We start from the raw sequence: 136,496 nt of genomic DNA, 5'->3' as shown, positions 1-136,496 counted from the left end.
TACAACTCCATGCATTTCTGAACCATTAATGCAACTGACTGATCCAAGCTGCTAAGTGTGACCAACATAGGGAAAAATTATCCCCCCACTGGGGGGAAGTGCGGGAGCGGGTGTGCCTCCAATCAGCGCCCCTGATCTGGGGCACACTGCCATTATTCGGGCGCAGCCAATTAAGGCCTGCCCAGCATGACGTCCGCTCGGAAGCGCTATGCGCAGGGAGTGTGGGCGGGGTGGGGCGGGGTTGGTGGATTCTTTCAGTCGGAAGTGCACACTTTCGCGCATGCATACAAAAGAATGCACTGATCTCCCTGAGGCTAAGGGCTGCCTCAGGGAGATCAGCTCCGATTTAAAACTTTAAATAAAAAAGTTTTAAAAATTTCCCTGCTATGTCCCCTCATGTGACACTGTCACACGAATTGGGACATGTCCATAACTTTTATTGAAAGACCTGATAAAAATTTAAAGACCTTCATGAAACCTCATCCCGCCCGCGGATGAAGTTTCATGCATTTTCCGAAGCCCGCCAGGGCTCCCGGCCTGCCCGCCAACCTTAAGGTTGGACGGGCAGGTCCATTGATGACCTTAAATACTTTCTCAATGGCCTCAATAAGCTGTTGACAGGTCAGCGGGCATGCAGCTGAAAATGGAAATGATGCGGGATGACGTTGGGAGTTCCACCCAATGTCATCCTGCGTCATTTTACGCGTCGGCGAGCGGGCCCCGCCCCTGCTCACCGACCGGAAGATCCTGCCCATAGTGTAGAGGCCAACACATTGCACCCATGCATTTGGACTGCCACATGTGACTCTTAGGGCAGAATTTTCCCAGATTTGCACTAAGTGTGGTAGCCGACAAAAATGGCGGGTTTTCACGCCATATCGTCCCGAGCCCGGCTCATTATTTATTCACTCGCGCATAACACACCGTTTCTCATTGACCTGCCCGCCATCATCCCGCTGTTGCATCACGCTGGTGGCTATCTTTAAAAGGCAGCTACCAGCAAAGCGCTCATCGCCACCAGCTCACCACCGCTGTCTGGGAGACATGGCCAGCAAAGGAAAAAAGACTGCAGCCTCCCCACCCTCACTTCAATGATGGGTCCCTTGAGCGACTGCTGAATGCCATGGAGGCCTGCTGGGATGTGCTCTACCCCCACTCAGGATGGGCAGCAAAGTCACCAACCCGGCTTAGGAGGCAGTGGCGGCGATGGTCAGTGCAAATGCCCTGCAGAGTAGGGCAGCCACCCATTGCTGCAAAAGGATGAATGATCTCTTCCATTCCGCCAGGGTAAGTCACTCTTTTCATCACTCCCAATTCACACACTCACAAACCCACCACACACCCACAGGGATCTCACTCACTGCCAGTGCAAGGGACATCACCATTCACTTTACACACACGCCTGCATTGTCCTCAGCCCGTCTATGGGACCACCCACCACCCATACAGGCCAGGCATACTTATCATCTGGCCCGGAAGGCATCCTGATACACTTTCCCCATCTCTATCCATGCAAGACAAACTGGCACCCAACAGGAGGGAAAGGTCACAGACGGGTGGAGAGATGCCGGAAAACAAAGTTGTGACAGAATTCGAAAAGAGACCCATCCAGCTGGCCAGCAATGACCTGGACCGGTCCTGTGCTGACAGTGAGGTTGGCACTGTTCTACCAAGTGAGGATCCAGCAGTGCAACATCCATCAGACAACCATGCTGTGAGTGATGTGCCCTCTTTCACAGGCCACTGCCATGCACTAATTATCTCTCCTTGCTTTCGCAGGCACACCTGCCAAACAACCAACAGAGTCCATGACCCAGGGCCTCTAATCAAGCTCCAAAGAAACCTCTGAAGAGGAATCTGGAGACACCCTCCCTGAAATCCTGTCACAGCGCTCACCCACACCCTCCACCAGCGCAGAGACACTCACCTCGGTGGGACCTAGCTTTAGAGTGGCCCCGGAATCTTAATCTGGTGAGCACACCGCACTTTTTGATCTACAGCAGGCAGGGCAGGGACTTCCCAGGTCCCCAGCACTCGGAAGATTGCTGGAGGCCAGAATGTTGCTGAGTCTGAGTCAGATGACGAGCCTCTGGACTCGGTCGTGTCACAGTTGCTGGAACTGCAAAGGCAAGCTTGGGAACATCAGGAAAGGATGTCCGCTGCACTCCTCAGATTGCAAGGCATGATGGAGGAGTCTGTCCATCTTTAGGCTGAGGCGACACTGCTGGCATTGCAACGCACCGAGGTCAACACTGGCAGGATGGCGGCCGCCATGGAGACCTTCGTCCAGGACATCGCTCCTACACTGCTGCGCGGGCTGAACTCTATCGCTGATGCCATAGTTGGCCTCCAACAGTGTGTACGCGAGAGGGGTGCTGGGCAGCTCCATCTCACTCCAGCTATTCCTTCTGCTCGCGGAGTCAGCCAGGGGCTCTCGGGCATTCATAGGGAGGAGGATCAGCAGATACACATTCTGGGGCCATCCACCCAGATAATTCTGGGGGTGACCGGCCCATCCAAATTGCCTCTTCTTAGGACTTCTGCAACTCCAGCTTCGCAGGCCAAGGAGGGTGCTACTGCCACACAGCAGGACCCTGAAAACAGGTTGGGGCCCATCAGGCCTCGGCCCTCCAGAGAACGCCCGTCAAAGCCATCACAGACGGGGCATCACAGTCAGCAGGCTGCCTCCACCTCTGCTGTGGATGTCCGGAGAGCACCAAGACGTAGCGGCAGGGTTAGGAAAGTTAAGTAAAAGTAGTTTTTTTTTATTCAATACAATCTGAACATCTAGAGATTTCAGCTCCTTACTTCAGCTCTTTCACAGCTAGACCTGGAGGCAGTGACTGTTTGAGTTTCTCAGCCCTCTCTTTGTCAGTGATGACTAGTGTGTATAGGTACCTGCTGCACCGTACTTTGAATTTTACATTGTCTTTGTTCTTCTTAATTTTCACAGATTTTGCATCCTTTCTGCTTGCTGTTAACAAAAAATCTTTGATTTCTGCGATCATACGTGGCATGGCTGCGATGAGTCCAGCGGCGGGGAGATAAACCGCGCTCTAAGGATCAGCCGCTCGTCGAGTTGCACAGCCTGGCCACAGGTGTTGATCACTTGTACATGCTGTTCACTATTGTTAATAAGCTCTTAGGAATGTTTCCCTGCTGTGACTCCTTGTTCTGACGAGCATGTTCTTGTCACTCAGATGTGAAACCTTTCTGCACAAGATAAAAGGCAGGTGTCTCAGTCCACAGCCTCTTCCCTGTGCTGTGTGCAGCCTTCAGACCACAGTGATGGTCCAGCCTCCCTGGAAACATTACTGGTACCTGCACCTCGGCTGTGATGGACATTGCTGTCAGAATGTAGTGGGCAGGTGCCACAGAATTCTCTCCTTCTCTCTGTGTGCTCTCAGCACCTTTAATGTGAGGCTGGCCCCCATCACACCAGCATCTGTGTCCAGGGATGCCGTGCACCAGCTCTTGAAGCAATGAGGTCCTGAAGGTGGACACAGCATCAGATTCATCTAAAGTTTCATGGCTGTGTCTCTGAGGTGGCCCTGATCATGGAGCGCGAGCGAACTGCCCTCGGCCAGACAGGAGTTAGACATTCTCAGAGGCTATGTGAAGATCTATGGAGTGTCCTTACTGCATGTGATCATTGTCCTCCTGTGACCGAGCCACTATTAGGGCCTCCACTGCATCTCCTTGACAGGAGCATTTTCACAGAGGGTATTGGTGGCTGTGATAAGCCAGACTGGATCAAACGTTCACAACTGTGATATGAGGATCTATGGGGACTTCTCACTGCATTTCGTCATCATCCTCCACAAATCTGGCAGCTATGAGGGCCTCCCAAATGTGCCTACCTTGTCTAGCCGGTGTGAGAGCCTCATCCCCGTCATCGTCACCACCGAGGACCCCTCCCCTCAGCCCTGTTGGCGTCCTCCTCATCTGAGGAGATCTCCAGCTCCTCCATTTCCTCCTCAGCCAGCTCATCTCCCCGTTGGAGTGCCAGGTTATAAAGGGCGCAGCAGATGACAACGATGCGTGGTACCCTCTGCGGACTGTATTGCAGGGCTCCACCAGACCAGTCCAGGCACCGGAACCATATATTCAGCATCCCAATGGCCTGTTCCAACAAATTGCGAGCTGCTGCATGAGCCTCATTATAGCATTGCTTTGCTCCAGTCGGAGGCCATGGGTGTCATTAGCCATGGCCTCTGTGGGCAGCCCTTGTCCCCAAGGAGCCAACCCTGCAGCCCCTGTGGACTCTGGAAGACTGCAGGGATCTGCGAGCAACTCAGGATGTAGGTGTCATGCACAGTCCCTGGAAACTGTGCACACACCTGCAGGATGCGTTTCTGATGGTTGCATATCGGCTCCACGTTCAGTGAGTGGAAGCTCTTGCAGTTGATGAAGTCCATTGATGGAGATCCGAGTGCCACATGGGTGCAGTCAATCACACACTGCACCTGTGGAAATCCCAAGATCAAGGCGAATCCAATGGCTCTTGCATCCTGGCTGCCCCGGTCCCGGGCGAAATACACAAAGTTGGGTACCGTGGAGAAGATGGCACCCGTGACCTCATGGATGCAAGTGTGGGTGGTGGATTGTGAAATCCCACAGAGGTCACCTATGGAGCCTTGAAAGGAGCCACTGGCATAGAAATTAAGCGCTGTAGCCACTTTCACAGCCACTGGCCTTCCATGCCCCCATGGCGCCAAGTCTTGCAGTAAGTGGCAGAAGTGAGCCACCAGGCTCCTCGATATGCCCAGTCTTTGGTGACACTGGTTCTCAGTCATCTGCAGGAATCTGCAGACAGTGGCTATAGACCCTGGGTGTCGCTAGGCACGGACCAGCAGCGGCTCGCTGTCACTCCTGGGTAGCGTGTGCGGGAGCCCCTGCTGCCCTTCTTCATGAGGTTGCTGCTCCTGCCCTTTGCACAGCCAGGAGCCTCAGTCGCTCTCTCCTCAGTCATCTACGGTCACTGTAGGCCATCAGGCATACAGATAGGTCACCAGGATCCGTGATCCTGATGTGATCCTCCTGCAGCATGAAAGAGAGAGAGACATGGTTATCATGGGTGTACTTAGCACCTTTCCTGGCCCTGTGTAACTGTGCCTTAACGCTTCCTGGACAGTGCTGGCCACCCCTCGGATGGCCAGAGGTGAGTGTGCTGCATGGCTGCCCTGTAAGCCTGCGACATGGGGGACACTGGTCCAAACTGGGATACTGAGATTTCAAGGGGCTGTGAGTTCCTCCAGCAGTGACTGCTGCATGGCCAGCGTTGGCGAGGAGATTGTACAACCCGTGCAATAAAGTGGGGGTGGACTCCAAGTCTGTGCTGGGGTGTTGGGACGGCGGCAGGGGGGTGGATAAGGTATGGAGCACTTGGTGGCCTTTGGTGCCTCCACGTTGCTTGCATGGGCAGGCAGGCTAGGAACCCAATCATATCACTGTGGCTGTGCATGACCTGTCTCAGTTGCAGAGGCATGGTTGGTTTATATAGGTGACCCTAATGCGTGGCCACTTCCCTCACCTACCCTACACCACTCCCCCCCACCACCTCGGTTGCCTGTGCGCGGGATGCAGCACCGGGGTAGCACTAGACATCGCCCTCCCCCGCCGACAATGGTCGCCTCTGAGGCTGGCCAGCACTTGCCCCCCAGATATCACCCCCCCCCCCCCCTCAGCAGTATTTGGCTTGCATATGGAATCTGGCCTGTTTTCAGATGATGTCACCAACAGGCAGCATGGAAATGAGAAATAGGAGGGGCCGAGGATAAATCCAGAGGTAACACTATCGACAAAGAAGCTAGCGTAGGTGATTCTCTGGCTACCACTGGATAGTTAAGAATGGAGCCAGCCAAGGGCAGTGCCACCCAGCTGGATGATGGAAATGAAGGCATTGGAGGAGGAGGTGTAGTCAACCTTGTCAAAAGCTGCAGAAAGGTTGAGAATGTTGAGGAAGAGTAGTTTACCATAGTCACATCACATAGGATGTTCTTTGTGACTTTGATAAGGACCATTTTGGTACTGTGACAGGGTGGAAACCTGATCGGAGAGATTCAAATTTGGAATTACTTAGGGAGCGATAAAAGGAAATGATCAGAGATGGCCTTAATTGGAATTGACACAATGGGTGTAGAGAGGCCACATGGGATGACAAGGTCGAGGGGTGACCATGAATAAGGGTAGGAAAGTTTATTTGAAAGGAGAAATTAAGTGCCACATAACATACAATAGTGTCCTTGTAAAAAAATTACATTATGATATAGAATTGTTATTAGTCATTATTGTAATTGTAATAGTAATCAAAGTTTTCAATGAATTGTCAACAGTAGCCAAAACAAATGGCAGAACTTAACACATGCTTTGTGTTTGTAAAGAAATTCTACTTTTGCATCATAATACTGTAAAATGTTTGCCAATATTCCCAGATTTCTGCTGCACAATTCAACCCAGAAGCCCATCAATCTAAAGCTACTGGCACTGTGTACATAATGTCAGATCCCTGAAGGCTTGACTTCTAGGAGCCTTCTTTAACTGCTTTCTGGTGAGAGGTGCAAATATAGCTAAAGTTAATATCAAACAAATGCTGGAAATATAAAATAAATTAGCCAGAAACTGCAAATGAAAATAGGCATGCAATTTTTTAATTAATAATGCCTGTTGCAAGTTGAATTTACACAACTCATGAACAAATGAAACATGAGCTTGAGTAGGTCCTCTGGCCCTTCGAGGCTGCTCCACCACTCAACAAGATTATGGCTGATCTTCAACCATGAACAGGAAACTCTACATCACCCTGGCGGATGCATTTCAGCATCTGCAGAGACTCTACTTTTGCTGGAGAATTAATAACATCTTTAAATCCCTAAATTATCTGTGGGATATTAAGCTTTAATCAAACCCATTTTGATATGTGTTAATGCAAAACCGGGAGACTAGACCTATTTTAATAGATTGGAGTTCCATTGTAATGACATTTCCAGGGAATTAACTCTGTAGACTGTCCCTTTTATGAGTTAATGGCATCACTGAAGACAGCAAAGCAACCTACCAGTTCACTGATTGAAATCAATCTATATACACGTCCAAATGCCTTATTACATTCAGTAGAATGGTGCCTGGCTGCTTTGCATTCCTATAATTTGCTTTTAGAATTTTTCAGCTATACAAAGGACATAGAGATTATTTTGATCTATCTTATGTACGTAATGGTTCCATAATGGCAAAAATCTCAGTAAAAAATGGAGAAGCCCAATTGAAACAGAAATGAGCGAAACCTCAGATGGTGAACGAATAATTCAATGGTTATAATTAGTTCCAGTATGGAACTTAAAGTGATATTTCTCTTAAATTGGCATGCAAGTAACCTCCTTAAATACCTGCTGTGATGAAAGTATTTTTATTTACTATTTATTTCTTGTTTTTTTAATGGCATCTCATATAGTAGGAAGCTCAGTTTTCCGCCGAGGTTTGTTCACCAAGAGGTCAGATTTATTCTACACATTTTTTTTGTATCTACAATACATTTAAAAATGCATGCAGTCCATCAAGAGTTACACTTAACTCTCGTGACAAATACCCCAATAACTTGTTTGATCCCTGATTCCTGTAAAACTGCATGAGCAACAACACCCGAGATTCAGTAACATATTAGTAAAGAGCAGCCAGCAGACCAGGAGAAAAGAAGAGGACAATAGCAAAAGGATGGAATAGGTGAGGAGTATAAAGGGCTAAAAGGGGAAGCCAGGGAGGGGAAGCAAATGTGCTGGAAGGGCCGTCAATAAAATGTCACAAGAGCAAATATAAAATGGCAGTTTTGAGGGCGAACAAGCAGGAAGTTCAGTGGAAAACATATAAAGTTGGCGGGGGGGGGTGGGGTTGGTGGACGTGGGGGCAAATGAGAGGTGTGGAAAGGGCAACAGTTGAAAAGAGAGGTGAAGGGCAGGAATGGTTGCAGCAAAACGGAGGCTGGGTAACAGTGAGTCCAAGGAAAGGAAAAAGGAAGAAGAAAGTAGAAGCAGAGAGAAAGAATGAAATAAGGAAATACCGAGCGCACTGTTCATTTATAGATCTTCATACAGAAACCACACCTTAGCTTGAAGCCTGTGTCACAGCTCAACTGAGCTTACCCAGCCTATCATCGGTAATCAGAAGAGAATTCACCTGGTGGGATGTGGCATATTCCAGTAACCATATAGAGAGAGAGAGAGGGAGAGATAGCAAGGGGAGGTGATGGGGGCTTTAGTCCAGGAGAGTGAAGGAGAAGCGAGGTCATGTTTCCACAGGGGCCAAAAGGCTCTCAAGCTGTACTCCTTTGAATAGGATGGGAGCAAGTGGTCAGGGAGGTGAATTTAATGAGGGCTGATGGAGCAGGAAATGAGGTTGGGAGGTGGGGTTTGGTACAAGTGCACGGGGGGCACTGTATCACCACCCCAATGCCAGGAAATTGGGGTTGCATTATGCCAGTCGCAGTTGAGGCAGCAAGGCGACGATGCCGTTGGGATCTTGCTCATTAAACAGATACTTAACTTTCATTTACATGCAATTGAATGGAACTAAATGGTACCTTGTGAATTAAATGAGTGATGCACAGGATCATGGGCTGTCAGATCCTGACCATTCAAAGGTGCTGGCATCCAGGCGAAGCCTCATGTTCCCAAGGTGAGGTCAGCCATTGTAAAGCTGCCTTCCATTGAAGTGTAAACATTTGCAGAAAGGGGAGAGGAGGACATCTCAATTAGTCTGCAGGACAGCTCAGAGGAGCTGAGGGGCAGCGGTCTGTCGGACAGCTCAGAAGTGCTGAGGGGCAGTGGTCTGTGGGACAGCTCAGAGGCGCTGAGGGGCAGTGGTCTGTGGGACAGCTCAGAGGAGCTGAGGGGCAGTAGTCTGCAGACAGTTGAGACTGTTGTAATATGCCTTTAAGGGATATCAGCATGACATCACTAGGAGGGAAATGTGTCATGTGATCCAGTCTTGGTTTCACTTTTGCTTTGAGCAGAGCACATACACAGCTCTGATATCTCCTAACTTTATACCTATGTAGAATAGTTCTCATGTGCCGTGTCTTAATAAATGAACCCAGATACCAATTTTTTGTATGCAAGCAAGGCAGTGACAACATTAGTCAGTACGTAACTGAGCTGAGAAAATAAGCTAAATTGTGTGAATTTGGAGAACTTGAAGAATCACTCATCTGAGATAGAATAATATGGGGATCTCAAAAGATTCACTGAGAGAACTACCTTTGAGAGAAGTTGTGCTCATGCTGGAGAAAGCAATAAATATCTGCAGAGTGGCAGAGACAGCAAAATTCCAGATTAAACAGATGACAGAAGATGAAAAGCCACACATGGTCAAGCAGTTAGATGCAGTTAAACAGAAACAGCTCCAGGAAAGAATAAATAGACAGCCTGAAGGTAAAAAGAACAAGGCTGCTACTAAAACATTTAAATGCAGCCAATGCGGAACAGAGCATTTACCACGTTGTTTTCCAGCCTACAGAAAGCAGTGTAAGAACTGTGATAAACTAAATCACTTTGCTAAGATGTGTAAATCGAAGAAAGTGCACACAATTGCAGATGAATACACAGACACTGAAACTGAACTTTTTGTTGGTGCAGTAACAACAAATTTCAAAGAAGACGAATGGAAGGTTGATTTAAAAATTGCCAACATGATGGTGAATTACAAGCTTGACACAGGTGCACAAGCAAATGTCGTTCCCATAAGCCTGTATCATAAGATAAGCAAAGAAAAACAGCTAACTAAAACAAAAGTGAAGCTGTCTACTTATACAGGTGAAAAAATTGCTGTAGAAGGAAAGTGCACACTTGAAGTGAACTACAAAAAAAAACAGTCCCAAGCACTTCCATTCATAGTGGTGAAAACTGGTGCAAAACCGATTCTTGGAATCAAAGCTTGAAAATCTGAAGCTAATCAAGAGAATAATGACTGTCACCACTGATGACATCCTGAGCAAGTATGAAGATGTGTTCCAGGAGATTGGCTGCCTAAAAGGAGAACACACTATTAAGATTGACGAAACTGTGACACCCAAAATATGCCCACCCAGGAAAATACCAGTAATGCTGAGAGACCGACTGAAAGCAGAGTTGGACAGAATGGAGAAACTTCACATCATCAAGAAAATTGAAGAACTGACAAAGTGGGTTAATCTAATTGTAACTGTAGAAAAACCAGATGGGAATCTGCGAGTCTGTCTGGATCCCAGAGACCTAAACCAGGCAATACAAAGAGAGCATTACCGGCTGCCCACAGGAGAAGAGATCATGTGAGAGCTAGCTGATTCTAAATACTATTCAGCCTTGGATGCAAGTTCAGGCATCTGGTAGGTCAAGCTGGGTAAACGCAGCTCCTATCTCTGTACCTTCAACACACCATACGGGCAATACAGGTTTTTATGCTTATATTTTGGTATTAATTCAGCTCCGGAGGTATTCCACAGAACAGTGAAGCAGCTGTTTGAAGGGCCAGAGGACATGGAAACCTATATCGATGATGTGCTGGTCTGGGAAGCCTCACGAGAAGAACACAACCATAGACTGAGGCAGGTGCTGGCCAGAGCTAGAGAAAGGAACCTCAAGTTGAAGAAGGAAACGTGCAAAATAGGTCTTCATGAAATCAAGTACTTGGGACATGTGCTAACAAGTGAGGGACTAAAGCCAGACCAGAGTAAAATCGAAGCAGTCATGAACATTGCCACCCCCAGAATGTAGGAAAGACTTGGAAAAGTTTTTGGGAATGGTGACCTATCTTGGAAAATTCATTCTGAACTTGTCAGACCTGACAGCTCCTCTCAGAGAACTTCTACAAAATGATGTGGAATGGCACTGGGAACAAAATCGCCAGGAAGCTTTGGCCAGCCTGAAGAGAAAACTGACCCAGGCACCAGTGTTAAAGTATAACGATGTCAGTCAACTGGTCAATGTCTCGGTGGATGCTTCAAAGACTGGCCTGGGAGCTGTCGTCTTGAAAAATGAGACAACAGTGGCATATGTTTCAAAGGCAATGATAGAAACACTGCAGCAGTATGCCCAAATAGAGAAAGAAATGTTAGCAACTGTGTTTGGCCTAGAACACTTCCACCTGTTTGTCTATGGCAAAGACGTGGAGGTAGAGTCTGATCATAAGCCTTTGGAAGCTCTACTTAAAAAGCCCCTGAATTGTGTACCACCAAGAATCCAAAGATTACTAATGTGCCTGCAGAAGTACCAGGTCAGAGTTAATTACAAACCAGGCAAGGAAATGTACATAGCAGACGCTCTGTCACGTGCTTACCTACCCATCACAGAGGAAGAGGATAAATAAACAGATGCACAGGTTCACATGCTGACAAAGAACTTACCTGTGGCTGTAACCAAACTGGATGAGATCAGGGAAGCCCAAGAACGACGCCACCCAGAGAAAACTGCAGCAGATTGTGCAAACTGGCTGGCCCACACATTGGAGCGGAGCCCCTTCTGCTGTACAAGAATACTGGAACTTTTGTGAGGAACTTCATGTAGCAGAAGGAATACTTTTTAAGGGAGAAAAGATCATAATTCCTGCATCACTGAGGAAAGAAGCGCTGCAGCCTACACATGAAAGTCACCTCGGCATTGACACATGCAGGAGAAGAGCTTGAGATGTAATGTATTGGCCTGGAATGGGACCACAAATTGGGGAAATGGTGAATGCGTTTGCAATGTTCCAAGTAAATCGCAACAAAAAGAACCACTTCAACCACACAGTGTTCTACAAAGGCCCTGGCAGAGAATTGGAGTGGACTTGTTCACATTTGACAACAGTGAGTACCTACTGGCAGTAGATTATTACTCAAAGTTTTTTGAGTCCGTGCTGCTGAGAAATGATAGTAGGAGCTAATAAATCATTTCAAATCAATCTTTGCTCACCATGGCATACGTGAAGTAATCATCTCAGATAACGGTCCACAATTCTCAGGCAAAGAGTTTTGCAGATTTAGCAAATCAAGTCCCAAATATCCACAATGCAACGGAATGGTGGAACGTACTGTGCAGACCTTAAAACACCTGTTGAAGAAGGCAAAGGTGGACAGAAGAGACCCCTACGTGGCTCTGCTCGATTTCAGGAATACCCCATTAGAGGGCATTGGATCATCTCCAGTACAGCTCCAGATGGGGAGAAGACTAAGAACTGAGCTTCCAACTGTGCCCCAACTGTTATTTCCACAGCCAATGACTACAGCATGCAGGACCTGCTCAAACTGAGACATCAGAGGCAGAAACAGTGCTTTGATTGAGGTGCCCGATCTCTGCCTGACCTGAACATGGGAGAGACAGTGAGGATTCAGCATGAAGGGATCTGGAATCCTGCCGTTGTCACAGGAATCACAGGAGAACCAACGTCATACATAGTGCAGACTCCAAATGGACAATAGTACAGGAGAAACTGGAAATTCTTATGGAAAACAAATGAAACATAACCCTGCTCTGGACCAGAAAGTGTAGCTGAAGATCAAAAACCAGAATGCACCAGTGACGCAACAGATACCCAGACAAAGCTTGAGAGTCCTGAAAACTATCCAAGGGGTGATAGTGACACAGAGCTGGAGAAGGCCCCTTGTCCTTCAAGATCACCTCTGTCACCATTCAGAACTTCCAGTGGAAGACTTGTTAAAAAAACAGAGGTACAGAGATGAGCAAAAGACAAAGCAGATTGATCAAAACAGAGTGAGAAACAATAGATAAGAGGCTTTGTGTACTTGAGTTGTATAAAAGTTTCTTTTAAAAAAGGGAAATGTCATGATAATAACTGATTGTGGTTGTGGACTCCAGTATTAGATACTGTATGGCACTCTGTACTATATACTGGGGCACCTGACCTGGGGTTGCAGGTCAGATAGAACATGTTAGAGCCTGTCTTGATAGAGTTCAGACACTGTAGATATTTGTTCATGTTAGGAAAATGTGTTATCAATAAAGTTAGCTCAGCTACAATGTCAACCGCCTGTGTGCATCATTAAAAAAAGAAACAAGAAAGAAGATAAAGTCGACCACTCTTTCTGCTGCCCTTTTCTTTGTCCTCTAGAAGAGATCTCTGCAGCTTTTCCACTCTGGTCAAATGGCCGAAATGCTGACATTTTGTTTTCTGGATATCACTTTTTTGGAGTTCTTTTTGTTCTTGTAATTTCAAGAACCTCTTCATTGGTCTTATGTTCTCCTTGTGGATTATTTAATAATGCATCTTGACATTCACATTTCAAAGCCCTCTATTTTCTTCCACAGATCTTTATTTATTGTCCAGGTTTCTGATGCATACAGGAAAGTGGACAGAATGTAGCATCAATTTCACAATGTAAATTTGTTAAATAAGACTTTGTAATGGTAGTACTACTTTTAAGGAGTCTTTACTGATCCTGGTATCCAACAAATGATTTTTCTACTGTTGGACAGCTCCTTATTAGGCATCATCATGTTTCTCAGTCCCAACTCTTACTGAAATAAATGGAACTATTCTGAAATATTTGTGTGTCCCTGTAATGTACATAGCAGAGTAGATCAGCAAAGACCCAAAATTCTAAGTCTTCTGAAGGTGAAAAATAACCAGCTAGACTAACTACAGAAGTAATAGATGCTTTAAAATGCATAAAAGGTGCTTAACAAAGTGAAGGCTTTATTATGAATAGTTCCTCTCTTTGCTGAGAGCCACAGCAGGAACTTGAAGCTACTCACTGCAGCTGTGCACCTTGCTGAGTTGAAATGGATCATGAGAACAGAAGTTTGCAGCACAGAAGGAAGCTATGTGCCCCATTCTGCCTATATCTGCTCTTTGCTGGAGCAATCTAAAATGAATCCTCCAGTGCTATTCTCTCCTTTTAGCCCTTTAACTTCCTTTGCTTTAAATAAACTTTTCCTTAAAATATGCAATGGACTCTACTTCAACCACTCTGTGTTTTAACAACATTCTGATTAAAACATTTTCTCCTAGTATCTTTCCTTAATAATAGCCTGTCATAGGAAACAAACCTGGTCAATGTATTCCATAAATAGTTTTTCAATTCATAATTATTTTGATGGCAGGAGTGTTACTTTTATGCAGAATGTTTTGCATTAGCATTGTACTTTATTTGAAGGATTATAATGAAATGTTTTACAAGCATTTGAAGAGAGAAAATTGTCTTTTATTTTGTTGCAGCAATTACACTTTGTGTTAAATCAGCTGAATAAGTAACTAGATTTACAAAGTAACCAGAAAAAAAGCAATCAAGGCACAGTAATAGGTTACAGAACCTTTGCATGATAATATTTTCTGTTCTTCAAGCAAGAGCGAATGAATAACCAGGAACCCCTGAGTTGATTAAGAAGCCTGTGGTCATATTCAAGATAAGAACAAGAAATTTCCACAACCGTTTCTTTGATATTGCCATCTCAAAAATGTTATACAAAAAAATTGCCACAATATTTCAAACCATTATATAATCAATAGGTTTTCTGCTGATTTTGTTTTGCAATGTGAGAATAATTTTTATTTAAATAATTAAAGTAAGCAATTATATTTTTAATGTATTATTTGTAAAATGTACTGGAGTATTTTTCTCTTCACAGATGCTCTGTAGATTAACAAAAGGTTTATCTATAATAACTGATTAGCAGTTTACTGTAACTGTGCAGTTAATGTAGTTAACACTAAATGTGCAGTTTACTGTAACTTTCGAAGACAATAATTTGACTCTTCAATCTACATCAAAGACTGAAGTAGGCTTGGGTTTTGTGACACTTCAGAATTTCTTTTCTTGATTTACAAGTAGTCATGAATCTTTCTTCATTTAATAATCTTCAGCATCGCCAGTACAAATTGCCATGAGAGCTGCTTCATAATGTCCTGATGCATATTGCTGCAAGAGATCAAAATAACACCGTCTTAAATCTTCAGTTTAAATCACAGTTAATGTGTGCATTGAAATTCTTCTATCTAGTAATAAAGCCAGAAGACCAATTAAAATAACAAAGTTAAGCATCTGAATTAGAGGACAAAAGCATTTTACACAAATGTGTTAATATTTGTGCAGCATATTTCAAGGCTTTATTTAATATTATGTGCACATAATAGATATAAAAAGAAAATAAGTGTCAGGCAGGAACAGTCTATCACATTAACACTTCTTAGTCATTTTTCTTTAAAACTTTCCATCTATATTTAAATCAATCAAGTTTACAAGTTGAATGTGACTATAAAATTAGAAAAAAATCAAAATCTAGCTTCAACCTATTTTTGAAAGCAGCCCCTAAAGGTATTATTAAATTGAAAATAATTTAGTGCTATTTTTAATCTTGCCTGATGAAAATCGTGTGGGAGGGCAATTAGAATGCCTCGTGGGGTTTACCTTCACAAATCCTACTGTTTTAATGCAGGCTCCAACCTTAATCTGGTCTTCTGAGCAGTCAAGTGGGAAATCTGCTGAAAGCTTACATTCTCCTTTTTTAAATACATTCATCAGGCTCTGAGGATGTCACCTGGGCCCCCTCTACAATTTTAACTGGAAACCTGCATGGGAAGCTCTTGTGACTTCTCTGTCGGATCAACCTAGCTGGAAGAGCCAGAAGAGACCCTATAAAGTAAATGGATTTTCTTTTTCTCCCTTTCCTAGTGAGGCTGGATGGAGCAACAGAGCTTCCTTAGACCCAAGAGAGGAAGTTGAAGCCTCCTCCTCAAGGGCTGCCTGGAAGTGATCATCTAGCTCAGCACTGATTGTAGAGCAAACATAGGACTTTCCTGGGTTTGTCCCACATCGTTTGGTGTATTTACCCATTACTTCAAACTTGGGTCAGTGGTAGCTGACTCTGAGTCAGAAGGTCATGGTCTAAACAATTCTCCACTGACTTGAGCACATAATCTAAACTGACACTCCAGTGCAGTACAGAAGGGATGCTGCACTGCCAGAAGTGCTGACTTTTGGGTGAGATGTTAAACTGAGGCCCTATTTGCTTGTTTAGGTGGATGCAAGGTATTCTATGGCACTATTCAATGGTTATCCTTCTAGATAATATTAATCCCTCAGCAAACATCACCAAAAACAGAATCTCCTGACTATTCTCTAATATATGTTGGACTATGCAGTTCACAAATTGGTTAACATGTTTGCCTACATAACAACAGTTTCTACACCTCAAATATAATTCATTGACTATGATATATTTTTAAGTTCTTGAGAGACCAATGAAAAGTATTTTTCTGATGTAGTAACTATTTTAGCATGAGAAAGAAAACATTGTGATATGAAAATTAGGTTTATGAGAAAATTTCTTGTTTGATTTATAGCCTATTATTACTATTCAAATTCGAACAGGCTGATTGTGCCTGACCTGCAATTAATAATGCAGCAAATCAGACTGTTTAGGTAATTGCTGGGTCTCCAAGTGTGTGTATATAACGTAAAGGATGGACAAGGCATACCCTGATATCTTGGCTTAGGGAATTTCCATATCGCTCCTTGTAAGTTCTTTTGATAGTCATCAGATCCAGTTCACTTCTTGAAATCAAGATCCTTATAACTGTTCTGTTGTGAAAGCCAAAATCCTAAGTAAAGTTATAAAATTCTGGGTTATGTTATGGACTTCTGCAAAACATTTCCACAGAAGTGGTACTAGCTTGTTTCATTAGACAGTTATACTGTAAAACTGTATAGTTATTCCTAAGTAGCCAAGCTGAATTTTTTGGAAAATATAAAGTAAGAAAAATGATATTAAGAATACATAGGAGGGATGATTTTGTGATCCTGTGCTTTTAGCAGGCAGCAGCATTCACAAGGAGGACTTCTTGGCATCTTGCAAACACATAACCGACTAGCAGCACTCCAGGATATCTCAGTGTTGGAACATTATGGGCAGAATTTTGTCCTCGTTGGGCGGGCTTGGTGGGGGTGAGCGGGAGCAGTTGGGAAGTTGACCGCCGCCCGCGATGGCGATTTCATGCTGGCGGGCCAATTAAGGCCTGCCCAGCGTGAAACACGCGCTGCAGTGCTCAGCGCTGCCTGTGTTGGGGCGGGGGGAGGAGGGCGAGTGCGCAAGTTCGCACAGTTACGCGCAGGAAAAGCTCCCTAAAGCACAGAGCTGCCTCAGGGAGCTAAAGATATAAAAAATTCAAAAATAAAGAATATAATGAGCAGGGACATAATATTAATGAAAAGTTAAAATTTTTATCTATTTTTAATTGCAGTTGGAAATCTCATTCTGCCCATGGATGAGGTTTCCTAAAAAGTGCAAAGGCCGGTTGACCTTATTGACTGCCTGACAACTGTAAGATTGGACGGGCAGCAAAAAATTACATTTAATTGGTACTTTAATGGCTTTAATAGGCCTGTTGATTGTAAGCCCTCCGACCGAAATATCATGCGTCATTTTACGCTCATTCAGGTCGGGTGCGCGCCTGCCTGACGAGGTAAAAATTCTGGCCATAGGCTTTCCTTCTCAATTGTGGATTAGGTTCTGGTGCCATTACATAATTCAGATGTGCATGCATAAATGAAAAATAAATCATAAATCAACTTAAGAGGGATGGCGTTGATCATTCCTATACTTATATGATGTTTACACCTATTTATTAAAGTCCAGCAATTGAAAAGGTTACTGGTAAATTTTCAATGTACTGTCATCCTGGTTGAGTCAATGGAAATAAAAATCATGAGATGTCAAATGTGCTGCCATCTCATTATCACACCTTTTACGCTTTATTATACAAAGTCAAGGAGATCTATCCCAACAAATAAGTCCATGAAAGTCAAAAATAGGATAGCCGTAGGCAGCTTACTTAATGTCGACTGTCATTGCTGAATTTGAGGACTTGGGTACAAAAAGTAAACTCAAAGTTTAGAAACACAATGGGCGGAATTTTCCGAGTCCACTGGTGGCGGGCGTGATAGGAGGTGTGTGCGGAAAATATGGCGGGACCCACTTCATGACGGCGTGAAGGCAGGTCCCGATTTTCCGCTCAGCCTGCTGATGGCGGGCTGCATTTCCCGCCATCGGTCGGCGGGGAGCTAATTGTAATACATTAGCATATAATTAAAAGGCCATCCTGCCAGGCTCTTGGAACCCTGTTGTAACGTCCATCCACATCTGCAGGAAAGCGCGCCAACATGTTTCACAACAGCACACAGGCGAAGTGCACTTGGCGGCCTTCACTTTGGGGAAACTGAGGTGAGTGAGCAGCAGCGTTCTCCACAGCTCGCTTGTTGTTTACAGGCCTCAGGGACGCCGGGGTGGGGTGGGGGAAACTGATGCCTGGCCCTGGAGGCAACTGCTGAGGGGTGGGGGGTGAAGTGCTGCCCTGGCGACAGGCAATCGGGGTGGGGGGCAGGGTAAGCGAGGGTATTGGCCAGGCATTAGAGACATCTGTATAAACTGACCATGTCTCTGCAACTAAGACAGATCAGGTGCAGCCACAGTGATATGATTGGGGTCAGGCAATCTCAGCATCTTGGTTTGGACCAGTGTCCCCCATGTCGCAGGTTAACAGGGCAGCCATGCAGCGCACTCATCTCTGGCCATCCAAAGGGTGATCAGCACTCTCCGGGAAGCATTAAGGGGCCAGGAAAGGTACTAAGTACAGCCATGATAACCATGTCTCTCTCTCTTTCATGCTTCAGGAGGACCACATCAGGATAATGGATCCTGGTGACCTAGCTGTATGCCTGATGGCCCACAGTGACCGTAGACGACTGAGGAGAGAGCGACTGAGGCTCCTAGCTGTGCAAAGGGCAGGAGCAGCAACCTCATGAAGAAGGGGCAGCAGGGGCTCCTGCACATGCTGCCCAGGAGCGAAAGTGAGCCGTGGGTGGTTGGTGCCTAGCGACACCCAGGGTCTATAGACGCCGCCTGCCATTCCTGCAGATGACTGAGAACCAGTGTTGCCAACGACTGCGCATGTCTAGGGACCTGGTGGCTCACATCTGCCACTTACTGCAGGACTTGGCACCAAGGGGACATGGAAGGCCAGTGGCTGTGAAAGTGACTGTGGCACTCAATTTCTATACCAGTGGCTCCTTTCAAGGCTCCACAGGTGACCTCTGTGGGATTTCACAATCCGCCACCCACAAATACATTCATGAGGTCACGGATGCCATCTTCTCCATGGCACACAACTTTGTGCATTTCACCCGGGACCAGGACAGCCAGGATACAAGGGCCATTGGATTCGCCCTGATCTTGGGATTCCCACAGATGCAGGGTGCGATTGACTGCGCTCATGTGACCCTCAGGTCTCCATCGCTACACTCAGTAGACATCAGCAGCAGCAAGAGCTGAAAATGCAGCTGGTATGCGACCACCAGAAACGCATCCTGCAGATATGCGCATGGTTTCCAGGGAGTGTGCACGACGCCTACATCCTGAGTTGCTCGCAGATTCCTGCGGTCTTCCAGGGTCCTCAGAGGCTGCAGGGTTGCTTCCTTGGATCCAAGGGCTACCGCAGAGGCCATGGCTGATGACACCCATGTGACGGCCTCAGACTGCAGCAGAGCGGCACTATAATGAGGCTCATGCAGCAGCTCGCAACTTGGTGGAGCAGACCATCAGGATGTTGAAGATGTCAAAGGTTAACAGGGCAGCCATGCAGCGCACTCATCTCTGGCCATCCGAGGGGTGATCAGCACTCTCTGGGAAGCATCAAGGGGTCAGTTGGAGCCCTGCAATACAGTCCGTAGAGGGTGTCATACATTGTTGACGTCTGCTGCGCCCTTTACAACCTGGTGTGCAACAGGGTGAGGAGCTGGCTGAAGAGATGGAGGAGCTGCATGTCTCATCCGATGAGGAGGACATTGATGGGGATGAGGGTGAGGGTGTCTTCGGTGGTGACGACGATGGGGATGAGGCTCTCGCACTGGCTAGATGAGGGAGGCACATTTGGGAGGCCCTCATAGTTACCAGATTTGTGGAGGATGATGACGACATGCAGTGAGATGTCCCTGTAGATCCTCACATCACAGTTGAGAACATTTGACTGTGAGAATGTTCCTGTCATGGAGATGCAGTGGAGACCCTAATGGTAGCTCAATCACAGGAGGATGATGACAACATGCAGTGAGGGCACTCCATAGATCTTCACATGGTCTCTGAGAATATCTGACTCCTGTCTGGCCGAGGGCAGCTCACTTGCGCTCCATGATCAGGGCCTTCTCAGAGACGCAGCCATGAAACTTTAGACGTATCTGATGCTGTGTCCGCCTTCAGCACCTCATTGCTTCAAGAGCTGGTGCACAGCATCCCTGGACACAGATGCTGGTGTGATGGGGGCCAGCCTCACATTAAAGGTGCTGAGAGCACACAGAGAGTATGAGAGAATTCTGTGGCACCTGCCCACTACATTCTGACAGCAATGTCCAACACAGCCGAGGTGCAGGTACCAGTAATGTTTCCAGGGAGGCTGGACCATCACTGTGGTCTGAAGGCTGCACACAGCACAGGGAAGAGGCCGTGGACTGAGACACCTGCCTTTTATCTTGTGCAGAAAGGTTTCACATCTGAGTGACAAGAACACTGCTCGTCAGAACAAGGAGCCACAGCAGGGAAACATTCCTAAGAGCTTATTAACAATAGTGAACAATATGTACAAGTGATCAACACCTGTGGTCAGGCTGTGCAACTACTTTTACTTAACTTTCCTAACCCTGCCGCTACGTCTTGGTGCTCTCCGGACATCCACAGCAGAGGTGGAGGCAGCCTGCTGACTGTGATGCCCCGTCTGTGATGGCTTTGGCGGGCGTTCTCTGGATGGCCGAGGCCTGATGGGCCCCAACCTGTTTTCAGGGTCCTGCTGTGTGGCAGTAGCACCCTCCTTGGCCTGCGAAGCTGGAGTTGCAGAAGTCCTAAGAAGAGGCAATTTGGATGGGCCGGTCACCCCCAGAATTATCTGGGTGGATGGCCCCAGAATGTGTATCTGCTGAGAAGTGAGGGTGGAAATTGCAAAGATACTAGTGATAAGCTTCCAGTCTTCCTTAGACACATGGGAGGTGCCAGAGGACTGGAGAATTGCGAATGTTACACCCTTGTTGAAAAGGGGGTGCAAGGATAAAGCTGGCAACTACAGAGCAGTCAGTTTGATCTCAGTGGCTGGGAAACTTCTGGAAACTATCGTTCGGGATAAAATCAATAGTCACTTCGACAAGTGCAGGATAATTAAGGAAAGCCAGCATGGACTCATTAAGGGAAAATCATGTTTATCTAACTTGGTGGAGTTTTTTGAGGAGGTAACAGAGAAAGTTGATAAGGGAAACTCTGTTGATGTGGTGCATATGGATTTTCAAGAGGCATTTGATACAGTGCCACACAACAGAATTGAGCAAAATTCTAGGTCATGGAATAAAAAGGAAAGTAGGCACTTGGATAAGAAACAAAAACAGAAAACGCTGGAAAAACTCAGCAAGTCTAACAGCGTCTGTGGAGAAAAAAAAAGAGTTAATATTTTGAGTCTTTATGACTTCTTCAGAGCTAAAAGCTTGGATAAGAAACTGGCCGAGTGACAAGAAACTGAGAGTAGCGATAAAAGGTTGCTTTTCAGGTTGGAGGAAGGTTTGTAGTGGCGTTCTCCAGAGGTCAGTGTTGGGACCCTTGCTCTTCCTGATATATATTAACGACCTAGACTATGTGTGCAGGGCATGATGATACATGCCAGCATGATACGTGAGCGGCAGCGTTGAGTGCTGCCTGTGCGGGCAGGGGGAGAAGGGCGAGCAGGCCTACCGCAAACTTCATACATGTGCGCGAGAGAGCGCTGAATAATCTCACTGAGGCACAGATCTGCCTCAGGGAGATGAAGAATATATTGAAAAAATTATTAAACAACAGAAAAATATAAAACATGTCTCCTCATGTGAATCTGTCACATGAGCAGGAACATGTTTTTAATTAAAAATTAAAGTTTTTATTTCATTTGTATTTGCTTTTGGAAACTCGGGACGAGGTTTCCAAAAAAAATGCAAAGGCCACTTGGCCTTTTCGCCTGCCTTTAACAGGTTGGTTGAGCGGGTGGTGAAAAATTAACAACAATTGATAACTTAATGGCCTTAATAGGCCTTTTAATTGTCTTGGTGCAGTAGCTGGAGAGAAGGAAAGATCGCACACAGGTCCTGCTACAATGCAGCAAACCAAGGACAGACATGTGGGCATGAGAGCAGGGTGGAGTGTTGAAATGGTAAGCGACAGGGAGGTCTGGGTAATGCTTGCGGACAGAATGAAGGTGTTCTGCAAAGCGGTCACCAGTCTGCGTTTGGTCTCTCCAATGTAGAGGAAACCGCATTGGGAGCAACGAATGCAATGGACTAAGTTGAGGGAAGCACAGGTGAAATACTGCTTCACTTGAAATGAGTGTTTGGGCCCTTGGACGGTGAGGAGAGGGGAAGTAAAGGGGCAGGTGTTGCATCTTCTGCGGTTGCATGGGAAGGTGCCGTGGGAGGGGGTTGAGATGTAGGAGGTGATGAAGGAGTGGACCAGGGTGTCACGGAGGGAACGATCCCTTCGGAATGCTGCCAGGGGGGGTGAAGGGAAGATGTGTTTGGTGGTGTCATCATGCTGGAGTTGGCGGAAATGGCGGAGGATGATCCTTTGAATGTGGAGGCTGGTGGGGTGATAAGTGAGGACAAGGGGCACCCTATCATGTTTCTGGGAGGGAGAAGAAGGTGTGAGGGCGGATGCGCAGGAGATGGGCTGGACACGGTTGAGGGCCCTGTCAACCACCGTGGGTGGAAAACCTCGATTAAGGAAGAAGGAGGACATGTCAGAGGAACTGTTTTTGAAAGTGGCATCATCAGAACAGATGCGACGGAGGCAAAGGAACTGAGAGAATGGGATGAAGTCCTTACAGGAAGCGGGGTGTGAGGAGCTGTAGTCGAGGTAGCTGTGGGAGTCGGTAGGCTTGTAATGGATATTGGTGGACAGTCTATCACCAGAAATTGAGACAGAGAGGTCAAGGAAGGGAAGGGAAGTATCAGAGATAGACCATGTGAAAATGATGGAGGGGTGGAAATTGGAAGCAAAATTAATAAAATTTTCCAGGTCCAGACGAGAGCATGAAGCAGCACCGAAGTAATCATCGATGTACTGGAGAAAGAGTTGTGGGAGGGGGCCGGAGTAGGACTGGAACAAGGAATGTTCCACATACCCCATAAAGAGACAGGCATAGCTGGGGCCCATGCGGGTACCCATAGCCACACCTTTTATTTGGAGGAAGTGAGAGGAGTTTAAGGAGAAATTGTTCAGTGTGAGAACAAGTTCAGCCAGACGGAGGAGAGTAGTGATGGATGGGGATTGTTCGGGCCTCTGTTGGAGGAAGAAGCGGAGAGCCATCAGACCATCCCGGTGGGGGATGGAGGTATAGAGGGATTGGACGTCCATGGTGAAGAGGCGGCAGTTGGGGCCAGGGAACTGGAGATTGTTGATATGATGTAGGATGTCAGAGGAATCACGGATGTAGGTGGGAAGGGATTGGGCAAGGGGAGAGTGAATGGAGTCAAGAAAGCGAGAAATGTGTTCCGTGGGGCAGGAACAGGCTGACACGATCGGTCTGCCGGGACAGTCCTGTTTGTGGATTTTGGGTAGGAGGTAGAAGCGGGCTGTCCGAGGTTGGGAGACTATCAGGTTGGAAGCTGTGGAAGGAAGATCTCCAGAGGAGATGAGGTCAGTAACAGTCCTGGAAACAGGTCAGATCTAAGCCCTGCAGTCCTGCCACATCCAGTCGTGATTGCTGGTGGACAATTAAATGACTCACTGGAGGAACAGGCTCCACAAATATCCCCATCCTCAATGATGGAAGAGCCCAGCACATTAGTGCAACAGACAAGGCTGAAGCATTTGCTACAATCTCCAGCCAGAAGTGCCGAGTGGATGATCAACCTTGACCTCCTCTAGAGGTCCCTAGCTTCACAGATGCCAGTCTTCAGCCAACTCGATTCACTCCAAGTGATATCAAGAAACGGCTGAAGGCACTGGATACTGCAAAGGCTATGGGCCCTGACAATATTCTGGCAATAGCACTGAAGATTTGTGCTTCAGAACTTGACATGCCCCTAGCCAAGCTGTTCCAATACAGCACTGGCATCTACCCACTTATGTGGAAAATTGCCCAGGTGTGTCCTGTACACAAAAAGCAGGACAAATCCAACCCAGCCAATTACCGCCCCACCAGTCTACTCTCAATCATCAGTAAAGTAATGGAAGGGGTCATCAATAGTGCTACCAAGCGGCACTTGCTTATCAATAACCTGCTCACTGACGCCCAGTTTGGGTTCCGCCAGGGCCACTCAGCTCCTGACCTCATTACAGCCTTGGTTCAAACATGGGCAAAAGAGCGTTCAGCCCAAGGTGAGTTAAGAGCGACTGCCCTTGACAACAAGGCCAGGTGGGGAGAGTAAAGAGAGAATTATGGCCTGCGTGGGGTGGGGGGTGTTGCAGGATGGGAGGGGTGCCTCCCTCCAGTTTGCCTAATACCAGCACACACAGCTAAAGCTGCCGGATTTCCCGCTTGGCATGTGCCTCCTCCTGCCACTGGTAAAATAGCAGCAGGGGGTAGGATGAGGCACTTAGGTGGCCATTAATTGGCCACTTATGGGCCTCAATAGTCTCAAAGATGCCTCCACCATCCCCATTAAATTTCAGACAGGTCCGGGGCAGGCAGTTAGGTGGCGGGTAGGTCATTTGCTGAATTTTACAAGCCTCAACGCCTTCAAACGCGCCAGCAGGGGAGGACAAAATCCAGCCCAGAAATACTTCTAAACAGCCTCTCTGGTACTGAAAACTTTACTTTATAAGCACAAAGTCTCATTCTTTCAGAATTTAATTAGCGTTAGATATTTTTAAGATGTTAAAATATTTTCTTTTACTTTTTCTTTCTGTCTCTTTTAACTCTCTTAAACATGTCTTTTTTTCTCTATTCTGATTTTTCTTCCTGTACATGACTTAAATCTAAAATCATCCTTCCTGGTTTATACTGCCTGGTTTGGACTCTGCTACCATGAAATCCAGTCCCATAGAACTCCATGTTTCGGTGCTACGTGTGCTGTTTTGCCTCCAAAATTATATCCATGGTTATTTATTCTTTCATGGGATGTGGGCATTGCTGGCAAGACCAACATTTGTTGACCATCCCTAATTGCCCTTGAACCAAGTGACTTGCAAGGCCATTTCAGAGGACAGTTAAGAGTCAACCACATTGCTGTGGGTCTGGAGTCACATGTAGGCCAGACCAAGTAAGGGCGGCAGGTTTTCTTTCTTAAAGGACAGTAGTGAACCAGATGGGTTTTTTTTAAACGACAATCAATGATAGGTTCATGGTCATCATTACTGAGACTAGCTTTCAATTCCAAATGTATTAATTAATTGAATTTAAATTCCACCAGCTGCCGAGGTGGGATTTGAACCCATACCCACAGAGGGTTTGCTTGGGCATCTGGATTACTAGTCTAGTGATACCACCGTCTCCCCACAACTTCTAGTGCTAGCTGCACCAGAGCACAACTTGTTGAGAGCTTTAACGCATGGGCACGGAGCATTTATTGCAAGTATGCAGGGTAGGCAGATCATGATGTCAATCAATACGTAACACTGATTTGACACCAGTGATGCCATTTTGGAACTCAATGCTCCAACTATTGCTTTCTCTTAAATGCACACAGATGAGCATTCATTCTGCAGCAGGACGTAACCCCTCTGCATCCTCCAGCATTAACTATAGGGATCATTAGCGACTGTCAGCTTACTTGCTGAGTGATTTCTGCTGGCTCTTGCTGCAATTGTAGCAGTGTTTGGTGGTTTTCTAAATTAGTTAAAGTTGCTGAAGTCTACAGGGAGTGGTGTGGCACATGCTGGAAGATTTTGTCCTGTCTTCAAGGTTTCTTCACAGATCACTTTCAGTAGTAGACATCCCTCTTGATCAACAGCATGATAGGGAGAATCAGCAGGTGTGACACAGAGAAGGACAAGATGCTCGAAGAGGGAGGAGGAGAAGGGTAATCAGCAGGGGGCCGTGTCTGCGCAAGGTGTTCAGGGAGCAATTCTGCCACTTGAACTTCAGTAGAAAGAAGTATATAAAATTGCTTCATTAAAGACATCCTCACTGAAATCTGACGCCTACTGTGGCCACAACTGCAGCCTCAGATCAGGGTGAGAACAGCATTGTCAGTTACCGAAGGCAACTGTGGCGACAAATGTTTAAGCGCCTGGCTATTTCCAGGCTGAATTAAGCAATATTTGCAACATTTTGCCATCCACTGTTGCATAAGGGAGGTCACTGAAGCCTTGCATTCCAAGGGAGCTGGATAAATTTCAGTCTCTCATGCCAGAGACATGGAGGTAGAGCAAAGGCACTGTTTCACGTGGGTTTCAGGCTTTGCAGTGGTGTGATGCTGTTCAGAATCAACTCTGAGATGTACAACTGAAATGGATTTCACTTCCTCAACGTCAGCTGGTGTGCAACCAGTGCATTATGCAGATCACTGTCTGTTATCCTGGCAATAGTTATGTTGCCTTGATTCTATGCCAGTCTACTGTACCATTAGCTTATATTTCACCCCTTTTCTATTTTTCCTTAGTTCTGTTGAAGAGTCATGCGGACTCGAAACGTTAACTGTGCTCCCTTCCACAGATGCTGCCAGACCTGCTGAGTTTTTCCAGGTATTTTGTTTTTGTTTTCGATTTCTAGCATCCGCAGTTTTTTGCTTTTATCTTAGATCTGACCTGTTGGTTGTGGGATCACTTAGCTCTGTCTATCACTTGCTGCTTATACTGTTTGGCATGCAAGTAGTCGTGTGTTATAGCATCACCAGGGTTGACATTCATTTTTAGGTATGCCTGGTACTGCCTGGTATGCCTTGAACCAGGGTTGATCCCCTGGCTTGATGGTAATGATAGAGTGGGAGATATGCCAGGCCCTGAGATTACAGATTGTGTTTGAGTACAATTCTGCTGCTGCTGATGGCCCACAGCACCTCTTGAATGACCAGTCTTGAGTTGCTAGATCAAAATCTATCCCATTTAGCACGGTGGTAGTGCCACACAACACGATAAGGGTATCCTCAATGTGAAGGTGGGAGTTTGTCTCCACAAGGACTGTGCGGTGGTCACCCCTACTGATACTGTCTTGGACAGATGCACCTGCGCCAGGCAGGGGATGAGGATGAGGTCAAGCATGTTTTTCCCTCTTGTTGGTTCCCTCACCACCTGCCGCAGATCCAGTCTAGCAGCTATGTCATTTAGGACTCAGCCAGCTCGGTCAGTAATGGTGCTACCGAGCAACTCTTGGTGATGGACATTGTAATCCACCACCCAGAGTACATTCTGCGCCCTTGCTACCTTCAGTGCTCCCTCCAAGTAGTGTTCAACATGGAAGAGCACTGATTCATCAGCTGAGGTAGGGTGGTACGTGGCAATCAGCAGGAGGTTTCCTTGCCCATGTTTGACCTGATGCCGTGAGACTTCATGGGGTCCGGAGCCGATGGTGAGAACTTCCAGGGAAACTCTCTCCCAACTGTATACCACTGTGCTGGCACCTCTGCTGGGTCTGTGCTGTCGGTGGGCCAGGAAGTTCCCAAGGATGATGATGGTGTCTGTGACATTATCTGTAAGATATGATTCTGTGAAGATGACTATGTCAGGCTGTTGCTTGACTAGTCTGTGAGACAGCTCTGCCAATTTTGGCACAAGCCCTTAGATCTTAGTGAGGAGGAATTTGCACGGTCGACAGGGCTGAGTTTGCCGTTGTCGTTTCTGGTGCCTAGGTCGATGCCGGTGATCCATCTGTCTTCATTCCTTTTTTGTGACATTGTCCTTCCTATGTCTCTATAAAGCCCAGGATCACATTTTGTTAACTGATTTGTCAACCTTTCTTACCAACATCACAGGTACACAAACACCCCAGGCCTCTCTATTCCTGCACCTCCTTAAAATCTTTTCCATTTAGCTTGTATCATTCGCCTTACCAAAATGCTCACCTCACTTTTCTGTGTTGAATTTCATAAGATGCATTCTGATTTGATAACAGTAGGGGACACTAGTGTCTGTGGAATGTCTGTATTCAGTTTGACTGTAATGTATAGGCTACAACTAAGAATTGCTTATGTTCTAAGGCTGTAGTCAGTCAGCAATTCAAAGGCTTTGCTTTGCATGAAGGAAGTAATTGAGGATAAAATAGTATAATATCATTTAATTTTTATAGTGATATCTTCTCCAAGTTAGACTTTGTGTGTGAATCTACCTGTCCCCTGTGGGAAATGGTGATGTTACTGGAAATATCTGTGTTCCATATTTCAAATAAAAGTCACCAATGAATTGCAGCAATTTTGTGTTAAAAATATCTATAATATTCCAGAAAAGTAATTTAGAAAGGTATGAATTACTTACGTATATCGCAGTGTAGAGCTTGTATGCAAAATAGGAAGCTTTGTCCCTAACACAAAGAACTATAAAAGATACAGATTAATTCTGGCAACAACATTAAAACTTTAAAATAGAATTTTAAAGATGTAACTTGAATTTAACAAATGCAAATTTGTAAACTTAATTCACTTACCAACTGCAACAAGTAATTCCTGAAAACGTCCATCATAGCAGTTGGAGATTGCTTGTACAATATCTTGGCCAGACACGAGTTGGAATTGTTCAAAAGCTACGAGTAAGATTATGGAAAGTTATGAAGTTTTTCAGCAATTTTCTAATAATCAACTTACAGTGGCTTAATAAGGTCAGTATGCCAGCGACTTTAGTGCAAAATATGACACGGAACACAGAAAAAAATAGCTGAGCACAATTCTAGTACCTGATCACTAATTAGATAAAATCATCATGGATGAAGTCACCATTGTTATTAATAAAAATAATTGAAGAGGAAACATTACACTCACATAAAAATCTGATTTTAAGAAATTTATTTTTGATGTCAGGTTCTTAAGCAAATCTTTCCTAGATAGTATCTGCATTTGAAGTTCATAACCTACTGGCTGTGCTCCATCTTTTAAAGTACAATATACATTGTATAGAAAAAATAATCAAGAAGCTTTGAGTTTATCTAACATTTTATTGCACAAGGTCACACCTTATAATAGGGTAAAACGGCAATAGAAACATTTAGTGTGAGGTGCTAGTATCTGCTTATTTTTTACACTGTCAGTATCACCGATCACAAATCCTTTTAATTTACTGTCAGATTCATTAAATGAGCTATAAATATGCACAAAATTAACTAAGATTTTAATTACTTCATATCCAAATTTTACCAATCTGACCAGTATTTCAATATATTTTATTATGCATGGTGGAATTTCACAGTATTTATTGCAAAATCTATTTTATTGACACATGTCCAGAAATTATAGTCTGGTGCTGAGGTGTTGCAAGTGTGGTGCAGTGGGACTTCTGCCCACCTATTTGCCTTCTGCTTGACTCTGTCCCAAACCCCAAGAATGCAGCAACTTAAAATAAAAGCACCCCCTGGTGCTCCTGGAGCTGGTGGAATTCCAGACCTGCAGCTTACCACTCTGCCTTTGGGTGGGGTCCACAGCTCATGACTTTCCTTGTGGGGCCTGGAGAGCACTCCTTCTCCTCCTGGGCAAAGATCTGATTTGAGGGTCTCTTTGTCCTCCTGAAAGCTGTTGACCTGCTTCTTCCTACAGAGAGGTTGTGACCACTTCCCTGATCATACGAACATACATAAGAACAAGGAGCAGGAGTAGGTCATTCAGCCCCTCGTGCCTGCTCTGCCATTTAATAAGATCATGGCTGATCTGATAGTAACCTCAAATCTGGATTCCCCCTACCCCCAATAACCTATCACCCCCTTGCTTACCAAGAATCTATCCACCTCTGCCTTAAAAATATTCAAAGACTCTGCTTCCACCACCTTTTCAGGAAGAGAGTGCCAAAGACTCATGACCCCTTGAGAGAGAAAATTTCACCCCATCCCCATTTTAAATGGACAATCCCATATATTTAAAACAGTGACCTCTAGCTCTAGGTTCTCCCACAAGAGGAAACACCCTCTCCATATCTACCCTGTCAAGTCCCCCCAGGATCTTATGTGTTTCAATCAAGTCGCCTCTTAGTCTTCTAAACTCCAGTCGATACAAGCCTAGCCTGTCCAACCTTTCCTCATAAGACAACCCACCCATTCCAGGTATTCATCTGGTAAATCTTCTCTGAACTGCTTCTAATGCATTCAATCAGGCCTGAGTTATCAATGGGACCAAGGTTTGCATATTATGAGGTTGACACCTATTTCGCTTAATTGCAGTGAGTAGTTAAAATAGAGGTCAGCTGGAATAGGGCAAAAAGGCTAAATGCTTAATTTTCAAAGGACCTCCATACACCTGCAAATGCCATCTGTTCAGCCTTGGATATCAATCTTGGCTATTTGAATGGTGTGAAAATGGCCCCCATTATAGTTCCTCAGAGCCATTTAGCAACTACAGAACTACAATCAGAAGTCTAATTCAGTTGCAATGTTCTCATTATTCCAGCTTGGTATATATGTACGATTATTTGCTTGTTCAGAGAATTAGCTGCATTCATAAATCAGACTAGTTTCAATTGATAAATATGTAAATGGTCTTCAGTGTTTTGTGCAGAATCATCATATGCTTGCCATATTGAGGTCTTCAGGAATCCTTTGGAGCCTTGCTAGTTGACAACCAAAACAAGCTGTTTCTCTGAGTCTTCCGTGACTGGACGTTTTTTTCATTATAATTTTGGTTTCATGGCACAATGGGTACAACTTGAAGACAATGGCCTCATTTCAGTTTCCTAAACCATATCAGGGTGGAGAAACAATGTTCTGTATCTTTCCAACTGCGCCATGATATAGAGAATTTGAGGGATAAAATCCTATTTCAGGTACTTTGTGAGTTGATTTTAAATCTGCTCATTTGACAGAAACCAGACAGATGGGCAATTAAAATCAATCCAAGGGACTTACACAGGATATGGATATATGGCACAGAAACAGGCCATTCATCCCAACCATAACAATGCCCACCCCCAATGCCACACTCTTTGGCCACAGTATTCAAACTTGCTCTTCTGAGCATGTGGTAAGGCTGACTGCCAGAAAGCAGCATGGTCTTTCTTTAAATATGCAGAACAGACTCTGATGCTGTAATGAGAGCCCACTTCTACTTTAACAATGGTACTGCGTGGGGAAGTGGTTGTGGCTTTCCCGCCACAACATGATGTGGAGAGGAGCCAGTCAGAAGAGAACCAAAGAGCTAACTTTTATTTTACTTTCCTTGTGGGCCCTCCTGAAGTGCTGTCACTCTGACTTGCCCGAGTATAGGGAACCTTGGCAGTGGTCTCCTGCTGGAGATGTTGCACTCCTGCAAAGTGGGAAACATTGGGAACACACAAATGAGGCCTGGGAGTTAAAATTGCCCAGATGTCATGCAGCAGAGGTCAGCAAGATTTGATGACATGCCCACCCCTCCCCCCTCCCCACACCCACCACCACTACCCTGACTCCCGCTCACCTGATTGCCATCCCAGGTTAAAATTGGGTCTTTTGAGAATACAGCCGACAATAGCATCATCTTATCTTTTCAACTTTGCATTCTCAACAACCTTGCTATAAACCAAAGGACAGAAGTAAAATTTGACTTAGGCAAGGACAATTCATCAGATAATTAAAATACAGATACAGATTTGCAGACTCCTCTCAGGTTAAGACTCTGTAGGCTAAAAATATTACGGTACCTAATTAAGCTATTGACCTGAATTAAACTAGGGAAGTTTAACTTAGTTTTTGCAAATCATTTTGAAAAAAAGTGACATATTCTCATTGTGTAATAACATTATTTATTTAGTAAAGTATGACAGTCCAGGAGCAATAAGGAGAAGAACATTTTCTGAATAAAAATGTTTTTTAAGTGAGAAGGCTTCTCACACATCCTTCTCAAACCATCAATCTGATCACCTCAGTTTTTGAAACTTATGCCACATAAAGCATGGATCACTGTATTTCCAGCAGATCCTCTAACGTATAAGACTCTGGTGGTCCTGCTTCATGGGACTGATTCCAACATGACTGGAGCACCTAATCAGAGGAAAGAAATCTTTGAGCTGGCATTGATAATGGACTTCATTTCTGCATGGCACTTGTGATAAGTTTGGGGCTGCTACACATTGCACATCTCCCACTCAGCTGGTTGTTCTCTGCACAAAGCCACAATGATACCTGGTGCTTTACCTGTTTGAAACAATAATAATTCACCTAGTCAGTAAATGGACTATAATCACTTGATGCTTTTCTATTTATAAATTAATTCTCAACAAATTAAAACCAATAAGCTTAACATCCAAATGAAAAAGAGTTGACCAAGTGATAATATGTTCTATTTGTTACTCACCTTTTAGCTGTATGATCCCCTTGGGCTGAAGTGATTTTTCTGGTCATTATGTGTAGCAGCATTGTTAAAGCATTGAAAATCTCCCTCTGGTCTCCATTTCCACAGTCTATCTCAATGACCTTTGTCTTTTAACTTTGCAACACGTTGTTCCTTCTGCATCTTTAACTTTTGTGTATTTCAACAAAAATGTAAGTTTTTCTTTGACCAATATTTGGGCCATGACATTTTTTCATCACCAGCTTGGCATGTTGCTGTTTTTCTTAATCCTCTAAAAGATCATATTTATTTTTGCAGCTATTTTTGAGCAGTTTTTTTTTGTCTTTCATTGCTTTTCTCCTCCATGTTGGAAGCCTTACAGAGTATTCAAAGGCACAGCAAGTAATCAGTACAATGGCCACACCATTAACAAGTCACCCGCATTATCTTTTCAATTGCTTTAACTTGTCACTGCGGGTCCCCAAATTTGCATAAACTTTTAAATGGCATCCTTGGAGCATTTTCACAAGTAGAAATTTGCAGGAATTGTTTCAAATCACTGTTTATTTTGAAATTGGTATTTATCTGCGCCCAGCTAGATAGAAAGTTGGCCGTACATTTTTAGTAACATTGCAAACTTTCATTTACAGCACTAGGTTTCACAGGAGTGTGCTTTTGCAATATCACACAAAAAATAATTTGTTCCCAGGACTGGGTGATGTGAACAAGGTAGCATTTATAGGTGCCTTGAGAAGGTGATGATGGGACCTCTTTTTGAACTGCTGCAGTCCTTGAGATGTTGCTTTAACTACGAATTTCAGAATATTAACCCTGTGACGTTGAAGAGACAGACACATCTAAGTCAGGAATAGTGTTACTCAAGAAAACTTTCCACAACATTGCAGCTGTTGTTCTTCTGGGTGGGTGAAGCTTCAAGGGAGGAAGCTATTAAAGCAAGCCAGGTGAGGTGCTGCAGTGCATCCTGTCGATAGTAATAATGTAACCTCAGTAAGGCAGTGATGGAGGGAGTAGATATTCAGTCCAGAGACACTGGTCAAGCGAACTTCCCTGTTGTGAATAGTTTTTGCTGGTTCTTCTCGCATGATGTTGATGTGGTTGGCCTAGTTAATCATCTGCAGGAAGATTTTGTACTTGGGCATCTTGAAGGCACCATTTAAAGATTTACTCAGTAAGACAGTACACATGGTTCATAAATTGCTCCATGAGGGTGAAAACTGATGGTGCACTTGTTTATCATCAAACTTTAAAATAAATCAATAAGCAAAGACCTCAGGGGAAGAAACTAAGTGAGAGAAATGTGCTGGCATTGCACAGGTAGAAGACACAGACATATGTTGATTTTCTGGGGGCAGGCAGCCCGCAGGCATTGAAGAACGCCATGCAGACCATTCAGGCAAAACTGCTGCCCATGAATGAATTTCTCCTCCTAATTTTTTTGAACAGAACATGTGGTGGAAGAGTGCATTAAAACATTTCATCCTTCTTAGAGTTGGAATTTTTACTGTTTTGTAATTTTAAAAAATAAAATAGTACCGGAGGTGAATGGCTTCTGTACGCTCTCGTACTGTGGGTTTTTTTATTCTTTCACAGGATGTGAGTGTCATTGTCTAGGCCAGCATTTCTAATGCCCATCCCTAAGTGCCCTTGAGAAGGTGGTGGTGATCTGTCTTCTTGAACCGCTGCAGTCCATATGGTACACCCACAGTGCTGCTAGGAAGGGATTTTGACCCAGTGACAGCGAAGGAATGGCGATATAGTTCCATCTCAGGATGGCGAATGGCTTGGAGGGGAACTTGCAGGTGGTGGTGTTCCCATCTATCTGCTGCCCTTTCCCTTCTAGGTGGAAGAGGTCACAGATTTTCAAGGTGCTGTTGAAGGAGCCTTGAGAGTTGCTGCATTGCATCTTGTAGATGGTGCACATTGCTGCTACATTGGCGGTGGAGGGAATGGATGTTGAAGATGGTGGATGAGGTGCCAATCAAGCAGGCTGCTTTGTCCTGGATGGTGTCCAGTTTTGATTTTCCTGATCTAATTGAAATCTAAACCATTTAGCACGGTGGCAGTGCTACACAATACCACAAGGACTTTGGGGTAGTTGCGCAGATGTATCTGCGGCAGGCAGATTGATGAGGATGAGGTCAGGTCAAGTATGTTTTCCCTCTTGTTGCTTCCCTCACCACCTGCCGCAGACCCAGTCCAGCAGCTATGTTCTTTAGGACTTGGCCAGCTCGGTCAGTAGTTGTACTATTGAGCCACTCTTGGGGATGGACATTAAGCCCCTCACCCAGAGTAAATCTGCGCCCTTGCCACCTTCAGTGCTTCCTCCAAGTGGTGTTCAACATGGGAGGGATTCTGATTAATCAGCTGAGGGGGGTCGGTAGGTGGTAATTAGCAGGAGGTTTCCTTGCCCACGTTTGACCTGATGCCATGAGACTTCATGGGGTTCAGAGTTGATGCTAAGAACTCCTGAGCAACTCCCTCCTGACTTTTCCACCACAACCGTCCTCATCCATGCTGGAAAATGACATTGTGCGGTAATTTAGTGATGACAGAATCCTGACTGACTTCAAGCCCCCTTTTCATGTTCAAATAGATGAGCGGTCCCTTGAGTGAAATGTCAGCAAGTTGTTAAAACCTATGAACTCACTGTGTACCTGCACCTTCAGGAGAGGATGGAGAATAGATTATTGGAATTTTTGTTCTGTACAGTGTGAAATATATTATATAAGCAACAATATTCACATTTGAGCTTCAACTTTTTTTTCTGTTAATGTAACACTGATTTTAATATGCACAAATACCACCAGGTTCCATATACAGTACATTGCCAACATAATTTTTGACTTGATTCAGTAAAAATAACTTCTACTTGCTGTAAAAATTTAAATAGCTCTTTTAAAAAGTAATTTGATTCTTGTTTTTTCCTAACCCAAGTTATATACACGCTCTTATGATTTTTATGGTTTCCGTATACTAATAAAATAAATCAGGGTGACCAACAGTGGAATCTTTAATTACCTTGCCACAACTGCTGATAGCTCCTTTTACAGAGGATATCTTGCAGCATATCTTTATGTTCCCCTGTTTTGTCTTGGCAAGCTTCCCAAAGGACCTACAATATCAAAAATTAAACAAAAGAATTAGCAGAGTCATGTAATCTATTAGCTCCTTCAAACTCCTTTGTTCAATAATTAAGATAACAAAGTACATTTGAAAGTGAAGTGTGCAAAAAAAATTTGTCTTTTACCGTGGCATCTTGTGCAGCCATTTCTTGATCTTCATATCCATATCCCTCTTCTCTGGCTCCCTGTGAATTTTAGACAGCATTAATTGTGGTGACATAAGTAATTAGAACAAGGAGGGATTTACTATCACCACCTTCTACCAGGCAAATTTTTCACAGTGACCTGAAGATAGTATTTTTGGTAATGCATTCTATGAGTTTCTACAATGATTGCTTTCTCAAAGGTAAAATGCTAGGCTCCATGGTATAAAACATCAAGAATGTTTAAACAAGCGGGAGTGAAAATGAGGCAATTCAAAAAGTAAAGCTAAGCTTGAGTTTAAAATCTGTAGGCTGTAGGGAAAGTATGGAAAGCTGTGGAATGGAAGGAATTTCACAGTTTTCAGTGGGAGATGCTGTGATGAGTCTGAGTGTTTTTTGGGCGCTCAGGTAAGTACTTGGTCTCCTGAAGGTCTGCATCTGAAAATCTTCACTTTGATTTCTATACTATTAGGGAGGGTGAAGACGACTTTCAATAGCATATTTGCTACTTAGGTGGAACAAAAAAGAAAAGCCCAGAAAAATAGTGACCATTGTAATATCAATAAAGGACAATAAAATAGAATCATTTACAGCACAGAAGGAGCACAATTGGCCCATTGGGTCCATGCCAGCTCCCCACGAAGCAATCTAGTCAATCCCACTACCCTGTTCGATTCCTGTTGCCCTGCAAGTTTATTTCCTTCAAGTGCCCATCCAATTTCCTTTTGAAATCATTGATGATTATTTCTGTTTGTTTCCAACATCCTCGTGGACAGAGAGTCCCAGGTTATTACCACTCACTGTGTAAATTAAGTTCTTCCTCATAGTCCTTGTGCCATTAGTTAATTGTGATAATGGCTGTGAAATCCTGGTTTTCCCAGGGACTAGATTTTACATGCCCCCACTGGGCATGTTTTCGGTGGGAAGGCACGTAAAGTAGAACAGGTGTCCAGCACGTGACCTTTAGCCCTGGAGAATAATATGCCTGAGCAAAGGTGTTTTTAATACTTTTGCTAAGCGCATAAAGGTTTGAACTTGTGTCTATGAATCTAACTGTGGACATAACGATTATCAGGACAGATAAAAGGAGCACACTTGAAATAGCAACCTATCATTCGAGCCTCCTCCCATCCTTTCTTTTCAAATCCTGATTAGATTTTGAGCCCAGTGGTGATGAGGGACAACACCCACTACCAGAAGGGTAGAACCAAAGGCATTAGGAGGGCATGGAAGAGGAAAGAAGTGCAGGAAACCAACAGAGGCCACTCCTCAACACAGGATTGACCACCAAAGATGGAGATGACTGAGAACCAATGCCACAGAAGACTGTGATTCTCCAGGCAGATGGCCACAGATATCTGTGCCCTTATCACCGAAGACCTCTGACCTCACACCTTGCAGCCTGGTCGCTATGCCCTGTAACTGTCCATCAAAGTCACTGTGACCCTGAAGTTTTTCACTTCTGGCTCCTTCCCAGGATCAGCTACCGACCTTAGTAGCATCTCAAAAATGGCTGCACACCACTGCATCTCACAGGCCACTGATGCCCTCTTTGCCAGAGCTGGACCACACATCCATTTCATGACAGGCATGGCCTCACAGGGACTGAGGGCATTGGGTTTCACCTCCATTGCTGGATTCCCCTAGATGCAGGGCATCATCATTTGCACCCAAGTGGCAATCAGGGCATCAAGCCACCAGCCAGTGAGATCCATCAACGGGAACTCCCTCAAGGTCCAACTGGCCTGCGATCACAGCAAAAACTTCCTCCATGTATACGCACGTTTTCCTGGCAGCTACCATGACTCCTTTATCCTTCAGCAGTCCAGTCTGCCTTAGGTCTTTATTCCAAGCCCCAAAGTGCTTGGACACAACCTAGAGGATAAGGGAAATTATTCAAAGAGCTGGCTACTCAACTCTCCATGGGAGCCCCCAGCTGAGGCACAGATGTGATACAACCAATGCCCCTGCTCAGCATGACCACCATTGAGTGGTCATTGGGCTTCTGAGGATGTGATTCTAGTGGCTGGACTGGTTGGGCGGTGTCTGCTTTATTCTCCACAACACGGTCCTACAGAGAGATGTGGTTCTTGAGGACAGTGACACCCTGGAAGGAGACAGCTCACTGGGAGAAGCAGGAGCAGGAAGTGAGAGAGGAGCAGGAAGAGGAAGCAGAGGAAGATGACACATAACATGGAGGTGCCCCTGCTGCATGATGAAGTGGTCTCCTTCTGCCTTCCTCTGGGATAAGAATCTCCCTCCTCTCCCTTACGGCCTCTGGTATTAAATCCATGTCGGCACTGATGATTTAAGGGTCTGTTCTGCCCTGGATGCCAGGCCTCTGGTTCTCCTGCAACAGCTCGCCCTGCCTCCCCAACCCGTCTATGGTGCAGTGGAAAACTATGGCACTAATTACAGATCTCTCCCTTAGGATAACCAGCAGCATTGGTGATAGCTGCCATGGGATGTTTAAATGAGTCCCACAGTTGATCTGATCTACCGCCATTTCTGCTCCCATTGCCTCTAAGTGGACAGAAAACCCGTCTCCAAACTTATTAAGAGCTGACCCTGTGAAAGCCTGAACTTTAAACAGTTTTCCACCTGAGGCGGGTTTCTGACCCAAAGGCAAACCCAGTCCTGTTTCCCAATCCTCTGTGCTGAAAATTCAGCCCTCTGTGTCTACTCTATTAAAACCTCTATTAGATCACCCTTCAGGCTTCCTTTTTCAAAAGAAGACACCCAGCTTATTCATCATCTCCTACTACGATTATGCTCCCCGGTCTAGTTTCACCCTTGAAAATCGTTTTGCACCATCTCCTAAGTGTCTGTAGATCCTTTTTATAATATGTAAATATTGTAATTTTATAATTTTCTGTTTTTACTTAAATTTTTGGCAATTTCAGTTTTTGTTTTAGTTTTGCCTCCATAAGAAAATAGAAAACAGACATGCAGCTTTGGAGATGTTTTTCCCTCTGAGGGTGCCTTTAAAAAATTGCTGTAGGGCTACATCTTTTTGCTCACTGTTTTCTCATGTTAAAGTGCCGCTTAAATTCTCTCTTTCACATGATAGGTGGCAGTCGGGCCTTGAGCATTGTATTGATGTGAATCACTTTAATTTCCAAAGGTAATTACCAGTAAGTAATTGCTCAATACAAAGGGATGATCACAATGTTGTAAATGGGCTTAAACATAGACTAATCTAATACTGAGGAGCATCCCAATTACAATGAAGCAACTGTAAAAATGCTTGTGAATGAAGATGGCGAGACCCTCAGACTCTTTCCCCCGGCTTTTGTCCCACTCAGATTCAGGAGTTTCTGTGTGCAAATGTTCACATTTTTCAGCAGAAGATTTGCAGAAATCCCACAAAAATAGTATATGTGCACTTTGTGCCATTTTTATGGGTATGCGTGGTTTTCCATTGCAGTAATGGCCTTAGTGGAAATTCACACCCTTTATTTTTAATCTGACACTTAATATACAAAACATTAAATAGTATTGTAGTTTTGCCTGCTCTGGAAACCAACGCATATAGCATCTGAGGGAAGATGCTTTTGTTAGGTGTAGGAAGTCATGTCAACACTAACTAAAGTTCACAGTTCCACTGACAGCAAACTTGTTTTGAAGGAACTATGCCCCCAGAATTTTTTTCTCCTCCTCCAAGCTGAGCCTGCTCAATCTATCTTACAGAAAATAGAGGCAGAAGTCTCACTTTGGCACTGATTCATGCCATTACAAACAAATCAATATGGTCACATTTTGACCAGTTTGGAGTTTTCAATTTGATTGAGCACTGATCCATTGCTCACACATACAAACAGTAATAGTGTGAGTCAGTAGTTCCTGATGATATAGCATGTTACTAATCTTGCCTGAAATGACCTAGAGTCACCTTACACACACAAATAATAGGCCAAGACCCTGACCTGCAGCCAAAAAGATGTGAAGTGAATGCCATAACAGATAAATTCCCAGGGGGCTGAGAGAGCTAAACATTTGATATTTATTTTGCTGAGCACTGCAATGACATTCAAAAGCAAAGGCGAGTAAGACATTTTTCCCCTTTACATCTGGTGACCAGTATTGATTCTGCTCTAGGACAGCCATGACCAATTCTCACATATTATTGGCAGCAAACCTTGCTCAGCAACCATAAAAAAGATCATTCAATAAATCAGGTAGCCTCTCACCACTCAAACTGTAATATTTATTGGTGAAGCTTTAAGAGCATAATTATACTAATTCACATATTATTATGAAGTGCAGACTTTGTTGACCACTAAAAATATTTAGTTTTTCAGAATAAATAATATTTGAAAATGGTTGAATAAAGTGTCATAATTTTGAAATAAAGATTTCATTGTTTAAAATGCTGTTTGAACATTTTGTTGACAAATTATAGATAAGCCATGTGATCTTTAGTTCTGGACAATGTATCAGGTGATTGGGCAGAGTCTTGTGATTTTGCAATGGAGCGGCTTATTTCTTCTTCCTTTCGCAATGCTTACTTAACTATTTAGTGAGCTGTTACAAAGGGAGAGGAGTCTGAAAGTATATTGCTTTGATGCACACTACATTGAACCACTGAATGATAAGAAGTTCAGTCAAGATTTGAATGTATGACTAATGCAACCTTGCAGAACAAATTTTCTAATATCCTATCCCAGCAATTATGGCCAGATTGTTTTCCTTTGTGACTGTGCAAAATATATTGGGGTTGCAATCACGATCGTTACACTGCAATGTAACTGCTGAACTCACAAAAGTTTGTGGGATAAAAGGGGTGGCAAAATGATCAACAGGGGCCTGACAGATGCCATCACCTTAATGGGTGGACATTTCCTTTTTTTTTCTGATTTCTCTGAGGGTTTCTAAGCCTCCATAAATGAAAGCCCAGAGGAAAAATGCTTGTGTTTGTTAAGGTCTTGTTAAAGGCCAATTTTGGGAAGGTCAGGCACAGTTACGCAGTACTGAATGATCTTTGAACAATCAACATTAATGGCAGGCTACAGCTGCAGTGAGTCAGTGAAGACTAATAAAAGTATCACGATAAAATTAGGTACATCATGACAAGATTATGTATTGTGCGGAAGATTTGTTTGTCCAGGAGCATGACTACGGTAGCCATTGACAGGTTACTTTCTGTGAGAGAGAAGCAATGGACAGGCTAGGAGAAGAGAAGGCATAGATAATGTACAACTTACATCAAGTCTTCAGCATCGCAGATGCCAGTCTTCAGCCAATTTGATTCACTCCACGTGATATCAAGAAATGGCTAAAGGCGCTCAATACTGCAAAGGACCCTGACAATATTCTGGCAATAGCACTGAAGACTTGAGCTCCTGAATTTACCATGTCCCTTGCCAAGTTGTTCCAGTACAGCTAGAACACCGGCATCCACCCGGCAATGTGGAAAATTGCCCAGATATGTCCTGTACACAAAAAGCAGGACAAATCCAGCCCGGCCAATTATCACCCATCAGTTCACTCTCGATCATCAGTAAAGTGATGGAAGGGGTCATCAACAGTTCTATTAAGTGGCACTTGTTTAGCAATAACCTGCTCACTGATGCTCAGTTTGAGTTCCACCAGGGCCACTCATCTCCTGACCTCATATGGACAAAAGAGCTGAACTCCAGAGGTGAGGTAAGTGTGACTGCTCTTGACATCAAGGCAGCATTTCACTGGGTATAGCATCAAGGAGCCCTAGCGAAACTAGAGTCAATGGGAATCAGGGGGAAAACTCTCTGGTAGTTGGAGTCATACCTAGCACAGAGGAAGATGGTTGTGTTTGTTGAAGGTCAATCATCTCAGTCCCAAGACATCACAGCAGGAGTTCCTCGGGGTAGTGTCCTCGGCCCAACCATCTTCAACTGCTTCATCAGTGACCTTCCTTCCATCATAAGTTCAGAAGTGGAATGTTCGTTGACGATTGCACAATGTTCAGCACCATTTGCAACTCCTCAGATACTGAAGCAGTCCATGTCCAAATGCAGAAAGACCTGGACAATATCCAGGCTTGGGCTAACAAGTGACAAGTAACATTCACACCACACAAATGCCAGGCAATGACCATCTCCAACAAGAGAGAGTCTAACCATCTCCCCTTTACATTCAATGGCATTACCATCACTGAATCCCCCACTATCAACATCCTGGGGGGTTGCCATTGACCAGAAGCTGAACTGGACTAGCCACATAAATACTTTGGCTATAAGAGCAGGTCAGAAGAAAGAAATCCTGCCTTCCCAAAGCCTGCCCAACATCTACAAGTCACAAGTCAGGAGTGTGATGGAATACTGTCCACTTGCCTGGATGAGTGCAGCTCTAACAACACTCAAAAAGCTTGACAGCATCCAGGACAAAGCAGCCCGCTTTACTGGCACCTCATCCACAAACATTCCCTCTCTCCACCACTGACGCACAGTGGCAGCAGTGTGTACCATCTACAAGATGCACTGTAGGAACTCACCAAGGCTCCTTAGACAGCACCTTCCAAACTCACGACCATTACCATTAGAAGCACAAGGGCAGCAGACACATGGGGCAGAATTTTGCCCTTGATGGGCAGGCAGGCCTCACTGACTTGGCGGCAGGCGGGTAGCCGATCACCGCCACCAAAATGGGCTCCGCCACCATTTTAAGTGGGCGGGCCACCTGATGGGAAGCGCTATGCGCTTCCTGTGCGGGCAGAGGGGGATTCCCCAACTGCCAGAGTGTGCTCCTTCGCGCATGTATGTGAAAGAGCGCATATCTCCCTGAGACTAAGTGCTGCCTCAGGGAAAGCGCTGAAAGTTTTTGAAAGTTTAAAAATAGAAAAATAAAAAAATCATTAACATGTCCCCCTCATGTGACAATGTCACACGAGATGGGACATGATAATAAATATCACAGAAACTTTATTAAAGTTTTTAAAAACCGACATGAAACCTCATCCCGCTGGTGGATGGGGTTTCATGTTTTTTCAGAAGCCCACTGGGGCTCCTGGCCCGCCCACCAGCCTTAAGGTTGGACGGGCAGGGCCTTTAATTATTTTAATTATCCTGTCAATGGCCCCAATTGGCCATTGACAGGTCGGCGGGCGGACAGCTGATTTCGCTGTCCCCTCGCCTTCCTGAATATTTAAATGGGGCGGGATGACGTCGGGGGTTCCCCGTGATGTCCTCCCGCGTCATTTTCCCGTCGGTGAGTGGACCCTGCCCCCTGCTCGCCGACGGAAAATTTCTGCCCATGGAAACACCACCACCACCTGGAAGTTCTCCTCCAAGTCACACACCATCCTGACTTGGAAATATATTGCCGTTCCTTCACTGTCGCTGGGTCAAAATCCTGGAACTCCCTCCCTAACAGCACTGTGGGTGTACCCACACCACATGGAATGCAGCGGATCAAGAAGGCAGCTCACCGCCACCTTCTCTAGGGCAATTAGGGATGGGCAGTAAATACTGGCCTAGCCAGCGACACCCACATCTCATGAATAAATAAGAAAGAAACCTCACCCTTTTAAGATAATTAGCCAAAGAATGAAAGGGGTGATGAGGAGAAATTGTTCTATGCAGCAGGTTGTTATGACCTGGAATGCACTGCCTGAAAGGGTGGTCGATACAGATTCAATAACTTTCAAAAGGGAATTGGATAAATACTTGAAATGGAAAAAATTGCAAGGCCATGGGGAAATAACATGGCAATAATTGGATAGCTCTTTCAAACAGCTGGTTTGGTAACAAGGGGATGAATGGCCTCTTTCTTTGCTGTACCATTCTATGATTCTATTATAAGCTCTCAGTTGAATTCTAGACAGCTAAGAGCTGGCGTTAGTTCCATTGAGGCCTTTTAATACCTAATGAAGAAGACAATTGATTACCTTTAGCAGAAGCTTTGCTGGCTCCATCAGGAACTGAAGAAATAAAAATACCTTTACCATTCTGCCTTCAAAGCAGCATGGAACCCCTCCGATATTTCGACATTCAATTGTGGCAGACACCAACGATATAACATTGGAGGCGACAGGAGCAAACCTGACCATACAGTTGACCCTGTGTCACAGATCAACAATTGGGTCTCCATTATTGCATCTGGGTGGCTGAGAATTCCCTTCTGCCAGCCTTCTGCTGGCTTGAAGAGCAAGGCCTCCAGAATTTTGGCCCCCAATTGTTTTCTCTAAGGGACTGCAAGTTTTGATTTTTGGCATTCTGTATTTTCATTAGCAGTTTGTGATTCCTGAAGAAAAACAGCCCACTTTTTTGTAAACAGCGGTATTTTGGCCCTTTTGCCTTAAAATAGCAGATGAGAGGCTAGATTTTCTGCTCTCAGTCTGGGGTGGGCATTGGTCAGAGGGGAGCCAGCAGAATAGCCCTTTGCCCACCATCACTTGGGGGATTTGCCATCAGGAGTAATAACAAACCCTTGAATACGTCTGCCCAATGATGTATGGTGTATTCAAAGGGGCCAGGAATAATGCATCAAATTTCATTACAATCATAGCAATGCTGAATGTAAGTATCAGCAGCATGTTCCTAACATCTATGGCAGAGGGAGGCAACTGAAGAAGTAAACGGTCCCTTAAAGGAATGCACTCCATTGCGCCCGAGACCTGCAAGTTATTTTTCTCCTGTTTGCAGGCTTTACAGTGCAGACAGGAATCCTGCTGGTCATGTGCCACAAATGTGTTGTTTAGGTTGAAGCTGACAAAGATCGCTGGGGTGAACAGCAGAAAGGTTGCGCAGGTACGAAGCCCTCCATGCCTACTCCATGCTAGCTTTCTGTCAAAGTGGAAAATCTAGCTTGAGGAGTAGATAAATGACATATTTTTTATCAATGTGACTTTTATGAAAATGAAATATATTAAATATATTTTAAAATTGCAATTCTTTCCTCCAGAAGCCCTAGGAACATCTACAATGAAATGACTGATCAACTGCTGTCGTGAAAGCCACTTTTGACAAAGCACTCAGGCTAGAGAGTCAGTTATCACCCTCTTAACATAGCAGAATGCTGCATATATCAGAAATAACTTATTATCCATCAAATGTGTATTTCCATTTAAAGAGCCTAAGACACAAGTCAGTATGAATGCTTTTGCTTAGTTGGGCATCTGAAACACATGGACTCTATCGCCATATTTAAGAGTCTCCAAATAAAGCTGAGTAATCCACATAGCTAGACTTTCTGTTTACTTAATATGAAACATGCAGTGCAGAATTTTACTAGCCCCCAGTTGGTAGGCTAGGAGGCAGGTCGGGGGGGGGCGGGGGGGGGGGGGGGTGGTAGGTTGGCGGGGGAGGGTGGGTGTGGTGGGGAGATGTTGGGGACGGTATTGGTGGTGGGCTTTTCAAATATCAGGGAGCTGCATCAGGAGAGTTCCTGGACACAGTCTTGCTGCTGGGCCATCTTACCAGCGGCAGGACTGGAGGAGGCCAGCTCTCTCGGTGGCGGCACCAAGGCTGCAGAGCTGCCGGCCCTCTGATTGGGCTGACAGCATACATTGCCAGCCCGCCATCCTTAATTGGAAGATTAAGATTTGGAAGATTGTCTCTGCAGTCCTGCTGCCTGCCTGTGCATGAGACCTGAAAATGACCCTGATATTGGGACCTACTCCTTCCAATTAAATCCCTCCACAATCTCTCTCCATAGGGACACACCTCATTTACCTATCCTACCATAGAGACTGTACCTTGGCATGGTTGAAAGAATTGACCCTGAGAGCTATGCTGGCAGGAGTCTAAATCCTGGTAGAACCACCCTAACCAGACAGGTTGAAAGGGAGAAGCCAGACTAAAGTCCAATCCTCCGGGCAGGAAGTTGTGAGCCAGGCTAGTGACCTGTCATGTTAAAATCCCTTTCATACAATCCAGCAGCGAGATGACTGTTACAAACATTTAGGAAAACGATTTGAGCAATCTTATACGCCTCAACCTTAAGCTGCTTGGAACTTTCCTGTCATTGCAAAAGGACAAGAAAGGCCAAAATTCTCATCACCCTTTCTCAGCATCTCCCAAAAGAACCACGCGCAGCAGAATCTGGTATCCGTTAGGATCTCCAGGTACTGATATGGATTAACAATTAAGAAAGATGCCCTTGAATCTTGCAATCAAAACTTTCAAGTAGGAAGTAAAGAAAATCACTTCCACTGTACATCATTTTACAGAAGTCAGAGAGCTTTTTAGTCAGGTTTCATTTTCTAATGGAAAGATAAATTTAAGTTATTTTCACATTTTTGGGCCAGCATGAGAAATCATCAAAGTTACTACTTGAGCATTATAGACAATGCTTTTCCTATCAGGACACAACATTTATTTCACAAAACAGAAAACATATGATACAATATAAATAAGTTGCAAAATACCTGTGCAAGTATCATTAGGGCATCCCTGAAGTGCCCAGATGTTTCTGAATCAATATCCTCTTGAAGTGGTGCACCAAATTCTAAAAGCAAAACAAAAAATGTGCACATTATATTGTTAGCCATGTGAAATATTCAGTTTTACAAATTATACAGTGGATAAGATACTGTACTGGTTATGGTACTAGGTTGGTAGCCCAGAGGTCATGAGTTTAAACCCCAGTATGGTTATTTGTGAATTTGATAAATTTGTTTGTGAGCTAATACCAGAAAGTAACAAATCCTCATAAAAACTCAATTAATTCATTTGCCTTATTCGTTTTGAAGTACAAATGGCTTGAGTCCCAGTGTTAGAGTAACTTTTAATTTCCACTGAAGTGGCTGCAGTGTGCTCAGATGTGATGGCCATAGCATTCAATAATAAGGAAAAAAATGGATGGATCTATGAGCAATGACCCAGGCATCATACGAGGACATGGCCTGGGTATTTTCAGCCAAGCTGATCCTCCAAGGTCTTTCTCACTAACATCTGAGGACTGGTGCTACTCATGCAACAGCCTGAATCATAGCAACATCAATTTGCATTTAAATAGCATCTTTAAGGTAATAAAATATCCCAAGGTGTTTATCATATCTATCAATAACCAACTCAATGCTCCATCATTATCCCGGGGTACATCCTGTTCCATACAGGCAATGTAGTAATATACGTTGGTGCTGTATGCCATGAAATCTCATGAGTTCAAGTCAATAGTCAAAGAGATCAGTCATCACAGCACCAGGACATCACTACAGGAGTTTGTCAGAAAACCATTGCCAGCTCCTTTATCAGTGAGCGTCTGCCAATCATTTGGTAAGGAGTATGCTGTTTGCTGCTGATTCTACAATGTTCAGCTTCATTCACAACTCCTCCCATATTGAAACAGCCTAGACATCATCCAGCTTTGGGTTGACAAGTAATAGGTAACATCTGTGCTACACAAGTGCTAGGTAATACCACCAGCAAGAGAAAAAAAAATTCTCCATATACTCCAGCAGACCATGGCCACTGAGTCCCTAACATCAATATACTGAGGGTAGCATCACTTTCCACCCTTGTCATTGCAATTTGTGAAGTTCAATAATGCCTTAGTGAGGAAACCTTTAAGTGGTCTCTGCAAGGTGACCAAGTACAAAATTGTAATGTAGATGTCTAACTGGATCAGCCATTTCAGCACTTTGGCTAGATAACTAGGCCATAATCTGGGTACTCTTTGGCAAGTGGTATGCCTTCTGGGCCCACAATTCTCTTCACCAAGGCTTAAGTCAAGTTTATGATGGAACTTTTATCAATTGACTGGATGGCTACAGCCAGAAAAAATTCAAAAAACTAGATACCATCCAGGAGAAAGTTTAATTTTGGCTGGACTCAGTACCCATCCCCTCCATCACCAGTGCACTATGCTGTGGTATGTATGATCTATAGAATTTTCTGCAACAACTTATCAAACTTACTTCAAGAACATCTTTCTATCCTGCAACCTGCTACTTACTACATAGAGGGGCAAGAGCATCAATTTCATGGGAACATTATCGCCTCCAAAATCCCTTCCAAGAAGTTGACCTGACTTGGACATATATGGCCATTTCTTCATTGTTGCTAATTCAAAATCCTGGAATTCACTATCTAACAACATTGTGAGAGTGCCATCACAATAAGGACTGCAATTGTTCAAGCAGAAGGCCCACCACCACCTTTTAAGGCAACTGAGGAGGCCTGGCCAGCGTCATCCACATCCAAGATCAAATAAAACAAAATAGCATGGATCTTGAAGGGCTTAGTTTCTGCAAAACCAAACTGAGAGGCATTTTACTATTTGAATGTATTTGTAAAAATTGTATTACGCATCATGTAGACTTCATTGATCGCGTAGATCTCACTGTTTGTTCTTGAGGCAAGAATCTCAATTAAACAGTTTTCATCTGTGCCTGCACCCTTCATTTAAAAGAACAAATTAAAACATTCACAAAAACGATTTTAATAAACTCAAATTGATTAATCAGGTATTGAAACAAATGCGATTTATGGAAGGAAGGATGAACATACTATTAAATATTATAATTTGTACTAATGATGGTAAAGAAATGATTGTATTTTGCATCTTAATACTAACATTAGGCTCAAATGCAATGGATTAAGAGGGGCATAATATTGCAAATAATACTTTCAATAGGGGCATGCCATGTTTTGATTTTTTTCATATTGTTTCCTGTTTGAGTCAAGAGAAAGATATTAATCATTTCTACCAGGGAGGATGTTTGAGCAGATATATGAGCTGGTATAGAGACCTACAACCTCAGTTTTTTAATGCACTGGTTCAAATCTATGGGCAGAATTTTCTCTTCGGCAGCTGATGCGTAAAACGACGCATGGTGATGTTGGGTGTCCCAACGTCACTGTGCGTCATTCAGGTCTTCCTTTTGGCAGGCACGTGCCGGAGGCGCCGAACTGTCAAAGGCCTGTTAAGGCCATTAATATGCCAATCAAACTAATTCTCAATGCTGTTCTCAATATGAGTATTCTCAATATGAAATTAATCTCCCTGAGAGGCAGCTCTGTGCCTCAGGGAGACTTCTGTGCTCTTTTGTGCGCATGCGCACAAAAGAGCACAGGTCCTGACTCTCCCTCCTCCCCCTGCCTGCACAGGTAGCGCTGAGTGCTACTGGGTGTGGGTCACACTGGGTGGGCCTTAATTGGCCCACCCACGTTAAATGGCGGCGCGCAGCTGATCGCGGGCGGCTCCGCGCCTGCCCGCGCCCGCTCCCGCTCCCGACCGGCCCACCCAACAGGCAGAAGATTCTGCCCAATGGCTTCAAAGCCATATGAGCTGTCAGTTTCGGTGTTATAATAATGCATGAAACATGTTAACCTTGTTTGTGGTTTAATTATTGATTAATATTATTCTGTGTAGCATAATTTCCATTTCCAGTTCCATACTAGAGTTTACCCAATCCTCCTGAAGTGGCACAGTTGTAAAATCAGTTGCTACACAGACAGCAGTTGAAGAAGAATGTGCTTGTCCTTCTCAGGCCACCAGGAACAAACATTCACTCGCTCCACCATCAACAAACAGTGGCAGCAGTGGCTACTATCTACAAGATGCACTGCAGCAACTCACCAAGGCTCCTTAGGCAGCACCTTCTAAACCCTAGAAGGGCAAGGGCAGCAGATACATGGGAACGCCGCTGCCTGGAAGTTACCCTCCAAACCAATCATCATCCTGACTTAGAAATACATTGCCGTTCCTTCACTGTCGCTTGGTCAAAATCTTGGAACTCCCTCACTAACAGCACTGTGGGTGTACCTACACCACAGGGGCTGCAGCTGTTCAAGAAGGCAGCTCACCACCACCTTCTCAAGGGCAACTAGGGATGGGCAATAAATGCTGGCCTAGCCAGCGACGCCCACATCTCGTAAATGAACAAAAAAAAGGAATGGGCAATAAATGTGTCCTTGACATCATCGGTTACATCCTGAGGACAGAATTAAGTCTAGCTATTGTACTACAATACCACCACTTTCATCTTGATGCAAAATGGTTTTCAGATCACGTCAATTAGAAAGTGTTTGTGAGTCTAAAGATTCAGGGTGATGTGACTCCTAAGTGTACTTAAGCAAAGCAATGTGAGATCACCTCCATTAGGTAATCCTCATCCTTGGGGCATTGCACCTATAGCCCATAGAAAATTACATTTCAGAAATGTTTAGGTGCTGTAATAATTAAAAATTAACCAACCAGAGAGTGAGGCACTGCACATGCCCAAAGCTCTCCTTTCAACGAGTAAGATATGCGGGGCAGCAGAATAGTAATTCATGTCCAAGATATACAGATCTCCAAGCTGCCCAAGAACTAAATCTTAATGTAGTATCCATAGTCTAACATTGCCAATAAAGAGATATTAGGCATTGAGATAAATGAGGGCCTGCCAGGCATAGTGAATATTGGAAATTCAAGTGGGTTGGAGTGCAGACCCATAAATGAACCTGCATAATTTTCCTATATTGAAATAAATGGGCAAAAATCAGGCAGGTTCCTTTACACACGTACCATCTAATTTTCAAAAATTTACAACAGTGACAACACTTCAACAATACTTCATTGGTTGTAAAACACTTCGGGACCGCCTCAGATAGTGGAAAACACTATAGGAATGCAAGTTTTTCTTTATTTAGGTGATTCAGTATATCAGGGCGCAGACCCAAGAAAATCTCTCCTATTACATCCCAGGTATATCTTATATTGATAGAGCACTGCCATTTTACAGGGGAGTTTTCAGGCAGGTTGAGTTTCAATATATAACCTCCACCGGGTCGAGTTTGTCCTGTGCCAGGTGCTGTATCTGCAGCACAGGAAGTTTGACAATGCAATTTTTATTATTCTAGTGTGTTAACATTATTAAGACTAACTCATTTATCAGAATACAGGATTGGCAAAACAATCTTATTAATGCAACAACATCTGCATAATTCTCCATTTCCCTGTTGCCAAATCTAACAAATTACTTTGGATGATGTTGCCATTTTAAGATACAAATATTGTCTTAAGATGGCCTCAGACAATCAATGGCAATCAACAAGTTGCGAAGATGATAATGAGAAGAAGACTGTTTAAACTGAATGTGACCTTGAACCTAATGGAATTTAAAAAAAATGTTTTCAAATTTTTTCCCCTACCAATTAGATTTTTTTTGACATCATCTTGAAAATTTAATTAGTGGCATTGAATTAAATTCACCGGGGCTGTCTGTCAAATTAGAATTTATTGCAGCATTGAGTCATGGAGCCAGGCTGAGATATCAACTCTGCAACATAGCACAACAACTAATAATGTGAAATAGCTTATCAAATCACCGTTCAGCTGCTGTACAGGGCTAGAATGCATGGTTACTTGCTTTTCCAAAAGCGATAACTAATCATACATTTTCAATCCATACAGCACAGCAGATGGGCTCTGATTTTCTGCTGTAACTTAACATCCTGCAAGGGTACATTCTATTCCCTGATTAAGAGAACAGGCAACTGATTTGTAGCTGGCTGCTTGCTAGAAAATGCACAAGGGTGACCTAAGTCCTCCTGTGGTGAAGTATCTGTGCTCTGCTAAACAATTAACAACCATTGAAGTGTTAAGGTTATGTATTCATATAAGATATATTTTTTAAAATCTGAGATCCCATTCTGGTTAGTGTGGCAGGGCAGCAATCACATTCGACCATTGTGTGAAGGTACTGACTATGTAAACTTTCATGGATCCTGAAATTGTCATAAATAAGGGTGGGTACATATATCAGAATGAGCACATCTTGATTACCCCTTTGGAAGGTATGTAAAATGTGTGCTAACAGCTACTTTGGAAGGAGATAAATTTAAAATCGCAAGATCAATGGAGATTTGCTCCCATTATAAGAGGGGTGATTTTATGGTGACTACATGGAATATTCCAGGCCGTGGTCATTGCCTGGAACATCCTGTGGGCCTCACTTAAATCATTCCATTTACCTCTATGTGGGAATCCTACTGGTGTCCAGACTACCTGTGACAGAGGCAGCAGGAGCAAAGGGAAATCCTGAGCATGAAGACATCTTGACTCCTTCTAAATGTAAGGCCATCCATGAGGCAAATGGAAATTTTGTCTGCCCCAACACGCAGTGAAGATTTCCTGTATATTACCTTCAGGGCAGAGACCTGACATTTTCTGATCCTACCCCACACCCTTTCTGTCCTCTCCCACTCCTTTTATACTCTTTTGAGTTATCAACAGTCACAGATTGCAACTCTTTGAGTACAATCACAGTTCTTGGTTTTCCGGGAGTGGGACATGAACCCACAACCCTCTGATTCAAAGGCGAGGGTGCTATGGACTGAGCCACAGCTGACACCGCAAAAAAATTTGCTGTTTGGACTGGAACTCTTTCGAGTTATCAACAGTCACAGATTGCAACTCATTCGAGTACAATCACAGTTCTTGGTTTCCGGGAGTGGGACATGAACCCACAACCCTCTGATTCAAAGGCGAGGGTGCTATGAACTGAGCCACAGCTGACACCTCTCCCACTCCTTTTATGCTGCACTCTGTGGAAAATTTGGGGCAATTGAATTCTAACTTATTAACTGGCAGCTGAAAGAGGTATCTAATTTCAAGTGAGCTGGTTGACAGCATGTGATTATAGACACATGGTGGCCTGGTGTATCTAGTTGCCTTTTAACTTAGGTTGTTCCTATATAAAAGTGAGAAGAGGTGTCAGCTGTGGCTCAGTTCATAGCACCCTCACCTTTGAATCAGAGGGTTGTGGGTTCATGTCCCACTCCTGGAAAACCAAGAACTGTGATTGTACTCAAAGAGTTGCAATCTGTGACTGTTGATAACTCAAAAGAGTATAGAAGTGAAATGTGGGCTAATAGCATATCACACAAGTTAAAATACTATCAGTTCTTCCTTATAAGAGGTAATTTTTGGACCATACCTCTAGCCACAGCCATTGGGACCACATAACTATCACAGACAGAATGTACCTGCTCTGTTTCTGCCCATAATCAGTATGTTTTGTATGGAAAGAGGTGTGTCTTTTCTTACCTCTGGAGTGTGTATTCCAATTAAAAATTTCAGCAGCAAGCTCTTGTGAGTTTTTTTTAAAAAAGGTTATTTACTCACACACTTACCTTGAATTAACATAATGTCACACATTCGGTCTCATGCATAAGCACATACACACACCATGCCACCACCCTCCTCCTCACAAAGATTGGTTACAGATAAGGATAGCACAATTTTACAGATTACAGTTAATTCTGCCTCTGATTTACGATTTCCCGTCTCCAACCAGCAGGTCTGTGGTGTCTTGAATGGATTCCAAGATTTAAAGTTGAAGTGAAGGTCTTGTAAAGAGAAGGGCTCACAGCAGTTGCGACCTATGTTGTAGTTGAATATCTAGGAGGTTTATTTTCAGGTGAACTTTGAAACTGGAACAGGCTAAGCACATTGGCTACTTGATGACTTGTAGCTAGTTTTAGAGTCTGGTTATCCGGCTGGCTGATAGTTCTGAGGGATCTGTTTAGTCCCGGGGTAATAAGGGTGCAGTCCTTGAAACCAGCTTTGATCACATGACCACTGGGTTAACATATCTGAGGCCCATCCCATCCAGCCTGGAAGGAGGAGGCCATTGATTTACAATGGGAAGTTGATAGCGGCCATTGAGTTTCAATCTTCCCTTTTGCCTAGTTTGAAACATGGAGGCACGCAATCTGGAAACTCCATAGTTTTTTGTGTGGCCCCTCCTTAAACAATGAGATGTGTGAATTCTACAAATCGCTGTGAAGTACACCTGCATCCATGTTTAATTAGGTATTTGCCAGAGACTTGATACTATCTGCAGTCCAAATGCCAAAAGTCAATTGATTTGCGGCAGCCACCTCAACAGCCTGTTTGTGTCCAATTTTTAAAAAGTATGACATGGCTTTACTACTCATGACATGACAAAAATTTGGGCTTTCATATACCAACAATTTAAATTAATAGTTGGTGATCAAGTGTGGCAGCACCTGAATTTCTGATATACACTGACAGCAGGCAAAGCTCCCTGTTGGGAGTGCAAAGTTGGAAAATTACCCTATGGGCAGAATCTTCGGGTTGGCATGCGGGGGTGGGCCCTGCTCGCCGATGCATAAGATGACACAGGGTGATGTTGGGCGTGTGTCCCGACGTCACCGGTAATCATTCTGATCCTCAATTTGGCGGGCGCGTAGTGGACTCCGCTGCGCACCCGCTGAACTGTCAAAGGCCTACTAAGGCCATTTAAAAACTAATTAACCTTAAGGTTGGTGGGCAGGCGAAGAGCCCAGGAGGCCTTTGCATTTATCATGAAACCTCATCCACGGGCGGGATGAGGTTTCATGAGGGGTTTATAAATTAAATAAATTTTTAAATTAAAGTTAATTGACTTGTCCCAGCTCATGTGACACTGTCACATGAGGGGACATGTCTTAAACACTTTTTTTCTCTTTATTAAAATTTTTAAAAATCACACTGCGCGAAAGAGTGCAGGCCATGACTCAGCCTACTCCCCTCACCCACACAGGGAGTGCACAGTGCTTCCGGGTGTGCGTCACACTGGGTGGGCCTTAATTGGCCCGCCCACGCAAAATGGCAGTGCCCAGGTGATCACGGGCGGTGATCGGCTGTGCGTTTGCCCACACCTGCTCCCGCCCAACTCCCCAGATGGGGAGAAAATTCTTCCCTATGTTGCAGAGTGTAAAGAACATAAGTAGGTATCTCTGTCACCCCTTCTCATTCAAACTTCATTCAACTTTGGATGACGTCTCCTAGTTAGATAAGTCTATGTTTGATATAAATATTCATTGGTGTGATAAGTTCAATAACTTGAAATCTTTACCGTTTCACGCAGGCCATGAGCTCTCAGGATTCAACTCTTGGGTCCCTTCGGAGAAGCGCACATTTGAATCCCAGCTTTGATTGCTAGGTGAGCTTGCCTGCATTCATTTTGATTAGTTTTGGTCACTAGGTTACTTTATTTACTAAATGAGGTACTTCAGTTGTGGCTGAGCACGGTTATGAAGGAAGACAGCAAGCCCATTAAGGATTATTGTTTGGTTCTAGAGGCTCTAAAGTTAAGGGGTTTATGAAGTCAAATCTCAACCCTAAAATCCAAGGCTGGATCCCTAGACCTCTTTTGTCTAACATGGAAATGTATAATTTTCCAGTACTCCCACCTCCCCACCACACAGCCACACACTGTCAGATCTATCAGGCCTCAAAACAGTATGCAAATTTAGGAGTGGAATAATTGCCTGGGTGAGTACAAAACTTTTAATCAACAAATGCAATAGGAAAATACCAAAAGGATATAAATGCTTTTAATATTGGAAAAGTTTTAATTGCAAATGTAAACATTGTCATTAAAAAGCAAAGACAGTTCTGTTATTCTATATGATCTTGTTACTAGCCTGCCTTCTAACTGAGAGATCCAATGAACGAACAATTAGACAACCCATTCCACCATAAATATGGTGCTAAATAAATTATTTATTTTTAAGACATCATAAAACAACAATCTTTTCATGTTTTCATTTCATGAAAATGTAACAGAGCGTTTATACTGTACCTTCATGGCATGTCTCAGTTCATGAGCGTCAAAGAAGGCTGGTGGATACATCAAACCTACCATTACTTCTTTGAAATGGTCAGACAATTTCTCCTTAAGCTCGGTGACCAAATCCTGTATTTGAAAGGAGATATGTTCATTCAGGAGCAACATGCAATTACAGCTTAATCTGTCAATAACCTGCTGCCAATTCTTGGTTAGTGAAAGAACCTGTCTGCTAAAGTATTTTATAATGTGTGTTCAAGAAAAATCCAGCAAACTTTAAATTGCACTTTGAAATTAATAAATGTAATACAAATATTATGCTAATAAGACTAATATTAATACAATATTATGCTGAAAAAATTGCAGAGATTTAACAATTTTGCCATGTACGCTGATGACATCCAGCTCTACTTTACCACCATCTCTCTTGACACTTTACTGTCTCTAAGTTGTTTGATATCCAGCACTGGATGCACTGAAATTTCCTCCAGTTAAATATTGGGAAAACCAAAACCATTGTTTTCGGTCCCAGTCTTAACTCTATTCGCTAGCCGTCAACCTTATCCCTTTCTCCGGCAACTATCTGAAGCTGAATCAGGCATATTTGAACCCAACATGGACTTTTGACCACATATCTGTGCTATCACTAAGACCACCTGTTTCCACCTCAATAATTCACTTGCGTTGCCATACTGCAGGGCTATGGGCCAAGCGCTGGAAAATGGGATTGGCGTAGTCAGATCTTTGTTGACCGGTGCGGACACGATGGGCCAAATGGCATCCTTCTGTGCTGTAGACGTCTATGAGTCTATGTGTCTAACATTGCCTGGCTCTGTTCCTGCCTCAGCTCATTTGACACTGAAACCCTCATCCATGCCTTTGTTACCTCTGGACTTGACTATTCCTGTCAGTTCTACCCTCTGCAAACTTGAAGTCATCCAAAGCTCTCTGCCTATGTCCTAACTTACACCAAGTCCCATTTGTCCATCACCCTCTGTTTGGTGACCTACACTGGCTCCAGGTTAAGCAAAGCCTCGATTTTAAAATTCTCATCCTTATTTTCAAATCCCTCCATGGGCTCACCCCTTACTATCTCCTCTAGCCCCTCCAAGTTACCTGCGCTCCTCTAATTCTGGTGTCTTCAACAGCCCCAATTTTAATTAAACCAGCAACGGCAGCCATATCTTTAACTGTCAAGGCCCTAAACTCCGGATTTCCCTCCCTAAACCTCTCCACCTCTCTTTTCGCCTTTAAATGCTTCTTAAAACCTATACCTTTGACCAAGCTTTCAGTCCATTGCTACAACACACTATGTAGCTTGATGTCAATGTTTGCTCTTGTGAAGCACTTGGGATGTTTTATTATATTAAAAGGTACTATCTAAAGTTGTTGTTATAAATACAAAATTGTTATTGTAATTCCAGTTTTATGCTGCTTTTATCTTGGAGTATTGATTCAATAAGTAAACAATAATGATGGCATGATGACATCAAAATATGAAAAGCAAAGCTGCCCGATTAGTACTGAATTTTGTACAAGCCAGATGACCTCCGAAAAGTTCTACTTTGTACCTGGAACTGGGTGCCTAATAGCAGCTGGAAAAGCACTTTCTAAACATGTATTTTGCTTCATTAGACAAATTCTGATGGTACATATACTGATATTATTGAAGGAGTTTACCCATCAGCTTTTCTCAATTGGCTGAAATAGACTTGAGTCTAAGACTGACAAATGGTGCCCCAATTTAACATGTATTTGGAGCTTTGCCTCTTCCCACTCCATAGTGATGGAAGTGGGCAGTGTAATCAGTGTTGCATTAGGAGGTGCTTTATAAAGACTGTATTAGCTACAGCAAAACAGTTGGTCCCCATCAGATCAGATTACAGCAACATCTGATGCACTCCATTATTTGACACATGATGAAAAGTGTACCAGATAATATGACGGCACCTTCCAGAAATCTACAAAACTGCCCTAGGAACAGCAAATTATAATCAACTCTACTCTTTCCCATTTCTCCGTGCTCCACAATTTGTCATTTCTCCACACATTGAAAGGTCAGAATATGGAATGTAAGCTCGCTACCACTTTGCTGATATATCTTTAATGAAGGTTACAAAAAAAACTTAAGATCAATGTGAGCTGCAATTTATTTAAATTGATGAATATTTGATAACATGACTTAATACAGCATTACCCTCGACAGATGAAATAAGTGCTAGAATTTTAATTTTTGCTTTATATTTCCTTTAGTTAGCTGGGCTCAGTTTAGCAGTCTCACCTCTGAAGGTTGTGCATTAAATTGTATTACCAATGTCTGAGCTGATAACAAGTGCTGGTCCTGTCTGCAACACTCTTGTCACATGAAAGAATGAAAAAAAATTGCTGATCAGTACAGCAGTGGAGTAGAAGGGAGGTGCTGCACTATTGGAAGAGCTGCATTTTGGATGAGATGAGGCTTTGGCTATCTGATCTAATTGTTCAGATAGATGAAAACTATTCCACGACATTGTCTAAAGCAAAATCTGGAGGTCTTTTGGTATCCTGGCTAACATTACTCCTTCAGCTAATATAAAAGAAAAGGAACTTTGCTGGTGGGGAATGGCAGCTGTCTTTGTTTATATAAGAATAATATAAATCTAGTCTCAGTAATGGTGACCATGAAACTATCATTGATTGTTGTAAAGACCCATCTAGTTCACTAATGTCCTTTAGGGAAGGAAACCTGCCATCCTTACCCAGTCTGGCCTACATGTGACTCCAGACCCACAGCAATGTGGTTGACTCTTAACTGCCTTCTGAAATGTTCAGTTCAAGGGCAATTAGGGATGGGCAATAAATGCTGGCCTTGCCAGTGATGCCCACATCCCATGAAAGAATAAAGAAGAAAATAATAACTGTGATTCAAAAATTATTTATTATGTGAAGTGTTTTGAGGAATTTTGTATAAATTAATGCATATTATCTTTTATATGTATAAAAAAAGTTGCCTCAATGTTCCATAGGTATTGCAATACCAGTTGGTGTTGAGTTAACATTGCATGACATAATATTACATGACAGGACCACCTCAAGAAAAATGTCAAACTCATCTTTGAAATCCATAAGAATAAGTTAAATTAGAAGTATTGGTAAGAAAATCAGGTATCTAATCTTCGGTTCCTGTAGGCAACAACTTGACGCCCAGAGGCTGGGGGCTTTTCACACTTGTGTTAGATCTTAGAATTCCTTCTCCTTACACATAGTCTCATCTCCTTTATACATGCTTCTCCCTTTTTAATGTAAATTCCATTGTTCCAATATGGGTTTGCAACTTTACTTTTCTCATAATATAAATCTTTCATAGCATTCATATTATCAGTAACCTTTGGGAAAAAATAAACACATGGTTTGGCCTAGCTTCTTATGGCTTGCCATCAGTTTGAACTTAAAACTAACCAAATTTATCTAAAAATGCAAATGTTCCTCACACCTCACATTCCAAAACTTCAGCCATATTTACGTATTTAGCATTTCAAACCTAGCTTCCCTTTTGATAACTCAAAAGCTTTAGACCAGCTACCTCCAGTTCAATTATATACACCACACACACACAACACGGGAAACTAATCCAAACCCCACTATTAACCTAACTTTACAAAAAATCACAATAACATTATGAAAATTATTATACTTTCACGATATTGAGTCACGAATCATCAGCTGCCCTGTAATTCAGTGACAAATCACCAGCTGCCCTCACACTGAGTCACTAATCACCTGCTGCCCTCACATTGAGTCACTAATAACCAGCTGCCCGCTCACCGAGTCACTAATCACCAGCTGCCCTCTGGTTGAGTCACTAATCACCAGCTGCCCTCTCACTGAGTCACTAATCACCAGCTGCCCTCGCACTGAGTCACTAATCACCAGCTGCCCTCACATCGAGTCACTGATCACCAGCTGCCCTTTCACTGAGTCACTAATCACCAGCTGCCCTCTCACTGAGTCACTAATCACCGGCTGCCCTTTCACTGAGTCACTAATCAGCAGCTGCCCTCTCACTGAGTCACTAATCACCAGCTGCCCTCACACTGAGTCACTAATCACCAGCTGCCCTCTCACTGAGTCACTAATCACCAGCTGCCCTCTCACTGAGTCACTAATCACCAGCTGCCCTCTCACTGAGTCACTAATCACCAGCTGCCCTCGCACTGAGTCACTAATCACCAGCTGCCCTCGCACTGAGTCACTGATCACCAGCTGCCCTCTGATTGAGTCACTAATCACCAGCTGCACTCTCACCGAGTCACTAATCAGCAGCTGCCCTCTCACTGAGTCACTAATCACCAGCTGCCCTCTCACTGAGTCACTAATTACCAGCTGCCCTCTCATCAAGTCACTAATCACCAGCTGCCCTCTCACTGAGTCACTAATCACCAGCTGCCCTCGCACTGTCACTGATCACCAGCTGCCCTCTGATTGAGTCACTAATCACCAGCTGCACTCTCACCGAGTCACTAATCAGCAGCTGCCCTCTCACTGAGTCACTAATCACCAGCTGCCCTTTCACTGAGTCACTAATTACCAGCTGCCGTCTCATCAAGTCACTAATCACCAGCTGCCCTTTCATTGAGTCACTAATCACCAGCTGCCCTCTCACTGAGTCATTAATTACCAGCTGCCCTTTCATTGAGTCACTAATCACCAGCTGCCCTCTCACTGAGTTACTAAGCACCAGCTGCCCTCTCACTGAGTTACTAATCACCAGCTGCCCTTTCATTGAGTCACTAATCACCAGCTGCCCTCTCACTGAGTCACTAATCACCAGCTGCCCTTTCATTGAGTCACTAATCACCAGCTGCCCTCTCACTGAGTCATTAATTACCAGCTGCCCTTTCATTGAGTCACTAATCACCAGCTGCCCTCTCACTGAGTTACTAATCACCAGCTGCCCTCTCACTGAGTCACTAATCACTAGCTGCCCTCTCACTGAGTCACTAATCAACAGCTGCCCTCTCACTGAGTCACTAATCACCAGCTGCCCTCTCACTGAGTCATTAATCACCAGCTGCCCTCTGATTGAGTCACTAATCAGCAGCTGATCCCTGATTTAGTCACTAATCACTAGCTGCCATCTCACTGAGTCACTAATCATCAGCTGCCCTCACATCGAGTCACTAAACACCAGCTGCCCTCTCACTCAGTCACTAATCACCAGCTGCCCTCTCACTGAGTCACTAATCACTAGCTGCCCTCTCACTGAGTCACTAATCAACAGCTGCCCTCTCACTGAGTCACTAATCACCAGCTGCCCTCGCACTGAGTCACTGATCACCAGCTGCCCTCTGATTGAGTCACTAATCACCAAATGCCCTCACACTGAGTCACTAATCAGCAGCTGCCCTCTCACTGAGTCACTAATCAGCAGCTGCCCTCTCACTGAGTCACTAATCACCAGCTGCCCTCACACTGAGTCACTAATCACCAGCTGCCCTCTCACTGTGTCACTAATCACCAGCTGCCCTCTCACTCAGTCACTAATCACCAGCTGCCCCCTCACTGAGTTACTAATCACCAGCTGCACTCTCACCGAGTCACTAATCACCAGCTGCCCTCTCACTGAGTCACTAATCACCAGCTGCCCTCTCACTGAGTCACTGATCACCAGCTGCCCTCTCATCAAGTCACTTATCACCAGCTGCCGTCTCATCAAGTCACTAATCACCAGCTGCCCTTTAACTGAGTCACTAATCACCAGCGCCCTTTCACTCAGTCACTAATCACCAGCTGCCCTCTCATCAAGTTACTAATCACCAGCTGCCCTCTCATCAAGTGACTAATCACCAGCTGCCCTTTCACTGAGCCACTAATCAGCAGCTGCCCTCTGACTGAGTCACTAATCACCAGCTGCCCTCTTATTGAGACACTTATCACCAGCTGCCCTCTGATTGAGACACTAATCACCAGCTGCCCTCTGATTGAGACACTTATCACCAGCTGCCCTCTCATTGAGTCAATAGTCACCTGCTGTCCTCTCACTGTTGATCCTTCCATTTTCCCTATTTTCTCTTTCGTTCCCCCTCCTCTGCCATCTCACCTCTTCCATCTGCTCTCCCTGATCCTCTCCAACACCCATGACCTCTTCCTTTCCCTCTGTTTCATGCTTCTACCCATTTCAGTGGACTGCTGAACAGTTGGACGACTGCATACGTTGTACAGTCTCCTTGCTGAAGCTGGCCATGGAGCAGTCACTGGTGGAGACACTCACAGCCCCTTGCAATGTCATCATCCCGGTTTGGACCAGTCTCCCCCATGGTTCAAGCTAACAATGCAGCCTTGCAGTGCAGGTTAGGAGATTGCCTGTGCCTGAGCTGAGAGCACAGCATGCAGTCCAATGGGCAAAGCTGCTGCCAATCAGTCAGGTGGAGTAGGCAGAGGAAGGTGGAGTTTTGGGCAGCCTTGCAGCGTCCTAATCTCTGGCCATCCAATTGGTGGCCAGCACGCTCCAGGAAGCATTAAGGGGCCTTCACACTTAACCAGGACAGGTTCTTAGTACACCCATGCTAACCACGTGTTTCTCTCTTTCATCCTGCAGGAGGAATACATCAGGATCATGGAGCCTGGTGATCTAGCTGTATGCTTGATGGCCTACAGAAAGCGAAGACGATGGAGGAGGTAGCAACTGAGACTCCTGGCTGCCTAGAGTCAGGAGCAGCAACCTCAGGAAGAAGGGGCAGCTGGGGCTTCCGCACACATTGCCGAAGAGCCACAGCGAGCAATTGCTGGTCGGCGCCTAGCGACAACCAGATGACCGAGAACCAGTGTCGCCGAAGACAGCGCATGTCTAGGGAACTGGTCAGTCACATCTGCAAGCTACTGCAGGATTTGGCATCACGGGGACATGGAGAGCATCCACTGCCAGTGGCCATGTAAGTCTCTGCGGCGCTCAATTTCTATGCCAGTGGCTCTTTTCAGGGCTCCACAGGTGACCTCTGTGGGATATCACAAGCCTCCATCCACAAATGCATCCATGAGGCCATGGATACCATCTTTGCAAGGGCACACAACTTTGTGCACTTCACCCGGGACTAGGACAGCCAGTTTGCATGAGCGATTGGATTTGCCCAAATCTCAGGTCACGTGGCGCTCAGATCCCCATCGCAACACATGATGAACTATGTCAACCACAAGGGGTTCTGCTTGCTGAATGTGCAGCTGGTGTGTGACCACCAGAAATGGACCCTGCAAGTGTCTGCACTGTTTCCAGGTAATGTGCACGACTCCTACATCCTCAGATCCCTGAAGTTTTCCAGGGTCCAAAGAGGCTGTAGGGACAAGGGCTACCCGCAGAGGATGTGGCTGATGACACCCGTGCTACAGCCTCAGACTGCAGCAGAGCAACGGTATAATGAGGCTCATGCTGCAGCTCACAACTTGATGGAGCAGACCATTGGGATGCTGAAAATGAGGTTCTGCTGTCTGGACCGGTCTGGTGGAGCCCTGCAATACAGTCCACAGAGGGTGTCGTGCATCATCATCGCCTACTGCATGGTTTACAACCTGGCGCTGCAATGGGGAGACGAGCCGGCTGAGGAGGAGATGGAGGACCTGGAGGTCTCCTTGGATGAGGAGGACGCCGACGGGGATAAGGGCGAGGAAGTCCTTGAAGGGAATGATGATGGGAATGAGGCCCTCGCAATGGCTAGATGAGGCAAGCACGCTCGGGAGGCCCTCATAGTTGCTAGATTTGTGGAGGGTGATGATGACATGCAGTGAGGAGACCCCATAGATCCTCACATTGTGCCTGTGAACGTTTCACTCCAGTCTGGCTTATGGCAGAGTGAATACCCTCTGTGATAATGCTCCTGTCATGGAGACGCAGTGGAGGCCCTAATAGTTGCATGATTGGAGGAGGATGATGATGACATGCAGTGAGGACACTCTATTGATCTTCACATAGTCTGTAAGAATATATGACTCCTGTCTGGCTGAGGGCAGCTCGCTTGTGCTCTGTGATCAGGGTCATATCATAGACATGCAGCCATGAAGCTTTAAATACACCTGATCCTTTGTCAGCCTTCAGCGCCTGAACCCTTCAGGAACATAGCGGCACTGGTCACAGATGCTGAAGAGATGGGGGCCAGCCCTACCTTAAGAGGTGCTGAGAGCACACAGAGAGAATGATAGAACTCTGTGGTGCCTGCCCACTACATTCTGGCAGCAATGACAAGCACCGTTGAAGTGCAGGCATCAGTAATGTGTCCAGGGAGTGTGAGGCTGGACCATCACTGTGGTATGAAGGCTGCACAGAGCACAGGGACTGAGACACCTGCCTTTATTTTGTGCATACCCCGGGGTGTGTGCCTGCTGATCCTCCCCCCTATGGATGCCCGAGGGCCCCATGCTGACTACTTGAGAAAGGTTTCACCTCTGAGTGACACGAACACTGCTCATCAGTACAAGGAGCCATAGGCAAGGCAACATTCTTGGGAGTTTATTGGCAATAGTGAACAGTATGTACAAGTGATTAGCACCCATGCCCAGGCTGTGCAACCAATTTTTCTTAACTTTCCTAACCCTGCCACTATGTCTTGGTGCTCCCCGGACACCTCCAGTGGAGGTGGAGGCAGCCTGCTGACTGCGACGCCCCATCTGTGATGACCTTGGCGGGCGTCCTCTGGTGGACCAAGACTTGGAGGGCCTCGGCCTGCTTTCGGGGTCCTGCTGTGTGGCAGTGGCACACTCCTTGGCCTGTGGAACTAGAGTTGCTGAGGTCACAGGAAGAGGGGATTTGGATGGGCCGGACACTCCCGGAGTCACCTGGGTGGATGGCCCCGGGGTGTGCACCTGCTGATCCTTCTCCCTACGGATGCCCAAGGGCCCCATGCTGACGCCTTGAGGAGAAGGGATAGCTGGAGCCAGATCGAGCTGCTTGGCACCCCTGTCATGTACACACAGTTGGAGGCCAACTATGGCATCAGCGATGGAGTTGAGCCCATGCAGCAGTACAGGCCCAATGTCCTGGACCAAGATCTCCACGGTGGCTGCCATTCTATCAGTGTTGACCTTGGTGTGTTGGCATGTTGGTGCTATCACCTCAGAGTGAAGGTAGATAGAGTCCTCCAGTGTGCCTTGCAATCTGAGGAGTGCAGCAGACATCCCTTTCTGATGTTCCTGAGTTTGCCTTTGCAGCTCCAGCAACTGTGACATGACCAAGTCCAGAGGCTCGTCATCTGATTCAGACTCAGCAAATTTCTGGCCTCCAGCAGTCTTCCAAATGCCGGGGACCTGGGAAGTCCCTGCCGCCACCTGTTGTGGATCAGACAGTGCAATGTGCTCACCAGATTGTGATACCGATGCTACTCTAAAGCTAGGTCCCACTGGGGTGTGTTTCTCTGTGCTGGGGGAGGGTGTGGGTGAGCGCTGTGATGGGACTTCAAAGAGGGTGCTTCCAGTTTGCTCTTCAGAGGTTTCTTTGGGGTTTGATTGGAGGTCCTGGTCATGAGCTCTGTCGGCTGTTTCCCGGATGTGCCTGCAGAGGCAAGGGGAGATAATTAGTTCATGGCAGTGACCAATGAACATCATCACTCACAGCATGGTTGTCTGATGGATGTTGGACTGCTGGATCCTCACTTGGTAGAACACCGCTGACCTCACCGTCAGCACAGGACCAGCCCAGATCATCGTCGGCCAGCTGGATGGTTCTGTTTTCAAGGTCCGTGAAGCCCTTGATTTCAACCATTCCTCCTCCAGTCTGTGATCACTCCCTCTTGTTGTGTGCCAGCTTGTCCTGCATGAATAGATTTGGAGAGAGTGTAAGCAGGACACCTGCCAGGCCAGATGATAAGTATGCCTGGCATGTGTGGGTTGTGAATGGTCCCATGGATGGGATGAGGATAATGAAGGCGTGTGTGAGAGAGTGAATGGTGATGTCCCATGAACTGGCAGTGAGTGAGGTCTCTGTGGATGTGTGGTGGGTCTGTGAGGGTGTGAGTTGAGAGTGATGAGAAGAGTGACTTATCCTGGCGGAATGGAGGAAATCATTTATCCTCTTGCGGCACTGGGTGGCTGTCCTCTTTTGAAGGACGTTGGCACTGGCCACCACTGCCACTGCCTCCCAAGCATGGTTGGTCACCTGGCTGCCCATCTTGCGGCCAGAGTGGGGATAGAGGACATCCCGGCGGGACTCCACGGCAACCAAAAGGCATTCCTGTGTCACGCCGCTGAACATGGGGGCTGCAGTCTTTTTGCCTTTCATGGACATCTTCCCTGCAGCTGTTGTGGGCTGGAAGCACTGAAATGTATGCACGTGCTGGGCTCTAAATATGGCACCCGGCATGATGAAGTGGCAAGGTGATGGCAGGCGGGTGAATGAGAGCCTGCTTGACACAGAAATGGCATGTTTCCCTGGAATGCATAAATAATGTGGTGCTTTTGGGACTATATGGCGTGCAAACCCACCATCATTGCAGGTGGGTAAATCGCCATTTTACTTGCCGGCTGCAGCAATTAGTACAAATCTGGGACGATTCCGCCCTTAATCAAGGCCACTGATTTGACTTACACAGAAACAAGTGAACATTTACAGAACACAAAGTGCAACAGACAGTAAAAATCCCACAATGCCTTATAATCAGAAAAAAGCAGAAATTAACTTTTGAACCAGTTTAAATCAATGGCCTCATTTTGGGTGTTTCATGGTATAAAACCATATAATTATAAAGTAAGTACCTGTTGGTTCACTACAAGAAACACTGCAGGACATTGGCCATTTACTGTAATAAATATTTAATATTAGAGGTGACACATATACTTATTGTCAGTGGTTTAAATGTTGAATATAATATAACTTCACAGGAAAATAGGAAGAGATATTTTGTGTTTTTTTTATAACAGTTATTTATGTCCTTGTTTGCTATCCAGTGTCAGGTTCTTCTGGTGCACAGAAATCTTCAAGTGAGGCAATGGGTATTAATGTGTTGCTAGGTCCCTCTGCATTCCTATATGCTTCGGAGGCTTGGACAACCTACAGCAAGCATTCAAAGCACTGGAGACGTACCACTTCAAAAGATCCTCCAAATCCAGTGGCAAGAAAGGCAGTCCAACAACAGCATCCTCTCCCAACACAACTTGCCAACATCGAGGTGCTAATCATTCAAAACCAGCTTTGCTGGACAGGACATGTTGTTCCACCCCCAACTCCCCCCCACCTTAAACCAGCTTATATTTCACCCCTCTCCCAATATTACTCAGTTCTGTTGAAGGGTCATGAGGACTCGAAACGTCAATTCTTTTCTTCTCCGCCGATGCTGCCAGGCCTGCTGAGTTTTTCCAGGTAATTCTGTTTTCATGTTGTTCATATGCCTGACACCAGACTCCTGAAAGCAACTGGGTTGTAGCAGAAAACTCCCAGAAGGACAACAGAAACGCTTTAGGGACACCCTCAAAGTACCCCTGAAGAGATCAAACGGACCTGTCGACTCGTGGGATATCCTGGCTTGTGACCAACCAAAATGGAGAAGACTCATTCGGGAAGACACCAAGCACATCAAGAGACTTTGTCGGGAATGTGCAGAGGTGAAGTCGAGGTTTTGGAGAGAGTACACAAACCTCCAAACAGCCCTTCTGCCCAACCCTTCAAGCATCACCTGTCCCGCATGTGGCAGAGTCTGCAGATCACACATCTTCTCAGAACCTATCGCACTGGAGTGGAAGCAAGTTATCCTTGATCCTGAGGGATTGCCTAAGAAGAAGAAGGAGGTTTCCCCAGGGCTCCTCTTTAAACAAACAATTTATCGTGGCCCAAGCTTGATATCTCATGCTGATTGAGGTGATATTTGATTCACTCTTGAAAAGGGCATGAAGTCATTTCAGTAACTGTGCTACCAAAATATGGTTGGTATCAGGAGGTCAAAACAATTTTTTGGTTTGGGCCTCATTTGAGGGCCTTTGTTGAGCTGCAGATGCCCCACAGCAGGTCACCAATAGTGTGAGGTGCAAAAATGGCCAGGAAATTGTTCAGCTTCCATGATGCGCCAGTAGGCTACTTGGTTTAGGAAGGGTGGGCCAACTTTGTGGAGTGTGGGACAAGTAAGGAGGGTGGGGAGTGGGGGGGATGGGGGTTGGGGAGCATGGGCACTCCAGTGGCCCTCAGCACTTTTGTGAGTAGCAGTGTTTCTCAAGCTGCCCTTTAAGGACTGTTGGTTAGTGTTGTAGGGTGTTGGATACCGTTTGGTAGGTCTTAATAAAGGCTTTGCAGTCTTAAGTAGGTTAACTGTATGTATTTATTAACTACAAGAACTATGTACATATACACTGTAAAAGGTTCAAGCTAGGAGCTTTCTCCATACTTGCTTGCGCACATGGCTCTGTCCAACACTACACTGACCCCGAGGTCATATGTTCTCTTACATCACTTTGTGGGGGTTACTGTACTCCATCCCATGTTTACCCTATATGTGCCAGGCCCTTATACTACAGTTAGGCCATTCAATGCTTAGTAAAAATAGACAAAGCATGCATGGTGCACTTTCAACCCATTTGTAAGCAAAAACTGTAAACTGTGTCCCACAGGACCCCAATTTCCATACTTAAGCAGTCACCTGACAGGCAAGCACGTTGCTTTAGCATTTTCAGGCTCACTGGAAAATTGCATTATCTTGGGAATCAATGTGTTGGCCAAAGATTCCCCTACCCCACTGCCACATTTTCAAGAGTCTGATATCCATTTTGTGGGGAAGAATTGGAGTCCACAATGTTGGATTCTTGGATACAAACTTCAGCCCTACCAGATGGCACAGCATGTCAGAAAATCAACTCCAGTTCTATCAGATTGCCTCTGCTAATATCCATGGCAACATAATGACTCAGCAATTGCTCATTCCTGCCCCCTGCCTCCAGCTCTGCAGTCTGCCTCTATTTATTTGTCAATGTGTGGTATGGTAACATAGCTAATGGTTTCTTTATCACATCTGTCAATATGTTTAGTCCCAAGTGATCCTGGAACCCATTGGGACTGATGCACCACTATTGTATAAAATCTTTGAACTCTTCCAATATGTTTTGCTAATTGCAAAAATAAATCTGCAGCTGGAAAGAAAGAGGACTGGCTTTTAATTAGAAGTTAAAATCCTGTGAGCTTGTATTTCTTATTTTGAACAATTAAGTTGTGGCACAAAGATACAAAAAGGGAACAAAATTCTCAGTCTCTTCCTTTCACTACAAAAGGACCCTCCTAGCTAAATGAATTAAATAGTAGAATGTTCAGGCATGGATAAAAATGTTGGAAAATACAAGTAGTGCAAAACCATAGTAATATTCTATTACACAGCCAAATGTATCACCCAGTAAACTCTGTTAGAATACTAGGCTTAACACTGTTTGGATGAAATGCTTAATCTTTAAGCAGCATATTTTTATACTTAGTCAAGCAACATTTTTGTCAAAAATAAAAGTGGAAGCTCTTCTTCCACAAAGAAAAAAATCAGCAAATATTTACTACAGGATGCAATTAATGCCTTGCAAACGGAAGAAATCTCTAGTGCAATTATATCCTTTCTGCAATGAGATGACCAGAACTGCACACAGAACTCAAGTTGTGGCCTAACTAATGGTTCATACAGCTCCAGCATAACCTCCCTGCTCTTATATTCTATACCTCAGCTAATAAAAGAAAGGAATCCATATGCCTTGTTAACCACCTTATCGACCTGTCCTGCAACCTTCAGGGATCCATGGACATTTACTCCAAGGTCCCTCACTTCCTCTGCACTTTTGAGTATTCAGCCATTAATTGTGTATTCCTTTGCCTTGTTGGATTTCTCCAAATGCATCACCTCACACTTCTCTGGGTTGAATTCTGTTTGCCACTTTTCTGCCCACCTGACCAGTCCATTAATATATTCCTGTAGTCTACAGCTATCCTCTTTACTATATATGTACATAGTTCTTATAATTAATAAATACATACAGTTAGCCTACTTAAGACTATGAAAAATTCATTAAGACCTATCAAATGATACCCAGCACCCTACAACATGTTGGCAGTGAATGGAAAAACTCAAAAGCCTTGCAAAAAATGCAGAAAAGAACTAAAATCCTGCAAGGCTAAAGAAAAATTTAAAGAAACATTCTGACCTGAAGAAAAGCTCAAGAAGCAGACACGCAGAGGAAATTTGCCAGGGAGAAGCTCCAAAGAAAGGCTTGGAAGCTGAAGGCAGAAATTTAAAATTTATCACTGCTCCATGGGATTTCTTGGAAGCCCAGCTTCGGCTCCCAGAGTGCAGAGTCAGCAGACCTAGCAGGGGTGAACTAAAACCTTTAAGTTCTAGGATAGAGCAAGTGCTGAGAAACTTTTGAATTGTTCTGTGGTCAGAAATTGCCGTTATAAAAACTCCTGATGGAGAAACCAGATTTCTGAGTCAGTGCCTGAACATGTGGTATCCGAGTGTGCTCTGCGAAGGGAAGTTTTTTTTTATAAACTCAGAAGAATTGCAACTAAGAATCAGTTTCAAAGACCAGCCAAGGCCAAGAACTAATGCTTTCATGACCCTAAAGCATAGCGCTGAAACTGAGAAGTCTGCAGCTAGTTGATCCAAGCAACCATTGTTTAAATTTTTCTCAAGGCTGAGTGCAAGCGCCACTGCAGTGGGAGTCCACTAAAACCGGCAAGCACGGGTAAACCCTTTGTCTTCAAACTAATGGCGGTGTCATCTTGAACTAAAGCTGAACATACACTTTAAAATGTTTTAACCATGGATCAGAAATGTACTTTTCCAGATCATTTTGGACTTATCCAAGGCCCAGGTCAATCACAAAATTAGGGACTTTGGAGAAACAAATTCCTTAAATACATGATTGTTTCAGCTCAGGATAAAAAGACAGAAGCTCAACAAGTTAACACACTGCTTTATTTGGTAGGCCCGATAGCAGACAACATTATTGCTGGAGAAGAAATCAATGAATCATCTGCAAAATTTGAAGAAGTACTAAAATCATTCAATGTTTATATTGACCTAAGAAACAACAAAATCCTCAAAAGGGCTAAATTTAATAAACAAGTCCAGCAGCCAGGAGAACCTGTTGACTCATTCATTAATGACCTGTACAGGATGGCTGAAGGCTGTGAATATGGAGACCTAAAATCTGAACTTTTCAGAGGTGGGATAGTTGTAGAAGTAGTGGATGTGCACTCTCAGACATGCTGCAAGTGAAGGAAGATCTAACCCTTGATAAAACTATCCAGATTGTTAGGTAGTCTGAACTCTGTGTACAGCACAGATCTATTTTAAGAGGAGAAAGTAAACTATGGTACAAAGGAAACGCCACAGTCCAATTACTTAAACAACACAGAAACAGGGACACTCAAGGCCAAAGGAAGCAATACCCTATCTGACCAGTAGAGCGACCATGCCAGCACTGTGGAGCAAAGCGCCCAATAGGCGTGATCAGTGTCCTGCAATTTCTGCCCAATGCTTTCAAACACTTCGGCAAATTGTGCAAGGCCAAAACATCAAAATGCACAGAAGTCCCAAAGATGATTCATGAGATCAAGACTGCACACCAAGGAATACACAGCCATGCTTCTTGGGTGACGTCAAAGATCCTGGATTTTCATATTGGAATGTGGACGTTTCAGTTAATGGCCATCTCACAAACTTTAAATTGGACATGTGAGCCAATGTTACGGTCCTGTCGGACAGAGACCCATGGCTGAGGGATCCATGGCTGAGAGGCCCCTGGTTTCGAACATCAGACACACCATTCTACAGGCCCAGAAGAATCTGAATTCCAGTTATAGGCATGATTCTGGAGTCACTAAGGTATGGTGACAAACAAATCTCTGAGCTGATGTATGTCATCAGTAATCAGTTTTTTTCTCTCTTGAGCAGAGATGCCTGTATAGCCCCGAATCTCCTCAAATTAGCAGAAGATGTCAAGACACAACCACTGTCATAAATTACACTGAACTGCAAGTTCCCAAGAGCTCAAACAAGAAAGAGTATCCTGACTGGCACTTCAGCTCTGAACTGTCTTCTCTCTTTGCAGAGCAGCTTAGTCCATTTTCATTACAGGTGCCGGAAAGCCCTCATTGGTCAGAGTAGTAAATCATTCGGATGGTTACCATGATGCTGCCAATGGAGGATAGACAAGAGAGCAATCAACAACCAGAAGATTCTCAACCTCCAGCTAACACAACTGTTGCCACAGAGCAAATGCTGTAACTCCCAGCCAGCATGACAGTGCCACAGATGATGCTAGAACCAAGTAGCAGCTGTCTATTGCTGACAGCGCACCACACAGCCAAATGTACAGATGAGCTTACTAAAAAACCACATGCTTATAAGAGGAAAGGCCATCTTCCATCACAGAGGACATCATGACAACCCACACAATGAAAGAAGAAGAGGAAAAAATGGCATGGAGATGAGCAAAACATTTGCCCACCCTGCAAGAAATGGGATGGCACAACAACCACCTATCAACACAACTGCCAAATTGACAAAATGCAGTTCAATACTAAGGAATGGAAAAAGGTTAAAAAGATACTCAGATGCCAGAACAACTCCCAAATTAACAGAGTTTATCTGCAACGACAGAGCCTACCACTTCTCCAACAGAAGTGTGAACAAGATATGGGAGAGTTATGTGGCCTCCAGATCACCTGAACCTATGAACTCAGAGACTTGAAAGGGGGGAGATGGGGTAGTAATAATGATGTATGTAGATCGGATAAACCAGAAAAACTTGAAACACATTGGATGAAGACTTGTGGGGAGGTGTAGTAGAAGGGTCTGGCACATATAGGTTTAATGTGGGACTGAGTACAGTACCGCCCACATATTGATGTAACAAATTACATGACCTGCATCTAGGGGTCAGTGTAGTGCTGGACAGAGCCATGTGCACAAGCCAGCACGGAGACAGCTCCTAGCTTGAATCCTTTACTGTATATATGAACATAGTTCTTGTCATTAATAAATACACACATACAGTTAACCTACTCAAGACTATGAAAACTTCATTAAGACCGGTATCCAACACCCTACAACAATTGTCACTGGAAATTCTAATGAATGGAGCCAGATTTCTACTTTCAGTCTTAACAAGAGCACCACCAACATGCTGTATTAAACATTTATTAATGGCTTGGAAAACTGCATGAACTATGATGGACTAAATTTAGCAACTAGTACATCATTTTAAATCATCTCACAGAAGGAGAGCAATTAAATGCATCCAAAGTATATCAGAATATAATTAATAAAGCAGTCAATGCTGTTCTCTGGATGTAAAAGGTCACAGTAAGTTAAAAATGAATTTGCAATGGTGAAAATAATCAGTTCATTCGTCTGTATGAGTAAAAGAAATATCAAACACCCGTCAAACCACTCTGACAGCAAAATTAATTCCTAGAGACATTTTGGTACTGACAGTGGACTCATGAGAGTATCAATCCATTACAAGAATGAAGACTAATTAAAATGACCCCCTACAATTACAAGTTGGGGCTGATAATAAAGAACAAGAAAGTAAAAATTTAGGTAATCACCACTTAGCATAAGTTAATTGTATCATGCCGAAGGATATGTGTGTTGTGCCATTTGCTAAATATTTCAGCATCAGTTGTCTATAGGAAGCTATACATAATAGATGACCATTCAGACACACATTTGATGAACACACATTTTGTTACTGCCATTGATTGTAGTTTCTGCCTCAGGTACCTTTTAAACACTACATTGAAACATCCCACATACTTCAGCAAAGGGGGAGTTTTCACATTGTGCTTTTCTCTGTTGAAATAATTTAAAAGGGGCAACATTGTTACATCAATATATTTCATATAGCTCTTATATCAACTAGAGCATTTACAAAAGGATTTCTAAACATTGACACATGCAGTTGATTGTTCTGAAACATACAAAGTAGTATTATAAGGATTCACAAAAAAATGTACTTAATATTCTCTAGACAATGGCATGTGGTGTTGTAAGTGGGTCATCAAGACCAAGTGCTGTCTTTAAGTCAAGAAGTGTTAAGACAATGAGAGGATAATTGGAACGAGGTGGAGGATGGAGGCATGGGGAAGGAGGGAAAGAAGAAAGCAGTATGTGTTGGGAGAGGAGAGGAGAGAAAAGAGAGAAAGAGAAAAGGAGCAAGAGCAGAGAGAGAAAAGGGAGAAGGGATGCAGGATGATGCAGAGGCTGAGGAAGATAGGATAGTAAGGGTTGGGGAAATTACCTCAGTGGGGGCTACAGGAAAATATATCAGAAAAGTGTAAAGTGCCTTGAGGGGGTAGGAGGAGGGTTGGAGATGTATTTATCCTTCTAAGTTTCTGGGACAGTGCATTGCACAACAAGAGCACAAAGCAGAATTGTTGGGCATGGACACACCATGGCTGTTACTCAACCTACCTGACTTTCTGTTACATCTCAGCAAAACATACAGGCCTCACTTTTCACTCCCGGGTAGGGAGCACAGGGTCAGGAGAATTCTTGGCCCTGCAAACTAAATTCAGGAGAAAGTGCCCTGGAAGTTTGGATCTTCGTTCTGGGTGGCCAGGTTTTATGGAGGTCATGCACGCTGCTCCTGGAAACAGTCCAGAGGCAGCACAGGGACTGCTGGGTGTGGAGGCGGGCTGGGAGAAAGGCCCGCCTTGCTGATCTGGCACTTTTCCCCAGCTGCAAAAAAACCCAATAAGCCAAAAAAATCACTCTCTAGCTCTCACCGCCTCACACCTCCTCACCCTCAAACACTCCCTATGCCCCATCCATGCCAACCCATGCCACCTCATGCACCCCACACACCGTCATGGCCCCTCATTCCCTTCATGCCTCCTTATGTCCTTCTTCCAACCCCCCACCTCATAACCTCCATATCAACCATTGCCTCTTGACCAACCCCTCATGGCCTTATATACTCTCCATGCCACTTATGCCCCTCTACCAACCGCCCATGCTCTTCTTGAATTCCATGTCACCCTCTGCTTCTCTACCAATACCATGGCCTTTTATAGCCCACATACTAACTTAGTGCCAACTAATGCTAACCCATGTCCCCACCCGCCACCTTTTTCTCTTGAATCCTCCATGCCAACTCACCCAGTGTCCACCATGGGCAGATCTTGGGACCCATGCCAAGAGGAAATAAAATAAAGTTATAAATGTCTATAGATGTTTTTACTATTGAAGAAAAGACACTCTCGTTGATAAAAATCCATTCACTACATTTAAATTCCTTCAACCACTTCATCCCTTATAACAACAAGAATTTGTGTACATAGCCCCACTTTATAAGCATTGGAGTGGTCAATCAAACTGAGAACCAACAGGTAATGATAGGTTGTGAAATCAATCATGCAGTAAAAATCCTTTAATGATAGTCCTCAGGCTTACCTCAATAGGCAGTGAAATAGCAAGCACTGATTCTTTTAAATTTGCAGACTGCTTTTTCTTAAATTTAAAGATAAGGAGATTTAAATCTCTCGACAGCTTGACAGTTCCCATGACTTTTGACAGTTCCCTTGACAGCTTGACAGCCCCCTTGACAGCTTGACAGATCCCTTAAAATCTCCCCTTGACAGTTCCCTTGACAGCTTGACAGCCCCCTTGACAGCTTGACAGATCCCTTGAAATCTCCACTTGACAGCTCCCTTGACAGCTCCCTTCCAGTAAGATTATACACGTTTTGCACACATTCCTGTCTAATTTTAACAATCCCAGAGGGCACTTGGTCTCACCCAAAGAGCACCTTTCCTCTCCCAATTGGCACTTGACCTCTTTCAAAGGACACCTATATTTTCTAAGGTTTTCCAAAGGTTTTCAGACGTCTTCCAAAGTTTAAAACTAAACAGCGGGGGCAAGGGATCAAATTTGGGAAGATATGGTAAATCAAAGAGGACAAGGCAGGAGAGATAGGTATTGATATGGGAAATGATAAACAGACTGTGACAGGAAGGGATAGAGAGTACAAAGCTGAGTATATCAACAGGTAAGGCTAGAGGTTACAAAAATAATAAAAGGATAAAACTAAAGGCTTTGTATCTGAAGCAAGTCACATTCATAAACAAAACAGATGAACTGAGAGTGCAAATCGAAATAAACAAGTACGATCTGATAGCTATTACAGAGACATGGCTGCAGGATGACATAAATTTGGACCTGAATATTGAAGAGTACATGACATTTAGGAAGAACAGGAAGCTCGGAAAAGATGGAGTGGTGGCTCTGTTAATTAATTATGGTATTAACACAGTAGAGAGGGATGACCTAAATTCTGGAAACCAGGATGTAGAGATGATTTGGGTAGAGGTGAGAAAGGATAAAGGCAAGAAGTCACTTGTGGGAGTGATATACAGTCTTCCTAACAGTCACCACGTGGTAGGGTAGAGTATAAAGGAAAAAATAATGGCAGCTTGTCAGAAGGGTATGGCGATAATCATAGAGGATTTTAATTTACATATAGTCTGGATAAATCAGATGGGAAAAGATAGCCTAGATGAGGAGTCATAGAGTGTTTTAGGGATAGTTTCTTAGAAGAGCTCATTCTGGAGCCAACCAGAGAACATGATAAACTTGTCGTGATATTGTGCAATGAGACAGGATTAATTAATGTTCTCATAGTGAAGGCACTCTTAGATAGCAGCAATCATAATATGATTGAATTTTACATTCAGGTTGAGAGAGAAAAGAGTAGGTCCAAGACTAGTATTTTAAATTTAAATAGGGCAATTATGAGGGCATGAAAGCAGAACTAGCCACATCAAAGATTATTGAAGAAAATAGAAGCTCATGGTGTAGAAGGTAACATATTGGCATGGAAATAAGATTGGCTAGCTAACAGGAAGCAGGGAATAGGCATAAATGGGTCTTTTTCTGGTTGGCAAGATGTAATGGGTGGTGTGCCACAGGGATCAGTGCTGGGGCCTCAGCTTTTTACAATTGATATAAATGATTTGGATGAAGGGACTAAAGGTATGGTTGCTAGATTTGCTGTTGACACAAAGAAGGAAAGTAAGTTGTGAAGAAGACATGAGGAGGCGGTGGCGCAGTGATATTGTCAATGAAGAAGTAATCCAGAGACCCAGGGTAATTCTCTGGGGACCCAGGTTCATGGTAGATGGTGGAATTTGAATCCAATAAAAAAATTTGGAATTAAACGTCTAATGCTGACCATGAAATCATTCTCGATTGTCGTAAAAACGCACCTGGTTCACTGATGTCCTTTAGGGAAGGATATCTGCTGTCCTTTCCTGTGACTCCAGACCCACAGCAATGTGGTTGACTCTGAAATGGCCTAGCAAGCCACTCAGTTGTATCAAATCTGCTACAAAGTCTATAAGTAATGAAACCGGATGGACCACTTGGCATTGACTTAGGCACTGAAAATGACAATGGCAAACTCGGCCATGTCCATCCTTCAAAGTCCTCCTTACTAACATCTGGGGATTTGTGCCAAAATTGGGAGAGCTGTCTCACTGCCTAGTCAAGCAACAACCTGACATAGTCATACTCACGGAATTCCTTAAAGATAATGTCCCAGACACCACCATCACCATCCCTGGGTCTGTCCTGTCCCACTGGCAGAGGTGGCAGCACAGTGGTATAAAGTTGTGAAGGCATTGCCCTGAGAGTCCTCAACATTGACTCTAGTCCCCATGAAATTTCATGGCATCAGGTCAAACATGGGCAAGGAAACCTGCTGATTACCATGTACAGTCAGCACTCCTTCATATTGAACACCACTTGACATTGAAGGTGGCAAGGGTGCAGAATGTACTCTAGCTGGGGGGCTTCAATGTCCATCATCAAGAGTAGCTCAGTAGCACAACTAGTGACTGAGCTGGATGAGTCCTGAAGGACATAAATGCTAGATAGGGTCTGTGGCAGGCGGTAAGGGAACCAACAAGAGGGAAAAACATACTTCATCCTCACCAATCTGCCTGCCGCAGGTGCATCTGTCCATGACAGCACTGGTAGGAGAGACAACCACACAGTCATTGTGGAGACGAAGTCCCGTCTTCATATTAAGGATACCCTCCATTGTGTTATGTGGCATTGCCACCGTACTAAATGGGATAGATTTCAAACAGACCTAGCAACTCAAGGCTGGGCATCCATGAGATTCTGTGGGCCTTCAACAGCAGCAGAATTATATACAACTACAACCTGTAACCTCATGACCCATATACCCAAACCACCAAGCCAGGGGATCAATCCTGGTTCAATGAAGAGTGCAAGAGGGCATGCCAGAAACAACACCAGGCATATCTAAAAATGAGGTGTCAACCTAGTGAGGCTATAACTCAGAACTATTTGTGTTCCAATCAGCATAAGCAGCAAGTTATAGACAGAGCTAAATGATCCCACAACCAATGGATCAGATCTAAGCTCTGCAATCCTGCCACATCTAATCGTGAATGGGGGTAGACAATTAAATAACTCATTGGAGGAGGAGGCTCCACATACATCCCCATCCTGAATGATGGGGGAGCCCAGCACATCAGTGCAAAAGATAAGGCTGAAGAAATAGTAACAACCTTCAGCCAGAACTGCCAAGTGGATGATCCAACTCGGCCTCCCCTGGAGGTCCCCAGCATCACAGATGCCAGCCTTCAGCCAATTCGATTCACTCCATATTATATCAAGAAACGACTGAAGGCACTGGATACTGCAAAGTCTATGGGCCCTGACAATATTCCAGCAGTAATACTGTAGACCTGTGCTCCAGAACTTGCCGCGCCCCTAGCCAAGTTGTTCCAGTACAGCTACAACACTGGCATCTACTCGGCAATGCGGAAAATTGCCCAAGTAAGTCCTGTACACAAATCCAACCTGGCCAATTACTGCCCCATCAGTCTACTCATGATCATCTGTAAAATGATGCAAGGGGTTACAAACAGTACTATCAAATGGCACTTACTTAGAAATAACCTGCTCACTGACGCTCAGTTTGGGTTCCGGCAGGGCCACTCAGCTCCTGACATCATTACAGCCTTAGTTCAAACATGTACAAGACTGAACGCCAGTGGTGAGGTGAGAGTGACTGTCTTTGACTTCAAGGCAGAATTTGCCTGAGTGTGGCATCAAGGATCCCTAATCAAACTGGAGTCAATGGGAATCAGGGGAAAAACTCTCTGCTGGTTGGAGTCATACCTAGCACAAAGGAAGATGGCTGTGGTTGTCGGAGATCAATCATTTCAGCTCCAGGACATTGTTGCAGGAGTTCCTCAGGGTAGTGTCCTCAGCCCAACCATCTTCAGCTGCTTTATCAATGACCTTCCATTATGGGGTCAGAAGTGGGGATGTTCACTGATGATTGAAAAATATTGAGCACCATTCACGACTCCTCAGAACTGAAGCAGTCCATGTCTAAATGCAACAAGACCTGGACGATATCCAGGCTTGGGCAGACAAGTGGCAAGTAACATTTGTGCCACATAACTGTCAGGCAATGACCATCTCCAACAAGAGAGAATCCAACCAGCACTCCTTGATGTTCAATGGCATTACCATCACTGAATCCCCCACTATCAACATCCTGGGGGTTACCGTTGAACAGAAACTGAACTGGACTAGCCATATAAATACTGTGACTACAAGTGCAGATCAGAAGCTAGGAATCGTGCCGCGAGTAACTCACCTCCTGACTCCCCAAAGCCTGTCCGCAATCTACAAGGCACAAGTCAGGAGTGTGATGGAATACTCCCCACCTGCCTGAATGAGTGCAGCTCCCACAACAATCACGAAGCTTGACACCGTTGAGGACAAAGCAACCCGCTTGATTGGCACCCTATCTACAACATTCATTCCCTTCACCACTGATGCACAGTAACAGCAGTGTATACCATCTACAAGATGCACTGCAGGAACTCACCAAGGCTCCTTAGACAGCACCTTCCAAATCCAGGGCCGCTTCCATCTAGAAGAACAAGGGCCACAGATAGATGGGTACACCACCACCTAGAAGCCCCCCTCCAAGCCACACACCATCCTTACTTGGAAAAATATCACAGTTCCTTCACTGTCGCTTGGTCAAAATCCTGGAATTCTCTCCCTAACAGCACTGTGGGTGTACCTACACCACATGAAATGCAGCGGTTTATGAAGGCAGCTCACAACCAACTTCTCACGGGCAATTAGGGATGGGCAATGGCCTTGCCAGTGACACTCACATCCCATGAATGATTAAGTAAAAGGAGGCTACAAGGGGCAGCGATAGGTTAACTGAGTGGTCAAAAACCCAGCAAATGGAGTTTAATGTGGGCAAATGTGAAATTGTCCATTTCAGCAGGAAGCACAAAAGAGAAGCACATTATTTAAATGGCGAGAGATTGCAGAGTTCTGAGATTCAGAGGGATCTGGGTGTCCTAGTGCATGAATCACAAAAGGCTAGTATGCGGGTAGAGCAAGTATTAAGGCACATTCATAGAATGTTATTGTTTAGCACAAGGAGAATTGAATATAAAAGTAGGGAGGTTATGCTTCAGTTGTACAGGACGTTGGTGAGACCACATCTGGAGTACTGTGTACAGTATTGGTCTCCTTATTTAGGGTAGGGTGTAAATGCGTTCGAAGCAGTTCAGAGAAGATTTACTGGACTAATACCTGGAATGGGCGGGTTGTCTTATGAGGAAATGTTGGGCAGACCAGCTTAAATCCACTGGAGTAAGAAACCTTTAAAATCCTGATTTTTGCAAAGCTGGAGGGTCACTCAGTCTACGGAATATTCAGGCTATGGTGCATGAATTTCCACGGAGATAGCTATTGTGGAAGACATGCAAAAAAACTTGAAAAATGGCATTTTTTGGGGGGAGGGTGAGTTCTGTGGTTTTTCCTTCAAAGTTATGGCTGATGATTAGAAGCTTCTCTATAGAATGGCAAATCAACTCCAAGAAAGATGAGGGGTAAGATTCAGGCCATAGCACCAGCCTGGCCTCCCTCCATAAATTCCAAATCTCACCTGCTGCCAGCCTTCACTGGCCCTGGATGGGAATCATTACCGGATTATTCTATTGGCGATGCATGTGAGCTAAAATTTTCTCATTTTTCATCCTGAGTTATAATTTGACTTCAAGACTCATGTTGCCGTTTTCTCTCTCACCATCCCTCTCTCCCCTCTTTGGCTCAGAGTAATGTCCCTGAACAACAATTCACTGCTGTCACTTTGTTGCCCCAATAAACTTTTTAACTGTAGTGCTTATTATTTTCAGAAGGCAGGTAGTGATCCATTGAACTTGCCAAATGGAAATCAAAGTAAAATGGAATAGCCTTTGATCTGTACTTTAAGCAATGTTTAAATTATGAGGTTGGGCTATTACAAATAGCTGATTATTTGACGCAGAATGAAATGAACAGTATTGTGCATCTGATGACTCAAGTCTCATTGCTGCTGTGCTAATTTGCACTGTTGACACTTAGCTGCTGACTCACTCCTCAATCTGTGTGCTGTTTGTACTGTGTCTATAAAGTGCAACCAGCTGTTTCACACCTTGAGCAGACAAGAGTCACGAAAAATGCTAGAATGCTGATGGAAGGGCCCCTCACAAAACAGTCCAGCGCCTATTTACTACATTTTCCTTTTTTCAGCTTTCCAGTTTAAAGTGTCAGCTTGGCTCTGTTGGCATTGCTGCCATGTCTGAGTCAGAAGGGCACCAGTTTGAGAAGTACCACAATTTTGCACATTTTGAATCCAGGCTTTTATTTCAATGAAGTACTGAAGGAGTAGTACATTGGTGGGCATGCCAGGCAGATTTTCCCAGCCCAGGGATGATGGGCTTGAGGCATTGGCAGAGGATGGCAGTGGGTGGGGCAGGAAAATTGCAGGGAACCTTGTCGGGCTGACTCGCTGGTACAGCCCCACCTCTGGGGAAGTTTCCCAGACATGGATCTGGATGTGGATCTATTTCCTGCCAAACGGAGGTGGGCGGCAAATTTAAATGATTAAAAGCCTTATTAAGGGTGATTTTCTTGGTGCATTGGCATTTTGCAAACAGAGGAGAGGCCCCTGCCACTAGGGATGGCCAGCAAATTCATGGAGGTGGCCTTCCTGTGGCCGTCCTGGGGTGCCATCAGAATTATGGCCGGAAAGGCTGCCCCGGCCATCCCAGAGGGGCTTGGCTACTGGGAACTTTGATTTCTAATTTTATACCTATCTCTCCGAGGGTGCCTCATATTGAGGCAACCTCATGATCCCCGAGCTGCCTCGGCAACGCCTATCTCTCCCAGTGGGGCCACTGAGGCTCTGGAGCTGTGACTGGGCTGGCAGCATCTACATTCCGCCCACCGTCTTTAATTGGAACCCAAAGGTGGATAATAATTAGGAGGCCGCCACCAGCACAATTGCTGAGCTGGTCCAGCTGCCAGCAAGTACGGGTTTGGGACCCCCATGTCATGCCGATGTCAGGGGGCCAAAGCTTATGGTAAAATCCTGCCTGCCATCTTTCAGGTAGAGTTTTGACCAAAGCCAGTCTGCCTGCTCAGCTGAATATCAAAGTTCCCATGGCACTATTGAAAGAAGAGCTGGCAGTTTTTCTTGTGTCCCAATCAACATTCTTCCTTGAGCCTAGACCACCAAAAGCAGATTTTTTGGTCATTTATTGATTTGTCATTTGTGGGATCTTGCTGTGTGCAAATTGGTTGCTGTGTTTGGCTGCATAACAACAGTGACTGAACTTGAAAAGTAATCCACTGGTTGTAAAATGCTCTGAGGATATGGTGAAGCCTTTTTATGAATGTAAGTGTAAGTATTTAGTTGGTCATTGGCAGCTGTTTTTTATATTTCCTGCTTTCATTATGTGGAATTGGGTGTTCATTTTGATATGAAGAAACTATTTAATTGTTTGGAACTTCCATTGTTGAAATCTGCCTAAATCTACATGCTTAGCAAATGGACAGCAGACACTTTAGTTATTAATACCCTGTTATAAATTTTATATCAGGAGATTTCAAGGAAGCACAGCCTCCCACATAAGATGAGACTCAACCCTCAGGTGTTAAGTCACTACCACTCATTTCCACCAGGTGGGAGGCCTCAAGATGATCCCCATTATTTCTTCTTTGCATAACTAAATTTGTCTTTATTATTTTGGTGCAAACACCAAGGAAAATGGATGGCTGCAAAATTTGGTTGCATCGCGACCACACTTTTGGTGCTATGGCTGACATTTCAGGTCCAAAATGCACATGTGGATAGATGATATCTCTCTTCCTCTATAGTTCCTCAACCAAGGCCTCCAATGTCGGAAAATCTTAGTCTTCGCTTTCTGCCATGTTGTGCCATTATTGTGATTTTCTTGCTCATTCTCTCCTGCAACCAGTTCCAGCCAGAATGCACCTCCCCTTTGACAGGTGTAGGCTGGCTTCAAGTCATGCTAGGCAACGTTCCCTCTAAGCTGCAAGACTGTGCAGTAATTCGAAAGTCCCTGTGCAGGTTGCGCACAAGTCAGCCTCTTTAAATTATCATGTATGCATGGCCACACAGAAGAATTTAAACAAACTGCAGAACTCAACAAAAAATTTAGAGGGCTGTTGGTTCTAACCTCATATGATTTTACACACCCATGCTTAGGTGAGCAGTCGTTCTATGCTTAGCACTATCTGTAATCATTTAAATTCACAGGCAGCATTAAATTTGCATTGCTGCCTGCATCAGACACAAAGGCTGTGGGTTAATCGTGCATCACGACCCCTGTGATCATTCTCGAGCCTTGTTGAATTTTGTGGCCAATGTGTTTAAATTACATTGCTATGCACACCAGTTTTCCAATAATAAATAATTGACAATTGGTGGGTATTTCCAGGATGAAACCAGGGCCTGAAGTTTACGTGGAAGTGATTGCTCCAACCCCCAAGCTTAAAAATCAGGGGTGCGCCCACCTCCATTTAGCGGGGTCACCTTGAGCTGATTTTATGGATGTTGGACCGTTAAATCCCCCGGGGTGGGATTTTCACTCCAATCTGGGAGTAAGTCCTGCCTCGGAGAGCAGCCAGCCAATCAAATGGCCGACAGCTCTCGTTCCAGCAGAGCTACTGGAAGTGGTGATCACTGCTGGGACTGCAGGCAGTCCATCACAACGAGTAGCCATGGAACCGGATTAGAAGGTGAGTTGGGGTTTTGCTGGGGCCATTGTGGCAGGCACCCGTGAAGGAGGCGGAGGACTGCATTTGGGAGAGCAAGGAGGGGTAGAACTTAGGGGGTGGAGAGAGAATCATGGAATTGTGTACCCAACCAGGATGCAGAGCCCAATTCTGCTTTGCCACATGGCCTGTGCAACCCCCTCCACTGGTAAAACCCCAGTGGCAGTGGCATGAGGCCCTTAAGTTGCCATTCATTGGCCATTTGAGGACCTCAATTGGCCCAAGGGTAGGCGGGATGCCTGACACCTCTCCCTGCTAAAATGCCAGTGGAGGTAGTAGGCAACGGACATGGTTATGCCACCATGGCACCTGATTTTACACTCACTACCTGTCAACCTGCTCTTGGAGGGATGGTGGGGGGCAGCATTAAATTCCATTCTGGGTCTGGTGAGGCAAGACAGGCTCTGCTGAACATTCAGCGGGTTCTTTGCAGGATCACAAGCCCCCACTCCCCTTAGCAGAGTCTATTTCAGTCTGGATGGCAGGTGGGACTGAGAAGACTCCCCATCCACAAACTGAAATTGAGGAAAACAAGTTTGACAAATCTCAGGAACTCCTTGCCTAGAAACGTAATGACATGACACAGAAGACTGCAGGATGCATCTGTTACCTATCTGTAATACAATCCGAGACCTTGGTTTTGTTACTGATTATGTTAGCTAAGTGCAAACATTGTGAAAAATAATGCCAAAATGCCAGATTCCATACCTGTCCATATGAATCATTGTAGATCTGAGCAATAATGAGCCGTTGGGCATTAGAGCGCTGGGTCAAAATTTCAATAAGATCATCCTTGTTGCATTCTAAATGGAAAAAAATTAGAAAGAATAGAATTTGGTGGTACATTGATTCCAGGACTTTGGTATAATTATTATACTATTTACATTTACAAAAGAAAGCCTAAAACTAATAAAATTTACTGATTCTATTATCAAATAAAAATGTTGACATTTGCGAGGAAGAAATTATATAAGTTCCACTAGTTAGCAAGACAATAATAATAGGAATCAAATTAAAATGATTGCCAAAAGAATTAGGAGAGTTTAGAGAAACAAAATGATCGGAGTGTGGAATTCTCTGCCGCAAGTATTGTTGAAGCGAAATGCATGAATTATTTTAAAAAGAAGTTGGATAGTTGCTTAAATAAAGAGGGAAATTGAAGGTATTCAGGAGTAGGTAGAAGAATGGAAGTGGACTGATAGACAAAAGCACCAGATCAGGCTGGAGAGACCAAATGGTACAAATGCTGTCACTTTCTATGGGAGCATTTTTGACTTTGGGAGATGATATTTAGGTGATTTTGCCTGTCTTACAATATTATCCAAAGTCAAAATGACTCCCTATGACTCCACATTACCTTGGGACATTTAAGAAGCAATATAACAAAGCAATTGATCTTTTTTGACGTGAGGTTTAAACACCCTCCATCACTACCCATAAGATCTATAAAGACCTGAAAAGTTCTAAATTTGATTCCTGGTCAGTCTACAGTTGGTGAACTGAACCATGGGATAGCGCCCTGATTATTTCTGCCATAGGGAGAGAACAAAATATAGAGGCAGAGTTCTTGCCCCTGTTTTCTACTGAGTTTTTCTTGCTGGGAGTTTTCCTGTGTGAACGCCAGGATCTGATTTAGCTCCATGGTCAAACAGCTGCCTATCAGTCTTCGGGGGAATGTCTTGACTCAGGCACGATGAGTGTCTAAAACAAAAACAGAAACAGAAATACCTGGAAAAACTCAGCAGGTCTGGCAGCTTCGGCGGTGGAGAGCACAGTTGACGTTTCGAGTCCTCATGACCCTTCAACAGAACTAAGTAAAAATAGGAAAGGGGTGAAATATAAGCTGGTTTAAGGGGGCGGGGGGTTTGTTGGGACAAGCAGCCAGTAATAGGTGGAGATAACCAAAAGATATCACAGACAAAAGTACAAAGAGGTGTTTAAGGTGGTGATATTATCTAAAGGAATGTGCTAATTAAGAGTAGAAAGCAGGACAGACAAGGTACAAATAGCTCTAGTGGGGGTGGGGGAATACTAAACGGGCTAAAAGGTAGAGATAAACAATGGGTGGAAATACATTTAAAAATAATGGAAATAGGTGGGAAAAGAAAAATCTATAATAATTATTGGAAAAAACAAAAATGAGGGGGAAGAAACGGAAAGGGGATGGGGATGGAGGAGAGAGTTCAAGATCTAAAATTGTTGAACTCAATATTCAGTCCGGAAGGCTGTAAAGTACCTAGTCGGAAGATGAGGTGCTGTTCCTCCAGTTTGCGTTGAGCTTCACTGGAACAATGCAGCAAGCCAAGGACAGACATGTGGGCATGACAGCAGGGTGGAGTGTTGAAATGGCAAGCGACAGGGAGGTCTGGGTAATGCTTGCGGACAGAACGAAGGTGTTCTGCAAAACGGTCACCCAGTCTGCGTTTGGTCTCTCCAATATAGAGGAAACCGCATTGGGAGCAACGAATGCAGTAGACTAAGTTGAGGGAAGTGCAAGTGAAATGCTGCTTCGCTTGAAAGGAGTGTTTGGGCCCTTGGACGGTGAGGAGAGAAGAAGTGAAGGGGCAGGTGTTGCATCTTCTGCGGTTGCATGGGAAGGTGCCGTGGGAGGGGGTTGAGGAGTAGGAGGTGATGGAGGAGTGGACCAGGGTGTCACGGAGGGAACAATCCCTAATGAATGCCGCCAGGGGGGGTGAAGGGAAGATGTATTTGGTGGTGTCATCATGCTGGAGTTGGCGGAAATGGTGGAGGATGATCCTTTGAATGTGGAGGCTGATGGGGTGATAAGTGAGGACAAGGGGGACCCTATCATGTTTCTGGGAGGGAGCAGAAGGCGTGAGGGTGGCCTCACATTCCTTTAGATAATATCACCACCTTCAACACCTCTTTGGCCTTTTGTCTGTGGCATCTTTGGTTATTTCCACCTATTACTGGCTGCTTGTCCCAACAAACCCCGCCCCCCACCCCCGCCCCCCTTAAACCAGCTTATATTTCACCCCTTTCCTATTTTTACTTAGTTCTGTTGAAGGGTCATGAGGACTCGAAACGTCAACCGTGCTCTCTTCCGCCGATGCTGCCAGACCTGCTGAGTTTTTCCAGGTATTTCTGTTTCTGTTTTTGTTTTGGATTTCCAGCATCCGCAGTTTTTTGCTTTTATCACGATGAGTGTCTACTTGGGTGATGCTCCAAAGGGCTGCCACCAATCATGGAATTGTGCTGTAGCTAAACTCACTACTTTCAGTACAGCCGATGCAAGGCAGACAAAACTAGAGAAAAAAACGGACAAAAAAACCTTCCCAAAAACCTGCATATGGACTGCATTTTAAGGTGAGTGAGCTAAAGCAGATCAGTCTTTTGACTAATTAGTCATCAGCTAAATACCATGCTTCAATTAAAAATGCTGAACAAGGAGCAGTGTAATTCATCATTATCTGATAATCTAAATGACAATGTCAATTTCTTTAAGTGTCTTTCTTCAGTTTCTCATTTCCACCCCTTCTCTCCTGAAGGGATATCCATGGATGTTAAACAGCCTTCTCGTCCCTAGTGTAAATGACTATTCTTCATGGCTGGATATAGTGACAGCACTTTTCCCATTCAGAATGGAGGTAATTAGATAAATCCCTGTCAATCATGCTTGGAGACTTCACTGCTGTAAGGTACTTGGATTGATTGTACTGTACGCACATTATTTGAATATAACCACTCACTGGATGGAATCTTACAGTCCCTCCCGCCGGCGGGATTTTCCAGCCCTGCCAAAGTCAATGGACCTTGGAATGGCTCGAAGTATTTTATGGTTCTGTCCCCGCTGCAACGGGGCTGTAAAATTCTGCCCACCGTATTTTGCGGTGGGTGTCATCAATTTGCATTATGTGACTATCCTTCACTCCTTCACTCACTGCACCTTGCTGGAGAAATAACTCTGCTGTACTCAGAAGGCTCTGTTGTAGTATTGGGCATGAATCCAGAAGCTCTGTAAATTGAGTATTGCTGAAAAAAGAGACTTTTTTTGTCAGAGCTTTTTGTCTTGCACTCATCAGGACAATTTGCAAGAAAATACAGTGTCAGGGGAAACAACATAGTTATACTGTTTGAGAAGGCAACAGCTCTACCAGAGTCTACTTGCCAACCAATCACACTCTCTTCTCTTGCAAATTGTCCTAATAAGTGCAAGATGAAAAGCTTCGACAAGAAATTTTCTTGTTCAGCAATATTCAAGTTTGTACTACGAAAAGACTGCTCTGTAAATTACAAACGCAATATTCCCTCAAAGCTGCTTGGGTGCAGTCAAGGCTGAGCGCAAGTCAGCCCTTTAAGTTACAGTCTGTACAAGGCTGTGTAAAAAAAAAATTAAAGGACAATTTACATGTAATTGTGCAAAATGGATGCCTAAGTGCTCAATGTGGTGTATAGTATGCATCATACATTCTGTGCCAGAAGTGCATGTCCAACATATTAATATAGGCTGAAGTAAGACATCTAGGCCTTGTGTCTGAAATAGCCAGCTCTTAATGAGGAATCGCATAAGTGCCTCTATTGACTTCACAGCAGCTCTTAAAACCATTGATAGGGCCCACTCGGACTCTCCTTATCACCTCTGTTCTCTTTCGACTGCCTTCCTTTCCTCACTCACTGCTCATGCCTCCTGTGCCCTAGCTGAGGGTTGCTCGACACAGTGGCCCGCAATTTACAATTGCTTTGCCAGTGAGCTGCCTGTGAACCCATAGCAGGTATCCTCAGCTCACTGGCTAAATTTAAATGAGGTCCAAGACCCAATATCGAGTGTGCCCTGAGCCTATTCATTCCAGTCGTGCCTGTAGGCTATTGCTAGCTAATGTCATCCCCATCCTCAAACTGCTTGGGGGCTTTGCTTGTGAAAAGCTTCAGTGCTTAACTGGATAATCCAGGCTTGCCATTTCAATAAAAACATTGCTGACTCTTTCCATGTGGTAGGATAAACACAGGAGTTACGCGACTGCTATTTTCAGTAACCCGATCTGCAGTTGCTTGTTAAAGGTTAGAAACAACTTTTCCCAGGTTGTAATGGTTGCATGCTGTTCCTATAGGGGAAGGTGATGCAGAATTCATGACACTGTTATATGACACTTGATCAACTTAATCCTTCACTTTGCTGAAAATCACATTGCATTATCTAAATGTTGTTCTTGAAACCCCATTTTATTTTTTTTTAGGATTGAAAACAAGTTAAAAATGTGTTACTTGTCTTGAAAAACAAAATCACTCATAAAAGTTTCTGTGTTTCGAAATGATTGCTACTCTGTCAAATAAGTTGCACTTGAGAGTTGCAGGTGGTGAAACATGATCATGTGATTGCCGATAATTAATATTTCACTGGTAAATTATAAAGATGGTAATAATAAAGAATAAAAGAGAAAAAATGTTTTTAAAAAGCTCCAGGCATTGCTCTGTTGAATTGAACTCAGCTAATTTATAGAGAAGTCTTGTCAGGATAGGCATGATTAATAATAGTGGAAACAAAACACAAGCTAATGCAATGTTACTGTTATTTTATTCAAATCATAACATTTAAGCTCCTGTAATGTTGGCTGACTGATCTGTGCCCTCAATATAATATATTTTGCGTTTATAGAGATTCAAAAATTTAAAAAATTTTAAATTACAAATTTTAAAAAGCTCTTCCATTTATAAAAGATATCACGATAACAATGTATAATTCCTTTCATTTGCCTCAGCGGGTAGTTTATTTTACATTAAATTTAAATAAAAGAATCAATACATACACTTCTAGTGTGCACGAATGGAAATTTAATCTTTAAAAACTACATTATTAATGAAGAATTACTTTGGGAATTTAATCATTATAGTTTCACCTTGGAAGATGATTTTCAGTGATATTTAAAATTGCATCTCCCCCTATCTTAAAGCATGGAAATGATCAAGTTTATAATTAGCAACAGTAAAGAGTCTGGAATAACTACTGCAAGAACTGTGCATTTGCATCATATGTTGACTACCCCAGCAAGTGCACGTTAAAGAATATGTTATGTCTGCTCTACCCAATTCCTTACAGTATTGACTAAAGTTAATGGGGATAATTTTAACTTTAGTCAATACTGTAAAATAGGTAATATCAGATCAGCCACCTGTCATGCATCTCTCCCAATTTTCATATCCATCATGGGAGAGAAAACAAACAAGGAATAGGCATGTACAATTCATTTAATTTCATTTCTGAGGTCAAAATTACTCCTAACTTCTGTAACTAAAATCAGAAAACAATGAGGGCACTCAGTAAAACCTTCTCTGCTGAGATAGAAATAGTCCTAGTATCGTGAGTTTGTCCTCATAATAATGATTTCCATTTGTCTGCATCACCCTGTTGAATCTACACTGTAAGCGCTCTGTGGCTTTAATGCCCTTTTTTTAATGAGGCACTTAAAGCTTCAAACAGTATTCTAACTGTGGCCTGACCAAAATTTTGCATAAATTCATTAATATTTTTGCTTTACTCTTGTGCTGAATATCTATAAAACAGCAAATTCCATTGGCTTATTTTTTAATTTTATTTAGCTGCACTTTCAGGCATTAGATATTTAAAACCCTGGGTCACTTTGTTCATTCACACTCTTCAGTGTGTTTCCATTAAGTTCTTTGTTTTTATTCTCCCAAGATGTGCTTACCCCACACTTTCTCATAATGTGTATTTAATGCCTGGCCATTTTGCTAACCTGACTATGTCCTCCTGCATTCTGTTACAGTTATCCTCACTGTTTGCCAAGCCTACTTTTGTGTTACCAGCAAAACTGAGATTTTGTTACCTACACTCAAGTTCAAACCATCGACATATACTGAGAAAAGTAAACCCAGAAATGAATCGAGCCCTGAATATATCACTTTCAACCCTTCTCCATTTACCATCAGCCGTGTTCCTAACATTTATCACTTTATCTCATACTTTATGCCTTGTGAGACCTTATCAAACACCTTCTGAAAATCCATGTATGTTACATCTATTGCAATCCTTTATGTATCCACTTCTTTACTATATGTTGATTGGGATTGATTAACTCATCATTTTTTTAAATACATGCTAATTTTTTCATAGATTTATAGATCCTAAGATTTTTCACTAAGCAGACAATAGTCCAACTGATTAGGAGTGGGAAACACAGCTGATTTCTAAGCCTGTCCCAGCCCTTGCCAAGTGATACTGAGGCCAATCGTGACAACCTAATGCTGCTCTATTTGAGATCAGTTTTTTTTTATCCTTTCTTGGGATACGGGCATCACTGGCAAATCCATCTCTAATTACCCTTAAGAATATAGTGGTGAGCTGATTTCTTGAACCGCTGTAGTCCATCCTGTACAGCCACAGTGCTGTTAGGAAGGGAGTTCCAGGATTTTGATCCAGTGATAGTGAAGGAACGGCGATATATTTCCAAGTCAGGATAGTGTGTGGCTTGGAGGGGAACTTGCAGGTGTTGGTGTTCCCATGTGTCTTCTGCCCCTGTCCTCCTAGATGGTAGAGGTCATAGATTTGGACAGTGCTGTCGTGGGAACCTTGGTGGGTTGCTGCAGAGCATTTTGTATATAGTACACATTGCTGCCACTGTGCGCTGATGGTAGAGGGAATGAATGTTTAAGTTGGTGGATGGGGTTCAGATCAAGCGGGCTGCTTTATCCTGGATGGTGTCGCGATTCTTGAGTGTTCTTGGAGCCAGGCAAGTGGGGAATATTCCATCACACTTCTGACGTTTGTCTTGTAGATTGTGATTGTGGATAGGCTTTGCAGAGTCAGGAGGTAAGTTAGTCGCCTCAGAATTCTCAGCCTCTGACATTCTCTTGTAGCCATAGTATTTAAATAGCAGGTCCATTTCAGGTTCTGGTCAATGGTGACCTCCAGGATGTTAGTAGTGGAGGATTCTCTGACCTGTTAGAAAATATCTATTTACCACAGTAAAGATAGACCCTGTAGTTTTAGGTTTTTCCCATTGTACTAACTTTCAACTGAATACTCTATGCACTGCACATTAATTTGTTCTTAAAATGCAACCCATAATCATGGTCAAACACCAAATCCTTCATATTAACCCCAACTGATGGGCAGGAGAAGGTCGTGAAAAGGGTAGGTTAAAGATTTAGATATTCAGAACATGACCTTACATGTTCCAGACACCTTTTTTATGGTGATGGACATTGTGCCCCTGTGGAGAGGTGAAACTTAATATTTTTAACTATCAGGCTGCTACTGTGCAATTGGAAGCCCAGTGCAAAATTGACTGTTGCTGAATGTGTTTCCAGAGATTGGGTAACCTGGCAGTGACAGAAAAGCCAGAGATACTAGCACTCCTTATGGGGCAGGGGGAGCAGAAGTGCCCTCCCCACCTCCCCATAGCCCCTCATGGAAACTTTTGGCCACCCCAGCCCTGACCTTCAACTTCCCCAATGGTGGCCTCTGCCCCACTTCCAATTGCTGACCCTCCTGACTCCCTAATTGCCAGGGGCCATTCCTAAGGGTCTCTTTTGTCTGCTGGTTTTCCCTTCCAGCTGTTAATTTGGCTGGTGGATAATAAAGTTAAAAAATGATAATGAGATGCTGATGTTTAATGGGTGGGAACTTCTGCATCCCCAGCTTTGCTGGATTCTGAGGTCATTTTCATCCTTTCTCTACAGCCTCCCCATAAATAAAAGGGCCGCAAAGTTTAATCCAGTTCAGGATACTGTTTTCCTCAAAAGGGGTCATTTTTAATGGAATATCTTGTGCTTATGAAGGCAGTAAGGTTAGAGTGAATATTAAATATCTCTTAAATACGTAATGTCATGAAATGATTTGTGGTCATAATTGCTTAGTTTGCAATCAGTTTAATGATTATATAACTAATGTGAACTAAGCTAAAAGGAATTACCTCATCAATACAATCAACAACTCCAAGGGTCCAAAGTATGAATCCAGCTAATTAGTTCAATCTATTTCAGATAGAGGGATATTACTTTAATGAACCTGATACCACATTTTCCAATAAAATATGTATAATCTCATTGGTGTTGCAGGTTTGCCGCAGTCATTCTGCCTAGATTGGATAGTGCCTGGCTTGTCAACATTGAAGTAGAATAACAGAGAAAGATTAATGTTAAGCAAAGGGATCTTATATGAAATAATAAAGTTGGGAGAGGTGGTGGTTGCATAATGACATTATCACTGGACTAGTATTCCAGGGACCTAGGATAATGCTCTGGGGACCTGGATTCAAATCCTGCCATAGCAGATGGTGGAATTTGAATCCAATAAAAATCTGGAATTAAAGGTCTGATGATAACCGTGGCCTGGATTTTTCCTATGCTGGGCAGGAGTGGGCGTGGAGCCGATCGGCTGCGCATCATCATTTTACGCGGGCGGGCCAATTAAGGCCCGCCCAGCGTAATGCACGGCCGGTAGCGCTCAGCGCTACTTGTGCGGGCGGGGGGAGGAGGGAGGGTCGGAGCCTGCACCCTTTTGTGCATGTGCGTAAAAGAGTGCAGAAATCTCCCTGGGGCACGCCAACCTTAAGGTTGGATGGCCAGCATTCTTACATACTTTAATTAATCTCTTAATGGCCTTAATAGTCCCTTAACATTTTGGCGGGCGTGCAGCCGACTCCGGCGCACGCCTGCTGAGCAAAATATTGCGATGATGTGCGGTGATGTCGGGGCGCATGCCCGACGTCATCGCGCATCATTTTACGCGTTGGCGTATCGGGCCCACTCCCGCACACCGACTGGAAGATTCTGCCCTATGAAACCATTGTCGCAAAAATCCATCTGGTTCACTAACGTCCTTTAGGGGAGGAAATCTGCTGCCCTTACCTGGTCTGACCTACATGTGACTCCAAACCCACAGCAATGTGGTTGACTCTTAAAATGCCCCCTGAACAATTAGGGGTGGGCCTAGCCAGCGACGCCCACATCCTATGAACCAATTTTTAAAAATCCAACATTGTGGGACATGGTACCCAGGCACACCTGTGAGCAAGATCCTAGGTTTGATAACTGCACTGTTGTTGTCTTATCTTTGCCTCAGTGTCTACTCCCTTCCTGAATCACCAGTGAGTGTTGGACAAGGAATGTTTGGCTATTTGGAAACATTTTCTTAACATTTTCATTAAGTTAAAAAGGAGGGAACACAGGTGGAAAAAGGAGAGAAGTAATTTCACCCTAGTTTTTTCTTGTTTTCCAGAGTATCTCAGTAGGTTAAAATTAGTTTATTAAAGAGTTAAAAACAAATAAAAAAAAGATTGCTAATAAATGAATCTCCTGAGTCCATTTTTTTTAATGTGAGAGCTAAATGATCATGGGAGCCTGAGAGACCAGATGTAAAAATGTAATTTCCCCGTCCCACATAAAGTTTGAAATCAATGTTCTAATCAATTTACATGTATTTCAAGTTGCTGAAATAACAGGGGTAATTTTAACTTAACTTGCCAGACAGGAAACCCACAGGATTGGATGGAATGCCTGATTTACACCCCTCCCAATATTATTCTGTTTTGATTTCAAGTGGAGAGTAATATTAAGGGGTATAAATCTAGTGTTGCACCCAATCCTATCAATTCCCTGATGGATGGGTAAAATTTAAATTATGCCCAAGCGATCCCAGCGGTCTGTTAAAGATTTATCTGCCCTTCTAAGACTAGCTCTTTCTAAGTTCACAGCCCACAAAAATTCAGAAAGAATAAGCAAGGGATAACTTGTGAAAATGCAAATATGACTGGATTGCCTGAACTTGAGATTTGAGAGCTGATATGGTCCACAAACTACAGTTAGCACCCCCTAGCTGGGAAACTACTCAAAGCCAGTTGCTCCCTTGCTCGAATTATGAGGAGAAACCCCATTTAAACTCCATTCCGCTGCCATTTTGATAAAGATATGGCGGCACTGCAGGAATATCTCTGAACAATTTCTGGGCCCTGTTCTAACACGTTGGCTAGTTATTGATTGCCACGTGCGCTCTTAAAGACGTGATGGTTTGGTGACAATGGAAGGAAAGGTGGGTAGGTGGGTGCAGGGTTAATCTAAAACAACATGATGTGGGTTAAAGGGATAATCTTGTCATTGGTGCTGTATTTAAAGTTGCTGCAAAGAATCATGATTAACCCTATAACACTAATTTGTTTTTATTAGCAACTGCTGTATTTATTTAGTCTTTTGCTAAAAATGTGATTGCTGATAATACTACTGGAGAAGTTAGCTTGGAGATGTAATTGTATTTGACAGAGTGGGATTTGTTTGACACATTTGCTGGAACTGACAGATTTAATTTAGCTTCCTCACACATGAACCGAGCTGCTTCTCCCATGAGGTTCACATTCACCATTTACACTGAAATATTCCAAAACTAAACAGAAAATAGACAGAAGGAACATTGTTGGTTGAATCCATTAATAATTAATATAACTAGTTGATTTTTAAATGGGACGCTGTTAGTGAAATTCCTGGAATAAATTTCAGACTATTTATTCAATAGAATGAATGCAATAGGCTCCATATCTGGTCATAATTTCTGGTGCTATTCTGGTAAGCAACAAAATCTACCACAGATTCTGGTGTTTTTCCTTAAATGCACTTTAATAGTAATTAATAGACAGGGCCACAATTGCCGTTGAAAACCTATTTATATTGTTTACCCAGACACTTCAATGAATCAAAACAGAATGTACTAAATGTCCCCGAAAAGTACAATATCGCACTGAATTCATTCACTTTTATTAGGTCTCCAGTATATTAATCCAAATTAAAACAGTTTAGGCTTTAATAATTGTTGGTGAAATAATGTTCAGGATATTTAAATCAAAATAGTATTGTAGAGATTAGAAATGTTTTTGTTAACAATGGGATTAGGATTGGACTCAAACACTGTCCATTAACTTTTGGGACAGGTAAGACTGATTAGATTCTGCCCTCTTATAGAATCAGAGGGCAGAATTTTCCACTCGTCGGGCGGGCGCACGCCTGACCCGAATGAGCGTAAATTGATGCGCGATGATGTCGGGCGAGCGTCCTGATGTCATCGCGCCCTTGCGTGATGTTTCGGTCGGCAGGTGCGCATGTGAGTTGGCAGCATGCCTGCCGACAATTAAAAGGCATATTGAGACCATTAAAGTAATAATTAAGTTAAATTTTTCATTGTCCGTCCAACCTTAAGGTTGATGGGCGGGATGAAGTTTCCAACAGCAAATAAAATTAAATAAAAATGTTTCAATTTCATTCACAACATGTCCCTGCTCATGTGACAGAGTCACAGGAGGGGACATGTTTTTAATATTTTTAAATTCTTTCCTTTTTAGTTTCAAAAACCTTCATCTCCCTGAGTGCCTCAGGGAGCTTTTCCTGCCCGCAGCCGTGCGCATGCATGAACTTGCACTCTCGCCCTCCTCCCCCGCCCTCACACAGGCAGCGCTGAGCGCTGCAGCACATGTTTCACGCTGGGCGGGCCTTAATTAGCCCACCAGCGTGAAATCGTGGTCGCGGCCCGATTGCAGACAGCGGTTGGCTTCCCAACTGCTCCTGCTCACCCCTTGCCGAGCCTGCCCAACGAGGGCAAAACCCTGGCCATAGGGTTTATAGAATCATAGAATGGTTACAACACAGAGGGAGGCCACTTGGACTGCTTGTCCATGCCGGCTCTCTGCGAGAAGAAGTCATCTAGTCCCACTCTTCTGCCCTTTCCCTATAGCCCTGAAAATGTTTTCTCTTCCGATAATTATCCAATTCTCTTTTGAAAGCCATAATTAAATCAGCCGCCACCACATTTTCAAGCAATGCAAATCCATATCCTAATCACTTGCTGCATAAAATAGTTTTTCCTCATGTCACCTCTGGTTCTTTAGCCAATCTGTGCTCTCTGGTTCTCGATCCTCCCGCCAATGGGAACAGTTTCCCCCTATCTATTCTGTCCAGATCCTTCGTGATTTTGCACGTCTCTATCAAAACTCCTTTTAACCTTCTCTTCTCTAAGGAGATTAACCACAGCTTCTGGAATCTACCCTTGTAACTGAAGTCCCTCAACCCAGAACCATTCTTGGAAAACTTTTATGCACCCTCTCCAGTGCCTTCACATCCTTTCAAAAAAGTGGTTCCTAGGATTGGACACAACACTTCAGTTGAGGCCAAACCAGTGTTTTATAAAGGTTCACCACAACTTTCTTGCTTTTGTACTTTATGCCTCTATTTAAAAAGCCCAGCATCCTGTGTGCTTTATTAACCCTGCTCTCTACCTGCCCTGTCACATTCAACAATTTGTACACATATATCCCAGGTGCCTCTGCTCCTGCATGTCCTTTAGAATTATATCCTTTATTTTATATTGCCTTCCCTCACTCTTGCTATCAAAATGAATCACACTTCGGTGCATTAAATTTCATCTGCCATGTGTCTGCCCATTCTACTAGCCTGCCTATATCCTCTTGAAGTTGACTGTCCACTCACAGTTCAGAATACTTTGAAGTTTTGAGTCAGCTACAAATTTTGAAATTGTGACTTGCACAACCAAGTCTCGGTCATTAATATAGATCAAAAAAAGCAGACGTCCTAATGTCAACCCCAGTGGAATCCCTTTATATACCATCTTCTAGTGCAAAAAACACCCATTCACCACTACTTTGTGTTTCCAGTCACTTAGCCAACTGCGCATCCATGCTCCCGCTGTCTTTTTTATACCATTGTCTTCAACTTTGCTAACAAGCCTGTTATGTGATACTTTATCAAAAGCCTTTTGGAAGTTCATGTACACCGCATCAACTCAATTACCCTTATCAAACTCCTCTTTTGTCTTGTCAAAAAGCTCAGAAAACTTTCTAATGACCATTTGTACTCAATGAAATGAGCTTGAACACTCTTAACCTTTTTTTTTTGTGGAAATTATCAATCCACAACATAGAAGTGCTCACAATTTGACATCAATTGATAACCTTGTTTATAAGGAGCACAAAATTGACTAATTTGGCAAATGGTACTGACAGGCTAGCATAGTGAGGAAGGGTGTGCCATTTTAAAGTTGGAGTTCAGACATGCTGTTGCAACAAAGCAGGGGAAACCATTTAGTGTTTCTATCTCTTGCTATAATTACTCTGAAAGCTCTTGGGCTGAATTTTAAGCTGGGGACAGGGGCCACAAACCCTGGCTTTGCAGGGTTGAGCCTGGCCTTGCACGGCCAGCTCACACTGCAGCCATTTAATGTCCAGGGAATTGGCTTGAGTCGAGACTTCCACCCCCATTAGAGAGAAAGTCCAGTATCCAGGCGCTGCCGATTAATCAAATGGCTGGTGGGTCTCTGGTCCCAGTAGTGCCAGAGGGAGCGGTGGCCACTTCTGGGACTGCAGCAGTCACCGAGCAAAGTCAGGTACAATGGAGCTGGACTTCAAGGCTGGCAGGCCCTGGTGAGGAGGAGTGATGGGCTGGGATGGGCAGGGCAGGAGAAATGTGGCAGGGTGGAGGGGCCTTCAATTGGCACAGGATGCCCGAAAAGGACATCCCCACTTGCTCAGTCACCAGCCCATGACATTTCACTGGACGGGCTGGTTAGTTGGTGTTGGTTTCCCTCACTGTTTATAAAATCCCAGCACGGGTGAGAGGAGGCCTGTAAGTGACTAATTAATGACCCACAGGCAGACAAGTCTCCCGACCCCTGCCCCACCACTGGTAAAATTGCAGTTGGAACGGGTGGGTAGGCACTAGCACTGGTGCTGCTTGCATGGTGCCCAATTTTATGGCCTCTCCTGCCTGTCACTCACCCCAGAGGGAGCCATAAAATTCAACTCCTTGATACCGACACTAGGTGCAAAAGTCAAAATAATTGAAATCTCACACCTGAATTAAAATTCATGTCAGTAAATGCTTGGTATTCTGGCAAGACATTAAACATTTTAGGAATGACTTTATTGAAAATGGTGATAAAGCTATAATATTTGCCAAATCACATCATACCACCCACAGTAGTGAAAACCTCATGATTTAAGTTTAAAAAGTTATAATGGCTAAAAATTATTAAAGTTTTCTTTTGATTTGATTTTGTTTATCAGTTTGCCAAATTAATGATTATTCTTTGATCTTTTTGTAGAATGAAGGGTTTAGAAGGTGGCAATGTTTGACCTGTTATTTTGAAGGTATTTTTATAGCAAACTATTAATTAGATGTTACATACCCATTCCCTGGAGTGCTGAGAACAAAATTTCTGCATCTTCACCAGGGTTAAAATCTGTTGTTGGAAAAATGGTTCCTTGATTCTGTGGGGAAAAAAAGCATGATGCCAGGTAAGATAAACTAAAGACTAGGCTACAGAGCACAAAGTGGTAGGCCATGAAAGTTGTTTGACAGTAAATCCATAATCTGTCCAGCTATTGATTTATATTTCTCCTGTAAATAGAAAAATTAACATAAGCTAGTTTATTTAAGAGTTTTTATTTAATATGCATTCAACTAAAATAATCATTTATTAGTTAGACAGAATGTACTTATGATCATTGCTATGTAAAATAATATAGTTAATTTTTGAAGATTGTTTCCCGTAATTTTGCATCTTATTTATTTTTAGGTGTGTCTGTGTGTGTGTGTGTGTGTGTGTGTGAGCAGTGTGTACCATATATAAAATGCACTCTTTGGCAACACCTTCCAAAATTACAACCTCTGCCACCTACATGGACAAGGGCAGAAGATGCATGGGAACACCATCATCTGCAAGTTCCCCACCAAGCCACACCACATTCTGACTTGGATCTATATCGCCGTTCCTTCACTGTCACTGGATCAAAATCCTGGAACTCCCTTCCTAACAGTACTGTGGGTGCACCTACACCACATGGACTGCAGCGGTTCAAGAAGCCGGCTCACCACCACCTTCTCAAGGTCAATTAGGGATGAAAAGCAATTGCTGGCCCAGCCAGTGATGCTCACATCCTGTGAAAATATAAATAAAAACTTACCTTCAGCTACACTTCCCTGCTGCCAGCCTTTAACATCGATTGGGAGCAGCTTCTGCAGCTCTACCTTGCACATCGGATGAAGAGCAAGAGGAACAGCAACACTAACATGAACAGCACCTGCAGCAGCAGCAGCAAGAGCAACACCAGCACTGAAATGAACTGCCTTCTTCTCAGCCCTGTGCCACTGCACAGCACATAGGGGATAGACATAGGGCAGAATTTTCTGGCTGGCAGGGGGTGGGTGGGGGGGGGGGGGTCAGACCGCGCCGCCATTTTATGTTGGCCCGCCCAGCGTGAATCGCAGCTCCCGAGGACAGCGGGAGTGGGGTGGCGGCGGTGGGACTGCAAGGACCACCGGGTCCAATGGTGACCCAGCAGCTTGTTTTAAAAACTGCTTCAGCCTTTCGAAGGCTGCAAATTATGGCCAGTGGAAGGGCACCCCAGAACTCTGCTCGTGGGCAGGCCAGGAAGGAGGGTAGGGCAGGGGGGCACTGTGCCCCTCATTTTTCTGATGATTGCGATGCTGCCCTCCTCGAGGAGGTGGCAGCACGGCGGGAGGTCCTGCCAGGAAGAGGCTCCCCCACATGACCAAATGTGCCTGGGAGGAGGTGGCGGAGGTGGTGAGCTCCCACGGCGTGGTGCAGCGCACCTGGATCCAGTGTTGCAAGCGCTTCAACGAACTGTTGCGCTCAGGAAGGGTGAGTACCATGTTGGCATTGGTCACTTAACCCAGCAGGGAGGCTTTCCCCCCTGGCGCCCCGCACCCCCCTCCAAGTCTGAGTGCAGTGACTGCATTGAATCATTGAAGGCATGTGTCCATCGCTGGGTGGGCCAGCAGATATTGCCCATGCCGAGATCACCCTGAGAGGGCGGTGAAGAGATGGGTTCTGCACCCGCAGCAGTGGTACACTGAAACCCACATGACTGTTTTGGGGGCAACCTGGAGGAGCTGCATCTAGACACAGTGCTGGAACCCCAGGAAATGTCAAAGTCAGGGTGAAGACATGCTGGGAGGGGAGCTTCAAGGTGGCATGGCACCGATCGATCTGCTGTCCTCTGCACTCCACGTGCTTGTGCCTCCTTGCTATGGAAGGTTAGACCATGTGGTGCCTAATGTGATGTAGGCAGCATTTGGCCAAGGTGGGTGGGGGGTGTTGGGGGGACAGGCCTGGCATCTTTGTGTGAGTGTTCGGCAGCAGCGGGGTGAGGAGGCACTGGAGCCCTGCAATGTCCTACTCTGGTTGGGGTGGGCCGTCCGTGGAGAGAGTCCAGGTACAAGTAGCACTAATCAATGCTCTTCTCTCCTTTTCAGGAGAAGAATGCACATAATGCAGCCAAGCAGGTGACGACTGGTGGAGGGCTGGCACAGTTAGCAAATCTCAGCGGCTTCAAGCAGGAGGCCCTAGATTTGGAGAGGTGCTATGCGCCCAGGTCCACCGGTGTCGGTAAGGCTGAGGTGCCACGGGCAGGTATGTTTGCCCAGCACTGAGGTCACCATTGTTCTCCCAACAGCCATGGCAGTGCTGAATGTTCAGTGGTTGAAGTTTGCAACATGGCTTGATCATTGCTTATGGAAGGATGAGCGCATAATGATCCGGGGGACAGGGATGCACATTGGCATTGTCTACACGTTAACTGATCTAATGTCCTTGTTCTTCCTTTCAGCATCAGCACAGCAGGGCTGGGAGGAGGAGCAGCAGAGGCCCCCTCTCACACTATCACCGAAACACGATCTGGGGGGTACTGGAGTGCGACCCCTGAGCGGCCCAGGCATTGGAAGCGCATCTTGAGAAGACCAACGGCTCTCTCCACCACAGCCCTTGTGGAGGCGTGGCTTCTATTGTGCCGCTGCTCAGCTTCTGTTCTTGGATGGTGGAGAGGCGTCATGAGCCACCTTCTGAGGGGATAGCCCTTGTCACCCAGCAGCCATTCACCAAGCCGGGCTGGAGCACTGAAGAGCCCCGGCACCTTGGAGTGTCTGAGGATGTAGGCATCATGGGAGCTGCCTGGGTACCTTGCACAGACTTGTAGAATCTGCATCTTGTGATCATACATTATCTGCACGTTCATGGAGTGGAAGCCCTTCCTGTTGACAAAGGCACCGGGCTCACCTGCTGGCGCCTTGATGGCCACATGTGTGCAGTCTATTGCACCCTGGACGCGGGGGAAGCCAACAAGCCTCTGGCTCGCTGTGTCTGGCTTGACTGGTCCCAACGGAAGTGGATGAAGGTAAATGCATGCCTGAACAGAGCGTCTATAACCTGCTTGGCACAAATGTGGACAACTGATTGGGAGCAAAGATCACCCACCAACCCCTGGAAGGAGCCAGAGGCACAGAAGTTGAGGGCAGCTGTGACCTTTAGAGCCACTGACATAGGGTGTCTACCCACATAGTTCGCAGATTTCTCAGGCCCAATCATCTGACAGATATAGTTGACTGTCTCCCTTGAGAGATGCAGCCTCCTTCGGCACTGCACCTCAGACATATTGAGGTAGCTGCTTCGCTGCCAGTATACCCTGGCAACAGGATAGTGGTATCTTCTGCAGCCCCTTCCTCCTTGGACTACCTCTTGGCCCTGTAACCTTTGTGCCTGTGCCTGTCCTCCCAAAGGTGGCTCCCCTGGAGGCTGAATGTGCACTCCTGGCCTCCTCCCCCTTCTAGCCCTCCCTTCCTCCTCAGAAGAGGTGCCTCCAGTGGAGAGTTCAGCTCCCATTCCCAGGCTAAGAGAAGACTTCCTGCAACATGCAGGCCCAAAGAAGATTCCTCACTGAAGAGTATTGACCTGAAGGTTGTGAGTCCAGACCAAGCAGCTGGTGAGTGTTTTGAAGTATTGCAGATCACGCAGGCAAGTACCAGTAATTTTGAAAAATTAATACTTGAAAGAGCCCACTCGTGACCCCACTGAGCCCTCTTATCCCGCTCATGAATGAGGTTTATACAAATGTGTTCTACCTGTCTGCCCGTTGCACCTGTGCGACGACCCAAAGATTGCACGGGCGCTGAAAAGCACCGTCGTTTGGTGCCTCAAGAGCCTTAAGTGGCCCATTAATTAATGGCGGACACGCATCAGAGATCCATGCATGCCCGCCCAACGAAATATCGCGATGGCGCGTGGTGATGTTAGGACGCTCACCCGACGTCACCACACGTCAATTTACGCACGTGCGTGCAGGGGCCACCCCTGCACACCAACAGGAAAATTCTGCCCATAAAGATCCAGCCCCAAGAAGGCAAGACCACTAACATAGGGTCGACAGGCAGAGGATCAGCTCTTGACATGTGTGAGCACCAGTGCCTCAGGACATCTGCAGGATCTCCTTCCTAGTAGCCCAGCTAAGTATACATTGCCAGTAGACATCAATGCCTGTTACAGAGGGACCCTAAGCCCCCCCAACCCCCTCCACCCCCAGCACCCTCTGGATTTCTCCTCTCTGTGATGTTTTGCCCTTTCTTCTCCTGCATGGAGAGAAATTCTGAGGGTGGAATCGTCTGATGCCATTGGCAGCGGGCATGTTTGGCGGTGTGAGCGGACAATATGGCGAGAAGGCAAAAAATCGGTTTTATGCCGTTGTGAAAACAGTTTGCAATCGTCTGCTCCACCTGTCATTGGCGGGCTGCATTTCCTACATTTCCCGCACATCGGGAACGTAATTTCAATACTTTAGCATCTCATTATAAGCCCTGCTTGCCGGAATCATCCCCCACGCTGGATTATCCGGGCACGTCAGCATCTCCACAACCGTACATAAGTGAAATAAAAGCAAAATACTGCGGATGCCGGAAATCTAAAACAAAAACAAAAATAGCTGGAAAAACCCAGCAGGTCTGACAGCATCTTCAGAGAGGAACACAGTTAACGTTTCGAGTCCATATGACTCTTCATCAGAACTGAGGAAATAGTGAAATGAGATGAAATATAAGCTGGTTGAGGGGTGGGTGGGACAGGTAGAGCTGGATAGAGGGCCAGTGGTAGGTGGAGGCAAAGAAGAGATTGCCAAAGATGTCATAGACAAAAGGACAAAGGGGTGTTGACGGTGGTGATATTATCTAAGGAATGTGCTAATGGTGACATTAAGGATAGAAAGTAGGACAAGCAAGTGGCAGATGGCCCTAGTGGGGATGGGGTGGGGGGAAGGGATCGAAATGGGTTAAAAGGTGGAGATAAAACGATAGATCGAAAGAAATTTAAAAATGGGTGGGAAAAGAAAAATATATTTTTAAGAAATTATAAATTATTGGAAAAAGGGAATCGGAAAGGGGGTGGAGATGGAGGAGAGAGTTCATGGTCTGAAGTTGTAAGTGACATGCATCTTCGCTCGACTTGTTTACCCACCTTGCTTCCGGTAGCACTCATGGTCATCAGTGCCTGGCAGCGTCACATCACTTGTAGGGGGGCTCACGGGCAGGTGTCCACCTGCCAGACCAGCCATAAAGTGGGGGTTACTTTTCAACGGCTGCAGGGCTAAGGCTTGCTTGGGGAAGGGGAGAAGTGGTCTCAGGTGAGGGAAGAGACTGCAGGGTGAGGGCTGAACTGGGGAAGGGAGGTATCCCAGGGTGTGTGTGTGGGGGCACATGTTGATCTGTGCAAGTGACCTCAAGATGGTGAGGGCTGAGGGGGCGGTCTCTAGAGAAGATGAAACCAGATAGAGATGTGAGGGTGTGTATGAGAGAGTGAGTGGTGATGTTCCTTGAGCTGGCAGTGAGTGAGATGTCAGTGAATGTGTAATGGCCTTGTGAGTGTGTGAGTTTAGTGATAATATGGTTGCCTTACCCTGGCAGCGCAGATGAGATCATTCATCCTCTTTCTGCACTGGATGGCCAACCTTTTCTGTGCAGCATTGGCACTGACCACCACTGCCACCGCCTCCCAAGCCAGAGTGGTGAGATTGCTAGGCCTCCTGCCGCCTATTGAACTCTTCTTGGCTTTCAGGACCGTGTCTTCACTGGAGCAGCCCTGGGCTGCAAGTATTGAGAACTGTGCAGACCACAAGCCATTATTAGGATTATTCAGTGAAGACAAGGCTATACTTGCTATAGCCTCGGCAAGAGCATAAAGACTGGTGCTGATCTTGGCAGTGTATGAGTATGCTTTTATTCATAGACCTGGAAGTCAAATTGCAAATGCAGATGCACTCAGTCATTTACCCTTGCAGGTGAAAGATGAAGATGTTCCAATTTCTCAGGAATATATCTTGTTATTAAACTTCCTGGACTTGTCACTGATATGTGCTGAACAAACTAAAGATTGGATGAACTGAGATCCAGTCTTATCCAAAGTGAGAAATCAAGTCCTTCCTGGTTGGTCAAAAACACAAGAATCTGTTGAAATGAAAACGTATTTTCAGAGAAAATACAAGATAACCAGCCAGGAAGGTATTTTATTGTGGGGAGATCGTGTAATTGTTCCTCCAAAAGGATGAAAACCACTGTTATCTGAACTTCACAGTTCACATCCCTGAACTTCTAAAAGGAAGGCAATAGCACGTAGCTACATGTGGTGGCCAGGAATGGGTGAAGAGCTAGAAAATCTAGTAAGAAGTTGTATGCAGTGTCAACGAGTACCAAAATTACCTGCAACAGCCCCATTACACCCCTGGGGGTAGCCAGGAAAGCCATGGGTATGTGTACACATCGATTATGTGGGACCTTTTATGGGAACAATGGGGAGAATTTTCTCCCCTTTGGAGGGGGAGCTGGGTAGGAGCGGGCACTTGTCCATCATCTAAAGGGGCTCGGTAGCACCACTACAGACCTAGATGGCTGAGTCCTAAATGACATAGCTGCTCGACTGGGTCTGTGGCAGGTGGTGAGGGAATCAACAAGATGGAAAAACATACTTGACCCTATCCTCACCAGCCTGCCTGCCACAGGTGCATCTGTCCGTGACAGTATTGGTGGGAGCAACCACCGCACAGTCATTGTGGAGACGAAGTCCCGCCTTCACATTGAGGATGCGCTCCATCGTGTTGTGTGGCACTACCATCTTGCTAAATGGGATGGATTTCGAACAGATCTAGCAACTCATGACTGGGTATCCATGAGGCGCTGTGGGCCATCAGCAGCAGCAGAATTGTACTCGAACACAATCTGTAACCTCATGGCCTGGCATATCCCCCACTCTACCATTACCATCAAGCCAGGGGATTAACCCTGGTTCAATGAAGAATGCAGGAGGTCATGCCAGGAACAGCACCAGCATTCCTAAAAATGAGGTGTCAACCTGGTGAAGCTATAACACAGGACCACTTGCATGCCAAACAGCATAAACAGCAAGTGATAGACAGAGCTAAGCGATCCCACAACCAACGGATCAGATCTAAGCTCTGCAGTCCTGCTACATCCAGTCGTGAACAGTGGTGGACAATTAAACAACTCACTGGAGGAGGAAACTCCACAAATATCCTCATCTTCAATGATGGAGGAGCCCAGCACATCAGTGCAAAGGATATGGCTGAAGCATTCGCAACAATCTTCAGCCAGAAGTGCCGAGTGGATGATCCATCTCAGCCTCCTCCAGAGATCCCCACCATCACAGATGCCAGTCTTCAGCCAATTCGATACACTTCATGTGATACTAAGAAATGGCTGAAGGCACTGGATACTGCAAAGGCTATGGGCCCTGACAATATCCCGACAATAGTACGGAGGACTTGTGCTCCAGAACTTGCCGTGCCCCTAGCCAAGCTGTTCCAGTACAGCTACAACATTGGCATCTACCCGGCTATGTGGAAGATTGCCCAGGTATGCCCTGTACACAAAAAGCAGGACAAATCCAACCCGGCCAATTACTGCCCCATCAGTCGACTCTCGATCATCAGTAAAGTAATGGAAGGGGTCATCAACAGTGCTATCAAGAGGCACTTGCTTAGCAATAACCTGCTCACTGATTCCCAGTTTGGGTTCCGCCATGGCCACTCAGCTCCTGGCATCATTACAGCCTTGGTTCAAACATGGGCAAAAGAGCTGAACTCCGAAGGTAAGGTGAGAGTGACATGCTCTTGACATCAAGGCAGCATTTGACTGAGTGTGGCATCAAGGAGCCCTAGCAAAACTGGAGTGAGTGGGAATTAGGGGGAAAACTCTCCATTGGTTGGAGTCATACCTAGCTCAAAGGAAGATGGTTGTGGTTGTTGGATGTCAGTCATCTCAGCTCCAGGACATCACTGCAGGAGTTCCTCAGGGTAGTGTCCTAGGCCCAACCATCTTCAGCTGCTTCATCAATGACCTTCCTTCCATCATAAGGTCAGAAGTGGGGATGTTCACTGATGATTGCACAATGTTCAGCAACATTCACGACTCTTCAGATACTGAAGCAGTCCATGTCCTCAATGCATCAAGACCTGGACAATATCCAGGCTTGGGCTGACAAGTGGCAAGTAACATTCGCGCCACACAAGTGTCAGGCAATGATCATCTCCAACAAGAGAGAATTCAACCATTGCCCCTTGATGTTCAATGGCATTACCATCACTGAATCCCCCACTATCAACATCCTGGGGTTTACCATTGACCAGAAACTGAACTGGACTAGCCATATAAATACTATGGCTACAAGAGCAGGTAAGAGGCTAGGAATCATGCGACGAGTAACTCACCTCCTGACTCCTCAAAGCCTGTCCACGATCTACAAGGCACAAGTCAGGAATGTGATGGAATACTCCCCACTTTCCTGGATGAGTGCAGCTCCTACAACACTGAAGAAGCTTGACACCATGCAGGACAAAGCAGCCCACTTGATTGGCATCACATCCACAAACATTCACTCCCTCCGCCACCGATGCATAGTAGCAGCAGTGTGTACCATCGACAAGATGCACTGCAGGAATTCATCAAGGCTCCTTAGACTGCAACTTCCAAATCCACGACCACTACCACCTAGAATAACAAGGGCAGCAGATAAATGGGAACACCACCACCTGGAAGTACCCCTCCAAGTCACTCACCATCCTGACTTGGAAATATATCACCGTTCTTTCACTGTCGCTGGGTCAAAATCCTGGAGCTCCCTTCCTAACAGCACTGTGGGTGTACCTACATCACATGGACTGCAGCGGTTCAAGAATGCAGCTCACCACCACCTTCTCAAGGGAAAATAAATGCTGGCCCAGCCAGTGAAGCCCACATCCCATAAATGAATAAAAAAAATGACAGTGTCACATGAGCTGGGACATGTCTATGAATTTTATTAATAATTTTACTGAAGTTTAAAAACCTTCATGAAACCTTATCGTGCCCTTGGATGAGGTTTCATGATAAATACAAAGGCTGCCTGGGCTCTTCCCCTGCCCGCCAACCGTAAGGTTGGACGGGCAGCTCAGCTAATCACTTTAATTAGCTTTTCCATGGCCTTACTAGGCCTTTGACAGCTCGGCGGGCACGCAGCCGACTCTGTTGCACGCCCGCCGAACTGAAGATCAGAATGACGTGCAGTGACATCCGGATGCATGGCCGATATCACTGCGTGTCATTTTATGTGTCGCTAACTGGGGCCCGCCCCGCATGCCAACCCAAAGATTCTGGCCAATGTTTCTCCTTATAATAGACATGCATTCAAAATGAATAGATATATATGAAGGAAGGTCACCCAGGACATTTAATGTAGGAGAGAAGATATTTGTGAAAAATTTTAGTGAAGGACCAGCATGGTCATTCGGTGAAATAAGTGCTATGTTGGTCCCACTTTCGTACCATGTAAAAGTTGAAGATCGAATAATAAGAAAACATGTGGATCACATTGGAAGTGGAGAAGCCAAATATCTAGAAGTGATTCCACCAGTGCACAAGACTGAATCAACATTTCCTGTGGAAAGAACTCAACCAAGTACAAAAGTATTTGAAGGGCCGACTGTACCTGAAAGAGTCGAAGAAACAAATTTACAGGGACCAGATGTAGAACCTGAAATTCGGATGACTTCAGTAAGGGAGATTCCAAAGCAAACTGCAGAAGTTATAGAGTTGAGATGTTCTACATGCTTAAGGAAACCCCTAGATAGACTGACTTTGTAAATAATTGAACAGTGTAAGTAACTTGATGTATTGAAAAATTGTAAAATGTATTTTTCAGTAAAGGGAGAGGGATGTAGTAACTTGAGATGTAATATACCTTTAAGACAAGTATTGCAATGTAAGGTCACTTGATGTATTGAAAAATTGTAAAATGTATTTTTCAGTAAAGGGAGAGGGATGTAGTAACTTGAGATGTAATATACCTTTAAGACAAGTATTGCAATGTAAGGTCACATGATCTTATTGTCCCGTAGCAGAGTAACACGGGCTACCTCTATGTGGGAGAGTCTTGGGTTAGTCACTGAGGAGTGAAGACAGAGTTTTCATGTTGTGAACACTTAAGTATAGTTGTAGAGTTAGATTGTAAATAAACAGCATGTGTTCATTCTAACAATAATCTCCTGATGTTCTCTGTCTCTATGCTGACATGGTCACACTGAACAAAGCATGCAACTGGGATCCTTTAGTCCCAGCAAACCAAAGGCACTGGATCCAACAGGGTGGGAATCCAGGAATCGAGTCCCGTCTACCTTTTTAAAACATCCATGGAGTCTCCCAACTGAGTGAAAATTCAACCCATGGTTCCAAGTCAGAATGTGTTTGACTTGCAGGGAAATTTACAGTTGTTGGTATTCCCATGTGCCTGCTGCCTTTGTTCTTCGAGGAGGTAGAGGTTGCAGTCGAAGAAGCCTTCACGAGTTTTGCAGTGCATCTTCTAGATGGTACACACTTAAGCTATGGTGCATCAGTGGTGGAGGCAATGAATGTTTAAGGTGGTGGATAGGGTGCCAATCAAGGGGGCTGCCTTTTCTTGTCAAGCTGTTGAACCTGAATTCATCCAGGCAAGTGGAGAGTATTCCATCACACTCCTGACTTGTGCCTTGTAGATGGTGGGCAGGCTCTGGGGAGTTAGGAGGTGAGTTATTCACTACAGAATTACAAGCCTCCAACCTGTTCTTGTAGCCACAGTATTTATATGGCTAGTACAGTTAAGCTTCTAGTCAATGGTAAACCTGAGGATGTTGATAGTGGGGAATTCAATGATGGTAATGCTGTTCAACGTCAAGGGGAGATGCTTAGATTCTCGCTTGTTGGAGATGGTTATTGCCTGTCACTTGTGTAACAGAAATGTTACTTGCCACTCATCAACTGAAGCCTGAAGGTTGTCCAGGTCTTGCTGCATGCAGACATTGACTCAATATCTGAGAAATCTCGAATGGTAGTGAACATCATCCCCGTTTCTGACCTTTTGATCGAGGGAAAGTGATTGATGGCTGATGACTCAACTGAAGATGGCTGGGCCTAGGACACCACCCTGAGAAGCTCCTGTAGTGATATCCTGCACCTGAAATGATCGGCCTCCACCCCAATTACAATTATCTTCCTTTGTGTTAAGTATGACTCCAGCCAGTGGAGGCTATTTTCCTGCTGATTCTCATTGACTTCAATTTTACTAGGGTTCTTGATGCCACACTGGTTCAAATGCTGCCTCGATATCAAGGGCAGTCACTCTTACCTCAACTCTGGAATTCATTCCTTTTGCCCATGTTTGGACGAAGATTATGAGGTCTGAAACCAAATGGCCCTGATGGAATCCAGTGTGCATTTTGTGGGGGATTTATCCCAAGTGATGTATTAAAGTCCCCAGCAAAGACATGAAAGTAGAATTTCTAGTTGCATTCTTGTTCTGCTGGAAATGTTAAGGAGAACATTTCTGCCAATCATTTTGTTCCTGCCATGATCAAGTTGATGCTTTGAACATATCTTCCATTTTCCTCTTTTGCTAACAGGACGGTGGCCAAAAGTCACACAGCAATCTATCCTTCCAGGATTTATTGCCATTTGAATTAAGCATTGATAGACCAAATGTGGCATGTATGCTTGTTTTCTACAGGTGTGCATATCACTGACTGTAGGAGGAATTCTGTGGGACTCCCCCCTCTCTGAGATGTCCCGGACTGATGTCTGGACAGAGGGGCTGAGTGAAAGAAGCACCTGCCCCACCCCCATCAAGATTTGATGGTGCAGCTCTCAAAACCCAGTGAAAAATGATTCGGTTCCTATTTTCGGCACCTCCTCCCAAAATGCCTGACTCCCACCCTCAGAAAGAACAGAAGTTTCAGGCTGTGACTTTCACTTCATGCCAAACTTTTTACAGGTTTTTTATAAGATGGAGAAAAACTTATAAAATCACATGCAATTAATTCATAAAGTATGTCCAAACTGACATGAACAACTTTAAGAAAGAGTGAAAGCTGGGCTCGGTAACTATAGAATCGAATAGTAAAATGAATGATTGTTTACAAACTAAGAAGGGTTGTAAAGCAATGTGCCAAGTTGAGTTCACCACAGGTTTAGTATGGCTGCTTCTGTCAAGTGTTGCTAAATTCATGTTGCTGAATTTGAGCACTGTGATTAAGTAAAACTAACCAATCAGGACTGTCTTTGTGTTCAGGTACATATCACATACACAAAAATAATCACCTAACATCTCAGGGCCTCATTAAAATCTATTCTTGTTTCCCTTTAAATTGGTGAGTCTCATTCAGTTTCAATGAGATACAGGCCTGGATTTTCATCCTCGAGGTGGATAGCTGGAGTTGGGAAAATTTCCAGCTCGGCCCAACCACCTCGGGAGAAAGTGCCCATCAAGGCGGGATCTTCGTTGCTGGGGGACGGGTGGGGGCTGGAGTTGGGCCAGCCGACCTGGAAAGAAGTGCAGAGGCAGCCACAGAGGCTGCTGGGTACAGAAGTGGGCTGTTTAAAAGGCACTCTTTGATGACGTGGGACTTTGTCCCAGTTAAAATAAAAATACAAAGGCCCTCCAGCCCTCACCCTTCACACCACTTTATGCTCCAAACACTCACTATGCTCCATCCATGGCACCGCATGTCCCCTACCCAACCCCTATGGCAAGCTCTGACCTTCCATCCACCCCCCCTATGGCCCCTCATGCCCCAATGCTAAGCTCTTGCCCTTCCACCACACCGTCTATACCCCCATGCCGTCTATGCCAAGCCCTGCCATTCCACCATTACCCTATGGCCCCTCATGTTCCCTATGCTGTGATATTGCACTTCCATACCCATTGACCCACTGTACACTTTCTAGAAGCGACAGCCCTATAGTGTATAGTGGAATGTGTAAAAAAAGCTTTGAAAATAGTACTTCATTCATAATTTTCTCCTATTTTTGAAAAAAAGTCTCCACTACAAGCTAATAAAAGTGTCAATCATCCAGACCCTTTAAAGTATCAAAAACCACAAACCTTTGAAACCAATTAACTTGTATAAACAAACATTGTGAACTTAACAGCAGAGATCAGAGAGCCTGATCTGTCAATCAAACAATATTTCCTCTGGGGAGTAGGTGCTCTAGTACTGTAATAGCTGCCTGGGATCTCAGCCAAATATGCATAATGAGGCTTTGCTAAGACCCCAGTCAGCTATTACATTTCTTGAAACGCCTGCGCTAGGGTGGGTGGAAGGGCAGAGCTTGGCATAGGGGGCATGAGGAGGATCTTTTGAACTTACCTTTTAAATGGACCCCTCAGGCAGACTAGGATTCACGACTCCTCTGAGGGGTCATGAACCACAGCTCTTTAAAAACCTGGCCCGACTCCATTAAAATTGTGGAAGAGTAAAAGATGCCTATCTCCGCAATGGAGCCAGCCAGGTTGGGAGTGCTGGGTGTGGGCTTTTGACAGGAACCAGCCCTCGCTCTTTAAAGGCACTCCCAAAAATCAGACAGGCCAGGAATGGGGTCGGGAATCCCGGAATCAGGACCCAACCGCCATTTTTAAAGGGCTCCTGAGTCAACCCGACTCAATGAAAATCCAGGCCATAATTCCTGATAGAACTGACCAGAAACGGAAGCAGGTTTAATACATATGGATTCTGTTAAACTTTGCTAATATTTGTTTTGGAATAATAACTGATAGTAACTCGAAAAATACAGTTGTTAAACTTTATAAGTTAACATTATATTCCAAGCAATTTTTTACTATTCCCATGATGAACTACTTTTCAGATGAACTACTCTTAAAAAATGTTTGGCCTTTAATGTTGGGTAAATCTCTTATGCAGCATTTCCATCTATCATCAGGCTTTTCAATGGAGGTACCAGGAGTACACCAGGAATCCTATTGGGCACTTGTATGTGTCGGAAAGATTTACCACCCATCTGAACAAATTATGTTAATCATGACACAGATGACAAAAATTGCATCTGTTCTCAATACTGGCATATGACGTAACTGAATATAATTGACATAAACACTCAATACTTTAACAATACTCATTTGCCGCCAGCATGGAAATACAGCAGTTACAAAGGACCTCCCGTTATATATAACACTATTCTTCAGAGTATATGAGAGAGAGAGAGAAATTTCTTAAAAACGACACTTACCATTTGGCCACAATACATGTTTAAGATTCACAATCTCAGGTTGCCAGTCCTGTGATATAATGAAACTGGAATGACAAATGTGACTCTGACCTTGCAAACTATTTAAGTAGCTCATTTATTTTACATAAAATGGTCACGCCATAAATAAATTGTACTGCCCAATCACAGGTCAGATGCTCGATATGTGATAGGTGAGGAGCTGTGAGCTACGAGGTTTGTTCTGCATAGTGTGCCCTGTAATATTGATTGGTTTGCCTAGTTACACAATAATCATATCACAAAATGTCATATTAGCATTCTGGCAAATATGCACTTCACCTTTGATATTGCACAGTCTTAAGAAGGTTGCACTGCCCAAAAAAAATAGCAATTCAAATATTACTTTCAAGGATTGAAGAGAAATAGATTACTCATTCATAACATACACCTAGGGGGAAATTACCTTAGAATTCAGCGTATAAGTCGATCTTTAAAGCTTAGAAAAATCTTTCCAAAAATGGTGGTTGACTGATACACTGAGTATGAAATGTGTCAATCCAAGCAGCAACAAGGGATGTAAATATTTGGATTTGTTTCTGAAAAGCTATACATTGTTTACTGTTATGTGGGAAGATGGAAAAGCTGAACGTTACTCTATTTGGAGGTGTGAAATATTTTCAACATTTTATTTGATAAATCCAGTTTGTCCTGGTGCCTGACAATAGACATTTGTGCCAAAATAAAATAAAATAAATCACTTTCCACCCATCTCACTGCACCCTGCAAAGGAAGAGAGAAACTGCTGCAGGTTATGGAAAGTAGCTTTGGAGACAGCAAGTCGGAGTTCTGGGACGGAGGGGGAAGCTCCCCATACCCCGAAACATCCTAGAAGAGTTGAGCTGCCTGGGGTGGGGGACGTTCCTTGGGTTTGGCCATCAGCCAGTTGGAAAGAGTGTCTGGGGCCACATCAGCCTCGCCAGAGAGTGGGCTTCACGTCAGCAACTCACTGGCCTTTTCCAATTTCAGCTAAGGATTTGTTGACAGCATGCAGCAGGAATTCATAAAGGAAATCGAGGATCTCTGGTCTGAAAACGTTTACTGGTATCTGAAAGTAGACAAGGCCACTTTAATTTTTACAAATCATTATTATTTTGTGCTTGTGGAAAATCAGCTTTGTTTCTGTTGTTTTCATCAACATTTTGTGAATGTGTCTCAATTGGGTGGGAATTGGACAATAATGCTTCCGAAACATGGTATATTCCAGACGGTCTGTGGGAATGTACTGGCAGAAAAAATGGGGAGGTGGGTGGCTGGTGGGGCGGTGCTGGTAAACTTATACACCGAGTATAGGCAAAAACACGATTTTTGGTGCCAAAAAATGGGATAGTTTTAGACGCCGGATCGACTTATAGCTACAATTTAGGGTATTAAACAAAGCATGCTGGAAACCTAACATTTTTACAATTATTATTATGTGATTTTTTGAGATTCAAAGCTTAAAATAGGATTATGTATTTCTAGAAGCATTGATGTTATTTAATAATGATTGTATTACGTTAATACAGCTCAACATTATATCACCAGTGCTACATATTAAAGAATATTTCTTGAAATAAGGTAACAGTACAGTGAACACCAGTACAAGACTAGCATGATATTTTAAAATTTAGAGCTGGTTGAAATCCTACTGCTGTTTATATTAAACATTGTCTCCTTTTTTTCATTGACGTTCTTTTTTGAGTATTGCTGGACTATATATTACATTTGGTGGCCAGGCAAGTGAGAGAGTGATATGTCGTCAGGGCTCTGCCAATATAAATTTGTAACCAGCTGTCTGGAGGTGAATGAGAGTGACCCAAAGTTATATCTCCTGTTTCTTTGTGGAGAAATGTCTTGATCTCCACATTGTGTGGGCAACTTTTGTTCCAAGTTTCAGATGAAAATTCAGGCTTTAGTGATTCCAAAATATGAAACCAAAATAGCATCCATTTTGTAACCAAGGCCTGTCGGATGTGGTTCTGAGCAGCCTTGATTTAGGTGAGACAGAGGGCACAATGTTATTGAGGCATTGGTGGTCTTGCCTGCTGACTGGAGAGCTGATGAGAGACCCTCACTGTCTGTTTATGCGAAGGCCCACCAAAGCACAAGCCATTCAGACAGTGGTGAGGCCAGTGTTGGGCTTGTCCCTGGAATCAAGACCCTGGGGGAAGAAGTCTCACCTATTGAGAGATGCCAACCAATCAGAGGCCGGCAGCAATTGTGTTTAACAGCGCCACCGGGGAGGCCCGGTGGAAGAAAAAACACTGGAGACCCAGGATCGCAGAGCCACCCAGGCCACAAGTAAGTAATGTGGGGGCGGGGGAGAGGATTTTGTTGGGTGCAGGTCATGGGGAGAGGGGCGCAGGGGGCACAGCAGCAAGGGCAGTGGGGTGGCTCTCAGTAGGACCCCCCAATTCCAATGTTGAGTCCCTCAATCAGGCCCTGAGAGCTGTTGATCAAGGAACCCCCAACCAATAAGGTGACAGTTTTACCTTTTGTGCATGATGCATGACGACAGGCCTGCCTGACACTGGGTTAATCCAGGTGGGATGAGGCCTTTAAGTGGTCATTAATGGGCCACTTAAGGGCCTCAATTGGTGGCGGGGCGGGAAGGTTGACCATGGGCCTTTGCAACCCATAACCTAATTCTGGCGGAGGCGGGATGGTAGTCGTAAGAGCACCAAATTTCACACAGTGCTCCTGTCCGAAACAGGCCTGAACAAGTTGGGGCACTGCACTGGTTTTAGGATCTAAACACCATTTTCAATGCTGTCTACCTCGCTATTATTCTACAAGCTGCCCACAAACCATGGGCAAAGCAAATTAAAGGGACATTTTCAAATTAATTTAAAGGAATCGTAAGCTGCTCTTTACTTATGTGGAGGGTAAACGCTGCCCTGCATTGGGCCAAGTGGCCTGTTTCCTTGTCGTAATAACTTCTTTGTATTTCTGTCCTCTAAGCAAAACACTGGAAATCTTTTGGCTTGTAATAATGATTTATAAATGTTGCTAGTGCCGATAAATCACTGCAAACTGGCAAACTGCTTTTGGCAATGTACTTCTTCTATAATAGGAGTCGTTCTGGAAATTGGAGGAAACATCCTGAGCTATAGCTGCAGGGAGTTCAAGTATGAGTCAGATAGCATCCAGGAATCCTTAACTGTTGTGCTTTTAGAATGATATAATGGCACCAATCACTCATAAGGGATTGTGTAACCACAGTGAGTTCATTTATTTATAGATTAGGCTCATAAGAACATTTATACATAGGTAGAAACCTTGAAGACATCAGCATCAGAATTGCGTGTGTGTGGTCTGCTGAAAGGCAAAAGTGAAACTAAGACTGGACTGCATAACATTCTTTCTAGTGATGTCATGCTGATATCGCTTAAAGACATATTGCAACGTCCCTCTTTCTTTTTAAATATACTTTCTCCCCTTCCCAAGAAGTATAACTGCTTAGAATGCATGTGCCTGTTTTGTTACCATTACATAAGTGTATAGCACTGATGAATCTATAAATCTCTAACGTGTAGAGGTAATCTGCTGGTATGCCCAGATCTTGTAATCATAACCTTGCCTGAAGGCTTCTTTTATTGCTCACAGTAATCGTCATTCATGGATGTTGTTCCCTGTTGCATTTGGGATCTTGTCCTAGATACAATGGTTGAAGAGCTGGAATGGATCTGATTTGTCCTCGCTTATGCCTCACCTTTGTGTGTAAGGACTTAATAGGACCTTGGATCCGAACAAATCCTAGTCATCTGGGCTGGTTGCCATGTACCTTCTGTGGGATCCTGGATGCGAATTTGTTGTCCCATATCCGTGTGTCGACCAGTAACACATCCCTGCATATCTGTGCCCTCTATCACGCACTGACATGATGCTTTCATACTTGCCAGTCCTCCATTCCTGCAAAAACTTTGATCCTAAAGTAAGGGCAGAATGTCCCAGATTTGCACTCAGTGCGGTAGCGGGTGCGAAAAAGAATGTTTTATCCGTCGGCCGCAATGGCGGCTTTTCATGCCATATTGTCTCAAACCTGTCTCATGAGTCACCCATTCCCAGGAAACGCACCATTTTGATGGCGGGTAGGCTCTCCTTCGCCCGCCATGCTGTCATCTCACTAATTCCTCACGTTGGGCATCATATTTAGAGCGCTGCCGTGCGCACACCTCTCAGCGCTTCCATCCCAGGACTGCTGCGCAGAAGACATGGCTGCAAAAAACAAGAAGACTGCAGCCCCCCGATTTAGTGACACATCCCTGGAATGCCTTTTGGATGCTGTGGAGGCCCACTGCAACATCCTCTACCCCTGCTCTAGCCACAGGAGGGTCAGCAACATCATCAATCCGGCTTGGGAGATGGTGGCAGTGGTGGTCAGTGCCAATACCTTGCAAAAGGGGACAGCCACCCAGTGCCGAAAAAAGATGAATGATCTCCCCCGTCCCACCAGGGTAAGTCACTCTGCTCTTCACTTTCAACTCACACACTCACAAACCCATCACACATCCACAGGGCCCTCACTCACTGCCAGTTCAAGGGATATGCTCTCTCCATCTGTCTTCATGCAGGACAAGCTGGCACACAACAAAAGGGAGAGGTTGCAGACTTGTGCAGGAATGCCTGAAATCAAGGTCCTCACAGGCTTTGATAATAGAGTCACACTGCAGGCCGGTGAAGATCACACACAGGACCGTTCTTATGTTGACAGCGAGGTCAGCGGTGCTCAAACAAGTGAGATCCAGCAGTGCAACATCCATCAGACAATCATACTGTGAGTGATGTGTCCTGTTTCACAGGCCACTGATATACGCTAATTACCTTTCCTTGCTTTCGTAGGTGCATCTGGGAAACAGCCAAGGGTGTCCACAACCCAGGTCCTTAACTCAAGCCCCAAAGACAACTCGGGAGAGAAATCTGCTAAAACCCCAATTGAAGACCCATCACGGTGCTCACCCACGCCCTCCACCAGTGCAGACACACCTCTCGGGGACCTAGTTCTAGAAGAGCCTCGGAGTCAAAATCTGGTGAGCACAATCTGATCCACAGCAGGTAGCAGCAGGGACTTCCCAGATTTCTGGTACTCAGAGGACTGGTGAAGGCCTGAAATCTGCTGAATCTGAGTCAGATGACGAGTCTCTGGAATTGGTCGTACCTCAGTTGCTGGAACTGGAAAGGCAAGCATGGGAACATCAGGAAGGGATGTCTGCTGCATTCCTCAGATTGCAAGGCGCGATGGAGGACTCCATTTGCCTTCAGTCTGAGGTGATAGCGCCGGCATGCCAACACACCGAGGTCAACACTGGTAGGATGGCAGCTGTCATGGAGACCTTGTCCAGGATGTCACTTCTGCACTGCTGCATGGGCTGAACTCCATCGCTAACGCCATAGTTGGGCTCCAACAGTGTCAATGCGAGAGGGGTGCAGGGCAGCTCGATCTCACTCTAGCTTCCCATTCTCCTCACAGAGTCAGCCAGGGGCCCTCGGGCACCCATAGGGTGGAGGACCAGCAGGTGCACACCCCGGGGCCATCTACCTAGGTGATTCCTGGAGTGTCTGCTCATCCAAATCCCCTCTTCCATGACCCCTGCAGCTCCACAGACCGAGGAGGGTGCCACTGCCACACGGCAGGACCCTGAAAGCAGGCCAGGGCCCTCCAAGTCTCGGCCATTTGGAGAATGTCCGCCAACTTCGTCACAGCCAGCAGGCTGTCTCCACCTCTGCTGTGAATGTCAAGGGAGCACCAAGACGTAGCAGCAGGGTTAGGATGGTTAAGAAGACCAAGTTGAACAGCCTGGGCATGGATGTTAAACACTTGTACCTAATTTTCACTATTTTAAATAAACTCCCAAGTATGTCTCCTTGATTATAGCTCCTTGGGCAAAATTTTCCCGTTGGCGTGCGGGGGCGGCCAACGTGCGTGGCGTACGTCCGTGCGTAAAATGACGCGTGGTGACGTCGGGTGAGTTCCCTGGTGTCACCGCGTACCATCGCAATATTTCATTGGGCGGGCGCGAGATGATACCTGCTGTGCGCCCACCAATAATTAATGGGCCACTTAAGGCCCTTGACTCACTAATTGACACCAATTTTTTGGCGCCCGTGCAATCTTTGGGTCGGCGCATGGGTGCAATGGGCAGGCGGGTAGGAAACATTTGTATAAACCTCATCCACGGGCGGGATAAGAGGACTCAGTTGGGTCGCGCTTGTGCTCTCTCAAGTATTGATTTTTCAAAGTTTTTGAAACTTGCCTGTGTGATCTGTAATACTTCAAAACTCATACCAGCTGCTTTTTTCAGGACTCTTAACCTTCAGGTCAGCACTCTGCAGTGAGGAATCTTTTCTGGGCCTGCAGGTTTCAGGAAACCTTCCCATAGCCTGGGAATGGGAGTGAACTCTCCACTGGAGGCACCTCCTCTGAGGAGGAAGGGAGGGCTAGAAGGGGGAGGAGGCCAGGAGTGCACATTCAGCTTCCATGGAGCCACCTTTGGGAGGACAGGTGCTGGCACAAGGGGCGCAGGGCCAAGAGGTGGACCAAGGCGGAAGGGGCCGCAGAAATAACCACTACCCTGCTGGCAGGTTATACAGGCGGTGAAGCAACTACCTCAATATGACTGAGGTGCACTGCTGAAGGAGGCTCCGTCTCTCAAGGGAGACAATCAACTATATCTGTCAGATGATTGGGCCTGAGATCTCCGCTAACTGTGTGGGCGGACACCCCATGCCAGTGGCTCTGAAGGTCACAGCTGCCCTCAACTTCTATGCCCCTGGCTCCTTCCAGGGGTCACTGGGTGATCTTTGCGTTGTCTCCCAATCAGCTGTCCACACTTGTGTCAAGCAGTTCACAGACGCTCTGTTCAGGTGTGCATTGGCCTTCATCCACTTCTGTTGGGACCAGGCAAGTCAGATACAGCAAGCCAGAGGCTTCACGGCCATTGCTGGCTTCCCCCGCGTCCAGGGTGCAATAGACTGTACACATGTGGCCATCAAGGCGCCAGCAGGTGAGCCCAGTGCCTTTGTCAACAGGAAGGGCTTCCACTCCATGAACGTGCAGATAGTGTGTGATCACAGGATGCTGATTCTGCAAGTCTGTGCAAGGTACCCAGGCAGCTCCCACGACACCTACATCCTCAGACACTCCCAGGTGCCGGGGCTCTTCAGTGCTCCGGCCCGGCTTGATGGATGGATGGCTGCTGGGTGACAAGGGCTATCCCCTCAGAACGTGGCTCATGACGCCTCTCCACCATCCAAGAATAGAAGCTGAGCAGCGCTACAATAGGAGCCATGCCTCCACAAGGGCTGTGGTGGAGAGAGCCGTTGGTCTTCTCAAGATACGCTTCTGATGCTTGGATCGCTCAGGGGGTGTACTCCAGAACCCCTCAGATCCTGTCTCAGTGATAGTGGTTGCATGCTGCGCTCCGCACAATCTCGCGCTGGAAAGGTGGGACGCTGTGAACGATGAAGCCATCGACGCAGTGGTTGCGGCTGCACACAATGAGTCCAGCAGTGATTCCGAGCATGAGCATGCACAGGAAAATGCTGAGGGGGTAGACGCTGACCTGGGCAAACTACAGGGAGGCAGAGACACCCGGGAGGCTTTAATCCAATGAACCTTCAGCTAGCACACTACAGATGGACCTCCAGGGCAAGCCTGGGCTGTAAGCTCCATACTCGATACCAAAGTGCCAAATCTTCCAGGTTAGGAACAGTAACTAAGGGCTTTGTTAATAAAGCTGAATGTCCCACAAAGCACTCCTAACATTTTTGGAAACCATACGCATGCAGAAGGAAAGAGGCACCCTCAGCCATGGTCACATGTCTGAATTTAATATCACAGACAAAGAAACTGAATGAAACCATATGACAAGGGTGTTTCAATTCAAAGCAATCATAATGACCTCATCTCAGGCCAACACAAAAGCACCAGTGATAAACCCATGGTGTGCCTAACGTGCCTCCTGTTTATGTTTCCGAGTGCTATGTCTTGGTGCTGCCCCATTGCTGGGATTGACATCTGAGCCAGCCTGCTGACTCTGCTGTCCTGTTGGCCTCGATGACCTTGGCGGTCGTCCTCTGGCCCATGGAGCCTGTGCTGGCCCCGCCTGGGAGGGATCTGCCAGTTCCACAGCTGGCATCTCCCCAGTCGTCACAGCCTCATCAGATGCTATGGTCACTGGGAGATGGGCAGAGGAGCTGCTGCCTTCATCCAGAGCGCCCTGAGAGGTGCCCGCAGAGACGGCAGGCAGCTGCTGCGCCGATGTGAGGTTGCTTCGGACCCCCCTGCTCACCGTGGATGGATAGGCACCGAGCTGGGAAACTTGGTGCCCACACCATCTCCCACACTGGCACTGACCAGCCTAGGTCAATGCCGATGTGAGGGCTTGCTGGTTGGTGCACATCCTTAGGAAGCCCTGGCGGATCTCCTGGAGAAGCCTCTCCACAAGAGTCGCCACTCTCTCCATGGAGGACGCATGGCGCTTGGACATGTGGCTCATTGCTTCGGCAATAGTCCATGTAGACTCCACCACCATGGACATCAAGCCAAGCATAGCCTCATGTATCTCCCCCAGATGCTCCGGCACACCCGGCTGCATTTCCTGCACCTGCTGTGTTGCGGAGTACTCCAGAGGCACATGATCAGGCACCAACTGAGCATGTTCCTGGTCCCCTGCAGTCCTCTGACTGCTAGCGCCATGGGCACTCTCTGTCTCTGCCAGCTCCTCCAGTGACTGTGAAGTGCCCTCACCACTGTGCCCCAGGACACTAGTCGATGTTCTAATTCCCACTGAGGTGCTAGAATCTGCGCTGGTGCCTGCCTGGCAGAGATGATGTGATGCTGGTGAGACTTCAGGGCCCTCAGGTGTGAGAGGGGGCCTCTGCTGCTCCTCCTCCTGGCCCTGCTCCGCTGGTGCTGAAAGGAAGAACAAGGGCAGTGGATCCGTTAACGTGGAGACAATGACAAACTTCATCCCTGCACCCCCGGCTCATTATGCGCTCATCCTTCCATCAGCAATGGTCAAGCCATGTTGCAAAATTAAATTAATTAACATTCAGCACTTCTATGGCTGTTGGGAGAACAATGCTGACCTCACTGTTGGGCATAAATACCTGGCCGTGGCACTCCAGCCTCACTGACACCAGTGGACCTGGGCACATGGTGCCTCTTCAAATCCAGGGCCTCCTGCTCAAACCGGATGAGAATGGCTAACTGTGCCTGGCCGCCGCCAATCCTCGTATGATCTGCAGCATTATGAACATTCTTCTCCTGAAAATGAGATGAGCATTGATTGGTGCAAATTGCACATGGACTCCCTTCGCGGCCAGCCCACCCCAACCAGAGTGGGACATACAAAAGCTCCAGTGCTTCCCAACCCTGCTGCCGCCAAACACTCACATAAAGGTGCTAGGCCTGTTCCCCACCCCCCACCCCACCCTTGTCCACATGCTGCCTACATCACATTAGGCACCACAAAGTATATCCTTCCATAGCAAGGAGGCGCAAGCACGAGGAGCACAGAGGGCAGCAGATGGTTCGTTGTCACACCACCTTTAAGCTCCTCTCCCAGCGGGTTATCACCTGACTTTGACATGTCCTGCAGTTTAAGCACAGCACCTAGGTGCAGCTCCTCCAGGTTGCCCCCAAAACAGTCATGTGGGTCTCAGTGTAACACATGCTGCGGGCGCAGAACCCATCTCTTCACCACCCTCTCAGGCTGACCTTGGCATGGGCAATATTTGCTGGCCCATCCAGCAAAGAACACATGCGGTCAATGATTCAATACAGTCACTACACTCAAACTTGGCGAGGGTGGGGGGCAGCATGGGGGAAAGCCGACCTGCTGGGTTAAGTGACCAATGCCAATGTTGTCCTCACCCTTCCAGAGCACATCAAGTCATTGAAGCGCTTGCGACACTGGACCCAGGTGCACTGCGCAACATCGCGGGAGCTCACCACCCTCGCCACCTCCTCCCAGGCACGTTTCGTCATGTGGGGGTGACTTCTCCTCCCGCCCTGGGGAACCAGCACCTCCTGCCATGCTGTCACCTCCTTGAGGAGGGCAGCAAGGCAGTTGTCAGAAAAACGAGGGGCTTCACTGGCCCCCCACCCTACCCTCCGGCCTGGCCTGTCCCGATGTCCTACCCTCCGGCCTGGCCTGCCCCAATGGCCTAGCCTCAGGCCTGGCCTGCCCCGATGGCCTAGCCTCCGGACTTGAATAACCTCCATTGCCCCTCTGCAGAGCCCTTCACCCAGCCATTGCGAGCTGCCTTTCCAAGGGTGCCAGGCCTTCCTTTATACAGTCCGCCGGGTTGCCATTGGACTCGGCGGGCTAAGTATGCCCACCGCAGCCGTCGCCTCCCGCCCACTCCCACTATGCACGGGAGACACGAAGCATGCTGGGTGGGCATTAATTGGCCCGCCTGCGTAAGATGGCGGCACAGACCCGATCGCAAGCGGTGATCAGGTCCGCGCCCGCCTGCTCCCACTCCGCCCCCCTGCCATCCAGAAAATTTTGCCCCTTGTTATGATGAGCAGTGCCGTGTCGCTCAGATGTGAAACCTTGGTTCCTGCACAAGGTAAAGGCAGGTGTCTCAGTCCAGGGCCTCTTCTCTGTGCAGTGTGTAACCTTCAGACCAAAGTGATGCTTCAGCTTCATGCTCACTGGGCACATTGGTGATGCCTGCACCTCGATGGTGCTGGTCATTGCTGCCAGAATGTCGTGGGTAGGTGTCACAGAGTTCCATCATTCTCTCTGTGTTCCCTCAGCACCTTTGAAGTGGGGCTGGCCCCTATCTCTTCAGCATCTGTGACCGATGGCGGGCGCTGTGTTCCTGAAGGGGTCAGGTGCTGAAGGCTGACAAAAGATCAGATGCATTTAAAGTTTCATGGCTGCATTTCCATGATATGACCCTGGTCACAGAGCGCAAGTGAGCTGCCTCAGCCAGACAGGAGTCGGACATTCACAGAGGCTATGTGAAAATCAATGGAGTGCCCTCACTGCGCGTCATCATCGTCTTCCTGGAATCTAGTGACTATTAGGGTGTCTGCTGCATCTCCATGACAGGAGCTTTATCACAGAGGGTATGTGCGCTGCCATCAGCCAGACTAACGTCAAATGTTCATAGACACAATATGAGGATCTGTGGTGTCTCCTCACTGCATGTCATCATCATCTTCCACAAATCTAGCAGCTATGAGGGCCTCTCGAACACACTTACCTCATCTGGCCAGTGTGATGGCCTCAGCTCCTCCAGCGACCTCTAGCTCCTCCATCTCCTTCTCAGTCAGCTGCTTTCCCCGTTGCAGCACTAGAATGTAAGGGGCACAGCAAGCAACGATGATGCGTGACACCCTCTGTGGACTGTATTGCAGGGCTCCACCAGACCGGTCCAGGCACTGGAACCTCATTTTCAGCATCCTGATGGTCTGCTCCACCAAGTTGCGAGTTGCAGCATGAGCCTCTTTGTACCTTCACTCTACTGCAGTCTGAGGCCACCACACAGGTGTCAACAGCCACATCCTCTGTGGGTAGCCCTTGTCCCCGAGGAGCCAACTCTGCAGCCTCTGTGGACCCTGGAGGATGTTAGGGTTCTGAGACCTACTGAGAATGTAGGAGTCGTGGACACTGTCTGGAAACCATGCGCAGATCTGCAAGATGCGTTTGTGGTGGTCGAACATCAACTGCACATTCAGTGAATGGAATCCCTTGCAGTTGGCACAGTTGACCGCATGTTGTGGCTGAGATCTGAGCACCATGTGAGTGCAGTCAATGGCACCCTGCACCTGTGGAAAACCTGAGATCTGGGCAAATCCCAGCATTCTTGCATCCTGGCTTTCCTGGTCCTGTGCGAAATGCACGAAGTTGTGTATCTCGCGAGGATGTGACCTCATTCATTTGTGGGTGGAGGCTTGTGAGATCCCACAGAGGTCACCTGTGGAACCTTGAAATCAGCCACTGGCATAAAAATTGAGTACCGCCGTCACTTTTACGGCCTCGGCAATGGATGCTCTCCATGTCCCCATGGCACCAAATCCTGCAGTAGCTGGCAGACGTGACTGACCAGCTCCCTGGACATGTGCAGTCTTTGGCAGCACTGGTTCTCAGTCATCTGTGGGAATGAAAGATTGTGTCTATGGGCCTTGGGTCTAGCGAGGTGCTGATCAGCGATGACTTGCAGTGGCTCTTTGGCGTGGGAACCCCAGCCATCCCTCCTTCCAGAGGGTGCTGCTCCTCCCTCTGCCCAGCCAGGTACCTCCGTTGCTCTCTTCTCCTTTGACTCTGCTCTCTGTAAGCCATGAGGCATACAGCTAGGTCATCAGGCTCCATGCTCTTGATGTACTCTTCCTGCAGGATGAAAGAGAGAGATGTGTGGGTTAGCTTGGGTGTTCTGAGAACCTCTTTTGGTTAAGTCTGAAAGCCCCTTAATGCATTCCAGAGAGTGCTGGCCACCACTTGGATGGCAGAGATTAACACGTTGTGTGGCTGCCCGAAACACAACCCACCTCCGCCCCACTTTGCCTGACCGATTGGGTAGCAGCTTTGTCCTTTGGCCTGAATACTGTGCTCTCAGCTCAGGTGCAGGCATTCTCCTAACCTGCACTGCAAGGCTGCACTGTTAGCTGCAACCATGGGGGAGACTGGTCCAAACCTGAATGAAGACATTGGGAGGGCTGTGAGCGCCTCAACCAGTGACTGCTCCATGGCCAGCTTTAACATGGAGATTGCACAACGTGCACAGTCGTCCAACTGTTCTGCGGCCCACTAAAATGCTCAGTAGTTTGCTGTCTGTGCCCAAGGGGTGAAAAGCTCTGGTGCACTTGGTGGCACTTTCAGGCATCTGGGTTGCTTGAGTGGGCAGATAAGCTAGAGGCCTGACTCCAAGCATGTCAATGTGGCTGCACCTGAACTGTCTCAGCTGCAGAGGAATGGTCACTTAATGCAAGGTTTCCCTAATGCGTGGCTGCTTCCCTCCCTGCCACCCACACGTGCTTGTGCACCACCATCAACTGCAGGGCAGCCCTCCCTCCCCCCATAACACGCCCAACCGCAGGGCAGCCCTTGCCCAGCTCCCCGCTAACTCACCTCAACCACAGGGCAGCCCTTATCCACCTGCCCCCCAACTTACCTCAACTGCAGGGCAGCCCTTGCCCCGGCACTGCACTGTTAGCCAGCCAGGTAAATGTGACTTGCCTGTGCCCTCGCCTGAATAAGTGGTGCCTCAACGTTGAGGTCCAACAGGTGACCCTCGTGAGCGCTGCGCAACGTTACTGTGCGCTCACCTCCGAGTTCCCCTTGAAGTGCAGCTCACCAACAGCACGCCTTATATAAATGCTGTTGTGAAACACGGACATGCTCAGATGACCCAGCGCGGGAGGACAATTCCATCGAGCTGGGCTTATAATGATATGCAGATGTATTCCAAAGAAGTTCCTGATGTCCAGCGGCGGGAAACGCGGCCCGCCATTGAAGTTGCAAACATGTTTCACAATGACGTGAAACCGATTTTTGGCCTTCCCGCCATATTGTCCGCTCATGCCCGTCATGATGCCTGACGCCTGCGGGCACAGAGAATTCCACCCTGAGAGTCTGATGCTTGGCAACAAAAGCTATCAAAAGCTATCATCTGCACATGTGGTTTAGGAGTTCAGGGCCCTCCAACGTGTCCAATCCATTTCACGCACCTTTGCTCTCACCCTTTCCCCTCCCTCCAGTACCATGATACCCCCACCTTCCACCCCACCAGACTTCATATTCAATGGGCCATCCAATGCCATTTCCACCAGCTCCAGTGAGATGTACCCACCAAACACACCTTCCTGTACTCACCCCTTTCAGCATTCTGTAGGGACTGTTTCCTCTACAACATTCTAATCCACTCCTCAGTCACCCCTAACACCCCCTTCCTTCCCCACAGCAACTTTCGAGCAAGCGGAGGGGATGCAACACCTGCTCTTTGACCGCCTCTCTTCCCACTCTCCAAGGCTGCAAACATTCCTTCCAAGTGAAACAGAGATTTACTTGTACTTCTTTCAATTTAGTATAGGGTAGTCACTGCCGACGATGTGGATTCCTCTACATTGGGGAGACCAAGCGCAGACTAGGTGACTGCTTTGTGGAACATCTCCGTTCAGCCTGCAAGCATGACCCTGAGCTTCCTGTCGCCTGTCACTTTAATTCTCCACCTTGCTCCCACTCTGACTGTTCTATCCATGGCCTGCTACAGTGTTCCAGTGAAGCTCAATGCAAGCTTGAGGAACAGCAGCACATTTTTCGTCTTGGCACTCTACAGCCTTCTGGACTCAACATTGAGTTCAACAACTTTAGATCATAACTTCTGCCTCCATCTTGTTCATGTGTTCTTTTTTCTCCTTTTTTGTTTAGCTGTGTTGTTGTCATGTCTCTTTCTTTCTTTATCCCTCCATGTTGCATTCAGGTGATTTTTACGTAGCCATCCATGCCTCACTTGGACACCATCTTTGTCCGTTTACTATATCCACTAGCATTCTCTTTGACCTTTGCAGCATGAAATCTTTTGTTAGTTAATCTCTCCTGCTATCCCCCCTATCCCATTTGTTCTTCTTGCCCCCTCGCCCCTTCCACTGGCTTAAAACTCTTATGTTTCTATCATTCTTTAGTTCATCTACCTGCAAAGTTAGCTTTATTTCTCTCCACAGATGCTGCCTGTCCTGCTAAGTTTTTCCAGCATTTTTTATTCTTATTTCTGTGTTCTGTTATTTTATGCCAAATGCATTGAATCAACTAACATTGAATCACTAACACAGCTTGTCTGTTTCAGTTCACAGATTTAAGTTTTGAGTCTTGCATTGGTAATTAGTAACCACTATAAAATAGCATTGCTTTTCTAAATTTCAATTTGGCAACTGGCTATAGAGTAAAACTGACTGAATGAAAACTAGAGGCAGTCTCAGTACATATTGAATCAACAAAATCTTGGGTTCAGTGTAGCATTATAACAAAATCCTCAACGGATCAGTGAAGGACATATTTTTGAGATTACAACCGAAGCTGTCAGCCCTTTAAAAGCTGGCTAGTGTCACTGATTATTATTGCTGAACATAATATAAATACTTTAGATGGTTAAGTTCAGATATACAGCACAGTGGTAACGTCTGCTTCATGGAAAATCCATGGCCCAAAGTCAAGCTTCTGATTCTTGATGGAGACTAACAAATAAACCTGCCAACCATGGTGTGTTTGACAGAATATTGTGTAAGAAGACCCAGAGAAACTGACGGATGGCCACTTCACCTTAAGTGTTCCCAAGCTGTTATGTGCATCTTAGTAACTGATCCATGGAATAGCATTGCCTGCAGCAGTACACATTGCAGTTCTCCTCATCCAATACAGGTAGCTGACATCAGAGACAAGGGAAATGAATTGAAGCTTCAATGTTCTGAGCTGAGAAGAAAAAGCTGAAAGGAAATATGCACCATTTTAAAAGCATTAGACTGAGTTTTATTGCTTTAATGCACTTAGTTACAAATGGTGTGGTTTTGCTGGTAGCCTTTTAACAGTAATGGTCTAATGGTATTTGGTTGTTTGAGAGTTCAAACCAAGATCTGATCAATCCCATAATAAGTTTGCTGATGTAAACTGAAAATGGCTGTTTTACTGTAAATTATCACAGACCCTCTCTTGATTGAGACAATGGGTTGGGCATTGCAGTTTTTGACAAAGCAAATGAAGCATAAGCCCAGCTTCCTAATTTCTTTCCTCTTGACCTGAGATCTGACTACAAGTCCACATCCGTCTTTCTAGCTCTGTCTGTGGTACCAATGTGGACCATGACCATTGGCTGTCTGTCCTCCCACCCCAGAGCACTCTGAAGTCACTCAGTGACATCTTGACCCTGGCACCAGGGAGGCAACATACAATCTTGGATTCATGCCTGGGACCGTGGAAACGTCCATTTGTTCCCGAACTATAAAATCCCCTATCACTATCATTCTTCTTCTGTTACTGTGGGTTTATCTTGGGATTTGCTGGCTTCTTACTCTAAAGGAGATCTTGTTGGAGGCAATGGTCTTTTGTTAAAAAACATTTATTTACATGCTAACTCTCTATAAAGGTTAAATAAGACCAAGGCATAGCTGGAGCTACTCTCTGAGATGCTTCACACTTCCCTTAGTGAGTGACATCACTGTGACTTAGCTCTTTACGCACATGCTCAGTAGCTATCATTAGAGTTAATGCTTTACATTTCCAATCTTTCTCATGCCCTCCATACAGCTGAGCCAGCCTTGGTGCCATGGACTTGGTTCTGGATGCATTCCCCAGATGAACCATCACTGCCAACAGTATTCAGAACTGAATACTGGCTGGAGAATGAGATGCACTCAAGGGACTCCTGCACTCTCTGCCTGCTCCTTCTTGACTGCCTGGTGGTTACCCATTCCCTCTCTGCCTGATATCCTTAAGCTGAGGGGTGACCACACCTATAAACATGTTATCCACGAAACTCTCAACCTCAGGGATGCACCACAGTCACCCAGCTTCTGCTCAAGCTCCAAAATCTTGCAGTTGACAACACTCCTTGCACATATGATTATCCAGCACAAAAAGCATCCTGGAGCTCCCACATGGAACAGGATCCATCATTTGTTTCTTTACTGACGCCATTACAATCTTTCCTTTTTCATTAAATCTCTCCTGCCTTCCACCCTATCACAGACCTTCCCCTTTGTTCTCCCACCCTCAACTTTCCACACCTCAAAATGTATTACATCTCTAACATTTGCCAGTTCAACTGAAAGATTATCAATCTGAAATGTTACACAGGTGTGTAACCTTGTGCCTCTGTTCACTGATGCAGCCTGACCTGTTGACTATTTCCAGTATTTTCTATTTTCACTTCAGCTTACTGAGCATGTTTCCTTGTACATTTTTTTCCATATGCTGGGAGTGTAGGCAAATCAGAAGAGAGGCTTAGAGTTTCTAAAATTTGGCATGGCCTACCCCTCAGTACTGCTGTGTCAATGCCCAGCTTAGGTGTGTAACTTGCTGATGCAATTATCTGCTGCTGATGAGCTAGAACTTCATGCAGAGTTACAGATTTAGCAGTTCGTAAAAAACACTCTCTGATTTTGGTAGTAGCCATAATTTCTCCCATTACTCTCTTCCTCTGTATAGGCATTTCAGCAGCCACAGTCATTTCTATTACAATTATTTGGGCTGTCAACATATCTGATAGATGCCTAATCGCCCCCAAAACTGATCAGTAATTTTGCCACTAACTTAAGTGACATTGGGAGGTAAATTAGCAGAGGCCTCAGCCTACATCTAAATTTGTATGATTGGCCACTAATTGCCTTTTTAGTGGCAACAATTTGAGTGATGGAATAATTAGCCTCAGAAGCAAATTCCTTAGCTTGATTGTTTAATTGTTTATTTGTTCCTGAATTCCGAGAAATCCACGTGGTTAAAAAAAAAATCCTACAACATGTACTCTTGATCTAAAAATGTAAAGGTTGGCACCTGGGCCGGGATATTTCTCATTGCTGCTTCTGCTACGCTGATATAACTTTGGCAGAAATGTGTAAGCAGCTCTGTTCACCTGCATAAATTAGATTTCCACCATATTTCCAACAAAGTTATGGCAGTAGAGAGGGAGCAGATTTCTTCAACCTGAAGTCTGGCTGTTTCTGGAAGCAAACATTGTGGGGAGTGGTTATTATCAATTATTTTTACAAGGCTGATAATGACGCTATTGAATCTGTTTGCTTTCTCCGATAAGCCATCTGGCATGTGATTTTGAAAGTTAGCATTGTGCAACTCCCTTTACATTTATGTTGTAGTTAAATCATTACTAATTTGTTTTACTTTGCCATTTAACTTCTCATCTTATCCTTTACTCCTGTTCTAATTTCCATAGATTTATGTGGAAATTACACCATTGAAACCAGTTGTTCAGGATTCATCCTGCACACAAGCAGTAGTCCTAACCACATGTCCCTGCACTGTTCCCAGATCACTTTATTCTCTTTGCCTGCAATCAGCCATCAAACCTATTTTATAACTTGGGTGGTAGTGTAAATGGGCAGTGTCACCCCAATTGCTTATTATACATCCCACCGGATATTCAGAGTCAACAGAATTGAATACTGGGCAAGCAATGTACTGATTAGGTGCTTATTGTTTATGTCATACTGCATCTATATTATGCATCTATTGAAGCTTAAATGTTGCTGTATTTGAAAAAGGAAATGACCCAGAATCATTTAAAAAGAAATAAATTAATGTCACAGTTTAATGAGCTGCTCACATGTAAGGGAGTTATTTACATTGCTATTAACTGTCTAGGTTACATAAGTATTCGGGTAGCTAACTTTCCTTCAACTGCTGCCTAATTGTCAAGTTTTCAGGCAACTGAGAAGGTGGTTCTTTGCTTTAGGCCATTTTAGAGGGAACATGCCCAAATTGTTGGAGGATAGATCTTTGACGAATCCATATTGTCTTTTTATTAATAAGCTGCTGGAAAGAAGGCTGCACGTGTGGGCATTATATACCATGCACTAGAAGTACCATCACAATATTCTAACAAGTTGGAGCTGCAAGTACGTTATGGGCAAGTCAACTCATTAAGGGCAGAATCTTTTGCACTTATGTAACACAGGGAAAAGCACAACTCATGAAGGTTCTAGCTCAGTGATCCTTTATTCCACTGGCATCAAACCTGAAAGTACATTCATGAAGAAACTTATTCTAAAGAAACAAATTTCATATAGTGGATTGTGCGACATTCCAAAACAGGAAAAAAACATTGACAGTTCAGCTCCTTGTTTTGTATCAGCAATGTTGCAGACTTGTTTGTTAAACAATGGGAGCAGGAAGGCCTTGCATTCAACAGGAGTGAAGGGTAGTGATCCCAAAGCTTTCTTTTTTAGCTCCACTCTTCGCAAAATGGGTTTGGGCTTAAAACTGGGCTTGAAGCACAGCAAAGAAATGAAGTTTAGAGCTGGTGCACTTGTGGCACTCCTGTTGCTAGTTCCCCTCGAACATGTGAACCACAGATTACCTTGCTGTTGAGACCACAAACCGCATCAGCAACACCTTGGGGTTTCTCAGACTCAGGGGGAATTCAGTGCTATCCAGTCAGTTTTCCTTGCTCCTTAGAGGGCGGATGTGCACTCTGGTTCCCCCCTTTGGTTCTCTAGTCATTGACATGGCCCTTGGGCCAGTGTCTCTCTGGCTCCTGCTTCTGCTGCACACACTTCAGCCCGCTGCTCGTAGCCTCTGGCTTCGCCCCGTGAGACTGCCAAGGACACCACCCCTTCCCCCAAAGGCAACAACAGGCGCCGACAAATTCCCCTAGCCAGTGCTCTCCCCTGCCATTACCACCTGCCAGCGGGAAGCCGGCCTGCAGCCCTCACTGCAACCATGGGGCCTGGTGCAAGTTGGGGAGACAGCGCGACCTCCCCATTACACTTATAACATTTTCAGGCATTGGGACCATTTTGGGGTCCTGACCCCACTTGCGTCAGCAGTGTGCCAGCAGGGGAGATCTTCCAGGACACGGTCAATTAGACCTCCATGTTCGCCATCCAATTAAGGACAGCAGGTGCAACAGGGATGAAGGAAAGCCTTGGGAGGGCCCGCAGGAAGAGGACCCTCTCTCGGGAGGGGTGAGTGCTGAACTGTGAGGGTCATCAGAATTAGCCTACGGCTTCCATTGGTCCTCTTTGAGCCCTGCGTCTCCCTTTTAATGACATTTCATTCTACTTCTGATGGCTCTATGATCTCCCACCGAGAGACAGTTGGGGACCCATGTAGTGCTGGGGAAATTACATTAATGTCAGAAAATGGTCCTTTTTGACCCATTAATTACCTTGATTGCCTGCTCGTTTCCATCAAGCGGGTTGCTGATTCCAGTCACAGTCCACATCAGGAAATAGACATGGAGGAGGAGCCACTCCGGAGCTATTCCAACTGGGTTTTCCGCTGCTTTCTGGCCCAATTGACTTGAAAACCACCTCCAGGGCCTTGGAGGTAGGGGTGCTGAATGCCTGAGGAGCAATTACAGGAGCCCCTATGGCCTGACTTCTATGTCTCAGGAGAGAAATATGGCAGAATTATTTAGCTGTGGGTGTTTGACATTCTGGCTGCTATCCACAATGGTACCCCTAAAATGTTGCATGCTACGTGTAAATATGCTGATCTTAAGTTGTTGTGCAAAGTGTAAGAAATTGATGTTATTTTTTCAAATATTTTTGGGAATATTGTGTTATTATGTGAAGAAGGCTGTGTGTGTGTGTGTGTGTGTGTGTGATTTAATTAAGCTGGGCAAAGATTAATAGGAGACAGGTTGTCTGGGGGGTTTAAAACATGAAAAGGGTGGAGGTGTTAAGTTTGAGGTACAAGTAAATAGGTTAGATCTAACATTTGCATTTTTATATAAGTTGAGAGTTTGTTTGAATATTAAAGGGAAGTCAGAGGTGACAAAAAGCATGTTTGCATCTTGCAGGAGTTGCATAGGTAAACAGAAGTAGGGTATTATATTTTATTGACCTTAAAGCAAAGACAAGATAGAAACATGAAAGATCTTATATTTGGAAGGATTTGAGTTTCAAAGAGGTGTGAAGACAATGGGACCTGAGATGAAAGGAGAAAAAAGGTATTTAGAGTTACCATAGAGAGCTTAAGGTAGCTGTTTGAGTTGCAGTGGCTGTGGAGCTGGAGCTGTGAGATGTAGCAGCTGGAGCTATAGTTGGAGCTCTGGGCTGGGAGAGGATGCAGTTTGAATCAGCCTTCCAGTCACGCCAGAAAAGTCTTAGGCTGTGAAAAGCAGTTTTATTATGAAGTTTGGATTTTCATCGCAGAGTGGAAGAGAGTTACAAGTCATGTGGTATGCCTGTATGAAAGCTACAGCAGTTTGTCTTGGGTAATATTGCTAATATTACTGGATTTGTATAGTTAAACATCTATAAGGGAGTGTTGCCTGAAAGGTGTTTTATTGTGGGCCTGACTAAGTAGAAAGTCTTTTGGGGGGAATGTGCAACTGTAATCTTGTGTGCTTAAGTTTTCTTTTATTCTTGTTAATTAAACTTTTACCTTTTAATTTTTAAAATCCCAAAAGTGTTACTGGACTTCTTGCTGCTGAGATCAGTACATCTTCTTCTCATTTTCAGAATACAGAAAAAAACAGTATGGCCCATAAGCCAAGTTTCCTTCTGGGATTTGGTTTGTGCAGCAATTAACATTGACTGTGGTCATAACAGAAGTCAGCTCAATTCAGCTTCAGTGCTGGCAGCAGACAATGAGCAACAATTTCTTTATGTATCCACTGTCATCAAATACTCTCAGGTTAAGCATAATCCAGGTTCTTATGTCAAATAAAACTCCCACTACTGTACCCTAATGAAGCATCGCAATCCTTATCTCAGATAGCATCCTTACTTGAAACATTATTTTTTACACTCCCAAAAGCTTGTCTGCCTGAACTGTGATGCTATTTAATGCAGGTTTTTGCAGTTTGTATTGTAGGCTTGAGTCTGCAGAGGAGTGGATTAAAGTGACGAAAGGAATGGAAAGGAAACAGGTACTCAAAGTAAAAGCAAATCACAGACACCAAAAGCCTTAAGGGACTTGAAACTCTTGGGCTCTGGAAGGATGGCAAATGGTTTGAGGTGGAGTCAGGTTTTGCAGGCATTCCTCTCTGAGAAATGTGTCCCTTTAAATTCTGGTGGGCGAGTTGTGGTCGAATCTTCCAGAACTCTTCCCACTTCAAAGGGATGTGTCTGAGGGTGTTCCTGGTATGCCCAAGGAAATTCCATCCATTCTGCCTACATAATGCTTCTGGGGGACTCCATGATGGCTGAAAGCTGGGATGAGTACTGCGGGGGACTTTATGAACTTTTATTGGAGAAAAGTAATTAGACCCGGAGCAGTTTCTCCGAGAGGCCTGTTTGCTCTATTTGGATGAGGAGTCAGAGGAGCAAGCTCCTTGGTGGAACCTTGCCAGGCTTCATCTCTGCCATGGTGTGGCCATGCTCTGGCAACCTGACTGGTAGGCACTACTAATGCACCCATGCAATATGGGATAAAGGTATGTGTGTTCAGGAAAGGGTGGACGGAGGTTGTTGTTGGCTGAACCAACATCCTTTTCCTTCAATAACAGAATCAAGCCTTTAATTTCCCTTGGAATTCCTACGTCAAAGTGCGTGAAATCGACCTTCTTCAGGCATAAGCAGGGAGATCTCGTACAAGTGAGTCATGAGGGATGTAACATATGGGGAGATAGTGGTGCAGTGGTAATGTCACTGGCTAGTAATTCAGATGTCCAGGCTAATGCTCTGGAGACATGGGTTCATAATCCCTCCAAGGCAGTTAGTGGAATTTAAATTCAATTAATAAAATCTGGAATTGGAAGCTTGTCTCAGTAATGGTGACCTTGAAACTATCAACTTTTGTTGTAAAAACCCATCTGGTTCATGAATGCCTTTTAGGGAAGGAAATCTGCTGTCCTTACCTGGTCTGGCCTACGTGTGAGTCCAGATCAATGTGGTTGACTCTTAACTGTCCTCTAAAATAGCCTAGCAAGCCACTCAGTTCAAGTACATTTAGGGATGGGCAACAAATGCTGGCCTTCCCAGATCCCAGGAAAGAATAAAAGTGAATAACCTCTCCTGCCTCATTGCCAGTCAGAAAACTCAGCAAGTGTCCATTTGAAAGGGAGCCCAAGATTTCAGTAGGCCTTGGGTGCCACCTGTTGAGACTATGCAAAATGTAACTTTGTCTTCTGTAAACACAGGAACAAAACATCTTAAGAATTTTTCAGTCATCTGCAGAAGTGCGAAAGCAAGTACACTCCCCTTTGAACTGGGAATGTGCCATACAGAACTTGTTTCTTTCCTGCTGACCCTGGGATACAGAATGAGCAAAATGACATCAAAATTCCATCACAGAGAAGAGGCACATTGTGGTGCAAGTGCTGAGATGCTCCTTTCTGCAACTTCTGCCAGTGATTCCGTCAAAGCTGACACAATAAAGGAAGGGTGCCATGGGTTAACTTCAGAATGAGGTGACCTTCCAAGCTCATATCTGCTCCATCATGAAGACTGCCTACTTGCACCTTTGAAACATTGCCTGCCCCTGCTCTGCCCCAGCTCATCTGCTGTTGAATCCTCATCCTTGCTTTTGTTACCTTCAGACTTGACTATTCAAATGCACTCCTGACTGACCTCCATTTTCTACATAAACTTGAGCTCATCCAAAACTCTGCTGCCTACATCCTAACCCACATCAAGACCTGTTTACCATCGCCCCTTTACTCAATAACCTGCAATTGGTTCTCGTTTCAGCAACACCTGATTTTACAATTCTCATCCATACATTCAAACTCTTCCATGGCTCACCTCTCCCTAACTCTGCGATCTCACCCAGTTCTACAACCCTCCAAGATTCCTGCAGTACTCCCACTCTGGCACACCCCTCGTTTTAACTCATCCACCATTGGGGATTTAATTCATCCACCATTTAGTTATCTGAGCCCTTGGCTATGGAATTCCTTCCTTAAACCGCTCCTCTCTGCCTCTCTTTTTTTCCTTTAAGATACTGCTTAAAACCTATCTCTTTGAATAAGCTTTTGGCTATCTGCCTTGAAATCGCATTATGTGGCTCAGTGTCAAGCTTTGTTTGATAATGCTTCCACGAAATGCCTTGGGATGATTAACTGTGTGAAAGGTCTTATACAAATGTAATTTGTTGTTATATGATCACCTGGGGACCGTTCTCAGTGCTTGGTCCCACACTCCTTACCCTCACAAAGAACCAAAAGTTCAGGCAAAGAATTATGGGCCAGGACGGAGGCTGCTTGTTCTCTCGTTAGAAACAACTTGCAGCTGACTCCAGGCCACGATCCCAGCATAGACTTCCAGGT

At 45.0% G+C, this 136,496-nt stretch overlaps 1 protein-coding gene and 1 pseudogene across 1 annotated transcript; both read right to left on the bottom strand.

Moving 5' to 3' along the window:
• Positions 1-2,754: 2,754 nt before the first annotated feature.
• Positions 2,755-3,073, bottom strand: LOC144684560 (large ribosomal subunit protein eL38 pseudogene; annotated as a pseudogene).
• An 11,739-nt stretch (positions 3,074-14,812) lies between these two features.
• On the bottom strand, positions 14,813-99,236 carry LOC144682725 (annexin A10-like). The gene is made up of 11 exons (XM_078545803.1): positions 99,164-99,236; positions 83,934-84,028; positions 55,120-55,233; positions 47,848-47,938; positions 45,967-46,046; positions 35,604-35,663; positions 35,375-35,468; positions 28,540-28,635; positions 28,371-28,429; positions 16,441-16,563; positions 14,813-14,881 (listed from the first exon to the last, which is right to left on the bottom strand). Exons 1-11 carry the CDS (start codon positions 99,234-99,236, stop codon positions 14,813-14,815), a joined length of 954 nt encoding a protein of 317 aa, XP_078401929.1.
• Positions 99,237-136,496: the final 37,260 nt, after the last annotated feature.

Source organism: Cetorhinus maximus, chromosome 1 (assembly GCF_964194155.1).
Source record: "Cetorhinus maximus chromosome 1, sCetMax3.hap1.1, whole genome shotgun sequence".
Classification (NCBI taxonomy): Eukaryota; Metazoa; Chordata; class Chondrichthyes; order Lamniformes; family Cetorhinidae; genus Cetorhinus; species Cetorhinus maximus.
Note: the sequence above shows the minus strand (reverse complement) of the source record. Positions and strands in the feature narration are given on the sequence as shown.

Coding starts and splice junctions, on each gene's coding strand:
- LOC144682725 (XM_078545803.1), bottom strand. CDS start 99,236: ATGTGCAAGGTAGAGCTGCAGAAGCTGCTCCCAATCGATGTTAAAGGC. Junction 84,029..99,163: donor GCAGGGAAGTGTAGCTGAAG/GTAAGTTTTTAT, acceptor TTTTCCATTTAG/AATGCAACAAGGATGATCTT. Junction 46,047..47,847: donor CAATGAAGTCTACATGATGC/GTAATACAATTT, acceptor TTTTGCTTTTAG/AATTTGGTGCACCACTTCAA.